The 144,179-nt window shown below is 38.9% G+C and overlaps 1 long non-coding RNA gene across 1 annotated transcript; it reads right to left on the bottom strand.

The window, feature by feature from the left end:
- Positions 1–37,324: 37,324 nt before the first annotated feature.
- On the bottom strand, positions 37,325–137,532 carry LOC121863501. The gene is made up of 3 exons (XR_006088412.1): positions 137,215–137,532; positions 76,992–77,052; positions 37,325–37,423 (listed from the first exon to the last, which is right to left on the bottom strand). It is a non-coding gene; the product is annotated as an uncharacterized LOC121863501 (long non-coding RNA).
- Between the last annotated feature and the right edge of the window lie 6,647 nt (positions 137,533–144,179).

Genomic DNA, 144,179 nt, shown 5'->3' with positions numbered 1-144,179 from the left:
AAACGTTGCCATGCTAAGAATATGTGTACTAAAAATTTGGCATGCTTTAAGTATGTGTACTAAGAAGGTTTCCATGCTATGAGTGTGTGTATAAGAAGAGTCGCCATGTTCCAGGTATGTGTTATGGCGACTGTAGTATCATACGTGTTAACTAAAGTGGTTTACCATGTTGTGGAGGCCTGCATGCTGTGAGTGCTTTTGAGAGGGCTTTGTCATGTACTAAGCAAGTATAGGAGAAAATGGCCTACCCTTAACATATATCAGACAGGTGCCCTACTCAAAGGGCGCAGGTAAGATGAGTTACAACGCCCATTGTCTATCTGTGGGGAAATTACCATGTTCCTCGTATGTGTTGGAATTAACAAAGAAATAAATTAATATCACGTTACACACGACGACAAAATTGTCAGGTCATTTTTGGAAATTAAGAAATACATAATTGAATTACAATGACATTGAGAAACATTAAGAACTGTCAGATCTGTAACGAAAATTAAATCTATTATAAATGGCAGGGTATATATATATATATAGTTTTAATTTAGCCCGTAAATAACCTTTTGAAGGAGTTTGTAAAAAAGCATCGCAAGTTGGATTATATATGCAAATGTAAATTGGATTGTTCAGGAGGATTGTTACTGGAATGGTAAAAGATTTTGCGAGGGTGATTATAAATGTCATTATAAGACTGTAAATTAACCTTTTACGGCGGAATTTTAAGTGGATTATATTTGAATTCATAAAGTGGATGGTAAATGGTACCAAAGGGGAGGAGCAAAAGAGAAACGCGCTTTCATTTCTAAATATAACACAAGATACTTTCTCCTTGCCCAAACACTACACCCAATGTACACTTCTTTCTTTTATTCAGTAGTGTGTGATACTTATATGGACAAAACTCCCTCAACATTTTTGGCACTATCTGGCATCTACTTGAGGGTCACATAAGTGAAAAGTGACTTCGGGTTTTATCAATTATTCATTATGAATTTTCAATTTGTTATACACTTTTTCATATTGTTATTCGGACGTAATATATAATGAAAAGCATCGTTCACAAACTCCACAAACCAATCACAAATACGACTCACAAAAGAATGCCAAGAGTGCCAAGTGTTGAGGCAAGCTTAGAAGCAACATGTTATATTCATTGTGAATCGTTATACTCTTAGATATGATCATAGCGGTAATTTATATAAGTATAATATCTGTTGTCTTTACTGTGTGTGTGTGTGTGTGTGTGTGTGTGTGTGTGTGTGTGTGTGTGTGTGTGTGTGTGTGTTAGGTCTTAGTCTTAATCTATACCTAATGTAAATCAACCATATATTGTTCAGTTAGACCTCTTTAGCCCTTAAAATTCAGACATACAAGCATAAACAACCATTATGTCTTCTGAGAGCCTTGTCAACCCCTACACGTAAACCTCAGCCAGGTCAGTCAGGCGTCAGTGCCACCATAGTCCAAGTCAGGCGTCAGTGCCACCGTCGTCCAAGTCAGGCGTCAGTGTCACCATCGTCCAAGTCAGGCGTCAGTGCCACCGTCGTCCAAGTCAGGTGTCAGTGCCACCGTCGTCCAAGTCAGGTGTCAGTGCCACCGTCGTCCAAGTCAGGTGTCAGTGCCACCGTCGTCCAAGTCAGGCGTCAGTGCCACCGTCGTCCAAGTCAGGCGTCAGTGCCACCGTCGTCCAAGTCAGGTGTCAGTGCCACCACTAGTAATATCACCCATGAAATATTAAGCGGCACAATAGAGGCATAATGGCACCAGAACCTTTTTATATAATACCACTAATTAATAGAGTGAGTATAAATTTATTTAATTAGTAAAGTAATCGGCCTAGAGCGATTGTAAATATGTAATTGAATATATAATGTCTGGCCCACGGGGTGATGGCAGGCAAGGTGATGGCTTCTACAACGACTCCCAATCGGTCATATTGAGCCATGGTTTCGTGTCTTATTATTTATCAGTGTCTATCTTTCATTTTCTATTATCCATTATTTATCTATAATTTGTTTATCATTACCAGCCACTTGATTAACTTCATGTATTACCTGTCTTATACCTATCCGTACCCATCGTTTACCTTTCCCTACCTATTATTTACCTATTATTAATTATAATCAATTTATCTTTACTAATCATTCACCATTCGCCTATGATTATCTATTCTTCACCTATTTCTACCTATTATTTACCCATCCTACCTAACATTTACCTATCTTTAACTATCACAAACCTATCCTATCACACACCTTACTTACCTATCGTTATCAATCCCTACCTATCATTTACTATTGCCATTCCACTTATGGTCAGTCTCCTCCTATCTCTCACTGACTAGTCAGTTATCTTGTACTTGCTTTCTTTATCACGTATTCTCCTTCATTCTTCCTCCTCTGTGATATCACCGCTTGTGCTTTCTCTCTTTCTCTCTCCCTCTCTCTCTCTCGTCTTATAATTCTTAACTTTTCTCCTCCTCCTTTCGGCCAAGTTTTTCTTTCAAGTAAGATTTTGGAAAAGTCTTGACTCTTCTTTTATGATTTTTTTTTCTTTGACAGACGACAATAATTCAAGCCGTGTGGGTTGACTCTTCTCAGATTAGCCACCCCCCCCCCTCTCTCTCTCTCTCTCTCTCTCTCTCTCTCTCTCTGTCTGTCTTACGTACTAATTTGTCAGTTTTCTCTCCCTTTTTCATTTACATTGCCACCACTCTTTGTGTGTGTGTGTGCCTTGCCATATCTGTTTGTCCGTTCGGGTGTCTTTTTAACGCGATAACTCAAACATATACCAGTGAATTTGGGTGAAACTTGGTGTATGGACTCAAACCCCTTAATACCTCGGGTGAGTTCGATCATCAAGGTTTATCTCAATATTCTGAGAAGTTATGGCCATTTTTGTCTCTGTGGTGACGGAGAAATCTTGAACCTTCTTGCAAACAACTTTCCTCTTATTGGCATAGTTAAGCTTTCCTTCATTCATCTCTTCTTATCGCCTGTTTATTTATGTCTTCTTCGTCATTGTAAAATTTGTTTTAATTATTCTTATTATTCTTTTATTGTTCATTCTCTCTCTTTCGTTATTACAAACTTCGACTTAACTTTTCCATTACTTCTTCATTTCCTATTCCTTCTTTTATTCCACCTTCCTTCTTCCTACTCTACTCATTTATTTCCTCCTCATTTACTCATTTTCTTCTCTTCATCTTTCTTCTCCTTAACTTCATCACCTCTTTCTACTCCTTCCTCCGCTTCCATCAATAGACTCTAAGCCTTCCTTTTCTTCCCCTCTTCCACTTCTCACTCCTTCCTCCTCTCCCTCTCCTTTCATTTTTCTCCTTCTTTTTACCTTCTCCCCCTTCTCCTCTCAATCTTCCACGTTTCCTCCCTCTTCCAACACTCATCACTGTCTCTTCTCCCACTATCTCATTCATGTAGAACTCTTCCTCCTCCTCTTCTTCTCTTAGTCTTCTAGGGCTATTTCTCTCCCCTCCAACTCTCCCTTCTTCTCCTCCTCTTCCTTCACCGCTCTCTATTTTCCCCTTCTCATTCTCCAACTCCGCCTCTTTTCTCTCCTCTTTCTCTCTCAATCTTCCAAGTCTTCCTCTCTGTCATCACTCCACACCTCACCACCTCCCCCTCCTCCTCCTCTTCCCCTCTCAATCTTCCAAGTCTTCTTCCTCTCCTCCTCCCCCTCCACCTCCTCTTCCACCACCCCTCACCTCCTCCTCTGTAGCTGAATACGTGAGTTGGCAAAAATCCCGTGAATGCAAATAAGTTATTAACAAAGTTGCTCTCCGCTGGAAATTAAGCGCCACCATAAAAACGTAAAGAGGTCAAAAATGTGTGGAACAAGAGGAGGAATGAATAATCAGTCTGGAATGAAGTTTGAAAATTGAAATTAACTGGGCATTTTAATTGCATTGTTAATTAAGTGGGGAATCGGAAGAGAAATTAAGATTTTGAGCTTAAGGGGGTTTTCTAGGAGTGTGTTAATTACAGAACAAGGGTGAGGGACTTTTGCCTCTAGTGCTAGACTACTCAAGGCTTCAGTGTACTACACCGTAAGTACACGTGCTGAGGGGTGATGTGCCCACTCAAGGACTCTCGGCTGGTAATCCGAGGCTTAAGATGAGATGTAGCGTGGATCTCGAGTGAGATGAGTGTGTAGTAAATATCTAAGTGGATTTATAAGATTTTCTGAAGGAACTTAAAAGCGTAAGTGTTGATGAAATGATATACATGGTTATAAATGAGAAAGAGAGGATATTGTTCAAGGGATATCTTGAAGAGTTAGTCTACTGTGGGTGGTGTACATGGAGTCACTGTGTGTGTCTTGGATAGTGAGTGCGTATTGGATGCTGTGCCTACCTGACGCCATCGATATGTACGTGTTGGATACTAAGTGTACATAAAGTTATTGTATGTGTTGGATATAATATGTAAATGGATCTATTGTAGTGTGCGTCATGTACATTGTATGTACTAAGGAGAACGTCTTGTGGGGCGAGTACTGTATACTATTGTAAGTCATAGAGCCACGGATATGTACGGTTCAATACAGTAAACCTTTCCCATTCAGGAGAGTTATGTACAAGTGTTTATTTAAAAAAGTTTGAAATACAATCTGATTGGGTAGAACCATATGTGTAATTCATAAATATTTGTATATCAAAATTTCCTACAAAAATAGAAATGTGAGAAGTCATTTAACACACTTAAACCATGACACAAATGACAGAAAGTTGTCCGACGAAATGCTTTAGAAATTGCAATGAGTCTCGATCGTAACCAGAAGCGCTCTCTTGACCCCAGCTAAAGGGAAAGATTTAACGTACGAATCTTTGAGAACTCGGGCTGTGGGAAGAGGTAAGGCGAGCTTTGATTAGGTGAGGGGGGAAAGGAGGAGCAGGTAAGTTGGTTCTTTGACGCCACTGTTTCATCCTTCCTTTTAAAAAAGGAGAAGAGTTTTTGGACTGTTTTTCCAAGTTTACCTGATTCTTCTCACCTGTACTATCGCGCTGTTTCTATAATACTAAAAAATACTGTCTATACGGTTGTACAGGCATATATATATATATATATATATATATATATATACGATACGACTACAAGGGCTGACTCAAGCAGGTAGAAGGTCAGGAATAAATCTAAACTTGACCTAAACTAAAGCGGTGTTGAGTATGTTGGTATATTCCTACCCAATAAAGGTCCATTAATCAGTATTCGACGAAGTCATGACTTACCATATGTAGATAATGGTAAAAAGAAATGAAAATCAGTCAGGAAAATCAAAAGGCGAAACAAAATGGACGGCAATGCTCCTGAAGAGCTCTGCGCACTGCCTGGACTCAAATACGGACGTGGGCCATGACAGTCAAAAAAATAAAATAAATAAATAATTCCAAACAGAACCAACAATGGACTAAGGTGTTCCTCGACTGGATCCTACGCGGCAAGAAAAGACCAAGGATAAGACGCGAGTATAAGAATGACATATATAAGAGGTACTCGTGGGAGGGAATGGTTGAAGAGGGGAAGAAGGGAGCCTTCAGTAATACTTGAGATAATACAAGGATTATATAAGTGTGCATATGAGTATTTCTTTAAATGTACGTACATGGTGTTGTGTGTGTGTGTGTGTGTGTGTGTGTGTTCAGACATACATGCGTGAGTGCTTCTCATATACTCGCTGGCACTAGACACCTTCTTGTCCTCTAACTTACATTAACCTGGAGGCTCCACTACTCATCACACACACACACACACACACAGACACACACACACACACACACACACACACACACACACACACGCAGCGAGACAAGCCTTGCATCACATCTTACACTCAAAATCTCCAAAACCTGACAATGTCAATTTTGAAGACGCTGGAAGGAGAAGCAGTTGATTACATCGTATCCAATTTCCATAAACTAATTCAAACAGTTCTCTATCATAATAAGAACAGTAAATAAGGTTGATAGTTTCGGGGTATAAACACACTACTTTCCCCCTTACGTAAACATGACTCTTAACTCCCTCTAGACTGCAATATGATCTTCAATTAACATGACTTTTTTCGGAATTATTCGGACAAATAAGACTGTAAATATTTCATCTTATATTGGTCCTTGAATCAATTGAAAGATAATCCATTCTTAGCGAGCGATATCTTATGAAAAACGATTATTTTATCTCTCAGTTCAGCGCCCTTTCACGGTAATATCAGCGTGACCAGGATCTTGTAGCCTATTACTGGAGTTTTATTGAAGATCATCTTTGAGACTCGACCAGAGTGATACTTCACCAGTGTTAAATCTTCAGCAAATTATAAAACTTTCATTTACTTTTATACGTACTGTAGTTTATTGCTGTTATCTATCATCCCTTCCTTGTTAATCTAGTTATCTTTCTCTGTTGATGCATTATATATACTTACTTCTGATTATATACCTCCAACTTTTGCTAGAGATATAATTACCATTTTCTAATGATATCTCTGTTACTAGGTTTACCTGGGAAACTGTATTTAACTATGTAACTATGGCTATATACAGTTAACCTGACTATCTCTGTATATTTCATCGTGTCTCTCTCTCCCATTTCTTCGTCTTCTCACTAAGAGGATGAAGATGTAGACGCCAATTAACTTATGTTTTTAAGTAAAATGAAGCGATGATGAGTAAGAAATAGATCTTAACCAATGAAATTACTAATTCATGCACTTCAAAGTATAACAACTGCTTTAGCTTGTTCACGACTCGAGAGGTTATTAACAGAGTGGTAATAGTGAACGTTTGAATTATTCTTCAGCTTATATTTTCACTCCAACAATAAAGACGTGATTGGTGTTAAGGCCGTCAGATGTCACTACCCTCTGAATTCTTCACACTATACACCTCTGTTATAACAATCGCTTCTGAGATTTTCTGTAAACACCCTTTGAAACAAGTATGTATTACTGATAACAGTAATGGGAGTGATAATAATATTGAGAATTATAGTGTGAATAATAATCATAAAAGAGTAAAAAAATTAAAATAAAATAAATACTACTACTACTACTAATAATAATAATCAAAGTAATAATAATAATAATAATAATAATAATAATAATAATAATAATAATAATAATAATAATAATAATAATAATAATAATAATAATAATAATAATAATTAATAATAATAACAATAATAATAATAATAATAATAATAATTAACAACAATAATAATAATAATAATAATAATAATAATAATAATAATAATAATAATAATAATAATAATAATAATAATAATAATAATAATAATAACAATAATAATAATGATAATAATGATAATAATAACGACAATAATAATAATAATAATAATAATAATAATAATAATAATAATAATACAATTAATAATAATAATAATAATAATAATAATAATAATAATAATAATAATAATAATAATGATAATAAAATTAATAATAATAATAATAATAATAATAATAATAATAATAATAATAATAACACAATTAATAATAATAATAACTAATAATAATAATAATGATAATAATAATAACTAATAATAATAATAATAATAATAATAATAATAATAATAATAATAATAATAATAATAATAATAATAATAATAATAATACAATTAATAATAATAATAACTAATAACAATAATAATGATAATAATAATAACTAATAATAATAATAATAATAAAAATAATAATAATAATAATATTCCCTCGCCATCTATAAAAAAAAGTTGTGTACCTGTGTGTTCCAGGTCACCTCGAGATGTACTATAGACAGACAAGAGTCAACTTCACCTCACCGAAATGGTTTATACATTAGGGAGACTTTAGCAACAAAACCAAAGAATCAACAATGTATAGAAGCATCGGATTTGGGTACCGACCAGAGGACGGATAATTTACCTATGATAATATGTGAAGCTGAAAAGTTAACGTGTTTATTTTTTTTTTCATATTATTAAAAAACTTCATTTTGAAATCCCCCTATCACCCCCCCAAAAAAAAGCTCTCGAGAGTTTCTATGTGTGTGTGTGTGTGTGTGTGTGTGTGTGTGTGTGTGTGTGTGTGTGTGTGTGTGTGTGTGTGTGTTATGTACCTTCCCTCCCCTCTCTACCTCGTCCCTTCCCTCTCTCTTGTCACTCCATTCCTTTCTACTCTCCCTTTACCTATTCTTCCCTACTATTGTATCACCTCCCCCTCTCTCCCTCCTCACCTTCACTCATCCCTTTCCTTCCACTTCCTCTCTCTCCTCTCTTCCAACTTCTTCCTATCCCTTTATTTACTTCCATAACACGGCCCACTCTATTCCCCCTAATTTTCTTCCTTCCTCCTTACCTCTTACGCTGCATAATAGTCATTCCAGGACATAGAATTTCGATCTAATTTCGATTCCGGAGTAAAACTTGTGTGAGGGCGTGTGAGCGGTGGAGGAGCCCTGGCCTCTGGTAATATCCCATCCCCGGCTCAGCCTCCCGCACCCAAAAACCTGGTAATGTATGTTCTTGGGGGGCTTCTCACCCTAGGGTCCGCCCACAAGGTCTAGCCCGAGTGTCTTCATTAACCGGGACTTTTTACGTCCTAAATGGCCATTGGCGAGCTAAAAACCAGGTAATAGCTGTTTAGAGCGTGTCGGCGCCCTCTCACAAGTGATTATGGATGATTTGGTCCACAAGCAACGACAGTGGGGCTCAAGGGCTTAGAGTGTGGCAAGACCCGGCGGGCGTGACCTGCCTCCGAACTCTTTATTAGGGACAAAATCACCTAACCATCTCCTCCCGCCTTGTTAGTCATTGTTGCTCGCACGAGGTACTACTTTAAGGAATTTTAAGTGTGCGACTAACGACCGATGGTTCTTGGGGTATTTTTTCACCCCCTTCACCTCACGCCGCCGTCAGAAAGGTGGTGGGGAAGTTTGGGTGATGGCGAGGCGGCTAATTTAACGTGAGGTGATAACACTGGCTGCTGTTTGTCATCGCCCCCACCCGCACTTTTGTCAACTAAGATTATTATGAGGTCGACTTAACGTTGTAAATTATTCCCTCCTCCCCCACCCCTCCTCCTATTCATCCCTCGCCCTCCACTTCCACGCCCCTACTCCTCCTCCCATCTGCCCAACATCTCCTCACGCGTCCCCCTTTCCAGATTCCCCATTGCAGTCTTTCCTCCAGCAGATATCCCCTACTCTATCTAACCTTCTTCTACCCCCCCCCCTCACCTCCTCTCCCTCTTTCACTTCCTCCCTCCTCCTCCTCTCTCTTCCTACCCCCCCTTCATCCTCTCCTCTTCTCTCTCCCCCCCTCCCTCCCTTTCAGTCCACGCCCTCACTCCATCCCGCTAAACATAAGCATCTGATAACGGCATTACACGATACTGCTGGTGCAAAATGTAAACATTAACAAAAGTATCGTATCTCTAGGGCAACCAACAGGGCACAATATGTGTCCTTATCAGTCATGTTGAGAGAGAAGAGACTTGAAGTAACTACACGTAATATGAGGGTGACTTAGAGCACCAGAGGGTCTGGCCAGGGTCGCTCCAGCCACCCTCCACGGTGAAACAACTCATTACTGGACTCCGATTGCGTCAAGCGCTGATGCGGAACCAATCCACATTTTTTTACGCCTGCGATGTAGCGTAGTGCAGTGCGTCGTGTAGCATGGGTCAAGTTCACCCACACACACACACACACACACACACACACACACACACACACACACACACACACACACACACACACACACACAATAGTTATGTGCCATATATCTGATAGTGACACATTGTATAATCTAGTTGTCGGTTTTTTTATACTGCGTAAACACAGGTCAAAGTGGATTTACGTACATAAGAATGTCACTAAGTACACATAGTGTAGATCAAGGTCTGCTTACGTACATGGGAGTGGCACTAAGTACACAGTGGTCAAGGTATGTTTGCGTACATAAGAGTGGCGCTAATTATTCATAGGTCAATGTGTATTAAAGTACATGAGTGCGAGGCGCTACTTACACACAGATCAAAGTGTGTGTACATACAAAAGGGTAACACGAAGTACACATAGGTCAAGGTACACTCTAGGACTAAAGTCGTATACGTGTATGTATACATGATATTGGTGCTACTTACACAAAGGTGAAGGTGTGCTTATGTATACGAGAGTGATACTAAGTACAGGTAAAGCCATGTTTACGTACATAAACAAGACACACCCATCAATAAACACCTTTCCACGTAGTTCTTAACAGCCAATTCGAACCTCACTCACTTTACCTAATAGTCTTGATTTATATATTTTTTCTATGTTAATTATCTTTCGGTTTTTTTATTACGACATTCTTAGTCCAATCTTCTTGTGCATGCCTCCTGTTACCTTGGTGTTTGTCTCTACACTCGTCTCACACCTGCGACATGAAAATTACTCGTTGTGTACAGTACTTTACCTCATTCACTTCTTCTGGCCCTCATCTTCCCCACTCACCCTCCCCTCTCACCCTCCCCTTTCACCTTCCCCACTCACCCACCCCTGTCACCCTCCCCTCTCTTTCATGGTCATTACTAGTCATTACCCTTACCATTTCCCCTCACATTTTTTTAGTTATCGACCCCTATCCCCTACACTCTCTCCCCTCTCTTTTCTGGTCATGACCCTCATTTCCACCCCCTCGTATCCTGAATTCTTTTTGTCCTTTTTGGGTCATTACTTCGACACGTTCCCTCTCTTACCTCTGTCTTTTCTCGTCATAATACCCCCACACCTCCCCCTTCTCCCCCCCTTTTTTCTGGTCAATACCCTCATACTTTCCCCTCTCTCTTTTGTGATCATGACTCTCATACTTCTCCCCACTCACTTCTCGTCATTACCCTCATACTTCCCCCCACTCACTTCTCGTCATTACCCTCATACTTCTCCCCACTCACTTCTCGTCATTACCCTCACACTTTCCCCTCTGTTGGCAGCTCCTCTAGACGTTCTCTTTTAATCAGCACTGCACTCGGCTTAATCCAAGACACAGCCTCTGCCCAGGACTAGTCTTGGAGCAACGCGCCCTAAGCTGTCCCGAATTAAAGAGCTGAATTCCATTAGTTGGTTTGGGCATTGAGAGGACTTTAAATAGCTTAGGAGAGCCGAGGGTATTGTGGGGGGGATGGGGGGAGAGGGAAGGAGGATGGGTGGAATGGGAAGAGGTGAGGTGTTGAAGGGGGACGGAGGGAGGGTTAGAGGGGGGTAAGGATAGATTGGGATGGGAAACATGAGGGGGAGGGAAGGGATAGGGGTAAAGGAGGGAGGGGAGAGACAAGGATAGGGAGGAAAGGAGAAAGGGAGAGATGGGATGGGAGAGATAGGGGAAGGGAGGAAGAGAAGGGAAGGAAGGGGAGGAGGGAGGGGATAGGAGAAGCGGAAAGGTTGTGAGGTAAGGAAGTAGAGAGACAGAGAAGAGAAGAGAGGGAGGGAAGTGATGGGTGGGGAGAAGGTGTAAGAGGGGTGAAAATGGGAGGGGGAGAAAAAGAGGACAAGCTAGTGAAAGAAGGGGAGGAAATGGTAAGGGAGAGGGAATTAGTAAAGGAAGAGGATATATAGCGATGGGAGAAAATTCATATTTTTATAACATGCGAGTATGTTAAAGTCCTTACGAGTAATTTTTATTGTACATATATTGATGTAGATAAATTGTATTACCATTTATATGAAATTATTACAACTCGACAGAATCTTGGTCTAAATGCCAGTGTTCCTAAGCTGCTCGAGGCAACATTACAGAAACGCAAGAAACTCACGTCTTTTCCCCGAGACTATCTTAAAGGCAGGAAAAATATGACAATGATACCTAAGTTAGCCGGAGTTTTTCCATAATCCCTGGCTGTTTTGACCATCTCAGATGCCCTGTAGCCTTTTGTAGAATATCTCTACTTTGTTGAATAATTTGAAAAGGTGAATAGGACTAAGTATAAAAAACAGACTGGTGTAAGTAGAAGGCAACACTCCTCCTCCCAAAAGACATAACGCGAATACAAACAAAAGACGAGCGAACAGTCGTCTGGCGTAAATAGAGTAATGCCAGGCACTGTTGATTGCTCATGGTACTGTAGCTCCGATTTAAGCGAAGGGGTTTGAGCAAGTGTTGACGCCTCCAGTATAAGCACTCGAGCGTTAAGTACCTACAGTATATGTACTAGATAGTTCTTCTCGTCCATGAACTGTTACTCAGCAGCTGGAGAGGAAAACATTATGAGTGTTTAAAAACAAATATTCCAACATTTCAAGCTTTTTAGTTTTCAAGTACGCCTTACGCATCCCAGCATTTAGTTATCTACAATTAAACAGTCACACGTTTACGATATATGCAACTTTATACCACTATATTATATACGCTAGGCTATAAATGAACTATAAAGAATTGAGTAGTTCTGTTCTCTTACAGTTATAAGGTGAAGCGCTGAGATGCATAGATTTCAGAAATATATGTAAGATAATTTGAGTTATGGATCATATAAATTAAGGTATTTTCGTTTTTTATATTTTATAGTTTGTTTGTATACACGAAGATACTGACAAAAATATGAATATGCAAATATTAAAATTCTAATAATGTATTAAACATCTGTGTATACCGGTATTGTTAATGAATATATTATACGTATAATATTTACTACCAACAGCCAGACTTCCTCGGAGGAACCACCAATGAAGTTGGGAAAATACCACGAACAAGATCACAAGACCATACATCATATACTGTGGCGAAAAAAAATTTGAAACCAAACATAATCTAACCAAACTTGTTTGTTAAAAGTCCTCTATTCGTTGTGTGGTTAGGTTAGGTTAGATATGGTTAGTTTTTCGTTAATAAATACAGTAGGCAAATCAATGATTTGTGAACCTCGCTGTTATTATAAGAACCAAGGTTTCAACACTACACTCTGAACACGAATCGTTAAAATAGCGAGGTTTTCACACGCTACCCTAGACATACAAACCCTTAAGTATCGTTTAGCAAGCGCCAGTAGAATCAACTCATTACAGATTCCTGCTCTTTGGGAGTCTTGACGGGAGAGCAAAATACTGACACTTTTCAGCGTAATATTAGGCTTCTCCAGTGTGGACAGTCTTCACTCCATTAAGCTCACTTTTTAACACTCCCTGGGAGCAAACATCTCGACTGAGGTGTTTTCGTAATGCTGAAATTATTTAGTCTTAACAGATTGACATAATTAATTTAGAGTGGATCATCATCATCATCATCATCATCATCATCATAATCATCATCATCCTCACCACCATCATTATCATCAGGGGTAGATTGAAGCTTTTGGAAATAGAGTAACCAAATTACAGAATCTGTTTCTTGAACTCCCTTCAGATAATAATAAAATACTTTACCCCACTATAAAAAAAATCGCATAAAATAACTACCAAATCCCTTATCCAAAGCTAAATAAAACCCTGATGCGAGTAGAAAATCCCCTTTCCAACCCAACCACTGTCATAAAAGCATCAACACACATTTAACATTTTTAATTATAATTATTCATAAAAACTTCTTAAATTGGGTTACGTCACCTCATTTGCTTCTTTAAGATATCGTCGTAATTTTCTTAAGATGATAATGAGAAGAAAAAAAAAGTGTCTCATTACATCTTAAGATTTAATATATTCATAATGATCGCGTGTTTCTTAATCGTTAAATTAGGTTAGGACACTTTATTGGCTTTCAGGTGGAAGCCTTAATCCCCAAAATGAGACATTATTAACTTTCAGGTCTATTATCATTATACGACTTAACCCTCTTTTTTATCGTTTAACATAAGTTTGTCTTTTTTTTTCTTTTTGTTGGGAATAGTTTTTTCCACGTATGCTAATTAGTTGATAAACTTTAAAGTGATGCATATGCTCAATGTAAGCATAATCCTGCATACGAAGACACAAGTATAATAAACAATTTAATTCTTATGACTAAGATTATAAATATTAACTTAAGATAAAATATAACATCAGATCGTAAAGTTATATTAAGAGAGATAACTATTATAAAGAAAAGTGGCAACACGAACTTTATGTGAATCTCTTCAATTTTTTTGATATCAAATTATATGACACACTTTATATATTTCACAGCTTGTCCATGGAGTTTTGAATTTTAACGTTAAAATATTAAATGAATGTCCTTATCCAATTCCACCAAGCTGTTTACAAGTACCTGAGAGTGTCTCATTAGTTAATCTTTTCCATAATTCTGATTTTTTCTCAATATATCCTTACTGCAGATTATTTAGATATTCTTCAACACTTTAACAAGCTGATAGAGCTTTCTTGACGTCATTTCTTAAACTCATCTTCTTATTCGTATCAACATCATGTTATCATATTATACCATTTATTATTACGGTTGTTTAATGAGTTAAGTTTACCTTGACCTGAGTGTAGAATAAAGGTAACCCTCCTGTGTACGTTGCTATAAGGTTGTTTACCATATTCCCATATCTATAGTTTATAAGCTTAATGGGTCAACAATTTCATCTTCTGTTAGTATTACTTCCTAATATACATAAATCATATATACAGATTTATCTAAAAAGAATAAATGGATAGTATTGATAAACTAATTAATATTACTAAAATACTTTATAGTGCTGTAACAATTATATTAAATAATTTGTTAACTTTATCATTTCCAGTAAAAACATTGTCTAAACTGACAGAAAAGACAGACACACACACAGGGATGGTGTAGTTAACGAGGTGGGAGATAATAAGACTCTACAGTAGGAGAGAGAGAGAGAGAGAGAGAGAGAGAGAGAGAGAGAGAGAGAGAGAGCCGTATGGAGTCTCTACAAATGAAACAGAAATAGATTAACGATGATGAGAGACAATAACTGAGGAGTAATGTAAATATAAAGTAATTCTAACACATACAATGAAAACTTTCCAATCGATATTAACAAAACAGCGAAAAGTTACTGAGTTCACCAATATACATGGTGGTCTTTCACTAATAATGCTAAGTATTTGGCCATTAAAAGTGACCCTACATTATAAATACACATTATACATGAGTATGTACGACTGGTATTGTTGTCTATTTGTCGCACTATGATGATGTACCAACCCTTGTATGTGATCACCCTCGTAAATATCAGATATGAACTAAACATCTAAAACTGTTTTATCGTGATATTCTGAGTGAAAAATCACCTGCTCTTTGCAGAGTTACACACTCACGCCCTGGCCACTGTAGGTTGTACGTGTGATAAGGATGATCGTGCCTTATAACACAAGGAGTGTTTTGTGCTAAAGATTTTTGTTTTTTATATCTATGACACCATGACAATTACTGCATGTGTCGTCCAAGAGACTATTCATTGTATTACCGCTTCTATTATCGTGTTTTACCCAAGCATCACCTAGATTAGATTAAGTTAGGGTAAGTTATGTCAAGTTAGGTTAGGTAAAGATTAGTTAAGTTAGTACTGATGCTCTTCATATATATATATTATACTAAGGTTATAGTATTTCATACATAAAGACAGAGAGAAAGAGAGAGTTATAGCTATACTTACATCTACCAGTATTTACTTCAGCGTATAAGTTATCACACCGGTATTAATATAGACGACAGAATCACTACAATGGATTAGCTTTAACCCTGGGTAGGTTACACCACACTGAACAATATGTGGGAAGAAGGATGTGCTACCTCGCTTTGTAACTGTTATTAACACCAGTCCTATAATGCTTAAATATCAACACGTACAAACACTCACCAAGACACACTTACAGACAAGCACATGTAAGCACAAACACGCACAAGGGCACAAAGACACTCCGACGTAAGCACACAAACACGGAACATACACATAAAATATTCACAAACACTCACAGAAAATACAGTCACGTTGAAAAACTTACGTGTAAAAAACATTATCATGTACATCCTCATACAAATACACACACATGTACACAAGCACCCATCGGATCATATACACATGATTACCCAGGAGTATACACACTTTGGTATATACTGTACATGTAAGCATATAACCACTTTTGTTTGGTACTGGACATACACACATGCATCGGCACACGCACATATCCATGCGAAAACACACACACACACACACATGCACGCACGCATGCACGCATGTATACACACACACACACACACACACACACATTTACAGAACAAAACAATGGTGTAGAAATCCCCTACCGGGACAAAGGAAGCGGAATTCATGATCATTAATAGCTGACTATTTTATCTTCCATTTTATATTCAACTCTTTCTCTTTTATGTTTCTATTTCACTATTCTCTACGTAAATTCTATCCTAATTTTTCATTGAAGTTACAAAACAATAATTTTTTGTACTTGTCAACAAATAAATTGCTTAAAAAGTGTTTGTTTGCATTTGTTGTACTTGTAAGCAAATAAAATTCACAAAAAAGTATTTGTTTTGTTATTTTTTTCTATTTAGCTTGTATACAAATAAAGTATTGTTAGCAATATTTACTATGGTTTTGCATTTTTTTTCTATTTCATTATTCTCTGTATGAAATCTATCGTAATATTTGAAGTAAGTTACAATTTTTTTCAGCTCCCGTATGACCCGCAAAAAAAAATTAATTAATATAGACTTAAATAAAGTATCGCTGCACAAAAAAAGGCAATTGCTTTATTATTTTCAGAACATTATTTTATTTATGAAATATACAAAGTAACCTATGAAGACTTTTTTTTTACCTGTATATAAATAAACTGTAGTGAATATTTTATTGTTTTATAGTATTTCAACTTTCGCTGTAAATAATCCATATTAAATATTCAAAGTATATCGATATAACCCAAAAAAACAAAGAGAATATCGGGAAGATTAGTAAAGGAAACCCAAGAACAAGTGAACTGGAGGGCCATAGTCGCCAACCCTCAGACTTGACGATAACAGCTTTGTTATAGAAGTTGCCAAAGCATATTTTTAATGTACCCTAAAATAGAAAAGTTGATTTATAATTTAAACTATAATTTACTAAAGCCGTATTATTTTTCGAATCCCAAATTATAATAGTAATATTACAAAGTATATATAAGTCTACTAGTATGCTAATTACGATAGTAGATTTATAACAAAGGTCAATATACGTTTCAAAGTTAAAATCGCACAAGTTTATTTACATTGCAAAGTATAAACGTAAACAAATAAAACTCCAAAGTAAAAATCACACATTTCAAAGTAATATATCACCCCTCCAAAAAAAACCCCCACAATTTACATCTCAAAGTATTAAATCACTGGCGGTATTAATTAACTCTTAAAATACAGCAAAAGAAACAAACTTTGAAGACAGTCTGAGTTCCCACAAATTACTGCATTTTTTAGGAATATTTAAGAAGATCTCAAATCAATTGGGACTTTTCTCTCGCTACCCCTGACAGGACCTGCAGGACGCTGGGGTAAGAGGAGGGGAGAGGGAAGGGGGAAGAATGAAGATAGAGAGAGAGAGAGAGAGAGAGAGTTAAGAGGGGTGGGGAAGAGAGAGGGCTGTGAGGAAAACAGAGAGAGAGAGAGAGAGAGATAAGAGTGGTGGGGAAGAGGGAGAGAGAGGGATAGAGAAGAGGGGGTGAGAAAACAGAAGAGAGGGGAGAGGGAAGGGAAAGAGAGAGAGGGGAAGAGGGCGGTTAAGAGAAAGATGTGGAAAGGCGGGGAAAGAGAGGGTTAAGAGAGGTGGAGAGGGAAAGGTATGTGAGGATAGAAGAAGAGGGAAGAGAGGGAGTTAAGAAAGGAGGGAAATGAGAGGGAAGAGGCGAAGAATGTATGAATAGATGGGAGAGGGAGAGAGGGAAAGTGAGAGGGTAGAAGGGAGAAGGGACTTAAAAATACAGGAGGGAGGGAAGAGGTAAAAAGAGGAGGGAAAAGAGAGGATCGGAGGAGGGGTAAAATGGGGTGAGGAAAGAAGACGTAAGAGGGGAAGGGGAGAAGGAGGGAGGGGAAATAGGGTTAAGGGAGGGAGAGGATAAAAAGAGATGATAGAGAAGAAAATACAGGAAAACAGAGGAGTAAGAAGAGGAAGGAAGAGGGAGGCGAAAGGCAAGGAAAGGAAAGGGGGATACATAATGAAGAGAGTAGAGAGGGAGAGAAAGAGGAGAAGGGGATGTAGAGGGAGAAGAGAGAGCTTGAATAGGAAAGATAAGATGAGAGAGAGAGAGAGAGAGAGAGCGAAGTAGTAGTGAGGGGGTAAGGGTAGGGGAGGGAGGGGGAGGGGGGGGGGGTAGGGCATTAAGGGACCCCCATGGCGTAATTTAGACACAACCAAGAAAACCTGGAGCTTGTGTCCTCGGCTGCAGTCTCTCTCCCTCTAATTCCTGTAACCATTTTTTCCCCCGTACAAAATGTCCCAGAATCATTATTTTCTCTTGGGTGTTTCCTTGGACCACCGCGTTTGTTTGTTCCTTGGTGGTGCTATATTCAGTGTTACTTATTGTCTTTGTTTTGTTTTTGTTCCATGGTGGTAATAACGTGGTATTAAAATGTTCCACTGTGGTGTTACGCTGAGTGTTACTTATTATCGTTCTTTTGTGTTCCTAGATGGTGATTTGTTCCGTTGGTGAAAGTTACAGTTACTTTGTTCAATTGTAGTGCTATGTTGTGTTACTTAAATGGTGTTACGTTGACGAGATGATTACAGATATTGTTTTGTATCTTGAATGGCAATGTTGACGTATATTATCGTCGTTATTTTGTTCCCTGGCGGTGCTACGTTACTGTTCCTTGCACCTCTTGTAATGGTTGAGGTTAATTAAATCCCTCTCTACTTTCTTTAATTGAGGACTGTGCCTTGGTCAGGTATTATTGTGTGTTGTAGCAGTCCCTCTTTCTTCTCTGATTTGTGTGTTTCCCCGTTTATCTCTTTCTCTTTATTACTCTCTCCGTCTATTTAATCTCCTCTTGAAATTAATCTGTCAACGTATTTCTATGTCTACCTATCGCTAGTTTCATTTATTCTCTCTCTTAATCTTCCTTCATTTATGGTTCTATCTCTCGAAGTCTTTTTCACACTCTGTCCGCGTCTCTCCCCATCTCCACCTCTCTATCCCACCTCCTCCTCCTCTCTCCCTCACACACCTACTATATCTACCTATCTACCTCCCTACATCTCTCACACACAGCTGCTCCCTCAATCCCCTACCAGAACACAACACTTATTGAATTCTTTCCCGCATCTAATGAAATATAATTAAATTTGGCTGCATATGCTTACCTAATTTGCATATTATTACAACAGCCAAAGCAGGACCACTAATGTTGAAGTAAAGGTGAATAATTTGCATACAGCTTTTGTCTTGGGAGATATTTGATAAAGAGAATAATTAATGAAAGGGTTTCTTATAGGGGGTTATAGTTACTGACAGAGTGCAAATATTGGATAATGGGTAGATGAGATAGAAAACAAAATAGGATGTTGGATAGATATTGAAGAAAATATTGAGAAATGAGTAAATATACAATAGAAAAAGAGATGGTGTCGTATGTGCATATTTATGAATAATCTGGTAAATAAATGAGAATTAGACAGCGACATATAGATAAACTGATATAGAGGGTGGAACCAGGCAATTATTTTGATAGGGGTTAACTATTTAAGTGGTTGTAAAAAGGTTATTTGCGTTTTGTTATCCCATTATGCATGTACTTATTTATATATATTTTAATTATTTTTACTTGTTGTCGAGGATAATATTTCATTTTTTAAGTTTAATCTTATTCTCATCCTCACGTAGAATAAAGCAATCACATCAAGCCATTTACTTGTCTGTATGTCTTTCCTCACTCCACACTAGGTACCATGAGGGCCAAGATGTTTATGTCTGGCACTAACATCTATCTTAAAGAGTGCCAAGGAAGGTGCCAATGACGGAGTCGAATACGAAGATCACTAACACACAATGTCCACCTGTGTGTGTGTGTGTGTGTGTGTGTGTGTGTGCCTCTCTCTTCCTGGCTCGAGAGATTCTTCAGTGCTGGGCGATTAGTTTCTGTGTGTGAATGGTCTTGGGGGCACACACACACATACAAACACGCACGCACATACGCACGCACTAAAACACACACATACGAACGCACAAAACACACACACACACACACACACACACACACACTCTCTCTCTCTCGTGCAATCATTTATCTGTTTTCGACAAGCCAGTTCTCCCAAGTAGCGCAACGGCAATATTAATAAATCCACCTGAATCAGACGCCAACGAGACCATACCACAAAGTCAATGTTTACACCTGACCATTTCATCTTGAAGATAGGAGACGTCGTGAGAACAGACATTATCCATAAACACTTTCATAAAAATAACACCACCTATAGACTTTTTTTTTCTGCTTTGGGATAAACGCCTTAATGAACCCAAGTATTAAGTGCGGTAGCCCCTTGCGGTTTGTTTGGAAGGGTCTCTTACCTCGTTCCAAACATCACAATATTCATATGCACTCCAACTGAAATTCTTAATATCCGGCCGGTAATACTCTCCGTAAATATTACCCTCCTTGCAAAATTCTCTAATATCCGGAAGGTATTGAGAATTTTATAGACTGTGCAGTAAATGGCAGGGAAATATTTAAAGCCATTACATTACCAGTGAGAAACCAAGGAGCACGTCTCTCTCTCTCTCTCTCTCTCTCTCTCTCTCTCTCTCTCTCTCTCTCTCTCTCTCTCAACCAGGGAGGAAAAGGAGGAGGGTAAGAGGGGGTGGAGGAGGAGAAGCAGGAGGAGGGTAAGGGAGAAACAGCGGAGAAGGATGACGACGAGGAGAAAGGTAAGGAGGAGAAGGAGGAGAAAGAGGAAGATAAGGACAGGATTAGGAAAAAAGGTGGAGAGGAAACATAAGAGAGAAAGAACAAGACGATATGAAGAAAATAGGAAAATAAAGAAGGGAAATATGAAACCAAAGACAAAACAATGAAAAGTGAAGAAAACAAGGGAAAAGAGAATGAAGAAGGAAAAAAATAGATAGAGAACACGTAAAGAAGACAAAATAAAGAAAGAAAACTATTAAAGAGATAAACAAAATAAAACGCTTTAGTCTTTACTGGCAATTTTATTATTTACTTTCTTGATGAGATTTTGCATTAGTTATTTGTTTATTTATTTGTACTTGTGACTGAAGGCGTTAAGCTATTCTTCACATTTCATATTATCAAACATTTTCGTGTGTCTCATTTAACATCGTGTAGTCAGCATTATTATGGATATTTTTTTTATCATTTCGTATCATATTTTATTCGTATTTGCATTGAACTCACTCACTCACATCTAACACACACACACACACACACACACACACACACACACACACACACACACACACACACACACACACACACTGATTGATGTTGGACTTGAGGGAAAAAAGGTTCAAATCCGTGATGTTATTCTACTTCATGAAAAACTTTGATCATAATGAACTTTTAAGGAACAAAACACACCGAAAAAAACTTTGATGTTATTGAACCTTAAGAAACAAAACCCAATACTTATATCAACGGACTAAACAAACCAAAGACACGAGCAAGGAAGACGTTTACAGACCTCACAAACAAACAAACAAACAAACAAACAAGATGTACGTAAAGTAAAGTTGAATATTCCTCAACCTAACCAAAAAATGACAGAGAATTACCCATCATCTTCACCCTCATTGTAATCGAGTGAATAAAATCCTACCGTGATTATTATAACCAGGATCTAATTACACACGTTATGTCGACTATTAATAGGTGTTATATATGAGTTATATTCGTGGATTAAGATGAAGCAGGTGAGGTTTAACTGTATCTAATTTTATGTTGGAAAGTTATATGGTAAGGTTGTCCAAGGGGGAATAATATTGCTTTTTCTTTTAAGTTAAGCCAGAGGTAATAAGCATCTGAAGCTTATACTTGATATGCTGGGTATATTCTGAGAGATTTATTTCTAGTTGTTATAATAATTTGTGTACATTATACTCTAGGTTAGATGTCAGTATACGAGTATATAAACACTCAAATATAAAATTATGTATATGATTGGAGAGACATAATCCTCACAGTTATACTCGTATCTAGTTATTTCGACATATTTTCCACCTAGTTAAATCTCTGTAACCTTTAAACGTCTATAGGTCACAAATTACACTTATGTATTTTGAGATACATATTAACACATGCAATACACATTTATATACACATTACAGTCCTTGATATATAATCCTCTCGTTCAACATCTATATAAAACTTTGCATATATCATTCCATAATTATCATTCCTTATCAATCAAACCAGTTCAGACGCTATTATCGATTTTTAATGTTTTTCTAGCATTTTTCCTCTACTATGTTTATTAATAAAGTCTACGTCAATCTATAGTTTTATTACGTGGTTAGATATTACATATGCTCCCCCCCCCCCAGGTGTGTTGATTAAGGTGGCTTACATCTGACTCGTTCATCTGGTGATCTGGATAAAGGATACGTTTTGATATTATCTTCACTTATTCTTACTTTCCAGAGAAGAAACACAAAAAAGCTGGAGGAAAATGAGAAAGATAATTATAATATAATAGTTAAAAAATTAACAAGAGAATTGGAATAATTAGAAAGAGTAAGAATGAGATGAAAGGCTGAGAATAAGGGATAAGTGTGAGAATAAAGAGTCATTCTCCCATTATTCCTCGATATCCTTCCCTACTTCTTTCACCCCTCATCCACCACCTTATCCTCGTTTCCCTTCTCCCTCCCATCCTCCACTCTATCCCAGTTTCCCTCTCCTCCCGCTCCCCCTTACCCATGTCACTCCCCCCACCCCCAAAAGTGCAGGGAGGCGACCCTCGGCCGGGCCCGCGTGGTCTGAGCTTCAGCACGATTTAGCAATAAAAAAATTGTAATTTCCGATAGACCTCGAGGAGCGGGCGTCTCAAATGACCAATGTAGTGAGAAAAATTGACGTGACTTTTAAGATCGACTTTTTAAATTTAAATGTTGTGCGTGTGTGTGTGTGTGTGTGTGTGTGTGTGTGTGTGTGTGTGTGTGTGTGTGTGTGTGTGTGTGTGTGTGTGAATGACTCTATATGACCCCCGAATGCTTTATTTCCTTCGCCTGCCATGTTCCTGTGTGTCACTCACCTTCAGGTCTTGATGGGTGATTTAAAATATTGTGGGGTGATGGGTGAGGGGAGGGATTAGTGCTAAGGTAGGATAAATCATGGAAGGTGAAGGTAGAGTAAAAAGTATATGGGGAAGGGTATAACAGTGGGGTGGGTAGTGTAGGGTGTGTATATAACTGAAGTATAACTGAAGAGGGTAGAGTAACAGTGGGGGATGGGGTGGAAGGGGAGTGTGTATATAACTGGATCAAGAGCAACAAGCATATATCGAGCTCATTTATTCACCTCACCAAACACTTGGGGTATAACAAGTGTCCATCATCAGTGTGTACAGTTCAGCAGATGACACAACTATAACTCGACAGTACAAATTCAACAATTGTTTTCAACAAAGTTGATAAAAATGTAGTAACAAAAAATATTCGTTAAAAATGATGTTACAAATATATATGGGATAATGCAACACAAAGTAGATCTACATTACAAATAAATAATAAAAAATGTTGTATCGAAACAAGTCATGAAAATTCAATAACTACAACTAAGTCACTAACAATAAGGTTGAAGACAAAATATAAAGATAACTTTAAAGGCGATCATGAACAAACCTTGTATAAAAGTCGTATTTGAAGTCAGTGAGATTAATAAGTGAACGGTATACATCGTACTTTACATCTGTAAAGTGATGTAAAAAGTCACATCACTTTACAGATGTCTCATAATAAACTGTCACAATGTTAAAACTTTCGTACTTTCTCTTTTTTAGACGCATGCTGTCACTCGGCGCTTTGGATAATGTAGAGTATTAATTATTGACCCGGTTATACATCATTATATATATATATATATATATATATATATATATATATATATATATATATATATATGTGTGTGTGTGTGTGTGTGTGAGTTGTGTTACATACATTCACCATTTACTGTATGTCACGTTCGATGGAAAATATCAACGAGAAACTAGGATTTAATAAGAGAGAATCAATATCAAACACATACACATTCATTAATTAACAAACTTGTCATTACCCAAGAGTGACACACACCTGCCTGGCACACCTGTCTAACATGTGTAGCTTCTATTGACTCTCATCTGTCTCATCACCGGGGATTTTGTATCACAAATTGGTCAGTCCTTTGGGCGGCAAAATATTGAAAATGAGGTTCTCCTATCTTGAATATTGTGATCGCAATTGCGTAAATTCTCTCTGAAAAAGTCACTGATAGCCAAATAATTAGCTTACACGTTTCCAAATGGATATATCAACTGCTTTTCGGGCCTCGAGCAGGACATACTAATACTACGATATGATGCAGGCTGATGGGGAAGTATGATACACTTGTGTGAGGAAATATGGTGCAGTTTTTTCAGTGTGGTGTGGGGAAGTATGATATTATGATGTAGTTGGATTAAGAAGTATTGTGTACTTTGGTGAGTGTGGAAGTATGATGCGCTGTGACAGGAAACGTGTGGGATAAAGAAGTAATGATAATATAATACAGCTTGCTGACTGTGGCGTGGGGAGGTGAGATGGTATGTACAGTGGTAGTGGGAGAGAGTATCACACACACACACACACACACACACACACACACACACACACACACACACACACACACACACACACATGTATTTTATAATCTAGCATAACAGTCATGCTAACCAATGAGAAGCTCTTTCTTACATGACGTCACAAAACTGCAGGCAGGTGAAACCTCATTGGTCACACCATAACCAAGTACTATGTTAAAGAAATATAAAAATGGAACATGTAGTCGACTTTCCTTCTTAATGGCACGTAACCTCAGGAATTAATACTTGACACTACAAAAGTGTTGCTGTAAGTTTTGTAAGTGTTTTTGCAAATACTTGCCAGCCAACCTGCTAATTCCAAGTGAAATTCTTTGATACGCATGTCAGGTCAAACACGTATAATGCAGTGTAAATCCTCATCTTATTTACATTTAAAATATGAGGTTTATTGGGGAAAACACGAGTGTTTCCTCTAGCACATATTCGCCTTAATTAACAATGCTTTTTAGACTCATTTTTCCGACTTAGTCCTTTAGAATTGTAGCGGCATTATACTGCTGGGCAAAGAGCGACCTCATTAATTAGTAATATTTAATTTCCATTTTGGTAGCGTTAGTAAACCTTTTACAGCGCCAAGAAAAGATAAAGTTTCATCTTGCAAATTTACGGAGCCTTTGTGGAAAAGTATTTTGAGGTCAGAGGTGAATAATAATGTATGGACACATTAACAAGGATTTTATTGTGGTAAGGGCGTGTGTACATGTACATCACATAAGTACGTGCACACACGCTCATATGCTAGAGCACACACACACACACACACACACACACACACACACACACACTCGTGCACACACAAATTCTTTAAGACACACACTAAAGCCACATTTCAACAGCCCTGATAAGAGACTGTGATATAAGTGACTATATTAACTTCCTCAAACATTGTAAGAAGTAAATGTTTCTTTAGTTTAGCAGAAGAACTACGAAAGGCTTTGGTCGGGTTGGTGTTATCTTCTGCTTAAGATAGATTATAGTATTACTTTTTCCTATAAGTAACTGGGCAAAGGTTAACGACGCATTATTATTATTATTATTATTATTATTATTATTATTATTATTATTATTATTATTATTATTATTCATAATGTCAGAGGTATTCTCACATTACAAAACAACGAAGGAAAAACCCAGAAGAAAGATATAAAATAATAACAATATAGAGAGAAAAGAAAGGAGTGATAAAGGAAAATGATAAGTAGAGAAGAAAAGAAAAGTGGAGAAGAGAGGAGGGGACAGTGTAGTGAGGCAAAGTAGCAACAAGAGAGAGAAATTTTCAGGGAAGAATGAAGCAATAAGTATGATGAAGATAAAAAAATAGAAAATGGATAATAAAGAAGAAAGGAGGATAGGAGAGGAGAGTAAAATTTACAGAGACAAATCACCAACAAGAGACAGGAAAACGTATAGAGGAAAGAAAGCAATAGGTATGAAAAATGAGGCAAAGGAAGGATGAAGGGTAAAGAAGAAAGAAAATGAGGGAATAGGCGATAAAGAAGAAGGAACAGGAAAGAAGAGGAGAGGAGAGGACAGTTTAGTGAGACAAGGCAGCAACAAGACCACTCATTGTCTGCCCATTATCAAATAATTCCTCGTGGGCCGGTGATAAATGACCGGGAATTGTCTAGTTACAGTATCTGCCACGGATCCATATGTGGCCATCATCTCAATTTGGCCACAATTATTGACAATTAGACAAATGGGCCCAAGCGCCACTGCCATCCTAGACACCAATTTTGTCGAGGCCAGTTTAAGATACCCACCACTGTGTCGCTGGGTTGTGTAATAACTGGTGGTCTCTTTTGGGTGTTTATTTGTAACAAGTTTGAGTCGATAGTGATTTATCAGATGATAGAAATCTTGGCAGCTATCGTTGCTTGCAATCAACTAAGTTTACTGCTACTGCGGCTTGACAGGTTGAGTTTAATTAATAGTTAGCATTTTATCGTTATTACTGTTCTGTATTTAATTGTCAGTCATCGACAATAACAATCCATCTAGGAATTAATGATAAGAACAAGAGAGTCATTACCGCCCGCGGCGCTCAGGTATGGCCATTAAAGAATATATCAATGTAATTACTTAATCACTTAGAAATACTCAGAAACTGTTCGTCCTTATAGGCGCTATCAAACACTGGTAATTGTGTCTATTTTCCTGTAAACATCGTGTCTTCTCTTATAAAAAGTTTAGAGAGAGAGAGAGAGAGAGAGAGAGAGAGAGAGAGAGAGAGAGTCAAACATCACCATTGGTACACTCGATTAATTGTTAATTTCCAACATATATAAACAAAAAATATTTCCAGACGTCAAGCAATCATTCCTTTCAGAGAGATAATTAACCAGTTATTACTAATGTTATCTATATACCATTAAGCGTAATTAGGACAAGAGGTAATATGATGTTATGTTTCATTATCTACGGTAATACAGACTGCCCCGTGAAGGTCGGTAAAATGTTCTTCTGTACAGTCACACAACCAATTAATATAATGGTGAGCTAAGTGTCCAATCAAAGACTCATGACATATGATTCTAAGTGTACTGCCCTTACACTGAACCTAAATGATTGTTCGTGTATGTAGACGTTGTGTGTGTGTGTGTGTGTGGCTACTGACAGGGTCTCCTGCCCCTTGTTTAAACTATTACCATGTTATAATCATTTACAGAGAGGAACACAACACCTGTACAACCACTCACTAAATGGTCTGTTGCACGAATCTTATCCAGATATCTACCCTGCCTTTGGTGAAGAGTGACACTGGTGGACAGTGACGCAAGTTGAAAGTGACAGTGATGGGCAGTGACGCTAGCTGAAAGTAGAAGTGATGGACAATGACGCTAGCTGAGCATGACAGTGGTGGACAGTGGCATTAGTTGAGAGTGACAGTGGTGGAGAGTAACGCTAGTTGAGAGTGACAGTGGTGGACAGTAACGCTAGTTGAGAGTGACAGTGGTGGGCAGTGACGCTAGTTGAGAGCGACAGTGGTGGACAGTATCAGTGATAATTGATGACGTTCATAAATATTGACGGTAGCGGATACTGGTAGACAGTGACATTGGTGGGCAGTAAGTCTTGTGGACAGTGATGCTCTGGGGAGAGTATGTAACTAGAGACGTGATGGACCCCTCGCAGGGTTAATTTAGCGCCCCCATCCCCCGATCATAACCCACCACCACCACCACCACCACCACCACCACCACCACCACTATTACCACTACCACTACCACTACCTCTACCACCAACCTCCTTATGATTCTTAATTGTGCTATAATTGTGGGGGAGTGGCGGGGAAATATCAGAATGGAAGAGAAAGAATGACAGACAAAGAAGAATACAAATGAATGAAAAAGAAAGAGATAATTATAAAGACAATGATAAGTAGATAAAGAGATGGAAAGATAGAGATAGATTATAATAAATGACACAGATAGACAGAAAGATAAAGAAAAAAGACAGATTAATAATTGTTTCCATACTCTTACTATCTGTCTCACTTTAAAAAGCTGGTTTTCTGGCATCTTCGTGATGTAGATTAATATTATCTTTTTCTTTTCTATTTTTAATTTCTTTTTACTCTTATTTTTCGCCTCCTAGGCCCTGTTGTGGGTCAATGACCTGTGCCCGGGTGGGCTATTCCCCGTAAAAAAAAAGTAGAAGTAAAAAATAAAAAATAAAATAGAGAGAAAATGGATAATGATAAAAAACTACGATAGATGGATAAACAGAGATGAATGAAGCCAAAAATAAATACGATAAAATTACAGAAAGAAAAACAAAATAAAAATAATAACATACACACAATACACGCTTTGCTACAGCTTATATTATAGTTAAAGGTACATTATACACGTCCTAATTATAGCTCATACAGAGAGAGGTAAGCAACCCCCCAATCCCCTGTTACCACTCCTGCCATAATTTCCAACAATAATTGACATTAGAGAATCAATGAAATGGCAACCTTTAAATTATGCATGAAGTATAATGTTATTTCGGATTAAAAGGCCAGTGATCGGGTTTTACTAAAGATACTGTATGTTAATGTTGTCTCGTGACTGATAGAGGTGCAATGTAATGTTGATGTTATTTTTCTATGTTATATTTGTGATTTAGTTTAAGTTGTCCGGTTATGTGCGTTATTAATTCTTCAGTTATGATGGCTATTTATCTTAGGAACCTTTCAAAATCTGATTCAATATTCGTCTACTAATGGCACGAGTAGTGTTTTAAGTGAGTAATTTTGAGGGCTCTTCTGTTCTTCATCCTCTTCTTCCTCTCTTTTCATCATTGTAATCCTACTCTTTCTTTTTTCATCATTCTTATAACTCTTCCTCTATCCTTATATCTGTCTACTTATCTTTCCATTTCTTTTATTTTTCTTCTATTATTGTTTTTAGTCTACTTTATCTCCCTTATTCTTCTTGTTCATCGTCCTTATATAATTCTATTCCTTTTAACAGTTTCACAACTACTTTTCCCATCCCGCCTCTCAGCTCAGAGACTGTAAACACCATCCAAAGTGACCAGAAATCCCATCGCTGCCACCATTCGTTATAATGAATTCATGTTCTAAACTATAAATGTCGCTTTTGTCCGACATTTGGCATCACAAATAAGCATAGGCTTGTCAGCATCCAATTACAATATCACATTACACGCAGATGATTATAAACTGGGCTTCGCAACTAAATTTGAAGATTATTAAGACTATATTTGTTGAGTGGAGTTACTGACACTTGCAATATTATTGTTGTTCCTGGCTGTATCATATATTACTCTCAGAAAATAGATGAGTGAGTGTCCAAATCGTGTTGAGTATAAATTATTCAATCGCATCGCGCTCCAAATGACAAGACAATGAAAGCCGCATATCATTTGTTACATAATTAATATATTTAGAATGATGTAACTCTTGTTTATGAATTTTATAACTCTTGCTCTTATATCTGATATTGAAGAGTCTTTATAACAGCAAGTGCCTCGTTAAATAATGATATACATGTTCCTCGCCGTTTTATACTAATTTTCTCATATAATATAAAACAACTCTACAATATCGTGCTTGTTTTGTTAATTGAAATCTTCTATTGAGGAAATAAGAGAAGCACAATAACAATATAGAACAAGAGAGATTGAAATGATGAAGTTGTTATTGATGTTATATATATAATGTGTCCCTGTGCTTCAACAACTAAGATCTTTCAGTGTGTATTCCAGGTTAGTAAATGAAGTAACAGTTTACAATTAAACATTAAGAGAGAGGCAACACAAACAAACACATGTAAAGAGTAATTGAACCAGCACAAAGTAGAACATCAGAATACGTCAATAATCGTTATAACAATCACATTCTCCGGACAACAGTTGAAATAATAAAGAAATAAAAACAAGAGCAAATGTTGTTGTTCTTTACTTGCTTCAGTGGTCCAATTTTTTAAGTACCATTCACTAAATCTTAATTCTTGATGATATTGGTAGAAACTTGTTTAACTGCATAAAGTCCTTCTAAGACTAAAGTTTTTAAGCTGATTATTCTGTCGGTTCTCATACTACACGACCTATTGATGAAACTGTTATAAATATACTTTCTATATTACAGGATATTGTGGTTTAATATATAAGACACACACACACACACACACACACACACACACACACACACACACACACTTAAATTAATGAAAGTCGTATTGAATAACTCAGATTAATTATCCCCGCACCTCTTCTTTCTGTTCTTGTTGGAGCTAAGAAAAAAAAATCACACAAGATAGTTTGCCATACATTTAAAGACCTTGCTGGAGGTGATGGTAATTGTTCATCTCCATAATCACGTGTCTCGTTATCGTAAACCATCTCGGGTAGTTATTAGCGGCTCCAATTGGTCATTAGCCTCGCCAGTAAGCTGTTTCGTGGGGCGGCGATCGACGTCTTCATTAAAGGGATTTTGTAATGTGGCTTTTTTCTTGAACCTTTTCCATACATTCTCTCATTTACTCTTTGTCTTGTAAGTTAACAAGCTGATTATTTTGGCATTCGTGTCTATATTAATTCACTTTTAACTCTTTTTTTATTTAAATCCTCAGCAGATTTTATAAAACAGCATAAAACAGACCGTGGGGTTAATTGTTCTCTCAGGATTTTAAGTTTGTTGAAAGATAAGAATAAAAATACCAACATTAGTTTCTTATAAATTCCTGAAAAAAATACCACAAAACTCTGATGTATCTTAACGACATACACCGGCACACTGAGCTAAGTATTTCCCAGCATTAACCTCTCACGCTACGGGCTTTTTCCCCATTGATTTTCTTATTGATTTATCGACTGTTGTGGGATGGTTGTGGCTGTTACGATGACCTTGTTGCCTTAAACCCCTAACATGTCGCCTACACGTGTCTTTGAGGATGGTCTTACTGTTTATTGTTTGTGAGTGTTTGACGTACACACACACACACACACACACACACACACACACACACACACACACACACACACACACACACACACACACTTGTGACTATGTGAGCGGTACAAGGAGTGGTGGAGGAGGAGGTGTCTCAAACGGGACAGTAAAGTGACAGTGAGCTTTGTGTGTCATGATGTGACTTTATAACAAATGACAATATCGACAAAGCTTCTAATGTTGGGATGAGGGAGTCGGGTGGTGTGGGGGTGTCGAGGTGTGGGGTGGTGTTGGGGTGTGGGGTGTAGAGTGGTGTCGGGTGATGTAGGGTGGTGGTGTAGTGAGATGGTGTGGGGTGGTTGGGTGGTGTGGGAGTAGGGTATGTGGAGTGTGGAGGAGGTGTGAGGTGTAAGGGTGTAGTGCAGGGGTGATGTAGGGGTGGGTTGAGGTGTGGATAGGGATGTGGGATGATGTGTAGAGATGGGGAGGAGTTATATGGGAGTGGTTGGAGGTGGGGGAGGGGTAGAGAGGTGAGGGAAACAATGGAGGGGAGGAGGGTGAGGCGAAGGTGGTGGGGTGAGGGAAGCAATAGTGGGGAGAAGGGAAAGGTCAGAGAAGCAATGGGTACGTAAAGACTCTAATTGACAGGTAGATCAGCCAGAGGTAGACAGGTGACACGTAACAAGCGCCTCTCACCATTTATATATTGAGTTCTTAGTTTGAGGATAATTCTTTTTTCACTGTAAACCAAATTAACAGAAAGGAAACAATATATGAATTACTTGGACATTATTGCTTTCATGTTTGTTGTATCCGTAAAGGGTACTGAGAATCCTGTATATGTCCTTGAAAGTCATTTAGTAAATTAGACTAAAATAACAAAAAATATGGAAATTTACAATGATTATTTTTAAGTGATATTTTAAGCGACATTCTACGTTAAGCGCAAAAATTTAAATAATAGAGTATTGTGAAAGTAAGATTTGGATCACAAATACAAATCAAAATCAGCTTATCGAAATAAAAATACAAGGTTTATAAAATATTATTGTTATGATAAAATCAGAAAAAAATTATAAATGAAATTAAGCAAAATAAACATAACTAGACGAAACTATATATATAAAATACGAGACAAAAGAATAAATTTAAAGATATGAAAAATACAAATGTAAACAGATACAATATATATATATATATAATGATAAATGTAAACAAATGCCAAATACTAAATGTAAATAAAACACATTCTCAGCAGACCAGCCAGGAGCCTCACAGCCCCCGCTCGCCTCACAATAATTCTGTAGACAATAAGCCGGAGAGAAAATAGGAAACAAGACGTCCATCATTTTGTGGGTGTACCAGCAAGGTCCGGCGGGCACCAGAGGCCTCCATAATGACGTCGTGTTCCCTGGTGCTCCCTTCCTCCCTCCTCCTCTCTCTACTCCTCTCTCCTACGGCCCCCACCACCCTCCTTCTCCTTCACTCTCCTGCTGTTCTCCACAAACCTCACTCATTCTCCTCCTCCTGCCGCCCGCAACAACCCTCCTCCTCTTCATCCTCCCTCCACCCTCTTCCTCCTGTTTACATCTCGACTCTCTCTCTCTCTCTCTCTCTCTCTCCCCTTCCATCCTGTCCTTTCCACTTCCCCACCTGTCCTTCCCTCCCTCTACTCTGCCACTCTTCCTCTCACCTGCCTTCTCTCCCTCCCACGTGTCCTCCCTTCCTCCATCATCTTCTCCTTCACTCTACTTGACCTCTGACAGTTTTATTCTGCCTTCCTATTAAACGTTTTCTATTCGTTGATTTTTTTTTATCAGAGACTCATGTAGTCTACGGATGAGCACTGAATCGTAATTACGTGTATGGATTATTGATATTGTAGTGAGGATAAAGTAAATAACTTTATATTGTTTCCAAAGACGGATGTATTATATATTAACACGTGTAAAATTGGATTAACACAAACAAATACAAACGTTCTAAGAAAAATCAATTTACATATCAAACGTTTAAGAATATTTTGAACAGAAAATATTTAGGATTAAGTGACGACAAAGCAGAACTAAAAACATTTTGAAGGTCTTCCCTCCATCGATGACTTGTTCACATAAATATTAACCTTAACTTAACTTATAATATTAACGTAAACATCAAGCGTCTTTTCTTCAGTGCTGCTGGAGAGATGCATGGAGGGATGGAGGGAAAGATGGAGGGAAGGATGGAGGGAAGGATGGATGGAGGGAAGAATGGAGGGAGGGTTGAATGGAAGGATGGAGGGAATGAAAGTGTGATGGAAGGAAAGCATGGATCCTCTAGTTCTCTCCCCAGGACGGCAGGAGAGAAATACTGCACAAGTGAGGCAGAACTTTAGACACTGCTCCCTCGGCCAAGCAACAAGACAAGAACTACCCGCCGGGAGCTTAAAGTACTCCTCAACGTGTACAGCCTCAACACAAGCGTAGTATCTTTTCCTCATAAACACCACAGTAAATAATTCATATATCGACCCCCATCTATACTAACTCAAACATAATAAATTTTTCATTGATTGTAATTCGTGTATATGGATAAGTGTTGAGCTATAATAATTACCTTTTCCTTAATTTTATTTAATATATGAATTAGTATTGAGTTAAGTTTTCAACGTCTTCGATCCTTTCATTTCACATTTCATCTTTCCTCCGTCATTATTGTTCCAAGTGTCTTAGTTTGACTCAAGACTTCTCACTGTTTTTGTTTTACTCGAGGTGATTAAGGTTACAATACCACGCCGTTATCATCCAGGTGGTTAAGGTTAAGTTAGGTTAAGATATCCCCATAGTTATTGATGTTTCGATATCGTAAAGTTAAAATACAGGAAAATTATGACGAAAGGTTGAACTTACCAATAAATAACAAGGGAATTTCGTTTCTAGCCACCAGATGTTAATGTTCCGATATCATAACGTTATCTTCGACCATTTGTACCATACCAAAAACTTGATTGGCCGCCTTAGAGTGTCACCATCCTCGCCCACACACCAGCAGCCCCAGGGTTCGATTCCTTGTACGATAGTCCTTGATTTATCTCGGTGATCTTGTGCGATATTTTCCTTTTCTAGATCAATAAAGAGTCATGGTTAGGAAAGGTTCTCAATTCCTTGAGTACGATGACTCAAGGTCTTGTCATCTTAATCAATGGGTTGTCATCGAACTCAAGGAATTAACCCAATGTACTCAAGGGGTTAAAGCAACTGAAGATGTCTTGAATAAAGACGAAAGCTAAGGTGCTCCATTATGATTTTAACGAGATTTATCCTGTGCACGTTTCCGTTGTGGATCTAGATGAAATATATATATATATATATATATATATATATATATATATATATATATATATATATATATATATATATATATATATATATATATATATATATATATATATATAATATACTATGTTTACTCTATATGTGTGCTCCTGTTTTTTTATTTCTATATTTCGATACGGGCCAATTATTTACATTCCATTACACTGCCAATTAATGTGATGCATTTCTATGTTAAAGTAATTTTTTCCCCTATCTAATTATATTCGCAGTTTTTGCTAAACCTTACTCTATTTTCCCTAAGTTTTCCCTATATTGGATAATTCCCCAGGCCTCGCTATATATTTTTACATTTTGCTTATGAAAGATTTCCCTTTTTTTACTATATCTTTTTCGTATTTCAATATTTTTCCTGCCTCTCAGCATACACGTGGTTTTCGTCCTATTTTTTCGTATTTTATCAACCTTTTTATCTATACAGATTATATATATAATATATATATATATATATATATATATATATATATATTAGTATGTTTCCAATCAGTCCTCTGTATTTGCATATTTCAGTAACTGCTCTCGTTAACGCAGCATATTGAAGTTCTTTCCATATTTTAGAGTTTTTTGTACTTTGCTGTATTTTCAGTCACCCCTCTGTAGTTTTTATATTTCAGTAATTATTTTCGCTAATTGAACATATCCAAGTTCTTTTATATTTTACCACTTTTGCTATATTTCATTATATTCCCAGTTTGTCCTTCCTCTTTTTTTTATCTTTTTTTTTCCGGGATCTATTTTCGTTAATTTAATCTGTGTCAGTCTATTGTTTAACGCTTTTATTTTCACGATTTTAGCTACTCCAACAGCCAACTTAAGCGATGACCACCAAGAAAGTAACCTGCAAAAGAATATAGTCACTCTAATTTTACTTCTTATAGTTCCCTGGGTTAGGTTAGGTTAATAGTAGGTTTGGTTTGGTAAAGGTTAGTGTACTTAATATTAAGGTGAAATAAGTTGGTTATGTTAATCTTCAGGTGATCCCATGCAACTCTACCTTGACTAGGTACGTTCTCTGAGCACTAATTAGAGATGGTTGTATCTCAATAAACGTATCAATCAATTAGAGATAAAATTAACAGACAATAAACTCGTAATGGTCTAATTATTAATACCATACTATATGCCCATAGCCCGGCTGTACGTACATGTCCTTCCTTTATATAATGCCTGTGCATGGTCCGTGTCCACCAATAGCCTACATAGCATACTTGCCCTTACCGTGTCCGTTTAGTACACTGTTCCACCATATCCTCAGTACCATGCCTTTAAACCGTACCCAGAGTTCAATATATATTATACAAATATATATGCACACATGTCCACAAGAGCTCTAATGTACATATCTTCTCTCCCACGCAAGTGCTCTCTCAGTTTATATCTCAACCGTGTCCACATGTCCCTCGCCTCTTCGTCATTAGTCTGCGCGTGTCCACGTGTCTAGCGTGGTCCGAGCTGGGTACTTGTCATCGGATCAATTTACCATTGTCGGACCTGGCAAGTAACTTGTTAATGGAGGTGACTGATGACTACCACAGTAATTAACATTCTATGGATTTGGCATCTTCTTGATCATTAATTTACCTGTGATTTATAAAATATAATTAATTCACCAATCTCTTTAGTTATGAATTTTATTATTGTTCTATTTTCTAACTGATCTTGATATCTTATTGATACTTATTTTAATTAATTTATTTACACCATACAACGTAATTGACCTCCTTCACGACATACTCAACTTCCTTCACAACATACTCGACATCCTTCACAAGATACTCGACCTCCTTCACAACATACTCGACCTCCTTCACAACATCTCGACATCCTTCACAACATACTCGACCTCCTTCACAACATACTCGACCTCCTTCACAAGATACTCGACCTCCTTCACAACATACTCGACCTCCTTCACAACATCCCGACATCCTTCACAAGATACTCGACCTACTTCACAACATACTCGACCTCTTCGCAAGTCGTACTCTTATGAACGAGTACTTGAGAATTTTTTTTTTACACTGAGACATAAGAATGTTTAAGGAACCTTGTCACTAAAGATATATAGCATGTAATCCCTTCATGACTTTCTCTCGCCTTATTTTTTGTCTCTCCATTTCTCCCTCTCCTCAGCATCGTTCTCTTTGTCATTCTCACTGTCGTTCTCTCCACTCTCACTCTCTTTAACTTTACCACCTTCCCCTCCTCCTCACCCTATTTCACTGCTCCATCTCTTAGACCCCTACAAGCAGGACACGAGAGGTGATAAATTTTACTGATCAATGGCCACTATACACAGGTGCACACTGATTAAAGCATCCTGATCACCTCCCCCCCCCAAAAAAAATTAATTACTATATCAACCATAAAACCCGGAATTATACGAAACTTACAAAAGAAGCAATGAAATGATCGAGGGTTTGATTATTCACATGTGATTTCTTCAACGTCTAAAAATACGTTTCATCCTTTAGACCAAGTAACTTATACTGAAGATGTGTTGAACATATTACCGTCCGTTTCAGAACACTCAAACGCAATTTACTTATTCAGTCATAATCAAGACGCTCACTAACTCCAGGTCAGGTTTAAAACTCAACCTTGTTTCAGCTTCCCCACATCCCACTACTCGCGTTCATATACGAAATAGTCCGATGGATCTTAACTATTCCCTATGTTACGTGAACTCATACGACCAAAGCAAGTGTACAAGTTATAGCTTGAATGATGCCATCTTCAAGATTTATACATTACACGCTAACGCGGGCATCTGAAGCTATCAATCACACTGGTGTTCAAGAGTGGGTACTCACATGAGTCTTGAGGTTGAGGGGGAGGTCCACTTCACACTTGACAGCAGTTTCCATTGCTGACAGCATCGTCACATCTGTAATGTGAAAAGTTCTTTGAATTATTAGACATTATGACACACTGTTGATACTAAAACAGTACAGCAGATACTCGTATATACAATGTGGTAGATACGGAGATATGCAGTGTAGTAGATATATACAGTACAGTAGATGGGTAAAAACCCGCAGTATTTGGCAGACACATCATCAACATCTCCCTCATATAGGTTACTCACAACAACGACAACGAAAACAGCAAAATAAACAGTGAAATCGGCAACAATTACGACACTAACTATCAAAAGACCACAACAATAACAACAACATTAACGAAACCCTCACTGACAACAAGAACAAAAGCAACAATTGAACAACATCAACAACAACAAAAACAATAACAGCAATAACAAATAGCAATAAACATTAAAGCAAGAATTACAATCAATAGAGAAAACCAGTAAAAATAAAGAGAAAACAAATAAGAACTGGACTACGCTCGAGTGAGGGGCTAATTCACATGGGGTGAAACCCTCTCCAAAACTGTAACCTGAACTATGCCCTTGAACCCTCCCCCCCCCCCCTACAAAAAAATGCAGGTCTAGTTGTCATGGTGACTATATGTATATACTGAAAATATCAAATACAAACCACTAACACGAACACTACCACCACCATCAACACTACCACAAACGTCACCATTACCACCATAACGTCTCCCACCACCACCACCAGTGCCATATAATAATTACCATTACCCCCACCACCCCTGTCACTATCACCATTACTTCCACCACTACCACCACCAACGCCTCTTCACCAAGACCACCACCATCACAACAACCACCACTGCCCCCTTCCTTCATATCTCCTACCAGCTCCACAAACACAACCACCACCACCCTCTTACTTCCTATCACCACCATCACGCCTACCACTACACCCCCTCCCCATCATAATAATAACTACCACTAACATCACTACACCACTACCTCGACCAGCACAACCACCACTACCACCCCACATCATAATTACTACCATCACCACTGCCACCATCAACCCATCCTTCCCTCCTGGACAAGTGGGCGTGTTAGGGGCGTGGGCGGCCACCGTAGAGTACATCAGTACATTTATTACATGTAATGAAACTCCCAACTGGCTGTAAGGTCTAGACCAGCACCGCCAACCACCGATGGTGTAAGTAAGATATTTATCGCTTATCTATGTACATGTCATTACGCATTCATAGCTTGTTTTCCATTACAGTAGGTCCTGATATTACATTCATTTCTCCAGGTAATGGGTTCTGACGTTTGTAGCGCTGGGCACAAGGGGTGAAGTCCAGCAAGGAGGTGGAGGTGGGTTAATGTTGCCAGACCCGGCCAACTTGTAGGCCAGCCCGCAAGAAGCCTCCTCGTAAACTAATTTACATTTGATCACAGTTCCTGGTGTACGGTGGAAGGTGGCAACGCTGTACATGCCTGACAGCCATTCGCAGTGGTGATCAATGTGGCAACGTTGGATAACACACCTATCGCAAGTATGGATCTTCATTTTTTCTTCTAATTACGGCATATGTGAGTCATAATGTTACTCTACAGCTGTGGAAGTGAAGGCAGTCGATGCAGTATCGGCCACGCTGCCTCTTTACGTACGGAACACTTACTATATACCGTGTGTTGCATATCTATCAGACCGTCATGCCTAAGGGACCAACATTCATTTTTCACGTCATTGCTATTGTAAAGATAAAGTTATAATATATTTCTTCTTTTAATAAATTAATGAGATATTTTCTGAATAATTTTACCGGAGCAACTTACATTGATACACTTCTCATTATCTTAAGTAATAATTATAAACCGGCTTTTCGTTATGGTCTATGACGTCAGGGAGTTTTGATGCGTTTCTTTACACATTTATGAGACTTATCATGATAATGGTCAACCTCTGTCTACATGTGTCTGTCTGTCTAACTCTCAAAGTCTTTTTGTATTAAGGTAATATTTTATTTGTAATTTATATAAATTTTCCGGCAAACACATTTATGATATGAAGTTGTGATGCATTGAACAAAATTGTATATTTTCATTGTTTGCTCTACGCTGCTTCATGTCACCTGAAACACATTTATCAAATTCTGCAGAATTTTACAATAATATATTTAATTATCTATAATTTGTTTTACATAAGTGCATTGAATTATGTTGTAATTTTCTGGCTACTGTTTCCCCGTTAACAGTATATTATGTTCTGTTGGTTACTGTTGCTTAATCCTATTTACCTTTGTATAATTTCATATACTTATACGTTAACAAGTACTGTTAATCGAAAACCCCAGCCAGGGAGCGGCAGCAGTTGTGCAGCTGGGTGTTTCATTTAATTTATAAGTAATGTTCAAGTTTACTGGGAAAATGTTATTGTTCAAAATCACACGAAAATACAGGGTACATAAAAAGAAAAAAACCTTCTTATTAACCACACGTTATTGTTTTGAAAAGACGAATCTTTTACTTATTACATAAATTTTAATAAATATCTTTTAATTATTATAAATTAAAATATTATTGTTTCCCCCAAAATGTAATGAGCTAATTTGCCCCGAACAGTTCATGAAGCCGAGAAAGTTTATAAACACCTGAGCATTGAGAGAATGAAATTCGACACTGATCCTGTGTTGTACTGAGGAACACAACAGGTATCCAATGTTACGATATTCTTAATGTGATAAATTCAAGTAAGTACCAGTGAAAGTTCATTACACACAGGTATCAATCAGTGATTATAAATATGTATTATTTTGTAACATTGCAATGAAAATCGATCGGGAAACAATATCAAATTATATCAATTGATTATCAGTACAAATAGATATTAATAAGTAAACAATGTAACAGGTACCAATCGACTGGCTGTGAAAGTTTATTTGATGGAAGTGAAGACGTACCAGGAATAGGTGTAACGAGAGAGGAGGGAGCATCTGTTCACAAGGTAAAGTCCAGCATTAACAGCACTATGATTATACATTACTGTGTCCAATGGCTGGTGGGGACGATCTTCACATCATAAAGAAATATTTGTGTTGGGCTGTGTGGAATATTTATAGCGTGCTCGTGATATTTTGTATTGTGCTGTTAACAGAAACATCTACGAGAATCACATTATTTCATAGCAAGAGAGATTACTTGTTAAATGATCTGGTATTAAGATTAATTTAAAATAAAAAGAAAATCTTGCGAAATCAGTTGCCCCAGTTGGCAATATTTACTTGAGAGACAAAATTTAGACCAGATAATATCAAGACTGTTAGAGACTCTGTGGTAACTAAACCAGATTTCTCAGCGACTTTCACTAAATACATGTCTGATCTGTGTGCTGGTTACTGGTGGACCTCTTTCAACATGCATGGCATAATTGAGACATACTTACTTATTCATCTGATCTGATCGATATATGAGACACCCCGGTAAACCTCATTATATATGGACTGTCGAGTTTATTATCATTCTCATCGAAAACGGAATTTATACGATTGTTATCTCCACACGCATATTCATACATACGAAATAAAATCATATGATTAATAATAGGATAAAACTGTGGGAGTCCACTTCTTTATTCATCACACATAAAAAAGAAGCGAGATAGTTAAAGTGTGGCACCATAGCTGACCCCCGAGAGTAAGTTGGTCCCGGTCGCACTTATCATTTTCCCGTTGAGCGATAAAACCGGATTACCGCCAGTTACTGACGTTAATTTGTACGTGTAAGTATACTAATCGTCCGGTAATATCTAAAAATTAGATCTGGCTGCAACTAGCCTCTCTGTTATCTCTTTTATAGACCAGCGATCAACTCAATCCCATTATGCAGTCATTTTCTTTTTTTCCAGTCGTTTTTTTCAGTGGAGTACAATGACGTGGGTGACGCTATAATGCTCCGTCCATCACCAACTTACTGGTTATTTATAGTTCATTATACCCTCGTTATACTTAGTCTGCATTTTGGACTCGTATTGCCAGCCGACGAGTGACGGCGTATGTAGTGTGATCTTTACGGTACAGCTGGCAAGATCACCTACCAGAATTGACACGCACGATCACTGGCTTGGCATCTATCCATTATTAAACTGCTTATTATAATACGTAATATATATGGCGTAATACTTAAGGGTGATGCGATAATTGCTTGTAGACAGTAGACAAAATACTAAGTCAGTTGAATCTTGACATTATCTGTGTAATTTCGCTGGTTTGAATAAGACCTTATGATTACAGGTTGTGACCGAGGCTTCCTGACGTTGGGTAAGATTGTGTAATAATGCATCGGGGAATATTTCGGTTGTGAATCTGTAATGATAATGTACCGCAATACTGATCAACCCTTAGGCTTTTGTTTGACTACTTTTGTGTATGTATGTATGTATGTATGTGTGTGTGTGTGTGTGTGTGTGTGTGGTTACATGCATATGTGTATTACTTGTATTGGTGTGTATGTAACTTCGTCTATATGTTCGTGTGATTATGCGTTGTTCTTTGATACACACGTTCTTAAAACACTAAACTACTCCTTTGAAGAGTTACAGTTGTAGTATTGAACCAAAACTCCCTGATAATTATATAATGCTGGAATTAAAGCTTCAGTTTTCCTCCTCTCCAGTTAACACTAGTGTGGTGACCCCAGTCTCTCTCTCTCCACGTATGTTTATCTATTTGGAGGACATATTTAACATTTATCTTTGATGTCTTTGAAATATTATTCTCATGTTGCCAAATACTGCCACTGATAAATTCACTGAAACACAAAGTACCTGTTTATACTTGGTGGTCATTATTATTATCCGCCTGCTGACTGGTGCTCAGTTTGTCGTTTAAAATGAATAAATCAGTAATTAGCAAATTATCTACTAATTGGTGCGCCTCAGCGAAGACTATTGACACCGCTAGGGACAGGTATCCTTTAATTAGCTGGCTGCATTTTACCCCCCACACCTCCACCCCGAGTTTTACCTCCGCCACGACACTCAACAGCCCCCTCGATAACCTGACACTTATTTATCCTCACATTTGGTCTCTCATTACGTGTTCTTTTTTACTTACTTAGCCTTTTCTTTTATGGACCAACATCGCCAGTGAGTAAAAAAACCATAAACTTAAAGGAGTCGTTCTCGAAGACGTCCAGGTGTGTGTGTGTTTTTTTCTTCTCTAAGTGGATAAATCTTGATGCTCTCACCTCACAAGAGTGGTGTTGAAAATACTGTTAATGATGGCAGGTGAGTCCAAGTAGCGACAGTGCATAGTGGCACATCATTACCGCTCCTCTCACCTGGATAAAATATGTATTTATGCATCCTTCATGTCTCTAGGACTTCCTGGATTCTTACAAGTGTGTGTGTGTGTGTGTGTGTGTGTGTGTGTGTGTGTGTGTGTGTGTGTGTGTGTCTGTATAACTGTATGGATGTAGGTGGGTTTGAGTTTGTTTTTTTCTTTTCCCATGAGTGGATACAACTCTGGCCTCCTGTACTATGGGTCTTTGGTTCGATCCTGGGTCACTCTAAGTTCACCCAGATATAAATAGGTACCAAACTTTGCGGCTGGAGAAGTGAAGGCAGTTGGTCACGTGTACTGAAGACTTGGGTATACGGTGTTCTGTAGCCACACTGTCACGCCTATGGAACCCACTTTTCACCTTTCATGCTTTGTGAGCCTGTGTTTGTATCTGATTATTTGTTTGTCTATGAAAGTCAACAAAAAAGTATACACTGCGCTTATATACTTGTTTGTGTTTGTTTTCTTGTGTATGTGTTTGCTTGTGATTGTGTTTGTGTATACTCGTGTTTGTGTTTATTTGTTTATGTTTACTTAAATTTGTTTGTTTGCTTATATTTGTGTTTGTTCTTGCATGATGTATGTTTGTGTTATTGTGTTTTTTGCTTGGCCATGTCGTGATTGTTTGTTTGTTCTTGCATGAAGCTTGGGCTCTTTCTTATGTTGTTTGTTTATTTTTTCCTCTATGTGTTTCATGTCTGCGTGAACTTGTTTATGCTTCTATTTACGTGACTGTGTGTTTGTGCAAGCAAATTTGAATGGGTATGTGCGCTGTACGTGGTGTTGCATTAATGTATGTATGTATGTATGTATTTACAATATGTATAACAGTTTCCTTGTATGTATATAAGTTTTCCATTGTGTTTCCATGCATGTGTATTGTGTGTAAATGTTTTGTATTTATGTGTACGTGTATGTATGTCTGTATCTTTGTATATTGATTTGTGTCTGCTTTTGTTTGTTTATATATATATATATATATATATATATATATATATATATATATATATATATATATATATATATATATATAATCGTTCATGATTGTCATTATATTAGCCCATGCATATAGGCAATCATGTATGCATCTATACATGTATGTGTGACTGTATCCGCGTGAGGGGTGTATGTGACGAGAACGCATGTGCTTAAAAATTAAACTAAAGCTGACCATTTGTATATTGTTTCCAAGCAATAAATTCTTTTTCATGTATGCATGTTATTCGCTCAGTGTTGCCACCTTATGCTACCCTGCCATTGTTACCAATTATGGTATACCATGGTAGATATCACTAATACATAGCTATATCATGATATATATAGCATTAATGCATTGATATATCGTAATATATCTCTCTAACATATAAATAAATCATGATAATTATCTCTAAAGTATTGAAATATCAGGATACATGTCTCTAATGCATAGATATACCATGATATATGCCATTAATGGTAGAAATATCATTATAGATATCAATAATGACTAATTATATAATAAAACACTAACTATATCACGATAAATATCACTAAACGTAAACTGTATCATGATATATTCAATAATAACTCGGTATGTCGTGACAGGTGTCAGTAATGACTACATATATCATGCTTTATATCATTAATTCATTGATTGATCATCAGAATATACTCAGACGCTATCATGTATGCAGGTAAAACACAAAGGAACCATACAGAAACAGAAACAGGCTTCAGTGCATTATACACACAAGAGTAGTGTTAAACGTTCACAGTGTTATCGAAATATTCAAAGCCTGGGTGAAGCTGAAGTAATATTCTCGGTGGTTCCTAAGCGGACATCTCCACAACGAGGGCATCGTCCAATTCTTTCATATTTCCATAAATGCATGATGGATTACGAATGGAGTGGTTAGCGAATGACTTAAGTGGATTGTGAATGACCAGGTAGGGATCGCAAATGAATAAGGTGATTCCTAAAGTATTATTCATATACCAACACCTAGCTCTCCTATGATCGCCAAATACAGTGATGTCAATCAGGTGTTACCATCATCAAACTCTTTCCATGCTTCGCTAAGTGCATGGTGGATCGCGAATGACCAGGATGCATCGCGAACAACCACAGTGATTCCTATTCCTACTGACGGCGTTATCACTGAAGCATCCACCCACCTCTTTCGCACCTGGCTAAGTGCATGGCGGAATGCGCATGACACAAGACGCGATAGAATTTTTTTTTTACGGTGTGTTCTCTCTGACACAATAGTCGTTTAGCAGCAACCCTTCCATACAAAAGCGAAAAATTGCATGTACAAAATGCATTCAGTGGTAAAAGTCATGGTATTAACGGTAGAGCACCAAACATTTCCATTTCCAATTTACTAATAAAACCCCCTATTTTGCATTAATATACAGCAAAGAATATGTAAAAAAAAATAGGGGGAGCACAACCCATTAATCTATGCACACTCATACAATATAAAAAAAGGGACCAATATTATGAATTAGGGGATAAAATTTGAGTGTTGGCCGAAAGAGAGAAGTCCGGCGTATATTCCCTACATGGCATCAGGCATCGAGGGGGAGCAGGCAGGCAGGACGCACACACACGCACGCACACATACATACACACACATATATACACACACACACACACACATGCAGGCAGGCAGGCAGGCAGGCAGGAGGGTGCGTGGTAAGGGGGGAGGAAAGGGGGAAAGGAGGGGAACAGGGGAGGGGAGACGAGGGGAGAGTGGAGGGGAGAAGGGGTGAAAGCCAACGCAGAAATGGCCAGTGTTTCAAACGGGTTTTTGAAATATTTTTGTGCATTTTTCCTTTCATTATTTTCAATTTGCTCCAGGATATTTTTTAACAGTACAGAGAGGGAGTGAGAATCAGAGGGTGAGGGGGAGGGTGAAAGCGACGGGAGGGGAGAATCAGAGAGGAAAGAGAGAGCCGGGTAGGGGAAAGGTAGAGAGAGTAGGAGAGAGTCAGTGAGAGTGGCAGCACAGAGGGAGAGCGTGGTGGGGAGGGAGGGAGGGACGGAGGGATGGAGGGATGGAGGGATGGAGGGATGGAGGGACATAGGTAGGACGGGGGATGAAAGTGAGTGAGTGAGTGAGTGAGTGTGTGTGAGTGAGTGTGAGTGAGTGAGTGAGTGAGTGAGAGCGAGTAAGTGAGGAGTGAGGAGTGGGTGAGGAGTGAGTGAGTGAGTGACCCATGGACTGTGAGTATGTGTATGTGTGTAAGTTTAAGAGAGAAAAGGTGAGAAAGAATGAGAGACAGATAGAGATGGAAAGATAGAAGAGGAGGCAGGTGGAGAGAGAGAGAGAGAGAGAGAGAGAGAGAGAGAGAGAGAGAGAGAGAGAGAGAGAGAGAGAGAGAGACCACATCTACAAGTGTCTATGACCATCCCAAGTCTCATCACTTATAAAAGAGACTAAAAGAAGAAGAAAAAACACAATTAGAGAGACGAGAAAGAGAGAAAAATGAAGAATAACAAAATAAACTCATGGGCCTTTCAGAATATGATAAAATGGCCATTATTATCATCACCTCCAACCTTCATCATCACCCTAATAATCATCATCATCATCATCATCATCATCATCATCATCATCACACCATTCAAATTAATTTGGGTGGGTGAATGGCGTAGACTGCTCTAGCCAGCACGCGTCATATAGAGTGTTAATTACCTGATATTGTGCTCCCGTAATGACATGCGTTGAATGCAAAATTACCCCAGGAAAATTAAAGGGCCAAGCTGGCTTCACTCCTAATGATAATGAGATGCAAGGGGAGGGAGATGCAATTGCTGGCCGAATTGCTCGTTATATGAGAGACAGACAAATAGAGAGAGATTGAGAGAGAGATAGTGAAGACGAGAGAGAGAAGTAAGTAAACAGAAGACCAACCATATATATATATATATATATATATATATATATATATATATATATCCTCAAAGTACATTTATCATTAGATCTCTCTAGCCAACTTCATCATCATTGTTCTCATTATTCCATTCACTTTAACACTGCCAATTTACTGCATAAGAGACGTGATTACAGACGAAACACCAACACGTAAATACATATTCTATAACTCTGTTCATTATAAGAGACGTGTGTGTGTGTGTGTGTGTGTGTGTGTGTGTGTGTGTGTGTGTGTGTGTGTGTGTGTGTGTGTGTGTGTGTGTCCAGGGTAAGCACATTAAGACTTTACCAGGGATCAGTGTTGTAAAAGCTAGTGGCTCTTACACACACTATGTCAACAAGCTCGACATACGTGTGTGTGGATCTCAGCCAGTAATATTTTTATAAATTGTTTTACACTCGTAATTTCTTCTTCCGTGGGCCACAGTTAGTGAATTAAGTGGTAGTTTTGTTTGGGTTGACTTATATGCTTAACATACAGTAGATGACGGTACTCGTACTACTACTGCTACTACCACTACTACTACTACTACTACTACTACTACTACTACTACTAATAATAATAATAATGATAATGATAATAATAATAATAACAACAATAATAATAATAACCCCCCTCACACACACACACACACACACACACACACACACACACACACACACACACACTACTTTCCTCTCCACTACATACCCCTAGGACAATCATGCAATAATCTTGTGATACACTTTAAGGTGTAAGTTTTAGAAGGGACATCAGACGAGAAAAAAGTGTACGACAATATACTAAAAACTAACGACGACACACTAGATATAGGTCATGAACCTTCACTATTATGGTATAGCGAAAATGATGTTCAATAAAAACGTTCAATAATATACAAAATATGAAGAAATGATAGACATATTTGAACGAAATCTTAAGAGTATTCCTACAGTACAGTTTATCAAGAGGTTGTAGGTCTTTCCTGTAATATAGAGATATGAACAGTGAGTATCACGTACATATAAATGTAATTCAGTAGTTCTTAACACCTCCAAGAATGTTCGTGTATGACGTCAATAAACAAGAATGTCACAAAAACTTTAAGACAAACTTAAACAAGAAACGATGACGACGGAGCACTAGTCACCACGAACCTTGAGCTACACATAACAAAATATACCTTTATACTTTTATCACCCAGGACAGGTAAGGTGGGCACTGAGATAGGTAAACACAGGTAAGGTGGGCACTGAGATAGGTAAACACAGGTAAGGTGGGCACTGAGATAGGTAAACACAGGTAAGGTGGGCACTGATAGGTAAACACAGGTAAGGTGGGCACTGATAGGTAAACAGGTAAGGTGGGCACTGAGATAGGTAAAGACAGTAAGGTGGGCACTGGGATAGGTAAACACAGGTAAGGTGGGCACTGAGATAGGTAAACACAGGTAAGGTGGGCACTGAGATAGGTAAAGACAGGGTGGGCACTGGGATAGGTAAACACAGGTAAGATGGGCACTGGGATAGGTAAACACAGGTAAGGTGGGCAGTGGGATAGGTAAAGACAGGTAAGGTGGGCACTGGGATAGGTAAACACAGGTAAGGTGGGCACTGGGATAGGTAAAGACAGGTAAGGTGGGCACTGGGATAGGTAAACACAGGTAAGGTGGGCACTGGGATAGGTAAACACAGGTAAGGTGGGCACTGGGATAGGTAAGCACAGGTAAGGTGGGCACTGAGATAGGTAAACACAGGTAAAGTGGGCACTGAGATAGGTAAACACAGGTAAGGTGGGCACTGAGATAGGTAAACACAGGTAAGGTGGGCACTGAGATAGGTAAACACAGGTAAGGTGGGCACTGGGATAGGTAAAGACAGGTAAGGTGGGCACTGGGATAGGTAAAGACAGGTAAGGTGGGCAGTGGGCACTGAGCTAAGCAAACACAGGTAAAAATGTGATCAATAAGGCATGTAACCCTGAAAACAATAAACCGAATTATTGTTTCGTGCATAATGAGACAGAGTTTGTACAACACTTCAAGGTATTAGTTGCATGGACTTAGTTATTGCAATAATCAACACATTACTTTGATGGTATAAAGCGCTAATTTGGCATTTAGTAACAAGTGGGGGATGGATATTTGTTGCATTGTGGTCAAAGAACTGGATATTTAAGATGTCTTGTTCTCTTACTGTCGTGGATATACATTATACAATATTATGATATTTTTTTATTCTGTCAATAGCGAGTGTCCCTTACGAGGTGAACACCCGGTGAGTATATGGTAGCGTGGTGGTGATGATGTTTCTACAGGCAGTGTTCATTGATACTTTTCGGAGGTAAGATGCAGGGGAAATGTAGACCTATGTCGACTAACACATTAGCACACGCCCATACCCCCCTCCCACACACACACGTTAATATACTTTTCAGCTAATGGTGAATTTATGTTATTGAATTTTGGAATTATTATGGTTGCATTGATTTCCACATCCATCTATAATACTCATCTATTTATAAATCCATCTATATATAGAAGGCGTCTCAGAAACTTAGAAACAAACTGTCTTGCCGATTTCTGTGGTGATCACGTGAATACTTTTATTACAAGACCAAAATTGTCCTCACTTGTTGACGTGTGAGGTTACCAACAAGTGGGGACAATATTGCTGTTTCCACGAAAAATTATAAGGCAGTGCGTATAAATTTATTATTGAGACATTCTGTATACATGAGTATACACAGGCACACACATACACAGCTCTACACGAGTGGACAATATACAGGTATGTTTCAAGCGAGGCGGGGAGTCGCAGGTAAGTATGAAGACAAACAAGGGAGCGTCATACTCACGGACTCATCAAGCCCCACCACCAATATTTAATCGTCCAAAACATGCGAGTATTGACATTCATTTAAACTCTACGGTGTGGCCGCTTCGTCTCATAGGGCACGGGTCAAAAATCTCGATGGGATGATGAGTGTGGGTGGGAGTGTGGGTGGTGGGTGTGGGTGGTGGGTGTGGGTGTGGGGTGTGGGTGTTGGGTGTGGGTGGTGGGTGTGGAGGTGTAGGAACGTGGGTGGTGGGTGTCGGGGTGTGGGAGCGTGCCCGGTGAGTGGTGTTTATGAAAAAATACGTTAAGTGGTGTGTGTGTGTGTGTGTGTGTGTGTGTGTGTGTGTGTGTGTGTGTGTGTGTGTGTGTGTGTGTGTGTCATACAGCGTAACACTAAAGAAAAAGAAATAAAAGCTTTGTGATCAGTACTTAAGGAAAAGAAGAAAGGCAAGAGTATTATAAAAAGTGGAGAACAGAAGTAGTGGTTAAAGACAAATGGCAGATGACGACAATTGTAACTTTAAATAATTGAAATGGAACTAAAGAACTATTTTAGTCTCAGGATAATAATCAATTCAAGCACCACCTACATAACTGTCACAGTAATATTGGCATCGGTTCCCCTCAGCTATGGCACCAGATTTATAAATATGATTGATAATTATCATAATAAACACCCTGGTATAAATTAACACACATCATGATAATCATAATCACCTCCGGTTGAGAGCACAGTGACCGCCCAACCCCGCTCTACCGTGGCGTCCGCTCGCTCAACACACAAACAGCCCATGAATGTTAAAATATTTATAGCCAAAACGTCTCTCATGCAACACACAATGTAGCCGCCCAAGTCCTGGTCCGCGTCACGCTTTCAGATGTGACTGTAAAGCACAAGAAAAAACTCTCAAATCAGATAACAAAACCGATAACTCGTACCCAGTTTTATTACAATATTTTTGTTACACCCTGTAAATTATTATCCTGGCTACCTGTCAACTGTTTAATTAGCTTTGCGTTGCTTTGATCGAACAGGTGTGGAAAATTTTAATCTATCCAATATCAAATACATTTTAGAATGCCATATAAATGTAATTGTTTCGTGGACATTTTTAAACAAATTGCCTCTACATTTAGCAATCAAAATTTGTGAACGCCAATAATGAGAGATTAGCGTCTGTTTTTTATGTATAATGACAAATGGGCTTCTTTGTCAACTGAGCCTTCGAGTTTAAATATCCGGTAAAGAGCTCCAACATCACCCCACCAAAGAACTGTGAAGGTGAGGTAAAAAGTGTCCTCGCTCCTGGTCATTCTTTAGACTCCCTCTTAGTGTCAAACGCGGCTCATTTTTCCCTCCCCGGGTGTTTTTGTTGATGTTTGTGCTACACTGATACTGAGGACAAAAATCACCCGGGATAATCCACCGCAGTGTTTCGTACACACACACACACACACACACACACACATACATATATGTGTGTGTGTGTGTGTGTGTGTGTGTGTGTGTGTGTGTGTGTGTGTTTAGGTATATTCGGTTATATTAGATTACATGTGGTTAGGTTACGTTAGGTTACGTGTGGTTAGATTAGGTTACATTAGGTCAAGGTTAGGTTGGATTAGGTTAGGCTTGGTTAGTTAAGTTTAAGTTCGGTTCGATAAAGTTAAATTAGGTTATATTAAGTTATGTTAGGATAGGTTAGGTTAGGTTAGGTTAGGTGGTATAGGAGGAAGAGAGGGAGTACCTAGCCTTCACCCTACCGCCTGAAGCTTTATCTGCAGGACGATTGCAGACATGGAAAGGCAGTCATACGGAACTACAGACAGAAGGAACAGCAGCCATACGGTTTTCACACACAAACACGAAATATATGAAATATGTCGAAAAATACGATTTACATTTTGAGCAGTGAATGTATTTGTGAAAGGTTTAATGTTATTTAGAAAGACCAGAAAAAATCAAGATTTCAATAAGCATTTATATCCTTAATGAGAATAAAGTAGAAAAGTAGAGTTTATTTGACCCAATAACCATATAACTATTTACTTATTTTTACGAATATAGCGTCATTCTTACTAAATATTAATTATCTTTCGATAAAACAATTAAATATATGCCCTATAATGAAACACTGGCTGGACAATGTTTACTCAAATGAATACTTTCCCTGTTTACATTAATTCTAATGAATATCATTTATAAATTTGCAATTAAGTCGAACTGTAAAAGTGTCTCGTTAACTAGGTCCTTCACACATATGTAAAGTTGGGTTGCTTTTAGAGACGTAATTAGGTGTTGGTACATAATATTCATCATAAACACCTGCAAAAATTCAGATGTTTTAGAAAGATATACCTCCCAATGCACCTGTAATTTAGTGCACGTGTTTAAGATACACTTGCAATTTAGTGCACGTGTTTAAGATACACCTATAATTTAGTGCACGTGTTTAAGATACACCTGTATTTTGGGGAACGTGTTTAAGATACACCTGTAATTTAGTATACGTATTTAAGATATACCTGTAATTTGGTACACATGTTTACGATACATGTGTAATTTGGTAGCTACACATGTTTAAGACAAGATAATCAAAACTTGTAGCTATTAAATTGATCTGTAGACTCACACACAATTAACGGGTTCTCGACACACTTATACACACTCACGTATATATACCATTTTAGAATTTTTCTTATAAGACCCATTATGGAATTAACTTACCTTAAAATAACCTACATTGAACTTAGCCAATATAGTCCTGAAGTTACCATAGATTTACCTAACTTTTAGGCCTTTGTTATGCTTGTCAATTTCCACGAAGTTAAATTTTCCTCTTACCAACCTTTCCACTTGCATATAATCTAGTTAACATAGATTAAGCTAAGACAGGTTAGGTTAAGTCAATTTAGGTTAGGTAAGATTTGGTTGGGTTAAATAAGAATTGGTTACATGATTTAATTTCCCTCAGACATTTACCACTTCATGTAAATAAGCAACACCTCTCAAAGGTTATTAACACAACCTATCTTTTTAGTAACCAGTAACCTCTCCATTTCATTCTTTCCTATGTTAGATATTCTTCACACCACCATGTTATCGTCTCTACGCTTCTCCCACCTTTCATATATAAATTTTCCTTATTGCTTATTCATGTTTATCTTGCCTAACATATGCAGTCTTCACCTGAGTGTTTATATCTGTTTTATTGCATTTTCTTTGATCCTTACTTTTATGGGTCAAGGAGTGAGTGAGTGTGTGAGTGTGTGTGTGTGTGTGTGTGTGTGTGTGTGTGTGTGTGTGTGTGTGTTGGGGTGTGAAGGGATAATGGGGTAGAGGAAGTGGTTTGGGGGGAGATGATGAGGTTGTTTGGAAGGAAGGAGGAAGTGGGGGCGGGGTGGGGGATTAGGATTGAGAAGTGCTGGAGGTGGAGAGATGAGGGAGGAGAGTGTGGAGAGGTGACATATGGTGTGGTGTGGTAGATCTGTAAATAGTGGTTGAGTGGACGGGAATTATAAGGTTGTGTATGTGTCAGTGGTGTAATGTGTTGTGGGATGAACTGATATGGGACCAGTGTGCATTGGTACTGACGTGGTATTGGAATGGTGTAGGTGGTGAAAACTGGTAGGCGTTAGGGGTTGGTGTATGGGATAGTGATGTGCACTAGTATGGTGGGAGTGGGACTGGGGGAGAAGGTTGTTGAGGGGAGTGTGTGTGGGGAGGAGGGTATATGGGGAGGCTCTTAGGGGAGGAGGAAAAAAAGAGCACCAATGACAAGTTTATAAAAAAAAAGTTGTCGAGGGGAGAATAATGGTGGAGTGTGGGGAGAATAATGGGGGAGGGAGAAATGGTATTGTGGGGAGAGTGTTAGGGTGTAGGGTGTGGGAAAGTGGGAGGAGATGAGAAATTGGATATGAGGAATGGGGGGGGGGGATAAGGAGAAGGAGGAAAAATAAGTTTGGGGAGAGAAGCTGGAAGGGGAGAAGGGCAGGGTAGGGAGATGGGCTGGATGGAGAGAGGGGCTGGATGGAGAGAGGGGCTGGCGGGGAGGGGGACGAGGAAGCACAAGACCCTCAGAGTGTCGGGTCGTGAGTTAGCATACAGACAGCAGAAGAAGCGGGGTCTCTGATGAGCCCTAATTACTGAAGAACTTCTTGTTAAATGATAATTGACGGGGTAGTGCGTGCTAAACGATAATTACGTGAGGAATAGCGTGTAGAAGATGATTTTTCCCCAGAATACTTGAGTAGCATCCCTGGCAACACCTCATAATTAACGCCAATAATAAAACCCCCAGTAATATATTGCCAGAGGAAAAATGAATCACGCGAGTAAAAAAACACGTATAACAAAATATAATCAGCTATATTTCCAATCCACTATTCAGAAGTAAATACAAAAACGTTATCAAATCACCGATACAGGTTTAAGAACGGAGTAAACAGAGTTTGATAAAGAGATCTGATATGGTTGTGTTAACGAAGCCAGTTGTATAATGACATATAATGACGGTGGGTCGCTCTATATCGTGTAGTATAATAGGTACAACAGAACGGTAATAACAGCGAGAGATAATGAGAGAACGTTATAGAGATAACAATATACCAAACACAAAACCTCTCTGCAGCACAATACAAAACCTAAAATACAATATTCATCGCGCAATGTTCACAAAGCATAAAATTGTTGATCTGCTATACACCATCCGCGACACCGCAAAATACAAAATGCTGTAATGTAAGGGTATTTTTGGTACATGAAACACATGATATTGAAATGCAAAATATTTCAAAATATCGAATTACAAGTGTTACAGTACTCAAGGTAAAACACACGGAAGTTAATCATGCAGGTGGTTCAACGTAACTCAGGTTCGGTTAAGTTAGGTTGGGTTAGGTTAATCACTAACTTTCCAATATCGTAAACATTTACCTCTACCTTAATACTGCAATATGAACAATACTATCAAAGACAATAATAACAAAACACGAACAAAAACAGAGGAAGAAGAAGAAGAATCACAGACAAATAACACAACACAAAAGCATAACATAAATAATCTATAAACACAAATAAAGAAGAAACTGACCAACGAAACACAAGTCAAATGTAAAACAACAAACATTACACCAGACTGCCATTTCAGGACGATACAAACTACAGTCGCCGAATACAACATTTTCAGTACAAAATCTTAAGTACAAGAAACAATGGCCCTGCTTTAAAACCCACAACACCTACAGTGCAACACAGCAACATAACTATCACTTCGACAGTACAATACAAAAAAATTAAAAATTACATTACAGCTACGTTAATTACAATACAAAACATACAATACAGTCGATGGAAAACTGTAAATATATATAAAATACATTCAGCATTAAAACTATGACTAATGCAATACACCGCATTCATAATACAGTAGGTGGAATAAACTATCACTAATAAATTACCTGTACGTCTATAATTAAAACATCACAATTACGATACAAACTACATCAGATAATACCATCAGATAATACACCACAGTACAAAATGCATACTACAGCATATATTATATAACACGTGCATTACTATACAACAACAACAGTGATTAACAACCCACAACACAGCATTATAGAACAACAGGAAGAAAACATCACTTGTCCAGCAACATTAGAACTACAACAGCTAACGTCATCTATACAACAAGAATAAAATACTGATTATAGAACACAAACATACAACATACAACACGCATTACAATACAAGAAAAATAATACAACATCGAAAATATCTACAACACAACAGGTACAGAACCAAATCTAACCATAAAACACAACACAACCAATACACCTGCACCAACACAGTACTTAACATACAAAAGCAATACTACAGCACAAGAAATACACCGACAAGACAATACCTACAATACGTCTTAAGCATACAGTACAGACTGGGACAATAACAATACATAAACTACATCATCAAGACAAGACAACATATCATACTACACACTATACATATTACACTACACCTAATAACAATATCTACAACACGTATAACCTTAACAATACAACACTTATGACGACACATCACTACAAATCACTTATACAACACGTAAATACACCAACATACACTACATACAACTCAACACCCACACCATCTGCAACACCAAAAGCCTTCACTACAAACACCTATGAATAAACACACCTCAAAACAACACCGAGGAGGACGGTGTTGCCATCAGTATTAAATAGAATCCAATACTCTGAAACACGAAGTCCCGATCATTTGGACAGAGTGAAAGAAGGACTCAGAACCTATATACTGTGTCTATGAAGGAGACTTGGAGCGCACTCGAGGAGATACTCAAGACGTTGGTATTGCGCTGCAGGTCGAGGTTAATAATGGTCAAGTCCTGATGTCTCTCCCTCATGGTATGACAGCAGGGAAGAAAAACCTTGGCAATTACAAATGGTATTATGTATGTAGCCAGATATTGGGGAGGCGGTTGGTAACGAAGGTGGATGGTGAGGAAGATGGATGATGGAGGGAGGTGAGGAAGGTGAGGAGTGAGGGAAGTGAGAATTGAGGGAGGTGGGTGGTGAGGGCGGTTAGTGGTGAAGGTGGTGAATGGTGAGAGGAGATGAGTGGTGAAGGAGGTAAGTGGTGGGAGGATGTGAGTGGTGAAGAAGCAGGTTGGTGAGTGTTAGGTAATTGGATATACCGAAACAATAGCGTCCTGGTGATCGATACCAACCATCTAAAATAATCAACAAGCTAATAATGAATGTCTGTGCCTCAGCTTGGTGACTCCGGGCCAATGTTTACATGTCTCCGCGTCACTCCAGTTGTACGAGGCCGACCAATCATCTGTAAATCCGCCAATAAATGGAAAATATTCGTATGGGTGAAGACAGTTCGCTACCATTGTTGTAAATCACTATAGAATAAAAAATAAATGAACACTGTGGGGTTTTCAAACCTTCTTAAAATGTACCGAATTTTGAACTCTGAAATTTGAAGTTGATGGGAGAGGGTAACCTTTATACCTATTTGAAGTTGTGGAAATGATATTGATTGGCTTCTACGGCATCTGTGTCTGAGGTCGCTGGGGTGTGTACTGGACTCCTACACTACGTTGCGTCATCCGAGGGAGACGCTCACTGAACCTACACCCCGCGCTGCCTGGAGGGTGTGGTCAGCCCCTTCTATAAACCTCTGCTACACCCCTATGTTGCTGGGGAGGCGTAAACCCCAGCCTTAGTTACGATCTCCCCCCTTACACCCAGCACTGTGTTACTAAGGATGCCTACACCTGCGCTTGCGACACCCCAGCTTCCCCTTCTATCCCTCCCCACCCCCCCTAGGACACGCTCTCTTCGTTCTGGGGTCTGGGAGGCCAACACCACGGCAGCCAGCTCCAGTGATGGTACAAGTTATGACCGAGGGAGATGGATGGTAGTATGTATGTGTGTGTGTGTGTCTCCCCGCACTCCTACCATACCTCATCCCTCACCCCAGTCTACCTACCCTTTAGCCCATTCTACCCATCACCTTAGCTCCCCCCCTTTACCTACCCTATTCCTCCTTACCATAGCTCACCCCTCTCACCAGCTCATTCCTCACCCCAGTCTACCCCCTTCACTCAGCTTCCCCCTCACCCCACCCCACTTAGCACTTCACCCCGTTCATTTATTATCATCCCCCCTCACCCCAACCACCCTCATCAACCATCAATTCTCCCTCTTCCCATACGTCACCATATTCCCCTCTTCCTTCTCCCTCAATACCCTACATCTTAGTTCATTCTCTCCTTCCTACTTCGTGATAAGATCCAACACGAAGCGAGAGTCACGACATATTGCATTACACAAACAAATTAATTATCTTTGTTCAACTATTTTGTGTTTATATTTTATTGTCAAATTACTCCTCCTAATCTGCCATCTGCCTTAACTAGTCAGCGTCGTCCGGGTCATATAGCTCACCTAGCCATTAATTACAACATTTTACGCCCCACGACTGTTGAAAATATCTGTCTCTTTATCAGCTGTGTTTTTTTCTTTCTTATCCTTATCTCATCACCATCGCGAATCATGACTATTTTATCACCCTCAGCTGTATCAGGCCAGCTCATCATACACTGTCTTCCGCCTACATGTTGGTTTCTTGATTTACGTGACGGCATGTGAGGAAGGATGTATTTTATTATAATCATAGACTTAACTGTATTTATGTTACAATTAGCCTATTTACCAAGTTATTTTACGTAATGACTTGGCCTTTTCCTCAGTAGGTATATCGTATTTAACTTAATCTGACCGAAATTTACTAAACTTATCTCCACCTAACTTAATATAACTTAACCTTGCCTTACTTAACCGGCCCTAATGTTACCTAAATAAAAATAACCTAACGAAACGTAACCTTAACCCTATTTAACTTCCCTTAACCTTACTTAAACTAACATAGTCTAATCGTTACAAGAAATTTTGCTTACGTTTTAGTGGGTAAGTAATCCCTTGAGTTCGATGACCAGGCTCCTTAAGTAAGAAGGCTTATTCCTGAGAGTACAACATAGTATTTAATAAGGCACTATGGCTTAAACTCTTGATAAATATAAGACTCACAGTAATATCTATTCCAACTCAAATTATTGACACTTATGACTAAACCAAATAAGTACAATACCAGAGAAGGGCGTGTGCGATAGCGTTAACTCAAGTACTAAAACATTACCAGCTGAGTATGATGACTTCAAACCCCTTAAATGTAGCAATTTAACCCTAGTAAGACAACGTCATGCAAGCGGATGAATACGATGACTCACCCCATAAATACAATGACTTTGATGGCTTAAACGATGTACGATAACTCAACCTTTACACTGAATGATATAATGAGTACACTTTGTTCTCTACTTCCGATTACGAGAAAAAAAACCTGATTCCCAAGTCTTTTAAGGATTTTCCACACTTAACTGATGAGTGTTAGTGACTGGGTTAATCCTGCAGTTAAAATATGAACAGTGAGTTGATTACAGAGTGAACGTGTTGACAGCGTTAGGTGGCATGGTAGTCCCAGAACAGAGAGCTCACGGTGGAAATCAATGGGTTAATCTCATGCTCACGTGTTAAAAGTGCGTTATTCATTGTTAACATGATTACCACTATGTTAATGCTACAAATAACACGGAAAAAACTGCATTATTAATTCAATCAACATAAATAACAGGGTATAATGTCCAGAAATTATGATGTCGCTATTGTTACTATTTCAACTAGCACGAAGAAAAGTACTAGTTGCTAGTATGCTAGTTACAGCTCTAACATTACCCCACAAAACATCACAATTACAGCTAAACGTTAATAGCATATTAACCCCGTAACTAACATCATGATACCGTGTTAATCCAACAACTATCATAAGAACGCATCAGAACAGCAGTTAAACCTCTGAAACATGACTCAAATATACATTTTTCACATTGAGATTAAATATGGATTACCTCAATGCAATTATTTACATCAGATATTATCGCCAGCGCTAAAATGATTTACGAAAATTGCGATGATGCCAACCAATATAATCACCGGGAAAATATACAATCTGTGAAGACCAACAAGCGACCGTCCCAAGAGATGTCCACCAACCTGCAACATTCACAGCCACTAATAATACATGCATAGACGATTAGTCGCTCTTTAATAATGTAAGGGATTCTGACACTCTCTGCGGTAACTTAATGAGGATTATGATTCCCTGACACCTATAGTGATATATATATATAGTCTCGAGTCGTCTATGGACATCTCAGCAACGTGTCTCGCTACCCGTGTATAAGGATATGGACCTTTGATATCTTAAGACTTAGATGATCTTCACATCTAGGTCTGGGTAAATGTAAATGGAGAAAGATATTACTTTGAATGTGAAAACGAGAGAGAGAGAGAGAGAGAGAGAGAGAGAGAGAGAGAGAGAGAGAGAGAGAGAGAGAGAGAGAGAGAGAGAGAGAGAAGATGAGAGTCAAAGGGTGGGTTGGCTCATTTTCAGGCAGTGCAGTAATGGTAATTACATGCAACCGGCCGAAAGGGGTGCAACGAAGGGAGGAGTTGCCGTCCGCCGCATTATTCCATCTATATAATCAACCAATGAAAACCCTGGCAGCCCAATAGCCACCCTCTATATTGCTGAATTCTATCGCATACAACATTCATGCACCAATTTTAGAATCTTTATAAAATCCGGTGCGCCAGGGCAATTTAACTCATAAAGTAAATTTTGGTGTATGACGGCCCGTAGGGAGGGGTTGAGGGGAGGAGGGTAGGGGGGAAGGGGGACGCAGGGGTAATGAGAGAGAGGGGAATATGTATACAAGTCATGTGGAAATTGCTGCCAACGTTCATATACGAGCAGACAATTCGAGAATTTTTCAATCCGTCATTTTTTGTAATGCATAAATGATTTTCAGTCGTCTAGTGTGGGTTAATTATGTTAAAGAAGAGGCCAGAGACCCCCCCCGAGGCCGGCGGCGAGATTGATTACTCGTGTGTAATTTGGTATTAGGACGCCGTGCCATATATTCATGAGGTGCTTTATAAGAGAAATGAATCTACATCTACTGATTAATCCGACGTAAGATAGAGGCTGGCGATTATATGCCCAACAATAACCATAAATTGGTGGCATGATATATGCAACAAGGATCTATTATAAATGAGACAGATGCTGATGAGTTACGTTTCATCAGTTCACGGTTGACAGGCTGCCAAGCTGTGCATTTAGATTCTCTACAATTAATCGCCCCAACCCAACAGCATTATAGCAAAAAGAGATGCAACAATACATATAGAAACGTGCATGATTTTATAGTGCATATCCGTAGCTTATTTTAGGATCCATCACGCTAATAATTCCATTCTGAGCCAAAGGATGGATGAAAAAATTCAAATTGAAAATTACATGTTGACAACACAGGAAGCTGTTTTACGTAGTTTTGATGTACTCTTCGATAAAAATTGTCCATGCTAAAAGATATAATCGCAAATAAAAGCATAAATCGGCGGAATAAAAAAGAAAATTCAATAGAACCTTGCTGTTATTCAACAACAAAACAATTCAACAAATGGACGAAGCATTGTGACAAAAGCTCCCTACACTTGGGTGCCAACGAGGGTAGGGAGGGGAGGCCACTGCATAGAGAGAGGGGAAATGCAAACTAACACTTTTAATAACAATGCACTTGTGACTTCATGCTTGATGAGAAACCCGAGCCCAAAATAATGTCCCTAAAATGCCCACATGTTTTCGGGTGACTTAGGACATTGCTTAAATGTGGTTCTACTTTTAATTAGGTAACTCCTGTTGGCAAAGGCACAATTTAATCAATCTACTTGTTGATATTTTTCAGTGCATTTATATCACGATATCCGATTTTGACTCTTGGATCAGCTTTCCATTGGGGTTAACAAAGGGTGTAGATAATTCACTGAGCCATTCATCTCGCGTGTAGGTAAATATGGGCCGTGGTGAGGGGGAGAGGAAGAGCGGGTGTTGCGTGCGCCGCCCCCGCCGCCCAGCCCACACTGGTGCATGCCATGTTCGCCTTTATGCTGAATGATTATGCACTGCATGTCTGTACATCACATCGATGGCTCAAATCATTTATATTTCTCTGGGTGTAAAATGGACATCAATTTGGGGCTAATTACTTGTATTTAGAGAGGACGGTGATATAAGTCGGGGAAATATCGATTGGCAGCCGGAGGTTGTGACACCAAAATCAATTATATTGGAGAGTAGAGCAGCGGGGTTATCGCTGGCTGTGGTGACGGTCACGCAGGCCTTTCAAGGGTTCATGTCAAAGTGTAGCTCCCCTTTTCCACGAACCAAAACATTATCTCATGGCAGCTCTGGTCACCATGACAGAGCTGCCTCACCAGCGTCGTCATGCCCGCACGTCGCAGTACACGGCCAGTGTTGTTGATGACCCGTATTACGTCACGTGCATTCGTCTCTCCTTACCCCACTGACGATGGCGATCACCTGACTGTCTGATCTAACAGAATACGGACGATATGCGCACATGCACATAGCGCAACATGGCTGGTGCACGTTAGATTAACTGCAACTGGGCTGTGCATGCCAAGCAATACTGGGCGTGGGCTTGGAAGTCCTCACAATATGTCTTTTATCGTTTAGCGAATACAAAACCAATAATGTTCAATGCGTGCACATTGAAAAGCGTCTAAAATGAGCACACCTGTTCAAAGAATGTACACCAGAGCATTCAGAAGATGCGTATTAGTACTCAAAGTGTGAATTAAAAAATTTGCTCAACAGAATTATTGTACAGCTCTGTGAGCTCATAGTAGAGAGTATTGGATATATTTTATGGTATTGTTCATTAAGAGCTTTATAAAGATTCCTCCGTCTGTATTGAGTCTCAAACATGCATGACAGTGTTAAATACATGCACGCGGGAAAGCGGGGACATGAACATGGTAGAAAGTAGCTGGCATATTCATGACGTATTGTAGTCGATATGTGGAAGGCTAAGAGTGGCAGTTACACATAAGATAAGTAATAGCTACTAAGTGCATGACAGACAGTGTTAGACACATACAAGATCATGACCAGCACGTGCAGTGAGGGACCGCTATGGGCATTAAAGTGTGCATGCATATATATTTGTATGTGCACTTCTGTGTGTGTATATGTGTGTGTTTAACAGACAGAGGCCTGCATGTACATGGTAGACAGGAGCTGTTATGTACATACCAAACAGTGAACAGTGAGTGCATGGTACACAACAGCCGTCATGTGCATAACAAACAGTGGGTGCGTGTGGATGACAGACAGTGGCTGCTGTGTGCACGACACACAGTGGCCCCTGTATGCATGACAAAAAATGCCCGGCGTGTGCATGACAGACTGTGGCCGGCGTGTGCATGACAGGTAGTGACCTCCGTATTCATGACAGACTATGGCCACTATGCATGGCAGTCTGTGGCCACTTCCTACATGCCAGTCTGTGGTCATTTTATGAATGTCAGGCTGTGGCCGACGTGTACATGACAGACAATGACGGCTGCAACAAAACTACAGAGTATCAACAAAATGCATAGCAGATACTGTCTAGTGTATGTATAACAGACAGTCAGCATTGTATGCATGACAGTTGCCATTGTATGTAGGACAGACATTGGTCGATGCTTGTACACAGTGGTCACTTTATGTATGACAGACAGTGAACGCCGTGTGCATGACAGATAGTGGCCGCTCTATGTATGACAGATGATTGCCACTATATGTATGGCAGATGGTGGCTGCTATATGCATGACAGATGGTGGCTGCTTTATGCATGACAGATGGTGGCTGCTATATGCATGACAGATGGTGGCCGCTGTATTTATTATAGATGGTGACTGCTATATGCATGACAGATGGTGGCCGGTATAAGCAAGATAGACAGTGACTACTGTATGAACACAGACAGTGCCCGTTTTATGCATGCCAAACAGTGATTAGCAAGTCCATGACAGAATGTATCCACTGAATACATGACAGAGAGTGCTCGTCATGTGCGTGACAGGTGGTCGCTAACTTATTCATGACAAAGAGTGGGTGACAGTTGCAAAGTAGACAACAGCTGGTGTGTACATCACAGGGTATACACGGAAGAGACCGAACATGTGCACTTGTGTATGCATTTCCAGGCGTAATATTGGTACTAAAGGAACTTAGTATAATGATAACAAAAGATAAGACAGTACAAGTACCCTTCCTGCCTCAGCCACAGCAGTGGACTTGGAAATAAACCTGAACGCTGACGCAAAACCCCAACGACGGACACCATCGACATCGTCAATGTGGCCACTAACGAGAACACCAATGAGGACACCAACAGGGACGCCGATAATACAAACACCATATGCTGTCCTCGGTGTGGAGGACAACGCCAACATGGAACCCGGCGGGGGAGGAAGTCCTGTTCAGAGTCTCGGTCCAGCAGTTCAAGAGAGTTCTTACATAATTTTATAGGGTAGAAGGAACACATTAGCAGACACAAGATCTTAACTATGTATAAAAACAGGACGAAGGAAAATATAGTAGTCCACAAAAAATCTCTTGTAATTCAACTTAAAAGAAAAACATACTGGAAATTACAAGAGCGTTCACGTGGTATGACATAGAAGAAATAACGCGCTTTAGAGTTTCTACGTCGTGTGACAAAGAAAAGATCGCTCGGGATGAATTTTAACGTGATGTGCCATAAATCAAAACGGCGATAAGGCAGGTCGAGTGCTAGACTTCCCACACACACCTGGGCACACACTCAGGAATCCGAGGTCATTCCCAGGAGGCCCTCATAGGTCACATCAGCGGTTCAATATTAACACGATTTACTTTTATGTCTATAAAGAAACTATAAACAACTTCTTTACACACACACACACACACACACACACACACACACACACACACACACACACACACACACACACACACACACACACACACACACACACACACACACACACACACACACACACACACACACACACACACACACACACACACACACACACATGATAATAAGATATTACAGTATGACACCACTATGTTCATACAGTATATGACACGACTTATCGCAAATAAATACAACACCAAACACAAAAGCACACCAATAAAATAAAATATGTCAAAATTAAACCCCAAAAATTAGACCAATAATCCCTCAATATAACACCCATCACGTCCACAAGATGACACCACTGTGCTTAGAAAATGTCACCGGAAAACCCATTACATGACACCATTATACCCACAAAACGACACCCCTGTACCCTCCCCAAAAAATACCGTGGACTCAAAACTGCCCAATGAAACCAACAGGTGGACACAACTGGACCAGACAAAACCGACACCTACCCAGCAACAGTCGAGACCGTCATAAAAAAAAAAAAACGCCACGAAAACTCCATTTGAACTAGTGGTAAAAAAATTCTACTTTAACTTTCTTCCATGAAAAGTAAATTGAGAACTTGAAGATGACCATAGCGTATACTGATCAATATATAGCCAATGGTGCCTTGGCGTCTATAACCTCACATATGCGTAATGTATATACAGGTATGTCTATGACCTCGTTACTGTAATATTTTTGTATGACCTGGTTACCAAAAACAAAGCAGTGTGTAACATCAGATAAAGATGAACAAAATTCGAGTTATCACACTAAGAAAAAGATAAATCTTTTTAAGGAAACAACGTGGCTCCTCAGAGAGAGAGAGAGAGAGAGAGAGAGAGAGAGAGAGAGAGAGAGAGAGAGAGGAAGAAAACAATGACATCTTAAAATGCAGAAGCGAGCCAAACCAGACCATCTGATCAAGAGACGTCACCTTTTCTTGAGACAAAACAATCTGAGATCAAGAAAAAACAACCAAGAAACAAAACAATATCGAGCAAGGAACGAGGGAAGAATATTAATATCTGGAAAAGGAAATGATAGTCACCGAAAAAAAAAATACGTTCGAAAGACCAACATTATAGGATAGATCATAGGGTGGTACCTAAGAAATCACGAGTACGGGAGCGTGGGAGGCAGCCTAGACTCTTAACTCGCCCTTCCTAAGCAGATGAAGCGAGACAGTTGCCTTCACGAGCACACAAGATCCAGCCACACCTTGATAGAATTTCTTCTTTGTAGTTTGAACTATCAGAATATTAACAAGAGACCATAATACTGTAGATACCGTATATAATAACAAATCAGACCTGTTGGTGATCCTTACAATTCCTCATCTATGGTATTTCGGCGTTTTATTTCTTATCCTCAAATTTCTTCTACTCAACCCCATTCATCATCTTGTACCAGAATCTTTACAAATAACATTAAAAAAGTTGTATATTTTTCACTACTATACTGTCGTGGTTTATTTTCCTACATATTTTTTCTTATATTGATTTTCCCAAGTTTTTCATATGAGCTATTCAGATTCTTGCGGCAATATTTATAGCTCTCACCTGACGCGATAACGACAGGTGAGATGATTATCGGCTTGTATTTGAAGCCTTTATTTTCCAAGTATTTTTTCCTCACTTAAGAAACATTACACTACTTACAACAGGATATACTATTTATTTACGTTATCTGCTGTATTTTGATAACAATATTCCATACGCGAGAAGCACATACATCAGTCAAGTTAGTAAAGGCTGTGAAGATGTATTTGTTTCACTATAATTAAGTTCAGTTGTGTTATGTTATGGTTGTATTATGGTTGTGTTGTGTTATGGTTGTGTTATCTTAAGTTGTGTCATGCTTGTGTTATCTTAGGTTGTATTATGATCGTGTTATGGTTAAGTTGTGATATTGTGCAGAAATGTTATGGTTAATTGTGTTATGGTTGTGTTGTGTATGGTTTAAATCCTCACATATCTATCACGAGAATTTAACAGCACCAACACGAGCATTCAACTGAACCCACGGAGACTAACAGTACAGGAGGTCACGTCTCAGTGGTCACAACCAGTCACGTATTATCAGCCACACTGGTCTGGGTCACCTCTCAGGTACCTTCTGGTCCTGCCCCTTATACAATAACGTCAAGAGATGCCGTATGTTTATGAATAATGGGAAAGGATGTTAAAAGTAAGTTTCATAGTGTGTGTGTATATATATATATATATATATATATATATATATATATATATATATATATATATATATATATATATATATATATATATATATATATATATATATATATATATATATATATATGAACTTTTCTTGGTGTCTTCGTTTTGTACGATCAATCGGCCTTGAGAAAGTTAAGACGATATTATCTGCTGCCTGACCTCCTCGTGCGTCATGCAAACTTCAGGATCCTACAAGGCCGATTTGCATGATGGAAACGTCGCCACTCCGGCCCCGTGAACGATGGAACCCTTCCGTCTCCTGTGGCGATTTATAGTCGCTGGCTCCCAGGTCTCACAGCCAGAAGCAGCAATTTTAGCTTCAAAGTGAGCGAGGACTGCACCCAGCTAGGATTTAGCTTGATTATCATGCAGCGACTCCCAGCCACATGCAGTGCCCTGGGGGACTGTGGATGGGAGCTATTTTTGTGCGAGTCTTCTCGTGAGAGGTCAGGCTAGAACCACTGTGACTTAAACTGCAGATGTCTGGGCTGCCCTCTCACGTTCCCGGCCAAGCTACTCACTTCCAGCTGTAGCTGTTGAAGTGGTGATTTTATTCGTCATCTGTGAGTCTCAGGTCTGTGTGGGCCCCAGCGGGTACAGTGATTGCTGGAAATGTAAACAAATCTTGTGATATTTGCCTAATTAATCTGAAAACCCAAAATAAAGCAAAATTATTAATTCTTGATACTAGTAGAAGTCTTCATGACGATAATAGTTTCACCTTCTATTACAATCTATAAGTCTTGATAGAAATAGAAACTGATGAAGAAGGACGCAAGAGTTGAGTTAATCTTCCGAATATTAATGAGCAAAGTTGAGAGAGCTTTCGAAATATTTCATGATGGTGCGGATTATTCTCTACCCTTTCCCTATTTTTCTCAGGTCTTACTCCTTCCATCCCCAGGACACGTACTTCCACCTCCACCTCCACACTACATATCTCTTCCATCCTCACTCACCTCTACCTCCACACCTCCAACACCACGCAAGTGCAGCTCATCTCCACCTCCCTCCCCCTCCCACCTCCACCCAACGCATCTCTACATCAAATAGATATTTTTAACATGACACTCGTAGCCCTCAGTCAACGCGTGATTCGGGAAAAATATATAGCCTGAAGTACTCAACGAGGACCTATCTTCCCTCCGTCCTTCGCCCGTAACGTCTCCCAGTCGGGGCGTTGGGCAGACTTCCCCCGTCCGACAAAGACTCCCCTAGTGCTTGTTTGCTAGTTCACACTACAACCTCCGCATGATCAGTTCTCTCCTACTACTAGTTCACAATATAGCCTCCGCCTGACAAGAAGTTCCCTAGTGCTAGTTCACTCTACAAACTCACCCCAAACGTCGGAGACTCAGCGTGACGTCACCCATGCAATACATCCTGGTTCGTCTCTCGCCACTCTCGTTAAGTGCTGAACCCTCATTAAAGGAGGTAACTAGGGGAAACTGTCAAAACAGCGGGGAAGTCATAATTATAGGGTCATTTTCTCCTGATGGAATGCATGAGAAGGCCAGATTACACTGGACTCTGGCCCCGGTGTCACACACGAGTCCCTTGGTATTAATACGACTTCACTGCATGACGCCTGATTACTATACACACACTGGGGTCCAATGAGGAGTCTTGCGGCCGTGCTCGAGTCATTGGTGTCTGTTCATACATAGGACTTAGAATTTTCGGTACAAGTTTGTTACCCCGACTTGTATGTGGGCCAGCACCTCCTGCCTCACATGTGTCTACATTCAGAAGTCTAATGCAGAAGATCAATTTCTTATCATGATCTCTATAAGTTTACTCACACATAACATTAAGTTCTTATATTACTGGTGACTTCTATAGGGTCAATCTTCCTGGGGATTATAAGTCCAAGTACGAAATCTGGATGAGTAGACTATTCGTTTTTGTAAATATTCGACCACGTTGACCCATAACATCACGGTCCTCCAGAACAGCCTTACGTTGACTCGTCTTTTGTAGAGTGAACGTTTCTGTTTACATTATGAGTCGAGGTTCGATATACTGGAAGAATGACTCATATGAACAGTCATAATCTCTCTCCTAACTCCACACTTTCTCTTATAATTACAGCACAAACATGTATTTACGATTGTATTTTTAACATAATTACTGACCATTACTTGCTCTATATCACCCAACTTCAATTGTACTTATGGCATCCAAACCCAAATGAAAAAAAAAAATGGGACATCAGATGTAAACAACCAAACAATAGGAAGACTCTGGTATGTGTATCGTACTGAGGCAAGAGTTCCAGGTCATGTAATGAATACTTATCTGATGACTGATAACGAACGTATGGCAGCTAACATGACCTCGATCTGAATCGCCACTAACACTGCTACCGAGAAGGAGTGCGTTGAATATTAGACACACGAGAGAGTATAATTACCTCTATAATCAGTATGGAACAAGGGACAGTATAATGACCTCTGTAATCAGTATGAAACATGAGACAGAGTATAATGACCTTTATAATCAGTATGAAACATTGGACAGAGTATAATGACCTCTAGAATCAGTATGAAACATGGGAGAAACTATAATGACCTCTATAATCAGTATGAAATAAGGAACAAAATAAATAAGTTACTACAAACGGAGAAGATCATCACCGACTCTTCTAAACCCTGAATAAGAAAACCAGTCGAAACATCAAGTATATGTAAGGCAGAAACTTGAAACACTTCACCAAACTACTAAGCGCTATCTTGAGATCCGCGCGATCATCGAATCCTTACTAATATAATTACGACGTAAACCAACCTAACTTAAACTAACATAACCAAAACTGACATGACTTGATCTAACCTAAACTAAACAAATCTAACCTAACCGAACTGGATCAAACCTAACATAATCTAACTTAACATAACGACCCTGGATTTTTTTTTGGGTCAGGTTAGGTTAAGCTAGGTTAGGTTAGGTTAGGTTAAGCTAGGTTTTAATTCTGTAGCGGTGAATTATCTTAGGGGAGGATTCTATGATCGCGCAGATTCCAAGGTAGCGCCACAAGATTATACGAACAGAACATGAAGCCAATAGAGTGGCGGAGGTCGAGCGAGAGTGCTTGGGGGAGAGGATAGGTGCTTGGAGAGAAGATTGGGGAGAGTGGGGAGAGTGAAGAGTGTAAAGGGTGGGGAGTGGGGTGAGAAAGGGATGGGGAGAGTGTTGGTTCAGTGGGGAGGATGACTGAAGCCTGGTGGTGACGTGGACCACTAAGCAGTCAGTCAACGATCACCTCGGGCAGGAGTCAACCAGGCGGGGGTTAGAACCTGGGTACGCGTCTGACGAGTGATCAAATGGCAGTGTTGGGATATAAACACCCGCCAGACTTGAAGTGAGACACACACACACACACACACACACACACACACACACACACACATCAGGTAGGGATCAACTGACATACATTCTAACATATGTGGAAGGCTTCTAACAGCTTAAGACGCAGCTAAACCCTATAATAGGATATCTACACTTACAGTTTTAATAGTGTTACGCTCGTTAATGGATCCTAGGGAGGGATGGGGGGGGGGGGTGCTGCCGCGTAAAATATTAATGACTTCATACGACGTCATGCAACCTAACCTAACCTAACGTAACCTACTATCTCAAACGTAACCAACTTAACCTATCCTACCTTAACTTAATCTAACCTACCCTAACCTATGCTAATCTAACTACCTTAATCTAACCTAACCAAAACAAACCTTACCTAATTTAACCTAACCTAACTAACTTAACCTAACCCAACTAATTTAACCTAACCAAACCAGACCTAACCTATCTTAACCAAATCTAACCTAACCTAACCTAACCTAACCTAACCTAACCTAAACTAATAATCTCAGTATACATATTGGCTACGTCACCTCTCCAGGAATGCCAAGAACCGACAAATTCCAAGATTGCAACAACAACAACAACAACGAGAACAACAACAACAAAAACAAGTGAATGACGTGTTATTAACCTTCATAATTTCCTTGACACTTGAGTCACCTGCAGCTAATGAACGCTGCTTTGCGTTATAAATTATGTCAGATTAACACGATAAACATACAATAACATAATGAAAAATCGTAATAAATAGCTGGTAAAATCCCTATCCCCCCTTCCTTACCTACACCAGTGAGTCAGATGTTGACACAAATATCCCAGGAATTTTGTCAGTAACATACACTCAGAAGCGACTTTTCACCCTGGAGCTTTAACTACTGTGAGGGCGGAAAGCTGACCATGCACACAGTGTAAGAAAACTCAAATTTTATCGTCAATTATTTCTTTTATTCTCACACTTTTTGTTGTAAACGCCTCTCTCTCTCTCTCTCTCTCTCTCTCTCTCTCTCTCTCTCTCTCTCTCTCTCTCTCTCTCTCTCTCTCTCTGATATCCGTCCATTCATTTACAACATACAACCTTTTTAAAGGTAAGACATTCATTCATCTCTTATAGCACAACTATATAATGGAGTTTTCATCTTTCGTACTCATAACACGTTAAACCAACCTGTCCTGTGTACCTTCCACAGGTGATCATAAACGTGGCAGAAAGACAAATATCCTGACACTGATGAAGAAAAAAAGAGGCAGTTGAATCATTCTCAAATATAATAATAGAAAACTCAACACTGTATGACTGACAGCCCTTGAGGTCCCTAATGGTAAGTCGTCAAAGAAGCACCTCCTCCACACCTCGCATGATCAGGAGGACATGACCGACAGCCATACTCTCAATCATGGGAACATATCTTGAAACAAACAACTTGATGCCTTCACTGTGATCTACACTGTAATAATATGCACATATAATGGAGTAGCGATGAATCCGGTTTACAGCTCTTTTGTATCATGGAACACAATGAATACATTAGTTAAAACAATCATTACCAAACTGGACAAATAATGACGTAAATTCATATATTTATAGACATTTAAAGTAGGATGTAGGTAAGCTGATCTGATCCAGGGGTCGATTACTGTTGGTGTTTTTTGTTTTGCTTTTTGTTTTTAGTTGACAAGTCGAGGGATGGAGCTGATGTTTGAGGATGATGAATTAACCAACTAAAATGAACTGATAAGCTGGTATGGTAAAAAGAAATCTATTTTATTTAGTTAATATTTTTTTTTATGTTAAATCAAGTCGTTATGAATCGTGAATCAATCCCGTAAGTCTGATTAATAGATTGTGTTTTGTATGAACAATTAAACAATTTTGGTGTGAAGAAAATTTTCCATTTTTGGTATTATACCCTTTTAGTATGATGGATTAAGTCCTTTCAGTATGATGTAATAGCCTCCAATAACGTGCACTAAGATAAAATTACGATGGTTAAGTTTACGAATATGATGAACAGGGAGAGTACGATGATGCAACAATGAGTACAAGAATGCTGGAGCGCTATTTGTGATGCTCGGATCATCTACGTAGAGTGATTAAATCCTCTGGGTACGTGGAGAGAACGCTTTGGGTACTATGACTAAACACTGAGTACAGTGACCGAATGCTGGGAGCATGAAAACGAACGCTGCAAAGTACGATGATCGAGTATAATCAAGTATACTTGTCAACACGGAAAAATATCGTCTCTTGAGTACGATGACTAGACCCTGGGGATGCGTATTTGAAAACAGTGAGGACGAAAATAAACCCTTGAGTAGGATGACCAAACTCAGCAGATACGACACCATAGCGTCACCATATCCCAAGAGCACGATAACACACGTCTCCACAGTCATAAGCCCTGATCGGCGGTGTATCCGAGAGCATAATTACACGTTCTTGGGCAGCCTAATAATACTGTTTATTGTAATACATATTCAAAAGCATAAAAGGATCAGCTATCATACCCAATTTTTCGTACAAAATGTATACATTATGGTGCGTTATGGAAATCTTACAGCTTATAAGTGGAAAGATAAGCAGTGTGTGTGTGTGTGTGTGTGTGTGTGTGTGTGTGTGTGTGTGTGTGTGTGTGAGGGTTATCGCTTACGTCACTACTGTTTGTTTATAAGATAATAATCCTCCTCCTTTTACCTAATGATTCTATTTTTTTTCACGGTGGTGTCTGATGAGGTCTCGGCCACACGCTGTTTCCAGGTGTGAACATAACGCCTGGAGACACCAGACGACAACTGTTAAATATTAAACAAAAGCTATCTACCTTTTACTCGCTGCTACTCTTCAATTTCTCTTGTTTTTAATAAGTATTTAGAATTATCTTCTGTTCAAGTGATCAAAGCTATATGCTCTAGTTATAACTTCATCCAGTTGGTGCCTTACGTCACTTTTCCTTTGGAGTGTGAGGTCGATAATTAATATGCCAATAGGGGTCCTACACTAAACACTTCAGCATAAACCGTGAATAAACTGCCACACCATGCACAATATACTGTACAGTCGGCACACATAAGCCTGCCTCAAGAGCGCCTTATTGTATGTCTTTTACATACAACTTGTCAGCTATTCACACTAATAGTACAGGTTGTTGGTGATGGTAGATGGATACATGAGGTTGTTGTTACACGCAATAGTTATGTGTGTTGTTCTTTATGGGTATGGCGGGACAGTGCTGCCATCTGCCCTCGATTGGCAAATAGGTGTATGAAGTATTCAAAGGTCAATAGGTGAATGTTCCGTGTCGGTATACCTGGACCCGGCCTCCACCTACATATGGTACATTGTTCAACGCCCATCACGGGTACGAGGATGTTCAGCTTCCAGCCACGATGGACCGTGAACCTCCTACCCCGGGGAGCTCACACGCTAGTCTTACACTACCTGCGAAGTGAGGAACACGAGAACGTCCAGCTAAGCTAACAATCGGCAACAGCAACTATTGTACTCATACAAACATTGAACACTGAAATATACCGTAAAAATCAGTGACATTTTACAACATAAAATAAATCATGATGATTATTATTATTATTATAGATACAAAGAAGTTCTTTGTTAAAGCAAGGCAGGTCTTTCTTACCCCAGACCTCTCGTGAGGGTGTACTTCAGTATAAAGTGGTGTTGACACTTGCACAGACACCCACTACAAGATAACGGGGAAAAAGATGATATTCGTCAACAAAAATGAAAGGGAATAACCCGACACAGTTAGGGAGGATAGATAATGGCAAGGCTTCAAAGAGTTCCCTACCCCCACCCATTCTCATCGTCTTCCGTGCCACATAACTAGGTAGGACTTCTTGTATCTAGCCCTTAATTCTGACCAACCACCTTCTCATCATCGAATACTGGCAAAATTTAATGGTCAAGTAAATGATGGTCAATCATGGAGTTATTTAGAGGTGAGACAAAAAATGCAATGCTGAATTCTGGCTACTTGTACAGATGGGACACGTAACGGTGAATCCTATCAATATCAAGAAATGAGACAAGTAGTATTCTTTTTTTGCGATATTTAGAAGTTAGACAGACAGCTTCATATCTTGCCAATAAGTAGAGGTCACATAACTAAGATCGACTCGCGGCGACATCTGCACACACACAAGCAAGCAAGTAATTATTGTCGAGTGATGAGCCTGTATTAAGACCACACAATTAATGGCAAGCTTTGTCTGAGTGGAAACGTGAATTAGGTCGAGTGTTGTGAATATGTAGTGATGTCATCAGGACTGTCAAGTACAGTATAATAATATCTGATTTTTTTAATGCCTCACGACCAATCAAAACCGAGATAACTGACGGATCATCCTTAAGAATCGGTAATACTGAAGATAATAAGAGAAACACTATAAGGGCCGCCAGTCTCCACACTATACATAAACAAAGTCTATATTGTGAATGTTAACGCCAGGTGGTGAAATATTTTGTAGGTTGGCAGTGTGTGAAGAATCCCCCAAGCAACACAGCTCCCGCAATTTGCAAAGAATTTTTTTATTTCCTTTAAGGTTTAATTTTCATTCGAGTAAAAGGGTTGTAAGTGATTTACACATTTAAGAATCACACTGGAATATAAATGCGTCGAGGCGAGGAATGCAACCCTGGTGCAGAACAGGACCACCACCCGGGCTTACGTATATTTGATGGCGTGTAAATTTCTAACAATATTGTTGTATGTCAGGAAAAAAAATGAATCTTGGAGCCAGAAATGTTTGGTGAACGAAGAGAAAAATAATGATTGGAAAGTTTACGAGAAATATACTATGAAGGATAAGATCTTAACATGTTGTCAATACTTGTAACTCAAAAAGTGCTAACAATTACGAAAATACACACTACCAAATAGATTGTCTTTTAATATACAGCACTAAATATACTGTTCGCTGCCATATAGGAAGATATACCGTGAGTGCTGATATACCACCACAAGTATGATATCTTATATTATACATCCAAGAACAATGAATATCAATTAAGACATGATACATAATATTTTGTGAGTATATATTACCGCTCATATATAATAGCAGTTAATACAATACCAAATGAAAAAAAAATACGGGTCTTCAACGTAAATACAATAAACCAGAAAACAACTGCGTTAATACACCATCAAAAATACAACGACCGCTAATACAACACTAAAATACGTCAATATATAAGTATACAGTCTAGAACAATGATTAATATACAATGAAAACTCAACGAACTCCAATACACCAGCAGAATAAAATGGCCGCTATAATACACCTAATGCTAATACACAAGTAATACAAAATGACTGGCATTAATACAAGAAACGACAATAGACCCAGCAGATATATTCCACCATATATCCAAAAATACCAAACTGAATATTCCTAACACTCAGCGTAGGTCTGGTTGATAGGTAGGCATAGTGTCAATTTGAGGTCTTAGTTTTGGAAGGGGGTACACCACGATAGAGCATATCTCTTACAGTGGAGAGAGAGAGACTCTAGTATATTATAATTATGAATAAGACAAGTCTACCGTACTACAATCTTGATCTATATACCATACATAACACGCACAAGCATATTTACACATTAATCCTCGTGTACGTACATCATATAACGCAAAGAGACGACGCAACAATCCATGTAAGTAAGCTGTACGGTATTAGTGCATGAAAGATCCGATTTCATAAAATTCTACTTCATGTTTCCGGAATATGTTTTGGGAGGTAAATTTACTCGGGTCTGGTCTGGTCCACCACAACCGAAATTTTTAAGAATATCAAGTGTATGCATGTAATCAATCAATCACTGGCCCGGTTCTACGAGAATTTCATTTATGATTAGCCTTACATCTCCGACCAATCACTGGTCTGCTTCTACGAGAACTGTGAGGTATGATAAATCTTACATTATCAACAATCATCGTTGCACTTTTAATGGAAATCTCAGTTTCAGGTAGAATATGCTAACAGCCAATCGGCACCTCGCTCCTGTGTAAGTTGTTAATTATGATTAGTCTGATGTCCTGCACCTGTCACCTCTATAAGAATAATTCACTCGTGGGAAGAACTAAATGACCATCCAATCACCGCTGCGTTCCATAAACAATGTTACGTATGGTCAGACACGTGACGTGAAACAATCACCGCCACGGTCCATAAATAATCTTACGTATGGTCAACTGCTTGATGTTAACAAATCACTGCAGCGCTCCATAAAGATTCTTAGGTACAGCTGCACGACATTAACCAATCATCATCGCTGCTCAAGCTTATAAACCCTGAGTAAAAATAACAGTATTAATACTACCTTTAAACCTCTTACATACCCTTAACTAGCCATTACTGCGCCTACTTGAAAAATAACACAAATAAATATGCCTTCCACAGACCTGACTGTTAGGGGTAGCAATGAAAGACCAAATAGAACACCTCTCCATCAGAAGTTAGGTACCCATTCACAGCTGGGTCTACAGGGGGTACTCAGGGCGCGAACAAGCGATCCTTAAGACAGGAGGCCTTAATAATGTTAGTCAATCATCGAGGCATTACCTGTGGAAAACCAGGTGCCCTCAACCAATCATCGCGTCGCTTTTCACTCAACACATGCTATAGAACTAAGCTAACAAAGCCTCAACCGAAGAATGTTTACATCGTCACATCAGACTGGCGAGGTTGGTCTCCAGGTATTCCCAAACAATACGTAGAGCGGAAAACATGAACCATTTCTATATGATAACCTAAACTACGACAGGTATGATTTACGGCAGCAGATACACGTGGCCATGTCAATTGTTTATAGACCTGTTGTGTCTTCAGCCTGGGGTCACCTGTTCTCCCTCAGGTTCTCAGAGCACAGACTACTTACGTCATTCAATTCAGGTTCTCTGGTTGTGAACGCTCCCATGAGTTCACTGGTTACTGACGTAGTTAATATACTGCATAGTTAAGTTGAGTAAGGTGTTTTTTATATCAGACTGAATTTCGTTGCGTTTTATTTTTTTTATTTTTACGAACCCTCTTAGAGCCATAAAATCAACAGTTATCTATCAAATAAATCTATTTCAACCATACACATGATCAGTAAACACTAATCTCGAATCCCTAATCATGATAACTCGGTCAGATTTGGATAAATGTAGGTTAGTTTAACTCGTAATAATTACCGTCACATTCATCAGTTACCAAGCATATGCTTACGGCAATGACGTCATAGAACGATGCCCCCATGCAATCAGCTAATCAGAAATCCTACCTCGATGACGACTTCGTGCAATAACGTCACGTGAACAGATCAATCACTCGGTATCTTTACAATGATAATATACAGTAAATCAAATACTCTTAGGGATTACGACCAACGCTGATATAGCCATAACGTAACATTCCAATGTGTGTGTAACTTAACTTAGATGGACACCTTACACAGTGTAACTTGAACTGTTACTTACATATACTGTAAAAGGAGAATGGGTCCGGCTGAGTCGTGGCGACGGATACAGCGGCCTCGACCTGTAACAATAAATGAGTTCTAATTAGGATACATGTCGTTAAAAAAGTACACAGCACAACTTAATGTGTCATTATCGAGTATAGGTTTAACATGGCCAGTGATCTAAATAACATGATGTTGAGAGCTGAGTCAGTGTCTGTTGGTCGGTGTCTGTTGGTCGGTGTGTGTTGGTCGGCGTGTGTTGGTCGGCGTGTCAGTCAGTGTATGTTGGTCATTATGTGTAGTTTGGTGTTTGTTGGTCGGTATATATCGGTCGGTGTGTGTCGGTCAGTGAGTATCGATCAATAATGAGAATATACTGTATGTTGATTCCACCCCCCACACAAGCAACCATCCTTAATCCACAACATTTACACATGACATCATCCCAGCACCTCAGTATTAACACGTGTCTAACATATCACAGTAAACAATAATCTTTTTACAATTCTGTATCATTTTTCTCAAAATTCTTAATAAATCTCGTCTGCCTGGAAGGATTGCGTGGTCTGGTCTCCGGTTTTAACTCAGGTCATTGTATATATTTAAAAAAACACACATATATATATATATATATATATATATATATATATATATATATATATATATATATATATATATATATATATATATATATATATATATATATATATATATATATATACATATATATTCTTCATAAAATAAGATATAAAATAGTGGAAGATCTACTACAAAAATCATTCATTAGAGAGAGTGGTATCCATCTCACAGCATCTGGATTTACTCCTAATACCTGGATAAACATAGCCAGCAGGATATAATTTTCCTAATGAGAACAGTCAGGTTGACCAAAGAGAATGTAGTGAAGATAATGCACCGCTATAATGACCGCCTTGTATTGTGTGATCCTTAGGCAGCGTCGAGGCGTAACTGACCGAGCAGGTGGTTGGTGTGGGGGAACAATGCAGTTGGAGGTAATGATAATATAGGGCTAGGCAAACACAGGGCATAACAATTAATACCTGTATTAGGTGATGGAGTGTCTCAGGTACAATGAGATGTTGTAGCTTACTGCTAATTGGAATGGTGCTAGTTCTACGGAGGTGTATCTTGTTCTGTTTTGTGTGTGCGTGTGTGTGTGTGTGTGTGTGTGTGTGTGTGTGTGTGTGTGTGTGTGTGTGTGTGTGTGTGTGTGTGTGTGTGTGTGTGTGTGTGTGTGTGTGTGTGTGTGTGTGTGTGTGTGTGTGTGTGTGTGTGTGTGTGTGTGTGTGTGTGTGTGTGTGTGTGTGTGTGTGTGTGTGTGTGTGTGTGTGTGTGTGTGTGTGTGTGTGTGTGTGTGTGTGTGTGTGTGTGTGTGTGTGTGTGTGTGTGTGTGTGTGTGTGTGTGTGTGTGTGTGTGTGTGTGTGTGTGTGTGTGTGTGTGTGTGTGTGTGTGTGTGTGTGTGTGTGTGTGTGTGTGTGTGTGTGTGTGTGTGTGTGTGTGTGTGTGTGTGTGTGTGTGTGTGTGTGTGATTGCTTGTTTGTGTGAGTGACTGTTGCGTGTGGGTGTCTCAATGCTTGTCGTCTTCGTGTCTGTGCATGTGCATGTTTGGATTTGAGTGCTTTCTATGTTTGTATGTATATGCGTACGTGGGTGCGTGTGTACCTGAGTTTTGGTGTTTTTGAGTGTATTTGTTTATGTACAGTACATGCTTGTATTTCGAGATAAGTGCAAGCTGACGTGCATTCATGTGTCGTGTAAATTGACGCAGAGATGAGAGCTGGGATTTCTGTTCACCTGTGTTGCTGTCGATGTAGAAGGAACGCAATATGCCGATCATTCAACACTTGTTTCCGACTCAAAAGGTGAAAGTGTCAAAGCTAATATTGTAGCTATCGTAGATGTTGCTGTAGTAGTGAATCATGGTACATTGTTCTTCATATTTCAATTACTCGTACAATTATAACATTCGTATGACATCTTGTGGGTACTACTGTTATCTTTATTGTAGCGTCAGTAGACGATTGTATGAGTTGGCTGGTGTTGGAGCTATCGTCACTGGTATTGTAGCTGTCGTAGGTGTTGCTGTAGTGTTTCAATGATATGGATCATTCGTATGTTGTGGGTAGTGTTGTTATAGAGTCATATAGACGAAAAAGATGTTGTTAAAACTTGTTAATATAGTTATAGAAAATTATGTATTTTATCTTCATATTTATGCTAATCAAGTGACAATTTTATAATTAATAAGAATAGGATACATCTATTCAATTTCAGCTCATTAATTAATACAAGACGCCAGGCTGACAGTAGCTGGCAACACAGTGGGCAGACTCGTGCACGTTTCAGATATGATGAGTGACTGAGTGACTGAGTGACTGAGTGACTGTACCTCGCGTCCTTTTACGAAAAAAAAAGCACTGCATCAGTAAGAGAAGACAAGTAAGTTAACAGGGTATGCGAGGTCGGAGACGCAAAACAATCGCCAGGTGTTGGAGGTGACGCCAGCCCCTCCCATCCTCCCACGGGCCCACACTGTCACCCAACTCTCTCACCCTCGTAGTCTTAAACTCACTGTAAGTCAATATAACATTAGAGTTAACATTATACATGCGCGAACCTGAATATGAATAGCTCTATATGAGTATTTATAATAATATTGATGTCTGACACCAATGATACAATTTCCTTTAGATAAATAAATGATCAATGGAGATTTGTTGATATTTACGTGACGATAACATACCGTCAAACACCCATCCATTCAGCCAGTTCACCCAATAATCACCCGGCAGTCAATCAGTCACCCAGTCGTACATCTACCCTACCTAACACTCAACAACCAGCCAGACAGTTATCTTTCAATCAGTCGTTTATACAGAGGACCAGTGATTTTATTGTTAGGTGGAGTGAATTATCAGGGTGGGGATTTATCGATCATTAGTGTGAAGACAATGGTGTAAACAAAGGCTATAGGTAATCATAGTACCAATGGGCTCACCAACAAGCTCTCCACATCTCATACTTGATAACAACCATACCCTCACCCTAACCCTCTTCATTTTTCTTTTTAATATTTTCATAAAAAAAAACATTAATCCCCTTTTCATATTTTATAACTTGTCACGTGAGGTTTAAGTCAAAACAAGTACTGTTCAGGTAAACTATCATACCCGGATGGTCAGATTAATCCCTTCACATCCAGAAATATCTAATCCCGAAAACTCCAGTATTTACTTCAGAACTTAAAAAAATTAAATAAAAAATAAAAAATCCGTAAAGTAATCCACCACGGCAGTAAAGCAGTGATCACGTTACATATATACAGTATGTATCCTGTTATGTATTTTGAACTATCTTCATTGATCTTTATTTGAATTTTGTATTCTTGGTGACATTTATATATAGAACGTTTGTCTCCGTATTCAATTTGTTCCGTTCTTTCCACTTGCACCTACACGTCTTCTGTTGACTTGTCTCTTCCAGTCCATCATCCAGGGTGTCAGTGCCTCCCGTCTTGCTGAGGGCGGCATCTGTCTCACCCCAAGGGAAGGTGATCGCCCGAGACACCCCTCTCATTAACACCATACCTCCTCCTCTTCCTCATCCTCCTTCTTGTGGAAGACGGAGGGAGGAGGAGGTAGAGGCGCCCTAGCCAAGCCGTGACACCTAAAACTCACGCCAGCGATTAGCCCATCTATCAATGGCGTCTCCGGTGATTTGTCATGAGTGGCGGAGGCGTCGTTCCCTACAGCTCACTGGACGAGCGGGAAGAGGAGGGGTGGAGGGAAATGGGGAGGAGTGCTGGGTGGAGCGGGGGGTCGGGGGGGAGGGTCGGAGGGTGAAGTGCTAGGTAGAGGAGAGGGAGGAGAAGTACTGGGTGGAGGCAGGGGGAGGGGATCGGCGGGAAGGAGGAGGATGAAGAGAACGAGAAGGAAAGATGGAGTGGAGGGGAGGAAGGCTGCGAGGTGGAGTGCTTGGTAAAGGGGTGACGGGAGGAAGAGTGCTGGGTGGAAGGGTGAGGAGGAAGGAGAGAGGAACTATTATAAGTGCTGTTGGTGACCCGAGAATCTTAAGATGTGAAACTGTCTACTTGTAAGTTTGTGCGTGTGTCTACCATTCAGGTAATATCCCATAGAACTCATAGGAAGGGATCGTCTTAATTATATGATAAAGAGGAATGTGTAATAATAATAATAATAATAATAATAATAATAATAATAATAATACAGCCTCACAACAGCTGTACCCAGACAAACAGGTGACTCCCCCACCCAACCTCACACAAATTATAACCTCTTGATTCCCTTAATTTCCTCAGAACCCAAAAGGTCTATTCAGGACCCGCCCACCCACACTCATCATGACGATACCTGAAATGAGAGTCAGACATCCGATCACCATTGACCTATTCCCCGAGGTACGAGGTCGTGCCATGAGCTGATCTGCGTCCAGGTTTTATGGTATTGTCGTGTTATAGTGAGGCGTGATGCTCTTTGCAAGTTTTATCTGTGCCACATCTCTGTATGCTACTTTATCACCACACACTAACTGGCGAACAAAAATAGTCCGTTATTGATTGACTGACTTTACTGATGGACAAAACAAACAAACATGTCATCTCTGGTGTAGAGTATGAATGTGTCTCTCTTGTTTCCTTAGCGATGATAAACACGAGTTATAAACAGCAAATTGACCACTCTAACCTGGCAACACAGAGTCTATAGTGGAGTCTGACCTTATTCGGTTCTTACGTCCAGGTACTATCTAATTACCTGCGGTGATGTGTTATACTATCCGTGTTGATGCGCTGTTTCTTAATGCCGAGTAAAGTTTCTTTCTAATAAAATTAATTCATACAGGTATTAGCAAATAATTTTGTTCATAATTTGGTATGTATATTTACCAGGAGAAAGAGAGAAAATAAAATTAGTAGAATATGTGGACGTTGTATGTAAGGACGGTGATAACCAGTGGTAAAATAAACGTTTAAGATGGGCCTGTTATGCATGTGAGAATACCTTACAAGAGACAGACAGAGACCTACGTTACCTGTCTCACTAACGAACACTATACGTTATTAGGGAGTCATAGGAGCTGCCACCTAAGTCAATTGTGTGATTAACGAAAAACTTTATCAAGGTACCAAAACACCTTTACTTGTTTGTTCTATAATTAACGAGAAACCATCCGATAACTACCGAGTGCCCTTTAGATGTCGACTGTGTTTTATATATGAATCCAGACCGATGATTCCGACTGGCGAATCCCGAACTACTAATAACCGACGACTTGCCAATGAATTCCTACCGACCGATAGCTACCAGCTGACCGAATGATACAGAACCGAGTGGTAAATCCGACCGACTGACTGACTATGAGCGACCGACTAATCACTACCCAACCAATTGAGGAAATAGCTAATGCCGACAATTACGCGAACACCGACCAACGATTATTACCGATATCTTATAAAAACCGACCAACCACCCGTTACCCGTATATCCGATGTATGTTCAAGAGTTCCGATTCCCGATAATCCCGCTTATATTCCCAAATTGAAGGAAATTAACAGCGTTTATTTACTGTGCACTGTATACGACATTTCGCTGCCATTTTTCTTTGGTAAACTTGTCTTAACTTACGTAGTTCGTTCCTGTCGAGGGAAATAATATTTATCGTAAGATATTATAATCATTTGCTGGAAATTCTTTTCACAGCTTAGGTGAGGTTAGGTTAGGTTAGGTTCGTTAATCTTAAGGTGAAATAAGCTGGGGGCTAATCTTTAGGTGAACCGAAAATAGTTCCATATTCTTCTCGTTTGTTATAAATATTTCGAAGTTGGCAAACATTTTAGGAAATTCGGCGTCGGAGTTTGAGCTGCGGTGAACATTTCTTCTGTTCTGATCCTTTGGACAGTGATGCTGAATACTCGTGACGTCACAAGCAGAGGATAGTGTAAAAGGAAAAGAAATTGCTAACTTCTATGCTGATAAGGGACCAAGGAGAGGGATGAAGCGACATGAGACAACACGGGGTAAGATTAAAAATAAATTGACATACGAAATACTAAAAATGTGACAAATCTGACAAAGAAGTTTCTATAGACGAGAAGATGATGATAAAAACAGATGAAAGACGACGAATGAAAATAAAACTGAAGGAATGAATGCATCTATCCAAAATGAAATCCTAAGCACGAGAGATTTTCTGATTAAAAGAATATTAAACAGAAAGATTCTTGGCCACTTCCACCTACCATAACCAGCGACACTTTTTACACATTCAGAATCATATGAAAAACATTTTGTACCTGTATCTTAATGTGTTATACTATATTTCATTAATATTGTATCAGTTTTTTTGGCACCTTTACTGCCAGGAGATAATTCTTATATTCATCACAGTTCACGTTTTATTCACTGTTGCAAGTTCTCCCCCCTGCTTTATGTTGCAAAGTGACTTATCTTTTAATAGTTACGTATTTCGTTTTTCAACCCCGTATGAAGTTTTGTCGATCGGTTATTGTCGTTTGGTAGTCTTTGTTTTGCATTGTTGTATCTCAGTCATCGTCTCTCAGTCGTTATATCTCAGTTGTTCTCTCAGTCTTTCTTATCTTACTAGTGACGTTATTGAAGTGTTGAAGATCCCAGCATTCATATTAGTAACGTTCTCCTATAGGTATGAGAACACCCTATACCACTTGGTAACATTTTCCGGTATAGTGGAAAAGTCTACGGTGTTGGCGCGCTATTTTTCACTTGTTCACACTACTGAACAATCACAACATAGTGCTACACGGACCCTTCACCCTTACCCCCTACCTTTTCCTCTGTATTTATCTATCCCCGAGACATAAGTCTTAAACCAACGTACCTCGGTAAATCACAGTTCCTTGAGATTTTTAGATGATGGTAAAAAAAAGTTGACTATGAGAAGAAATTTTGAGTTATATCATCATACTCCGATCATGATAATACAAGCGCCATGGCCTCACATAAGCATAAAGTCACAAGTGTATATAATAAGCCCAAGGCGCAGGAAACGACTTCTAAATGCCGTATCACCATCTCGTATCAAGGGAAGATAACTTCACTTCATCTCCAAGCTCACAACACACAGTCAGCTGGGGAGTCTTAAAACAATATTTACGATACTAATCTTACACACGTGTCTAAGAAAAATTACATACTGGTTTTATGACATTTTAGAGGTAGTAATTACGTGACTCTACACAATAAGGAGATATCATCCCTAAAACGGATAATTATAGGGCTGGGATAAATTCCGTAGACAACAACAAAGAAAAATATATGATACAACATACCTTTAAAAATATATTACAACTCTCATATGATTTTTGTTTCTGAATAATCAAATTTGAACTTAATAGCGAATCTACCTTTTTCTTCTAACAGATGGGGCTACTAAAGACAAAACCAGAATAGTAGAGTTTGTTTCTAAGAATAACCTCTTGATCCATCGTCCACGTACACAGGGCAGAGAATAGTTCACTCACTGTCCCTGGCACACACACAGTTTCAACATCTGACCTTAACTCCACTGTCTAATTCACCAGCTCTTCAGCGTACGTGACATTACTATCACCGTCCTTCATGGAGCACAAGAATAAACGACTTCAGGCAAAAGTGGCAAACAGAATTATCATCACGAAAACTGTATCACGTGTGTAAGAATTTTACTGTTTGGCTCTCACTCACTTATTAAAAGTATCATAAGTAACAATGTATCAATGTTTATGAGTGTTATAGTACGACTCTTACGTAGTAATTATGCAACATGGAATAATGATAGTCACTATCAAACAATCAACCTTATGAAAAAAATTAATTCGTTATCACCTCTAACAAAATTTATATCAAAATCACCACGAAAGTCAATATATTTGTCAAAGTCTGCTCTCTGAAGTGCCAACAGTGAGGTGTATTTAAGGGAAAACCCTCACACTAAAAATACTGTTGGTTACTTGGTAAGTCAAGCAGGTTGACACGAGGCTCAGCAATACCGCCAAAGAGATAAGTAAATACTACTTCCCAATTTATGAGGAACTGACAAAAATTCATACAAAAGCCATTGGCATTATCTCCAAATCTCACCCAAAACACACTATCAAAAATCTCAATTAAAATACGGTCAAAATCTAAAAAAAAAAAATGTTTATCCAAAGGAATTTGTCAAAAAAATCTCGGCAAAAATCCTTCATCAAAATCTCAGTCAAACTTATTATCAAAATCAAAATCTGAAGGAGGAGGAGGTGAAGGGCCATCAGAAGAGGCGGGGGAGCAGAACGAGGTGTTGAAGGGCGCCATAATCAGGTGGTGATCACACGCCTCTCCCTGTATATCTGCTGCTGCCACAAGATTTACGACCAACTGCCTAATATGGGGGAAATCCTCCCAAAGTTACGGGGAAATGCGCTGCAGCTATAAAAAATAAGGGAGTTGCGTGAATAAGGGGAAAAATAAGGGGGTGGCTTAGAACTGAGGAAATATAAGGTGTGTTACGTAAATCTGGGTAAAAAATAAATTAGGCTGCGTAATTCGAGGGAAAAATATAGGACTTGCGGAACTGATAACAGAAAATAACGGGGATGCGTATAACCGAGGGAAAAATAAAGAGGGGAAGTAAAAAAACAAGAAAAACGGGGGTGGGGGATAAGGGGAGCTGCATACAAGTGGAAAACATTGCGTAAATACGTGATGAATGAAAACTATCTCAAAGATATGATAAAATCGTACAATTATGAGAGATAATGGAGATGCATTTGCTGGGCAAGCAAGGAAGAGCTGTGTATAAACAGGAGAATCAGGAAGGTGGGGAGAGAGAAAGATAATGGGGAATTCTTGCATAAAAGAACGCGCTTAAAACAAATGACGACCAAATCCACTAAAAAACTGTATCAAACCTTGAGTACAATTACTTAACCCTCCTGAGTACAATATCATTAGACTTATGGGGAAATGGGTATTATGCTCAAAGGTACAACATATCTTACTTAACTGATTCATTGTACTCAAGAGGTTAAATCATCGTACTCAAGGGGTTATGACAGCTTCCTTAGTTGTCAAATTAATATTACTAAATATATGATATCGTAGTAAATAAGCTAAAATACCTTCATTAATGGATTTATTCACAGTACTCTGGGTGTGATATCGTACTCATGGGCTTAGAGTAGCTCCTTTCACATAGAGTAGAAACTAAGTAAACTGAGAATATACGTAGTGAAGAAAAACAATAAAAATATAAAAAATATAATAAAAAATAAGGGAGGGAAAATGCGTTAACGGAAACATAAAACAAAATATGAATAAAATATAAAAATTCAGAAGAGGACAAATAACAGAGAAAGAAAAATATGCAAGAAATATAAATAACAAAAGCAAACAGAGAAGAAAAATAAATATTACCAACAAAGATACGAAAGAAAGAATAAATAAAGACAAACCCAAATAGAGAAGAGAGATAAATAGTAATAAAAAAAAACATGGATACGAGAAAAATAATAAATAACAGAAACATGCAATAAAAAATTAACAAGAAATACGAAAAATAGGAATATTGAGGAAATATGTAAAGAGATATATACACGATGAGGAAAATATGTATAAAAATGAAAAACGAGAATTTAATCATAAAGAAATACACGAAAATACTTTTAAAAAATATATAGAGGAATATTACATAGCTGAATTACATATGACGATAAACGTAAGAATATATAATAGAGAAATACCTTGTACGTGGATATTAGAGACATATTACACGATATTCATGTATTATCTACATAAATGGTCGAGGTATTACAGTGAAACTCATAACACTGATATAAGGAAATTACAGAGGGGAATTTTTATCATGGTATAAAGGATAGAACTAAAATATATGGAAAACAAACAAGATAATGTCCGTAAAAAGGGTGAAAAATATAATAAACTACTGTATACTTCAAGGTGAAAATAAGGATATATTTCAGGATGGAATACGAATATAGATAAAACAGGAAGAAATAGGAAAACTTAGACATACTTTAATACGGTTAAGAGTACAAATATATGTCTAGAGTACACATTAACTCCTAAATACACTGGGCTGAAAATATATAAGCGTAAAATAAAGGAAAATGTTTGATATAGTCTGGAATTTGACCATTTGGGAAATAGCGATTTTAAAAGTGCGGTGTTTACTATTACAGGAGTAATGACCAGTTAACTAGAGGAGACAATTACATTAAAACTTTGTCCTAATAATTCGGAAGGAATAAGCTCCGCGTTATAACAATGATGAACAAAATCAGAAATTGATTCTGCTGATTAGTTTGAACTTCGTGTAATTCTAGGCATTGAAAATTTTAAGACATGAAAAACGTAAAATATTTTCTCCAGGGAGTTTGGACTCTACCCTTCGCACCCCCAACAACAATCGATAAATAACTTGAAAATTGTCTACATGTTCGTTCCACTACCTCCTGTGTTAATGGCTCGGAGGAATACGGCGACGAAACCTGGCACCTGACCCGTACAAATACTGGGGTCGTCCTGTGCTGATCTTAGGGACAATAATTATATGATAAATGCTCTCTGGGTAAAACTATTTTCCAATTTTGACTTCTGTACATCCTTGAACGAGTTTTCAAGACATGACAACAGTGTTCGACGTTGTGTCCAAATTGGTTAAGTTGTAGTAGTGTGAATATGTGTTGAGTCTCAAAGTGAGTTTACCGACTTTCTTGAACCATGGAAAATAAAGTGGTCGTCCAGCCAAGAGCTCGATATATTAATGAATCATCCCGAGCAGTACAACCCCAAGCTTCTGGTGTTGAGGGGATATCTCGCGTATTCGAATTTTAACGACTACATAAACACGGAGTTTTGTTTATATTCGTTATGGTTCAGCTTTACTGATGTGCGCCACAGTGTTCGAGGAGGGTCGGTCCGAAGACTACCTGAACGTGAATCTTTCGCTAACAAAACAGCCACACCCTGAGTCAGCGAGGTGTACGACCTGATGCCAAGGAATAGCCCAGCAAGACCGGACTCTTGCCAACTACACTGGCACATTGACAAACATTAATCTGTCTGCGAATCGAATCGAGGAACACTTTTGCAAGACAGATATGCTCGCCACTACACCACAGGTTGCCACATGTCTTATGCAATATAGCGGTGTCTCAGTTTATGTAAAAGGAGCAACAACAAGCGCACAAGGCCAAATATACAACTCCTTGATTTGTGGTTACGTGGTATATAAACTCGTACATATTATCACAGTCAAAAGAGACATCTATTGTAGGTCATCTAAAATTATGAAGGGAATTAATCATATAAAGGAATGATTCAAATAAAGTAAGAATAAAGTAAAGTAAAGATGACAGAAGTAATAAAAGAAAAACATATATATTATCATTACTTATTCACTCTATTTTAATACAATTTCCCTTAGACTCGGGTTGTCCACTTTATACGCTAGCAGAGTGTAATATATGATTACTTCTCTCATTTATATGTTAATGATCATATAATCATATAACTCTGAATAGCCATTAATGCAAAGAAAAATGCATCTCGCCTTGTCGACCTAATACGTAAGAGGATTGCTTGCAGCCATGACACTATAAACACGAAATATAGTTGGAATGAGCCAAAAACAGGGCGACTTTAGTCAGGAAAAAATCAGAAAATAACCACCAAATTTTGCGCAGATCTCATCGCGAATAATCCAATAAGCCTGAAATGTAACCAAATGAGGGGCGGGAAATAACAAAATAAAGGTTAGATATATGTTCACGGCTAAAATATTTTCAAACGGGTGGTGGCGCAGCACATAGAGTAAATGGCAGCCTCCCCTCCATACCCTAATACCCAATATTAAACATACATAATTAAGCCATATTCAGCACCAAAATAGACATATCATAATCATAATAAAAACACATACTTCAAAGGTAAACATATCAAAGAAAATCCGGCTGTCGAGGCTAATCAATAGTCCACGTACGTAACGAAGTAAATAAATAGTAGAACAAAAATAAAATAAATAATTACACAATGAAAAAACGACTGCTAAAATATTTCAGTGAGTGGAGGTCGGCGGCACCAAAAACGACACCTCTCCACATAAAAGCAAAAGAGGAGCTGTCGTGTCGTTTAGGGCCAGAGTGAGAGGGGGGTTTAATCAGGCCCGCTAATCGCATTACTCGGTCGGATTATGTCCCTCTGCGAATATAAAACATAGAGTCATCGCAATTATGGAAGTAATGAGCATATTAGCAGCAAAATGTAGTCAGGGTTTTATTTCGTGGAGGCGAGTGCCGGCCGCTCCCTGCCTCGGATATTCTTGCCCAGGGTGAAAGCGTTAGTTTGTTGTAATGTGTATAATGTAGGTTTATGGAGGCACAAATAGGGTTAAATCTTTCTGAATTATTAGATTCGGGAGTATTTTTAGCCTGGAAATGTAGCTCTGCTTATCTCCTACTGAATAAATGAAGACGGGGAAACTCATGTGAACTGTGTATGCATGTGTGAAAATACGTGTTTGTGTGCATGTACATGATGTATATATTTACATATATATAACATAAAATGCTTGTTATGACGTCACTTGACGGGCCAAATTGCGAAATAAACCCGAGGGTCACGAGCTGTAAACTTCTAAGTACTGATTATGTTATTTAAAATGTATTCTGAGAAAATATATTGTATGTTTAATGTAATTGGTGAGATTCCCTCGAGAGGTTGGATGTGTAGATTACCACTATCACGGCCGGACGACGCTAACATTTCTCACACGCACGCACTGATTATTACGTTCATATGTGCACATAAACACATACTGTACATAAACGCGTATGTAGACATTCATAATTCTTGGCGTAGACTCAAATGTTACGTGCACACACATGTACACGAAACAATGGCACGTACATATACAAAGTTACAGAAGTACACACACACACACACACACACACACACACACACACACACACACACACACACACACACACGTAACTAAGCTAAAACAAACACTCACAATATCAAACACTTATGACATTGCGGTGTTGTCTTGCGTTGATGATGCTGTTGACAGAATATTTATTGCAGAGAACCATCATGCTATACACGGTGGACCACCATGCTATACACGGTGAACCATCATGTTTTACACGGTGGACCATCATGCTATACAGGGTGGACCATCATGTTTTACACGGTGGACCACCATGCTATACACGGTGGGCCACCATGCTATACACGGTGGACCATCATGCTATAAACGGTGGACCATTACGCTATATACGGTGGACCATCATGCTATACACGATGGACCATCATGCTATACACGGTGGACCATCATGCTATACACGGTGGACCATCATGCTATAAACGGTGGACCATTACGCTATATACGGTGGACCATCATGCTATTCACGGTGGACCATCATGCTATACACGGTTGACCATCATGTTATACACACTAAACCATCATGCTATACACGCTGAACCATCATGCTATACACGGTTGACCATCATGCTCTAAACGGTGGACCATCATGCTATGCACGGTGGACCATCATGCTATACACGCTGAACCATCATGCTATACTCGGTAAACCATGATGCTATACACGCTGAATCACCATGCTATACTCGGTAAACCATGAAGCTATAAACGCTGAACCATCATGCTATGCAAGCTGAACCATCATGCTATACACACTGAGGCATTATGCTATGAACTCTGCGTCATTAAGCTATACACATTGCGCTACAATGCTATACACTGAATGCAGCACAACCTACAATTCAATTTAGGAAACGCCATGCACTCACTGCGGCTCCTGCTATACACTCCACACACATCACACACACTGATGTAACAGAGAAAATATAATCCAAAATAGGCAACACAGTAAAGGCTATACACTAAACATGACTCGTAAAATACAGAGTGCATGTGCTAGACACTAAACAAAGCGGATTATGCGATACACCCACTTCAGCGCACGCTATGCATTCAAAACGATGCACGCTATACACACAACGTTTCACGTGCTATGTGCTATACACCCAACATTACTTACGCTATATAATCGTTATGACAGCACCATCTGAGCTCTGCATCCACCATAGCACATGTTATATAAACATCGTTGCGCACTCCATACATCCAATTTTCACATGCTATACACCTACCATCGCTCAATGCTACACACTCATAAACGCAGACGCTGTACTTCCTCTGTTTATGCTATACACCGAACTTATAAGGCGTTATGCACATGTTAAAACTCCCAGCTACACATGTAGAAGCAACAGTTGCATAAGTTCAATGTTCAAACACCTGTACACATACTGTAGTCTAGTTAGAATTAACAAATATTACTTAATATAAGTACACTAACCCTTGAATACGATGAAGTCAAAATTCAGAATAAATAAATATGAGAAAGTCAACATTGACGGCAAATAACGACGTCCAATACCTAAGAGACTTTAATAAGAGTGACCTAACAGTGCGTTCCCCAGACCATACAGCCCCCCCCCTCTTCATGGTCTTTCATTGCGGTTAGAATAGAAATTGAAAGACCATCATTCTCCCACAGACTTGAAGAATTAACGTTCCTGACCTAATAGACTTTCTAATAGTGACCCTCAACTCCTCAAGTGCTCTCTCCTTTCCAGGGTTTCTTGAGGCAGGTTGGAAGTCTGAACGTGACAGATTGTGAAGGTTCTTGTCACTTGATTTTTTTCCCGTTTCATTACTGAGAAATTGTTGAAAGAGGTTTGTGTGTATGTCGTTCTTGCGTAGTTTCGGATTGACAACAAGGTTTCTAATTCATCGGAATACAATGAAATGAAAACAATTGAAACGAGTTGAGATGGAAACTATAATGAAAATCAAAATACAATGAATAAAAAACAATTGAAATGAGTGAAAATGGAAAGAAAACTAAATGAAAACAATGGAATCAAGGGAATCAATAGAAATAAATAGATAACAAAATAAATAATTAGAAAATAGAGGGGTATTCATAACCAAATAAAAGAAATAAAGAGAATATAAAAGAAACGCAAAAGAATACATTGAAAAAACAAAAACAAAATACAAGAATAATACCAAACAAAATAAAGGAAAAACACAATGAAAAGAAACAATAAAAAAAGAAGAGAATACATTGATATGTCGAAAAATTTATAAAAGAGGGAAACTAAATTGTAAAAAAAATTAAATAAAAAATAATGTTTGAACAGATTACATATCGTATCTCTATATTGTCTACAGAACATAACAATGAGTGTAATGATTCACTGTACCAGCTCTTAAAATCGTATTTAACCCATTGAGTACGATTAACCCCTTGAGTACGATTATTTAACCCCTTGAGTACGATTACTTAACCGCTTGAGCATGATTACTTAACCCCTTGAGCACGATTACTTAACCCTTGAGTACGATTATTTAACCTCTTGAGTACGATTAATTAACCCCTTGAGTACGATTATTTAACCCCTTGAGCATGATTAATTAACTTCTTGAGCACGATTACTTAACCCCTTGAGCACGATTACTTAACCCCTTTAGCATGATTACTTAACCCCTTGAGCACGATTACTTAACCCCTTGAGCATGATTACTTAACCCCTTGAGCATGATTACTTAACCCCTTGATCACGATGAATTAACCCCATAAACACGATTACCAAACCCTTCGAGTGCTATTACTTAACCCCTTGAGTGCAATAACCTTACCCCTTGAATAAAATAACTTAATCCCTTGAGTACGATGGCAACCCTTGAGTATAATGACATAACCCCTTGATAAAGATGAATTAACCCCTTGAATATGATGACTTAAAATATCTTACTCACAGGGTTATCATCATACTCACTGGTCACAAAACATAACTTACAAATAATTGTGTTTGTATTATGCAACACTGTAGGTCCGTGAATAATGGTAAGCGGGTATAAATTAGTGGCATAAATTACAAGCATACAAGAACAAGCGTCGCATTAGATTAGGTTAGGTTTCATTAAGTTAAGTTATGGTAGGTTAGCGTTATGTTAGGTTAGGTTAGGTTAGGTTAGGTTAGGTTAGGTTAGGTTAGGTTAGGTTAGGTTAGGTTAGGTTAGGTTAGGTTAGGTTAGGTTAGATAAGGTTAAGTTAGGTTACGTTAAGAAGCTTACAATCAAAAACAATGAGTTATTGATTGATGTATATTCCTAACGACGATATACAATGACATCCCTAACCACATTAAAGCCAGAGGCACGCGGATATAACACACACGTACAGTAGTAGTATGTCCAGTCGTCCCGATACACCCCACCTCACCTCCATCACTACCAATAGTAACCATTCAGTGGCGGAAAAATATCGTATCGTACTACGAGTTCACACCACATAAGTCCTCAGATGTGTCACACACTGTGGGAACTACGCACAGTTGTCGTTAAAAATGACACAGCATTCTGCAAGTATCTGAAAATATAGCCAATTGTGTTTAAAGGTCCGCTTCCCTCAGCAGTTCACCAAACAGAACCAGTTTCACCATCTTTTACCCTAGTGGTTTATTTTCCTGGGTGTTGGTGATTCGTCCATAACACTGAACTTAATTTAAGTAACTCTCATCTTCTTGTTTATTCATCAATTACATTATTTATCTGGATTATGCATCTCCTTCATTGTAGATTTTGTTTTGTTGTGCATTCAAGATCATTTTTTTCCTTGTTGTTCTTGTATCACTTGTTTAACTATTTTTTTTTATTCTGTAACGTAGCGCAATATAAAACTTTCTTCCATGGAAAAAGGTCATAAAGTTTGTCTCTTTACATGCTTTATTAGTTTGTTCTCAATTACTAAACCTAAAGTCTTATCTCTCACTTCAGAACAAACTCTTCCTGTGACCTTGTTCCCTAAGCTCCCCAGACTATTTTTCCCCTAACCTGCCAAAACCTGGGGATAACCAGAGTGATTTTTCCCCACCTTGTCCCTCCCTCGAGACGATGTACGCGCGGGGTATGGTCCCCCTCACCCCCACCCCAACTCCCTCATCTGCAATATGCATTTTCTGTTCTTTTTCTCCCGTCTCTGAAAAAAAGTACCAGGGACTGAACTTAGCTACACATGTCTCGTCATTATTCCATCTGCTCAGTGAAGGCTGTCTATTGCGTGGTGACTGATCCCACTGAATGATTGAACTCTACTAGATTTGTTCATAGAAAACTTTCATAAGGATAAAATATCATTGGAGAAAATATACAGTAAGTGATCAAAATTAAAATGTAACCAATCTCACTTTTATTATGTGATTGACGTTCTTGCTCAGATGGAATCTTACATTAAATCTTTGTTCTGTTCCTTGAGTCTATTATTTGTGAGAAAAAGTCTTGTTTCTAACATTTTGCGAGGTAATAAGAGTACATGAGGAACTGCAACTCATATCTCCCCCCTCACTCTCTCGTGACCAGCTTACCCGCATCATTATCGACACCTGCATATAATTAGTGCATATTATAGGTGACCCTATAATCGAGTCAGCAGAACAATGCTAATGGTGTGCATTAATTATTCTCTCCGTCTTGGTGATAACGTGTTTTTGCCTAAATTAAATGATTATTTGGGTTCTGTAATAGTAATAATAATGTCAGTGGTAATAATAATAAAATTTAAAATAATAATACAAAAGGTACTAGTACAATTAATAATAATAATAATAATAATAATAATAATAATAATAATAATAATAATAATAATAATAATAATAATAATAATAATAATAATAATATTATCATTATTATTAATATCCTATTTCCGAGAAGTGGTCCATAAATCATTGGATCAAGGAATACAATTAACGAACCATATTACTAAGTCATTATGGTGCAAACAAATGGAGTGACGATAATAAAAGACAAAGGTGTGTGTGTGTGTGTGTGTGTGTGTGTGTGTGTGTGTGTGTGTGTGTGTGTGTGTGTGTGTGTGTCCATGTGTGCAATTGTGTATGCGTCTATGCGTTTTACTTGTGTGTATGAACGTACGATAATATTTACCCATGGATGTGTGTGTACTAGTAATTGCTGGTGCTTGCTTGCATGCATCTGAACTATGTTTACATGCATCCCTGTACATGTAAACTCCCATGTACGTGTGTATGTTACGTCTGCATTATGTACGTTAAATACATGCAAGATCCCTCCTCCCGCAGCCTGGCATTAAGATAACTAATTAATCAAGAGTAATTAGCATCCTTGGTACGGTTGACATCTCATTAAAAGCTTCATTAATTTGTGGCATGATCTGCGACGCTAATCCCCACTCCTTGCCTTGTTGTGGCCAAAACATCTTGTGGAGGGACGAGGGGGATGGTGAGAGGGATGGTGAGGGGGATGGTGAGGGGTGAGGGGATGGTGAGGGGATGGTGAGGGGATGGTGAGGGGGTGAGGATGGTGAGGGGGATGGTGAGGAATGGTGAGGGATGGTGAGGGGATGGTGAGGGGGATGGTGAAGGGGATGGTGAGGGGGATGGTGAGGGGGATGGTGAGGGGGATGGTGAGGGGGATGGTGAGGAGGATGAGAAGGAGGAGGATGAGGAAGAAGGGAAGGTGAAGGAATTGTAGTAATAGTTGTAATAATGGTAATAGTAGTAGTAGTAGTAATTATGATGGTAGCAATAGAAAGGGGAGATTAGTAGTAGTAGTGCTGGTAGTAAAAAAGAGGAGATAACGGAGAAGAGGAGGAGGAGGTGGAGAAAGGAAAGAATTAAAAGAAGAAGATTAAATAACGGATAATGAATCAAGGAAAGAAAAGGGTGTATTATTGCTAAGGTTGGTTATGGTCGCAACACTGACTGAGGTAGTAAGAGAGTTTGGCAATAGTCACAGTCGTCATAAAGGAGATTTGAGTTTTGGATTGGGGGTTCGTGAGTTAGGTGAGCTGTAATGGTTTGGGCCGTAAATGAATTTGGAAATACACATTGAGTCTGTAAGTAACTTTAGGTAAACGGTTTAACTTCAGTTGACACCGTGTCCTCTGACACACCTGCAAAAAGGAAATCACAGCAAGGTAGGGGAGAGTGAATTAAAATACCTTTGTATGTAAACCTGATACACACTAAAGCATCATAAATATATATCTACACACTCTCTCTCTCTCCGAATGATGGAATATAGGAGGAAAAAGTTAGTCTAGGTTATTACCTAAATTGATTTAATATAACGCCACTGCTACTACTACTACTAATAATATGATAACGTATTTTAAGCCATTCAATAATTGGCGAAATATTACTAAGGATGTTCATTACCTGACACTTTCACAGACACAAATGACCATAAAAGTTAACAAACACGACGTAAAGTGAGTATTAGTGGTGTGAAAGAAGGCAATTTATGTGTTGCAGATGTGTGGGACAGAACAGTGACAAGTTGACTTCAGGTGTGTGGGACAGATCAGTGTGCTGCAAGTGTTTGAGACAGAAAAGTGACAAGTGTGCTGCAGAAGTGAGTGGCAGATGGTTACAGGTGTGTGCTGTAGATGTGAATGACGGGACAGCAAGAGGTCCACTGCAGATGAATATAACCAAGAAGATTCAAATTAGCTCCACAAGTGGAATGTTGTGTCTTCGTAACAAAAATCGACACAACACGGTAAAACAACCAACGACAACACGTGAACTGGGCGTGACCTATATACAGAGGAATTTACAAAGACAATTCATTCTGGATAAAGTTACGTAGAGAAAACATTCATAAAAAAAATCGTCGGGGTTACACACGTATAGTAAAACACAACACACGTAATGTCAACAGGATGTGATAGAAAAACAACAGGGAATAATTGACTCTGGAGTTATTTACGTTTTTAGGGGGAGAGACGGATGGATCCACGAACGCACCGAGAGTAATGTCTACGAGTGATAACCGACCCACCTATGTTTACATGTCAGCCGTAAACAAACAAACACACAGAATCAAATTGGAATATGATACTAGGCAATACCATACAGTGATGACGGTGGAATTGGTCGTATCTATCTCGTGCATAAAAGTTAAGACGTCAAGGATTCACAGTTACCTTACGGGATGTGAGTTTAGGGTGACTGTGTTCGTGATTAATAAGTATCATGCAGTGTTGTAACCAACATATAGTGTAAAGAATAAAAAAGCAGAGAAATCGGAGTTGTACACAATTGCTACTGTTAAACAGAATGTAGTGTTTTCCGGTGTAAGTGAGGCGACGGTATACGTAACGAATTAATATGTTAAACAGTTGTGTAATATTGTACACAAAGTATTGTAGTCAGTGAGATAGAAATATTCCCTACTGACATGAGGCAGCGACATGGGCTCAAAATGGCGGCTCCCACGAGTGACAACGGCGCATTCCACAGCAAAACGCTATTTAATTAATGCAAAATTAATAAATATGGTCAGTCGAAAATAATGTAGATATGTATAACATGAGACCTAAAACAAAAAGAATATTGTAATATGAACTACACACTCTACTGTATGTAGGTACGCAGCGGAAAATTCACTTCAGGTAAGTTGGTGACGGGAAACAAGTCTCAGAGAATTACATCACAGAAGAAAAATATGTAGCGTTAAACCTCATGGCACGGTCAGTCAGCATTCCACTAATATTTCACGATGGTGATCTTCAGTACACTTAAACTGTACAGTACTGAGACCGGCAAGTGTGATGGACAAAAGTCATAATCTTGGTATCCTATCAAAAAATCTTGTAACGAGAAGTAAAATTAATGGTGGAACATATACTATGAATGATGAAGTTCCATTTTGAATAAACAAAACTTATCACAGAAGCCGTGAGCAACATATGAGCTGGAATGGCTAATTGATGCAGTCCATATCTCAGTGTAAAACATCACCTTTGTTATTAAAACTTAAATTAATATTGATGACATGGTTAACAACTTTACGATTTATCTTCTCATTAATGTTAAATGTTTGTTTTTTTTATGAGGTAGCATTTGATAGGTTAATTAGCCTTCTCTTCCAAGACTGGCACCTGGAGATATCAAACCAGACAGATTTATCTCTAAAGCTTTCAGAGTTGATATCTTAGGTATTATTAAGCTTAGAATACGAGCTAAAACACCGTACAGTAGGTGGCGACGGGCTGTAGTACACAACAACATCAACAGCTGTGGAAGATACAGCAAAGAATACCATTTGTTCGACAATTATATTCTTTGTGGCGCCTTTCCATAGGAAGATGGCGACGGCAGGTGGACAGGATATAAGAGTTGGCACTTGAGAATCACTTGCTGTTCTGTCCTCCTTCAACCCCAAGAGTCTAAGACTGTGAGAGAAACTGCTTCAAACACTGGACTTGGTCGCTTGATGGAAACATGACTGATAGTGATGAACTTTTGTTGGTATTAGATACAAAATGTTGCACCTCATGTCACTCATTTCCTTATTTTAGAACTTGAAGAATTTTTTCTGCGTTCAACGCCAGTAAGTTCATATATTCCATGTCAAGAGCAGATGGGATATTCCAGCTTCTTACCAATTTTACTTGCATTGTCATTTCTGGTCAAAGCGTTGACAAGTAGGGAGAATGTGGCACAAGACTAATTTAATGTTTCCCTCCAGTGTATGGCTGGGGTATGTCTGGTTGTGTCACCTCTCCTACTCGTATACAGTGTTCCAGCGCCCCGTCCAGTCGCAAGTTATTCTAGAACAGTGAGATGACTTTAATGCTATTGTCGGTGGGCAGCTTGACCGGTTGGTGTACCCCTTCTTAGGCAGTATGAGGAACATGTGGAGTCGTAGTTACCCTCCACATCTACCCAGTTGAAGGAAACATGTTGGGAACTGTAACATTAGTAATAACATTAATTTTTATGTACTTCTTGTGCTGCCATCCTACTCAGAACCACCATCAAAGTGGAACACTTAGACGTCTGTCCTGTCGTGTTTTAAATAAATAACATCTGAAATTACATCTTATAATTAGAGCTCAATGTCCAGTTAGTATCCATATCATTGGGGCGGGGGAAGCTTTCCTCAGTAGACCCAACTCAGTGGTCGGAACCTTTACTATTATCACTCTCGCCGAGGCCTTTTTATTGATTGATATCTAAAAAGTCCAGGGAAAAGTCAGACCAGTGTCGCGTTGTCAAATCTTCTCACTGACACTTTCCCTTGTAGAAGAGTCCAGAGGCTATATATAGCTAACCTAACATCGCTATCGTCAGAGCAGTATGAGCTGATGATGTCATGGTTACAGTTCACATATTTCTTGATTATACTGAGTACCGTGGAAGGTTTATTGATTTATTATTAAAGATGGGAGATAAGTGGTAATATATGATATGAATGACCCCTCATAGCATGTTTACCGAGGTGGAAGGAGTAGAACAAACGATAACTTCTTCAAATTGATTGAAAATGGTGCAAGTTTACTTCATGTTGTATCAGCATAGAAGAGCGAATGAAGACAAGGAAGAAGGTGGAAATGCATGGTTTAAAATGTTGTATAAGAAACAAGAGGAACAACAACCGTAGATAGTGGAGAAAAAATACCTAATAGACCAATCTCACAACAAACGTGATATTAATAAGACAAAATTAATATAGACCAGAGATGAAGTTTACTCAAAGACTATGTAGAGAAACTGTAAAGATTCAGAACTGTGTATAGAAACATCACGACTATATAAACGCAAAATGTTTTTCAGAAGTGTTTTTTTTTTATGGTGTTGCTGCTTGACAGATCTGTACAGGGAAGGTGATTCATGATCTGGGTGCTGGGGTGGCAGGATGAATGGTTAGACTCAAGCAATTTATCTATCACAAAAGGTAAGCAAAATGTTGAATGTTATATACAATACCTACCATGACATCATCCACAGATGCTTATAAAGCTGGCAAAAACATTCTTTAGGTCAAGTGATGTAAATCTTAATAGGTGTTTCTTGGTAAAGGTACATTAATTTTTCTACTTTATATTGGATGTGAATGTATTTGACTGTCGCTTTTTGATGACTAGAATTACATGTAAATTACCTATAAATATACTGAGAGAAAAATAATAATCAATAATCGGTTTAGTTACGTTTATAAGTACTGTTTATTATTTATGGGGCTGGGAAGATAATGGCCAGCATCAGGTCATTAGTGGTAAAACTACCTTCACTTGAAGATGGAAATGCATTAGCTCTCTTAAAGACTGCCTTAATATACAAGCCATTAAACCTGCTGAAGATATGCTAATGAGGACACAAACTTTCTGAAAGAAGATCTGGCATAAAGCCGACTCAGTTTAATTAACCAGATATAAAAATGAAGACTCCTCAGCCAACTTGTATAATGACTTTCTTATAACAGAGCCGAACACACATGGTGATTAATCAACTATTTCAAGTTCATACTAGACACGGTTGAAACAGTAAGAGTTTGAAAGAATGAGTGAATGATCTCCCAAGAACGACATAATTGCGTGCTTCGTCAGTATGGGAAGGAGGAAGAGGCGTCTGTGTCCACCAGGAGCTCCTGGGACGTCATCATCTGGCCGCCCGCTGAATGTTTCAATGTGTGAGAAAATCCACAGCCGCTGTTCGTCCTAATTCCTCCTAATATATGAATGATCGACTAAGACTATTATATGACGAGAACTGGACGAGTCATTCACGATCTACATTACTTCCGGCACGGAGGGAAATCGCGTACACTTCTCCCGTTATAAACACATTATAATGTGTACACTTCTCCCGTTATAAACACAATATAACGTGTACACTTCTCCCGTTATAAACACTATATATTGTGTACATTTCTCACTGTGTACACTTCTCCCGTTATAAACACAATATAACGTGTACACTTCTCCCGTTATAAACACTATATATTGTGTACATTTCTCCTGTTATAAACACTACATATTTGTCTTCTTTTTCAGGTTTAATTTCTTTTGTCAATGACGTATGTTAATTTTCTGCAGATTTACGTAGTAGTAATAGTGAAAACAAAGAAAGTGGGTTATCAACAAGGTTTGTGACGTGGACATAAAATCAAGATTGTAATGCTTATTGAGAGAAGGTGTTAGCCGAATTGTTGAACTCCACAGTACGGAAGCTGGCGGCTTGGGTGTTTCCGCTTTACTGCAGGGCGCTGATGGGCTCAAACCTGCCAAGCTGTGATGAGTTAGCTGCGATGATCTCCCATTTTTCATTTATCGCCACATTAATATGCCGTACAGTAGTACAACCAAAAAAGAATTGGATTTGCACGTGTGACAGGTGCGCCTGCAATTGTAATATTTGTTGCGCTTGTTTCCAACGTTGATAGTGATGAGGGTGTCTGGACGTGGCTTCTCAAACTTTCAAACGTAAAATCTTTCGCTTAAAACTTAAAATATGAACAATTAATCTATAGTTAATTCAAGCTATGTTACAGGGATAATAATTATATAAACTTGGCGAGTGTTTCTGTCTGTTGGTTACCGTAATATCGTAGAAGTTAGATATTTCACTCATCTGTCCGACTAATTGGTCCGTTCATCCGACAGTCCGTTCATCTGCCAGTCCGTTCATCCAACAGTTCGTTCATTTGCCATTCAGTTCATCGGTGTGGATACCAGGGGTGGGGTATGACTGCCAGTGATGGAGTGTGAATGCCAGGGGTGAAGTGTGAACGCCAGAGGTGTAATGTGAACGCCAGAGGTGTAATGTGAACGCCAGGGGTGGAATATGAAGGCCAGATGTGGAGTGTGAACACCAAGGGTGGAGTATGAACGCCGGAGGTGGAGTGTGAACGCCAGTGGTGGAGTGTGAACGCCAGTGGTGGAGTGTGAAGGTCATAACGCGACGAATCAATCAGCCGCGGTGGAGGTTCTTGGTCAGTAATCGCCGGATCAGAATGCCATGAATAATTCTGATCTCCGCTGACGACGACGCCCGCCCGTTCATCCCGGTCGGAGCCATATAGTGCTAACCAATGGCACTCCTTACTCAGGGCCATATAGTGCTAACCAGTGGCACTCCTCACTCAAGGACATAAAGTGCTAACCTGCGGCACTCCTCACTCAGGGCTACACAGTGCCAACATGCGACTTTTATTCCTGTTAAGTGGAGGCACTTACACCCTGTGACAGAGTGTGTCAGTCGGCAACACTTCAGCTGGTGACAGAGCGACATGGAACAGGTTAGCTCCAAGATAAGACCGAGATTAACCATCAACATATTCTTTGTTGTTGGAACTATTTAAGCATTTCTCCTATCAAAACCCGGCACCTCTGTATTAACGTTACCAAGTGAAACTTCCGACATATGTAATTATCATTGAACGTCGACAGTGATATAAATACAGAGAATATGTTTACTTTATTTCTGATGGTGACGGGGAGGCTCCACCTGCCCCATGAACACGAATACCTTGGTGGTCAGGCTCAAGTGTTCCCATCACTCCTACATCCTTGGGCCCTCGACTCTAATAATTTACAAACCACACGAGCTGTGCTATAGTGTTATGGCCTCAAGCATCCTACAAGTGATGAGGTATATGAACTTATCAAATTCTGTAACGTTCAATTCTTCTTAGTCTACTCTGTGTGACTGAGTTATAAAACGATGCTCTGACAACTGTACTCGTATCTGTTGTAGATCACATGTAAGCCTCTTCAGTAAGGCAGGTAACAGAGGTCGGTGGCCGCTAAGATAGGAGAAATACACTTACAGTACTACAGAACACAAGCAGGATATTGAATTTACGTAGGAGACGAAGTTTAAGACAAGCCCAGCCTGGCCTGTGTTGGAGCTTCTGTTGGGAGCATGATGTTTCTGTGTTTACTTTGAGGTAGATGTTGAGGATCACAGACACATCAGGACACTTCACTAACTTACTAAAGTGACACTGCAACTTGCTATCTTCTTTGTGCTGTACCTAACATGTCCAGCGACCCGCCACTACAAAACAGGAGGTGGTTACTACACCTCCCACGTAAACTACTGTATGTTATCTGTTATGTCATTTTTGCCTGTACAAAATGTCAGCAACGTAAGGCATCATGATAATTTTCTTCGAAGATAATTTTAGCGTTAACACAATGCCACCAAAGTCTTAAGAAATAATCATCGGCCTGTGTGTTACACGTGATGAATATTCTTCATTAACATCGGTGTGTACAGGATAATATCTTCATGATCATTCTTTACTACATATGACTATTTTGTCACCGCTTTGCTACACATTCACTTAGCGTATCACATCACACAGAGACTTAACACTGAGTTGTACTGCCGCGGGTTAAGGATCACGTACAGTACACTAACTCGCCCGGTAGCCTTCTCCTCACGGACACCCATGTTGACACGAAAAGTAAAAAAGAGTAAGACCTTGTGTGTGGCGGGGGAGGATTGGCTCATGTCTGTGTGTGTGTGTGTGTGTGTGTGTGTGTGTGTGTGTGTGTGTGTGTGTGTGGTGGGAGGGGGGTTGGCTCATGTCTGGTGTGTGTGTGTGTGTGTGGCGGGAGGGGGGGCGGCTCATGTCTGGTGTGTGTGTGTGTGTGTGCGGGAGGGGGGGGCGACTCATGTCTGGTGTGTGCGTGTGTGTGTGTGTGTGTGTGGCGGGGGGGCTTGGCGTCTGGTGTGTGTGCGTGTGGGGGAGGGGGGGCGGCTAATCGTGCGATCGGCGGTGCGTCAGGGTCTCGGGAGGATGATGAAAGGTGATCTCCGCTGCCTGAATGATGCAAGAGGTTCGTCGTCTCTACAGTGTCGCAACAACTCCATCGTCCACCACTGCTCTCTCGTTCTCCTATCACTACACCGTTACCTCAACCTCTCCCTCTCCGTAACTGTGTCCTTATCGTTACCTTTGTGGTTACCTGTACACGTTAATTTATCTATCCAACAGAAACTCCCCGAAATATTATACATCCATAACACGTAACGTCACTGACAGCGATTTGACTTCATAAGTGGGTGGGTGTTTTATCCCTGACTTATAGGGAAAGGTAATATGTGAACCGGACAGAGGCAGCAAGAGATGGTTTTAGATCTCTATCGTTCACACCATAAAACTCACATACCATTTAACACAAGACTTAAAGGAGTTCCTATGTCCAAAAGACACTGTTAAGAATCATTGGAGATATCATAATTACCTTAACAATATGTTAACTACTCTTCCAGGCCAGTTAGTGAATACAACGTGTGGCTGTCATGAGTGGAGCTGACGGAAGCTCTCAGTCCTAGTTCAAAGATTCTTGAGATATTACGTTAACTTATAGATATCATGAAGAACTAGTGGTTAGGAATTCGTTGTTTTATAGCATGGGAGAATATATCTGCTCTACTTATATACTAAATATCTATATGAGATGCGTAAAAAAATGGACATGATAATACTGATTGCAATAATGAATATGATGATAATTATATCAATAATAATAATAATAATAATAATAATAATAATAATAATAATAATAATAATAATAATAATAATAATAATAATAATAATAATAATAATAATAACAATAATAATAATAATAATAATAATAATAATAATAATAATGATAATAGTAATAATAATAATACCTTGCCAAGACAAACCCTTGGAAGAAGTTTAACCAACCAAACTCCAATACTTACGAGACTGAATATTGCCGAGTGCAAGATGGTGAGAATGCTTCAAGAATACCATTTAGAGTTATTGACAACCTTTGAATTTCCATTTATTGTTTATATTATTCTTTATATGTTAGATATAATGGAACGATTGAAAATTTGGTTTAAGCTGCCCTAAGGCCGAGAGCGTTGTGTTTGTTGCCTAAGGGTATTGTAGGCGCTGGTTGGTAAGGCACTCAAGGGTGTGATTGGTGTAAACTGACTCAGTTCGTGGTTGTTTTATTTTGTTCAATCTTATTAAGTGTTATTGTTGCTGTTACAATGTTATTACTGTACCTCAACAACTAAGGTCTTTAAGCACTTAACAAGGTTAGTAATGACATTAGTCCATTAGCAATTAGAAATTATATGAGATAGATCTCTTGTTTGTTAGTATTAATGTTGGTATTAATCCTAATGACGATGTTAATGTTAAAATGTTAAGGCTGATTGTGTTTATGTTTAAATCACTGGTGTTAATGGTAATATTTAAAATTGTAATATTGTATTGTTTGTATTATTATTAATGTTGTTATGGTTCATGATACTATTTTCTGTGGTATTTTTAATATTTTTTAGTGATAATGGTAGTGTTGAAGTGTACAATTTTCACCAGTAACTGAGACGAACTTCAGAGTTATTAAAATTCGTCACTATGAATTACCTAAGAATGGCGTGTAAATGTTTCCATCTATTCTGTATTGTTTACATGCTGTTTCATATTGGACGTCACAATAGCAACTGATAGAAGGCGCCTCATGAGCTCTTGTACTTGAGAAAAAATCACCGAAATTGACATATCTATTGTCATGTGAATAGTTTACGAAATATAAAACAGTTCATAACAGGATTTTTCAAAGAAAGACTGGCCTGGCAGTAATTAAATGTTAAGTGATACATATTGTATTTATCAATCTCTTGGTATTGAAGAAACTCTAGATAGTTGGGTGTTGTTTTATTTACACTGATTTACCCTGTCTTCCGTAATAAAGCTAACCAAAGTGACATCTGCATTTACACGAGCTCAGCATCACCAGCTCGAACACAAGCCAGAGCGTCTGGTGTTATTCTCCACCTCCACCGAGATACACCTATGTTTGTTGTCCTATCCGAGAGTTGGTCCATCAGCTGCCACTCATGGTATGTAGTTACTATAGAATCATTAGGCCCTACACACCTGAGAAAACATGGACAGGTAAAGAATGAGCTCAACGATTTGGAAAGTCGTCCGGTCTCTTTATTTCTGACTGCCTACAGGGTATCATACTGCAGAACCACGTATACTAAAGCATACCATAGTGCCAAGTACAGTATACTACAGTGCCATGTATACTAGACTGCCAAGCATACTACAGTGCCTTGTATAGTACGAATGTCATGTATTACAGAGTGGTGAGGCTGCATGGAATCTCAAGAATATATGGTAATAATCTTTCCTTACTGTCAGTTAAACACATTACCACTAGACTTGCCTTTCGTCGATATTACAAAATATCACTCGACTGTTGCTGGAACGTGGGAATGTGTCGGAGAGGATGGAAAGGGAGGGTAGGGGGTGAGAGAAAAGGGGGATATATAACCGGAAAAGAAATAGAAAAAGAGAGGGTGTGGGAGAAAAAGGGAGTGAGGCGGAGAATGGGGGAGGGGGGTTGGAATTGCATGTGAGGTCAAAGTCATTCGATTTTTTAAAACCGAGTTCAATTAATTCTCAACAAAAATAAAAAATAAAAACGGAAGGTGTCACTGACTGATCTCCACGTACAGTAAACCATAAACATTATTATGACCACCATACAGTATATGCACGCACACACACACACACATTCAACCAAACACCTACATGCCTGCATCTAACAGTTGTATGACTTATTCCCGAATCTATATAAGCGCAGACTCTTGAAATCAGAGGTATATTAAAGTACTTGCTGATCACACTAAACTTTATCTCAGAAAAATTCACTCAAATGTCGTAAATATTTGAGACATCTTTCTGTCTGACATTAATTGATATTTTAATCAAACGCGACTCTCGGATATTCACCAGCTAAAACAAGTAAATTATAAAACTCCTTACCAGGACAACCCGTGTTATTGCTATGCTCGGTAAACGCCTTATAAAACATAAACAGAAGAGTTGGACTAAATCATAAGATAACATATACCTAAGTCCTCGTTTAGTATGTCAATTATCACCGTACATACATTGAGTGAAGCCAACGTGTGTATAGGCATTGTTACAACGACTGACTGTGAAAAGTGATGTGTGCAGTATCTTGGCTTCAGGCTGTTTTAGTGTTATAATGAGAGGCCAGCACAGCCACGATGAGGAATGAATGACACCCAATGAAGGTACAAAACGTCTTTGCTCTTGCTATCTAGTCACCCTGCAATATTCCTGAAGATTGAGGAGGCAAAACAATAATAAACTCGTTTCATTTTTATTCTGTTCATCTAAAATTTCAATTCCTGTTACTTTCTTGGGTGTTGTAAGACTCTCAGATGTATATACCAGACTTACATCTCCAACTGATTTATATTATCCGGTGTTTGTACAGCTGTCCGATACCTGCTGTTAATGCTTACACCTGTTTGCTACTTATTGTCATTTTATACACCTGTTCGCTATTTGATGCCAATTAATTCACCTGTCTGTTACGTCATACCAGTCCAAACACCTGTCCGTTGTCTGATGTCAGTTCATACACTTGTCCGCTTTCTGATGTGAGTTCATACATCTGCCCTTTATCTGATGTCAGTTCTTACACCTGTCCGTTACTGATGTCAATTTATACACCTGTCCGTTATTTTAGGATCATTTATACACTTGCTCGTTACTTGAAACCAATTTACAAACCTGTCATCTTATATACATGTCCGTTTTCTGGAAATTTACACACCTGTCTGCTTTGTGATTCTCATTTGTACACCCGTCCGCTATAAAATCAACATTTACACGTGTTCGTTACTACATTCATACGTGTACAACTGTGCGTTACCAGATTATAGTTTGTATACCGGAATAAACCTGATCCCAGGGTATACACCCTGTAAGTGCTCAAACCTAGTTCGAATTCATACATTTGTCAAATAGCTTTCCGTAATTTATACACCTGTTCTGCTACTTGATGCTAAATTTATATACCTGTCAACTGATTAATTACTATTTGTATACATCTTAGTTATTACCTCGTAATGTATATATCTGGCCACTCTCTGATCCCAGTTTATATTCCAGTACACTAATTATCTCCAATTTACATGTTACTCTATATACTGGTGCAATACTTACTTCCAATTTATGTAGGTATTAGTTCTTTGATATTACTCCCTCTCTCCACCTGTGTACTAATTAATTACAATTTGTATACCTATTAACTATTTAATATAAATATAGATGTCTTTACAATAATTCTCAGTTTATAGTACAGATAACTAGTGTTTATGTTAATTGTATTATCTGTAAACATTTACGGTCATCATCCTACTACAACAACATTAATTCCTTGGCTTAAATCTCGTGAAAACTAATTGCCTTATACCTTAAACTGTAGCGTTAATGGCGGCAAAATTATTGATATATAATTGTATTTCTTTATTGGACATACAAGTCGTTAAGGTAAAAATATTCTTGTAATGATACACCTTCATTATCTGTGACTTGTTAACCTCGTGTAGGTGTGTGCGGGTGGAGCCTCAGTCTCTCCTCACCATAATTGTCGGCCCTCTCCTTTCATTCTCGTGTTATTCCTATGTCAATCCCCATTTCTCCTTTCTTATTATTTTTCTCCCACTGTTTCTATCTTAATATTCCTATGTGTTCCATCTCCTTTTTACTCCCAATCTCTCACTCTGCTTCACCAGTCCTCAACACACATCCATTCCATCTCAACCTTGTCGGTTTTGCCTTTTCTGTAATCTGTAACATGATAATTACAGAAATGAGAAACTGTTGATTAAATTGCCATCATTTCAGAGTCGTTCATCGCTGTTAATGACGTCCATGTGTCACCTTTTTCTAAATAATGTATTGTTAAAATGGTTGTTTGTTCTTTTAAAATAATTATTGTTAATGGCCAAAGAATCCACAAATTTATTAGAAAAAATTTTCATCTTACTGTTTATTTATTCATGTTTTGTAAATTTTGTAAAGAGTTAATTGTTTTTATTTACGAAATTCAACCATTAATTGTGTACAGTATATAATTTTTCACCTTTTTGCGGTAGGAACTGCCTTTTAATCATCATCTATAAATGTCAATGATAAAACAAAATGAAACAAAAAGACAACATAGAAAATAATAAAAAGACAACAAACGTTTCTTGCTAATATGGAATAACACCGAGTCTCTAATTTACAAACCTCTAAGAGAAGCCTGGTTAACACTGGAGAAATAAAGATGTCATGTTCGACCACAGAAGCCCTGACACAGTGTTGTTAAGTCACTAGCCAGTCTGATAGTGTCGAGTGATGTATTATAAGGTGTAAAGCATTGGCCCACGACCACACTACTTATGGCAAGAGACAATCAAGAAAACGTCAAATCTTCGAAAAAATAGTAAATATAAATCCCTAACACAAGGAAGACTTCAGTAAAATATTATCAAGACTGTGAAATATAATCTAAAAATTCACACCTCAGACTCTAAAACAAGTGCTGTATGTCTACCACGATGCTACAAAGATGTTGCCATAAATACAAAAACTACTCCTACAGTATTACAAATACAAAATACCCCACAAACTTACTACAGCAAGAAGCACTGCCATAGATAGAATGATAGCAAATACAATAACAAATGCTGCCAAAATTCAAAACACTACAAGAACACTACAAGAAACTACATGAAAAGACTTCGACAAATAATATAGCAACACTACAAGAACAAAACCCCAAGAATGTTCCAATAACTCCTACAAAAAGAACAATAGCATTAAGATGGCCAATTAACCATATAAAAACAGTCTAAGGTCACCACACATGCTTGACAGTGAGAAAATCCTATAGGGATGACAAGAATAATCACATCAACGTCCGCTACAGCATAAACTACAGAAATGATCTAAATTATTATCTTGTATATGAATACTATAAAACTACCAACAACAAATGATAAATAAAAAAGTCTATAAGAAAAGCTATATTAATATTACAAATTATAATTACAGCGAATGATACATCGATGACATAAATTACAATATGCAATACGCGATACAGAAATGATGTTGAGTAATATCTTGAAGAACTAATGTATGATCAATAAATGCAAGAGTTATGAGTACCACATCACGTCACAAAATACTGATCAAAAGATGAACACTACAAATATAAACATCCTTAATGAGACAAAATTCTACAAGAAATATGAAATAAATCCTGTGAAAGTTCTGCCGCCATTTTTGCAACAACATAAGAATATAAGACAATGATAAAACCCAACAATAACAGCATTAGATTTACTAACCTAGCCTAACCTAACACCACCTGATTTAACTTAATCTAACCTAATATAACCTAACCTAACCTAACTAAAAATACACCATGGAATGCATTGTTTTATACAGTACAAAAACAGCTATTAAAAATTAAAAAAATTCTTCGACAAGGATTACAGCGCAACGACAACAACTACTATCGGAGGTAGTATTCCGTTTAATGAGGAGAGAGAGAGAGAGAGAGAGATCACCAGGTAACACACAGGAACGCCCATACCCTTACACATAAAACAGGTGTGACAGCTTTAAAAAGTAACTGTTTGTTCATATCGTAACATCTGGAGTGCGGCGCGTCACTGTACACACCCACTTGTATTTACTATGGTTAAGTAACAACAGAAGTAGTTTTAACTCTGATTGTGTGTGTGTGTGTGTGTGTGTGTGTGTGTGTGTGTGTGATAGTGGACACGGTGAGCATATAATAATTACAGCAACAATATTTGATATATAAAGAGCCATTCAAGAAGAAGAATACAAAACTAGAGCAGACTCCCTATAATCAAGGTATTATTATTTAAGTACACGATAAAAAAAAATGAACGATGACATGCCACTGGCACAGACAGCTGCTTTAGAATGTATTTGTGTCAAGCAGAGGCACGATATAACCCCCGGAGAGAATTAGATACATTTGCTTAACACGAAGACGATTTAAGGTAAACCTGTAGCACAAAACAAAATTTTGACTTTTTATACTACACGCATGTTACTTTCCTTGTGTTGGTAACTGATGATTTATTTTATTACGTTAAGAATGGTAAAAATAAAATGCATCAGTGATGATGGAGCCGTGAGGTTGTGATGACTCATAGTGGGTGATTTTACAACAAGTCTGCCCTAGAGATCACAAGGTCACACACCACATCCTCCCCCAACAATTCTCTGGCTGTGTTTTCCTCCTTGTTCAGTGTGTCACGCATCCTACGTCCAGGCGACCTCATGTGAACTCAAATGTCAACCCGTTAGTGAAATTCCAGTGCATACTGGAACAACTGCATATTTAAACCGCTAAAGAAGACCATTTGCAATGTCAACAATGATCTTTATCCCACAGTTGGTGAAAAATAATATTGATACACGATTATTAAATGGATGAGCAGATAAAACTGATGAAGAATGATCGATAAGGTACTAACTATATCAAGTGAAAAATTTACGTAATTGATATATAAATTTAAAACAATAAAAGACAGGATTTGAGTTTTTTCATCCATTACACCAGCTCCTTGTGATACATGTGCAGTATATGAATATAAAACACCAGGTGTGATGTATGGTATAATACGGTAATTAATGCCTGGCAAAGAAGAATAAAACAGACAATGGTCTCGAGCACTTGTCTCAACATAATAATTGACCCAACGCTGCCAAAACGGTTTTCTCTCTGAATAAAGATCTTTTTAATTTGTACTTAGCTTGAGACACTATCCTTCACAGACGTGTGACTTGACGTATTTCTTAAGCTGTCTATGACTTAAGACTCGTACAGCAAGAGTGTATCACCTCGAGTAGAGACACGAGTAAAGCTTCATATGGCGTTGGTTCAATATTCCTGTCGTTGTGAGGCGGAGGGGAACACCAGGCGATGTTTATTGACCATGTTGGCGTGTTTTTTTTTTTTTTTTTTTAGGGTCGAAGCACAAAGATTCGCTGGTAATATGAGGACAGCTGGGTGAGACATGGCGACATACGGATACATATATTGACGCATACTTGGTTTAATACATAAGCATACATACAGATGAACAGATGGGTAATACAAGTTGGGATAACTATATCGATAGATGGGTAAGTAATTAGACAGAATTAGATAGATACGTATGATGTCAAAATGCCTGAATTGTATAAGTATTCAATGTAATGTAAGAAATGACTGTTTGGTGTCTGGAGTAATTATGTTGCGTGAGGAATGCGTTTCTGGCGTTAGGAATATCCGTGTTGCGTCAGGAATGCATTTGTGGCATGAGGGATATCCGTGTTACGGAATGGAAGGCGTTCGTGGCGTCAGGGATATCCGTGTTGCGTCAAGAATCCGTTTGTGCCGTCATGAGTAACCATGTTGCGTCAGGAATGCGTTTGTGGCGTCATGAGTAACTCTGTTACGGCAGATTGCGTTTATGGCGTTATGAGTAACCGTGTTATGTCAGGAATGCGTTTGTGACGTCAGGAGTAATTATGTTGCGTCAGGAAAGCGTTTGTGGCGTCGTGGATAACCACGTTACGACAGAAATGCGTTTATGGTGTCAGGAGTAATCATGTTGCGTCAAGAATGCTTTTGTGGTGCCAGGAATGTTGGTAAAGGCGTCGAGGCTAGAAAATGATTCCCAAATTAAAAGGCAAAACCTTATATTATGCATTTTTAAGGCGGGTTCGACCAATCGACAAAAATGTTAACATCATGTGGTTGAGAATCTTTTCACGTGCCAGGAGAATCCGTCTCTGTAGCTGTGTCGGCCAGACCATCAGTTCACCACTGGGAAATCTAAAATCGTTAAAGCGAAGAAAGAAAAAAGAATAAGGTAAAAAAAGACAAGAATATACGGAATCCAACTCCCTTTTTTTATTTTGTATCATACCCAACTATGCAAATAGACTCGGTAGGGGTTCGGACCCCATCCTTCTCAGGCACAAATTAGACATATAGACATTAATTCCAGGGGGAGAGGATGGCTGAAACAGATTCACAAGGGGAGGAGCGGGTGTGTTCAGAGGTATAATTCCATGATACCGACCCGGGGGTGTTTAAGACCCAAATACTCTCCTATTCTCAGGGTAAAACTCCCGGGAAATGATCATTTTTTCTTTTGGTTTATCGCCGTACTGTGCTAGAGGCAGATTTTCCAGGGGGGGATTTTGGAAATGAAACTCGAGAAGTAGATATCATATATTCCAGGTAATAATCCTTAAGGTTGATAAAAAATAGGTGTTTGTAATGAGGACGGGAATTGGATTAGCTTACTAAAGTCCGACGGTGCACAGAGATGCGCAGTGGCTACGTAAGATGACTGTGTTGCTGCGCACATCTACTTATTCTTTTACAGTATAATATGTGGTGTGTGTGTGTGTGTGTGTGTGTGTGTGTGTGTGTGTGTATCGAGAGCTCAAGTAATACTGTTATTTGAGTCAGTAATTATTGCTAGTATTATGACACCCAAGCAGTTCTAGTTTTATGTGTTGTATCATAAGTCACAAGTCGTGGATCAAGTGACATGTGCCATGCATCTAAGTCACATTACGTGTCATATGTCTTTATATTGCGTGTCGCTTGTCATATGTCTTTATATTGCGTGTCGCTTGTCATGTGTCATTTATAGTGTGTGTGTGTGTGTGTGGTGTGTCATGTGACGTGTCATTTGTCGAGCGCCTGGTGATACGTGCAGTGTCATGCGTTATGTGTTGTGTGCCATGTATATGTGCTGTGTCACGCACCATATACAGTAGTGTGATCACGACTCTTGGTCTCTCATTTATGAAATTAGTCACACTATCAAGCAATTTTCGAGATTAATCCCTCCAGTACGATACTATCCCCCGAGTGCAGTGATTACGCCTTTTTAACCCCATAAGTACAATGCCTTAACCCTCTGAGTACATACGAGTTAATCTTTTGAGAGCGATGAGTTGACCCCTTGACTACATAATCCTTTGAGCGCGATGACTAAACTTCCTATATACGAATGTCACCTTACTCAAGTGAATAGGCCATAATAATCAAAGAGTTAATACACTGTACTCAAAGAGGGTTAAGTCATCGTACTCGAGCGGCTATCTTATCCAAAGGACTAAACCATTTTGCTCACGGGAGTAGTTTGGGTAATAATGGTTAACGCAGAGCAAATATTTTCGTTGTGTGGATCTTCGCCAGAGAAAAAATAATGCTTCACTTAATTAAGGTAACACCGACTCGCTTCTTCCAATGCATTGGTGTTTTACTTCTAATTGCTGACACACAGATAGGAAGTGACGTAAAAATTTGGAAGAATTGGGGGAAAAATCTTGCCGTTTAAATGCTGGTGGCGACTTTGCTCTGTGTTTAGGTCACCGCACCAGCATCTCTCACTGTGTTGCATGGTCACACTACTGAGATCCTATGCTGCTTGATAATACTGAGATACTGGAATGCTTCGCTATGCCATAAGCTAAAACTACCTGAATTCTGTGTTGTGTCTTGTTTGATGGTAAGAACTATTCCTGAAGTCTTAGTAGTAAGGACTAATTTTAACGCCATAGTTATTGGTTAGGACTATTCCAAGTGCCGGGGTTGGTAACGAACACTATCCCAGATGCTGTGGTTGGTGATGAACACTATCCCAGGTGCTGTGGATGGTGATGAACACCATCCCCAGGTGCCGTGGATGATGACGAACACTATCCCAGGTGCCGTGGTTGGTGACGAGCCAGCGGTAGCGGTGAGAGGGTGGAGACGAGGCCCGAGGTAATGGCTCACCAGGCTCCCCACACACCCCTCGGCTTCTCTCTCTACCAGTCCAACTTTTCATTTTTCCATGTAAAAATCCTCAGTCGGTCAGCGAATAAATCACACAAAATGGTGTTTACTCTCATCTCGATATAAAAATCATAAGAAATTGCAGCGGAGCGAACAGGAAATAGATCGATATACCACAAAACAAAATCAACAACTTCACTACACATGACGGCTGCTTATTCCTGAATAAATTTTCCATGGTGGCAAATTATCAGGAATTATCTGTGAGAAAAGGTAAAATTGGGTGATATAACTATGCCCTCCGTCGTCAGCTAGCCCTCGACGACAAAGGGTCCGCAAAATAGTCAAACAACGCAAAAGACTTGATTATGCGCCTGTCTCATGAATTCTCAGGTCTCTACCCGTGATGCACCTGTTGATCTGCCTTGTCTCCCGCCCATGTTCTAATTGACCGTGCGCAGTTGTGACACACCTAACCTTCTGTATTATCCTCTCCCCCTACCTCCACCCACCCCCTACCTCCACCCACCCCCACCACCCTCTCACCCACCCCCACCAGCACAAACACCTATCGAACAAGTAACCCCTAAAAAAAAAAAAAAGTTTCACCATATTGACCACATCTTTTGGTCTAGCTCAGGTTCACCTCTCCTTCATTCACTCTTTAAGTTGGAGGGGACACACTTTCGTAGACAAATGGAAGGAAGAGTGTGGCTTCCTTCCCATGAACTTCAGAACACAAGTGTTTCATAAAAATCTATTAATGTTTTTCGTCCTATGTGTTCAGAGTTAGCAATGACTCTCTTTATGTTGTGTTGGACGAGTAAACATTATTCCTTTGCTAGTCTTAACGTGACCAACATCAACCTCTATACCTGTAAACTGTCACCTTAAGAAGGGCTTATATAACTTACTCGCTACACATTGTAAATTTAAATTTTACATAAATATAGATTTACTTACACTACGAGTGATCTTATACACTCCAGGTAAAAAATTACTTCAAATGAAAACTGAAAAACAATCAAAGCATAAATGAAACTATTAAGTGATCTGTAATCTCTTCAGGTTCGGGATTTTTGTTTTTCTTTGCCCGAATAAAAACGAAAATTTGGACAAGATATAAATTTAAAAATTTAAAATATAAAACATTCAGAAAAGTCTTATATTTCTATTATGTTCTTGAGTTAGAGGTTTCAACGAATCAGCTTCGAATTCAAGGTGTTGTCGGGAGCTAGTAGTAGGGTAAGTAGTGGACGTCATTGTTGGTAGTGGACAATTAGAGTGTTACACCTGACCACCGTAGGTGACGTGTGACACAGACAAGAACCTGGGACTGCGTTACAGCTGACCACCGGAAGTAACGTGTGACAGAGACATGAACCTGGGCCTGAGGTACAGCTGACCACCGGAAGTAACGTGTGACACAGACAAGAACCTGGGCCTGAGGTACAGCTGACCACCGGAAGTAACGTGTGACAGAGACATGAACCTGGGCCTGAGGTACAGCTGACCACCGGAAGTAACGTGTGACAGAGACATGAACCTGGGCCTGAGGTACAGCTGACCACCGGAAGTAACGTGTGACAGAGACATGAACCTGGGCCTGAGGTACACCTGACCACCGGAAGTGACATGTGAGAAGGACGATATGATCTGAAATATTTAGTCTTATCGCCTTGTGTACATTTTTTCTGCATTTTTCACACATGGAAAGATTACAGGACATAAGCTCAAAAGACAAGTGAATGGCGTAACAGAAGAAATGGCAGAAAAAAGAGGAATGAAGATTATTTACAATACAAGAGTGGAGGAATGTATAAGATGGTGGCGGTGTAAAGTGCAGAACTACTGTTTCTTCTAGAACGTTTCACCCTGGTTAGGCTAGGTTATGTTACGTTACGTTTCGCTTGGTTAAGTTACTTTACGTTTAGTTAGATTAGGTTAGGTTAGGTTACTCTACGTGTAGTTAGATTAGGTTAGGTTAGGTTACTCTACGTGTAGTTAGATTAGGTTAGGTTAGGTTACTCTACGTGTAGTTAGATTAGGTTAGGTTAGGTTACTCTACGTGTAGTTAGATTAGGTTAGGTTACGTTAAGTTCGGAAAGGGAAACTTTACAGGCAATAAACAAATAAGTATAAACGTCATTGACCGAATCACCCAGGATGTACAACGTTTACGGCTGAAACAGCGCATATTCGGGGTATGGAACGGTGATGTGTTGAGGATCGAAACGTTTTGGGGTGGTTTCTACATGGTTCACCCTTCTGTATGGTGGGAAACGGCGTTTGAAGAGCGATAGATAGGGCGAGATATATACTGTATATATATTTAAAACTACACATGGGCATTGCCTTTTCAAAGACACGTCCATAAAAAAATACTGTTGTTTTTCATAGTAAATTCGCCATTCATAAGCCCTATTGTCTCTCTTATGCTACAATATGATTTCCAAACAATCCATTAATACTTAGTATAATATTACACAGCGTTATTGTTGGCGCTCTATCTATCTTTCTATCTATCTCGTTTTAGTAATTCCTGGATTTTAAGATTACAATACCACACGGATATCAATAATGACAATTATGATCATCATTATCTAACCTTCTGTTATAAGGTCGATTGATTCTTATTAAGGTACAAATTAACACTTTACAATGTTTTTGTTCTTAAGACATTCCTCTTTTACATGGAAAGGAAAATTTTTTGATGCAAACTAGATACAATAAAACTCTGTCGTGTATTTGGCGTCTATTATTCGCTCATGTAACTGAACAGTACAGAGTTATAATAGTCATGCTATTATAAACCATAAAATTGTACATGCCTTATAAAATCTGAAGGGAATGATTCAATATGAAAAAAGTTAGAACTAGTGAATACGATGCTGCGAACTATATAAAATTCAGGAAAAAATTAAGATATTCCTCCCCGTGGTCAACACGACACAAGGCAGCGTTCACCTGAGGAAGTGTAGCTCAGGTCTCATTCACTAAATACCGTAAACAACAAACGCACCTGAGCTGGGCTCTTAACTGGGTGTTTTCCAAATGTCAGCCTCTGTCAGGTCTTGTTTAGTAACCATTTAGTGATGTTTTATGACTAACCAGTGTGGTCATAAACAGACTTGCGTGTTACAAGGCAAAATTTCAACATATGGTCGGCATTGGCTAAAGTTAGCTTCATGGTTACGACGAAATTTTTTTGGGAGCCACTCACAGTCTTACATAGAGAAAGTAAATTTCCAAACTTCATAGAGCTGACATTGTTAAAACTGTCTACCAGGGGACGCATTCAACACACAATATCACTGATCTGAGGATCCAATCGACGCATTTTACTATGAACCATCTAGTGTTGTGGTCGAAGATCACTCAAGGTGTCACACAACTCCTGTCACATAGTAAAATCCTTCGGAGGGGTTGGCAGACAACGAATCATTGAACTCAAAGAACTGGATGGTAAAAGATCTGGTAGTCCCGGTTACTTAGAGATAGATGATGACCCAGGGAAAACTTACAGACAGCGCCAGCACGAGCATTTAACAGCGCCTGGTGTTCCTCTCCAACCCGCAATAACACGCTTATGAAAGATACGTAAGACGGATGTTCGCTCTCGTTCTACACGTTCTGATGATCTTTTTCTCTGGTTCGAACGTTTACCTTTCCTCCCCACCATGATATCTGGCAAATTCTCCACCACTTTATTTTCTCTATCCCATCAAATCGTCGTCCGCGTTATTGCGTCTTTTACTTTATTTTTGATTCCCTACTTCTTCTCTCCTCGTTATTATATGCCCAAAGTTATTTCCATACACTACACATTTTGTTTACTTGCATTAAGCTTTTATCCTGTCTCTTATACAGTATGTTGGCTATCTTGACTGTTACCACACCTGTTTCAAAGTTCAGGTAACAATTGGCGATGCCCAACTATGAGTATTTATGCTCTGAATATGGTTTTCATCCTCTTTATACATTGATATTGTCCTAAAAGCACTTAAACTAGAAGGAGGTAGATGACATGTTCCGAGGAAAGAGTCATACCCATATATCTAGGCAAGTAGAGATCTGTCTCCTAAATATCGCAAGCACTGAGATTCCTAGATCATCACTGACCATAGGAGAGGCTCGTGTAGAGTTAACGGTGGTGGAAACACACACAGATAAGATTTACAACATGCAGTTCTATATACAGTAATTATGAAGAATAAACTTTTTTGGCCCGTTGAGTGCGATTATCCATACGTCAGTATTCAATGGGTTAACTAAATGATCACAAGCAGGGAAGTTAGCGTCCTCAAATAAGGGATTAACTTATGTGCTAAAGAATTTTAGTTAATGAACTTAAACAGTTGAAATTATCAGATTATCTTACCCGACACCAAAGGGTTAACGCGCTGACGCGGGTAAGTCGATATTCTTCAAGAGGTTGAGTAAAATAAATGGCTTCTTCAAAAGGTCAAGTTAATACTCCTTTGCAGCATTCTTAAAATCATCAAGAAGCGATTAACAATTTTACTCGGGGGATTACACAGAGGACTAACTAAGGTTAAAGAAACATACTCAAAGAATTATTTTTCATACTTACTGGATTAATCACCAAGTTGAGAGTAACAAGTTGTTGTATTTATGAGGAAACTTATTGTTGTCAAGCAGTTTATTCAAGATATTTTAAAGGGCGACTTAAGGAGTCAACTGAACAAACTGAAGTAATAAATCACAGCACGCTAAAGGTTCAACCAAGAACTGAAGGTTGAGGATACGACCCGTGCCAGGAGGAGCTGCTCTCCCCAGTAGTGATAGTGAAGACCTCGCTCTTTCTCTCCAATGCCTTCCCCAATGCTTACCACTGAATAACACTTCCGCCAAATGCTTGATTCATGATCAAAAAAGTAGCCTCGCCAAATTAACGACCTTCCAAACTTTGAAAGTAGATCCTAATTTCATGAGGGAGAGTTAGAAAGTTGAGACGACATAACTTCTAAACTGTTTGTCTTAATTTAACAACAACGTCATGGGCGAACTGTACAGTATGTCGTGATAAATATGTAAGTATATATATATATATATATATATATATATATATATATATATATATATATATATATATATATATATATATATATATATATATATATATATATATATATATATATATATATATATATATACACTCAAGTATCATTGAGACGAATTATTCTACACAATGGCAGCTGATACGTGTAACTAGAAGGGAAGCAGCAACACAGTAATAAACGTAAAGTAGCCAGTGCTTCGTCTACTGTTGTGTACGTTGGCTCAGCACTAAGATCTGTGATTGAGTAAATATGTTGGGGATGATATTCATACAGCTGGCTCGTAGTAAAAAGCGAAAATATCAGGAAAAAGACTTGGGCCTTAAAATATCTTCAGCCTAACAGAGTATACCCAGCGGACAGTGTACCCACAGGATTGAGGTCGATACACAACTACTTGTATTGGGTACACTGTTCAAAGGGTCGTATCTTGTATTGGGTACACTGTTCAAAGGGTCGTATCTTGTATTGGGTACACTGTTCACAAGGACGGGCATGATGCGAGCAAATTGATAACAAACTTAGATTTCCTCAATTCGGTTATCTCGTTCAAGATGTTTATCCTCAGTTTAAAAAAATTTCGATAATATATTTTCTCGATAAATGCTCTGCGATCCTCTCTTCGAAATTTCATCAATATAAAGTTGATTTTAATATACCTTCATGTCAATGGTTTTTAAATACACGAAAAATATGATGTCCAGTGATACACTTGATTACTGTGCAAGGGAAATTATAAAATAAAAGCTCGAGTTGTTTTAATATGTAAGCTGTGTCCCATAAAGACTAAAGATCTGTCCCACCGGCAAGTCGGGGGTCATCTGAGGTCATCCAAGCTCTAAGCAACCAATGGACGACTTTAAGTCACGGAGAAACTCAACTTCGAAAAAAAAAAAAATCGTTTGAATCAGAGTTCAATCTTAAACCTAAAACTGATCATGGTTTATCAGCAATTAGTAGGATTAAATCAATTGATTCATAGTTTACCTATAGGGATTTTAGTGATACTTTGGTTTTTAGGTTGAGGTTTCTCTAATGGATTCATATTTTACCAAAAAGGGTTTATATATTACCAGGAGAATCATATTTTATCTAAAAAAATAAAGATTGGGTTTTATTAGTTAAAGGTTTTGTCTTAAAATTTTAGCACTAACCAAAAGAGACATAGCTTTGCAATAATAGTTTAATTTAACAGGTGGAGTCATGGTTTAATTTTAAGGATATAGGTTTAACGAGAAGTCATGGTTTAACCACAGGGAATCACGGTTTATCTACAAGAGCTTAGTTTTAAGGAAGAGAGTCATGGTTCTGCAGTAGAAGGGTTGCAGTAAAACTCGGAAAATAGTTTAAACCACGACGTGAAAATATGGTCAACGTTCTTATCTGGCCCATGCGATGAGATCGACCGAGGGAGGGTTGGAAGAGTGGGAAGAGGGAGGATGGGAAAGTGAGAGAAAATGGGAAGAGGTAGAGAAAGATAGGAGAGACCAAGGGAGGGGAAAACCACTCAAAAATAGGGTACGAAAACAAAAATAGGGGATACTATTTCGATGGCAGAATATGTGAAAAATAAAATTGGTATATACAATGTTGAAAAACGTAAACACTACATTTAAAATAGATTAAATAATAATATACAGAGGAAATCTTATTTAAACTTGAGCTTGCAATATTCAAAATAGGGGAAATCGGCCAATTATAGTAAAAACGGGGGGAATTATACTGAAATGGTGAAAAGGGGGGTAACCATACTTAAAATGCGGCCAAAAAATATCGAAAAAAATTTAATATTTTATTAACATACGGCATGAGAATGAAAATAGTGAAAATCTAAAAATAAAATCAAAATAAAGGAAATTCTACTTACATTATCTCTTTTATCACCGACAAATAAAGAAAAATGTTAATTAAAATGGGAATTAATGCAGCGGAAAGTAGAGTACCGGAGAAACTTTAACCACGGTTGTGAGTACCGACTTGTAGAGTAGAATATCACCCTCTCTATAACCTAAGCTCAACTGGATGCGAATTCACATATATTCGTAAGGTGCCAATTCCCCATAACTTGGTAAATGAAAATAAATTAATTCATCAAAGATTAACTCAAACAAAAACAGACTAATGAAATGGATCATATAAATTAATCTTATCTTCCAACTGATGTTAAGTGAAAGTTAAAGTAGAGTATTATGTGTAATGCCTGGTGTAAATTTTTGTCTATTACCTAAAGTTAACTAGTTAAGTGCATCCTTATATCTTCACTTACGAGGACTGGTTACAATAAGAAGCCTTGAGAATCTGTTTACGGATACGCTCGACACCATATCCAAGATGTTACTAGAATCGCTGGTATATAGTGCTCACGTGCTTTGGGTATTGTCACGTCAAAATCAATCTTCTAATTGTATATAGGATATATTTTTTTACCCTGTTTACACACTGCGGGAAAATAATATGACAAATTGTGGACGAGTTGTAATATGATGTGGTTTTTTTCCCTTTTCATCCCTCGCCTTTCCGTCCCTCCCGTGCCTTCCCCTTCCCAATGCGCCTTACCCTTCCTCCCGTGTCTACCATTTCCTCCTGCGCCTTTCCCTTCCTCCCGCACCTTTCCCTTCCTCCCGCTCCTTTCCCTTCCTCCAGCACCTTTCCTACGCCTCTTCCAAACACGCCTTAAGCCTTCTACGCCTCTCCCATTCATTTTGCATCAAGAGGACACCCCCCTAATGGAAGAACTTTCAGCTTAGGCAGATGTGACTCCTGTACGTCAAATAGTTAGGCGCAGAATATCCTCAGTGCAATAAGCATTTTGGGGGTTTACCTGGGACAGAAACCCACATAGGTCAACGTACAGGTAACTTGACTCCGTGGATTCGGAAAATAACAACTACGACAAGTGGTCAGTCATGTAACCGTCTGTCCCTAGAGTACATCACAGTTACTTAAGGAGAGTTCAAGGTTGGATTCAAACGTTTATCCAAGATTATGTTACGTTATGTTACGTGGAATTACTTTAGACTCGGGGAAACATGACCTCAATAAGGAACACAGTCGACTTTTGTCCAAGAAAAATACAAAGCGATAATAATGTAATAAAACACATAGAAAAGGTCTCGATTTGTTGTAGGAGATCACTGTAAAAAGTGTTGTCTGACATGAAACATATACAATTATTTTCTTCTGATTATTCTTTATTGTGAATATAAAAGATGGTAGACTGCCCGATTAAATTTACTCTCAGAGAAACTTTACTATGGATAAGCAAATTCCCAAATTCAGTTGTGTAATATTGATTGAAGATACTAAAAGAAGAAAATCAACATGACTTTCTTTGTCAGGGAAGTCGAATTTGTCCTCTTGGATATTATAAATTCTTGAGTTATGGAGGTAAATGTTACTGCCTTGCATAAGTAATTTGGAGATTCTAGTTACGATCCATCAACGAAAAAAATCTATTCGTCCGTGACCATAAATAAGGAACAAGTGGTATTTTATATATTTTCTTCAAGTAGTTTTAGTTTGCCAACTTCTTTACATTATTAATAATGCTGCTCAAGTCAGCAGAGAGTTAATTTTAAGTGTAATATTTCTAGAAGATTTGAAATCAACAAAATCAAAGAAAAATCAGATTTCTATTTAATCGGGCCCTGGAAAGTATACTCCTTTATCTTTGATGAGAAATATTGATTAATATTTTCATCCACATTGCTACTTATTATTCTTTACCCTGAGAAAGATTATTATGTATATTTTCTTGATCCGCATAATGCTTGTCCAGTTTCTCTTCAAGTTCTGGGCCAGACTGAACAGGGTGTAAAGTGGTGTCCGTACTTGTTTATGCCAAGCCCAGATATTAACTTTATTCTCCGAGCATAATCAATAAAATTTCACATGAGACCCAAAGCAAATTCCGCATTTGTAATTTTATCTTTGTTAAATCCATACATGTAGCATTAATTTATTATGATTTATAAAACATACAATTCTTAGGTTGAGAGAACCCAGAATATTTTTTCGAGGATCTTAATAACAAAATTTCTCCTGGCAGCGGTACCCATTCCATGTTGTGTACCCTTTGGCTTTACACACACACACACACACACACACACACACACACACACACACACACACACACACACATAAAAATAACATCTCTGTATCCCCGAAAGTTGAAAATTTCACCAAGACGCAAGACAATGAGAAAATATTTTACCAAGAACCTGACAAAGGTGCAGTCATCAGGACCCACGAGAAATGAAATTCTTCGTAATTATAAAGTTTTTTTTTCTTAGCAGATAAAACACATCTCCATCAATTCTGAAAGATGCCATTTTCAACACCTATGAAGCTGAGATTGGGTAAGTCGATTCCGTCCATTCGTAATCTTTTTGGTTTTACTTACAACAAATACAAACTGTACTGTACTGTACTTAGATGGCGACGATTGTTTATATGAAAATTAAATAGATAAATGAAGTTGTTTACTGAAAGAGCAAGGAAAGAAGCAGGAGTGTGTATGAGCAGGTATTGGAGTGTTAAATTGAGCAGCAGGTGTAGGGAAGGACAAGTCAGGGTGGTGATCGGACAGGTGGGAGATTTCGGGATGCACAGGTTTGGGTGGCCTTCGAATGGGTGGCAGGTGTAGAGATGCACAAGTCGGGGTGGCGATCGGGCGAGTGGCAGATATCAGGATGCACAGGTCGGTGGTAGTGATCGGGCTGGTGGCAGAGGTCGTGATGCACAGGTCGGGGTGGACGACACAGTGGGTGGTGGTGGACGGCAGGTGATTGGATAAGCAGTTTGTGGTGTTGGTAGGTGGTCGGCAAATATAGGAGTTGACTTATCGGGGCGATATACTACAGGTATATAAAGGCGAACAGGTTAGGTTGGGATGATTGTCGGTATGTGTCGGAGTGATGCTTGAAGGGTCAATAGCGGTTTTGGAAGACGAGTCTGAGTGTCGGTCGTCAGCAGGTGTTGGGTTAGGACAAGTAGCTCCGGTCGTCGGCAGGTATCGAAATATATAAGTCGGGGATGTCATCAGCAGGTGTTGGGTTACTGGTTAGAACAAGTCGGGCGGTCGTCGGCAGGTGTCGGGTTGGAACACGTCGGGGCGGCGGTGGGCCTCCGTCAGCCCAACCTCCTGTAGATCGATCTTACCACCTACTACCGAAAGTCTCACGCCCGTCACTGAAGAAATATGTGAGCTTTTATTTTTACGTGTTAAATTTGAGAATCGGCTCTATAAAGGCGTTGGGTATCATAGAGGTGCTTAGTATAATGGAGACGCTGAGTACTATAGAGGTGCTGGGTATTATAAAAGTTTTGGGTATCATAAAGGTGCTGGGTACTATAGAGGTACTGGTGTTGGGTATCAGAGGTGCTGGGCATTATAAAGATGTTGGGTATCATAGAAGTGCTGGGTACTATAGAGGTGCTGGGTATAAAGAAGCGGTGAGTACCAAAGAGGTGCTGGGTACTAAAGAGATGCTCGGTGCCATAGGTGTCCAGAGAGCCGTAAAGGCGCAGGGCATCATACAGCATCCTACTGCTATCTTAAAGGGCGTTAGGATATCATGAACGCCTTTACGCATCAGGACGAAATTGGGTTGTCAGGATATTCAAAGAAAAAGAACTAGGATAACGTGTGAGTCGGGATTTATTGTGAGGAAATTGTGCTATCGAGTGTGAGTGCATTTGACATTGTGAGGTGGGTGATATAGCATAATGAAGACGCGATATCGTGAAGCACTAGGATAACTATTGTAATCGTAGTAGTAGTAGTAGTAGTAGTAGCATTTTTATTATCAGTATTGTTATCACTAGTACTAATATCATTATCATTATCGATACGGTTATGCTTAAGTATAAGTACAATTCAAATTATGATTTTCTTTATCAATAATACTGGTACCAAATATAATTTCCACCACCATCATGTATTCTGTTGTTGTAGCAGTAACAGAAACTGGTAGTAGTAGTAGAAGTAACAGTAATAGTAGAAGTAATAGTAGTAGTAATAGTTATGTAGCAGTAGTAGTGGTAATAACAGTAATAAGTATATAAGTAGCAGCAATAGCGTAATCAACAATTAATGACACTCATTAGCGACATGATCAGTGTCAGCGATATACTACTAATTATTGAGGTGATAAAACAAAGCTGATTAATTTGATTATAGGAATACCTACCAAAAATTTAACTTATTATAAATAATGATAATAGAAAAAATAGCAATAATAATCTTTTATGGAAATAATATCCTTTTAATTACTGCTTATATTGCACTAATTACTAATAGTGCTTATATGAGTCATGTTAGTTACCTTCAAAACCACAACTAACACTATTATTTTCTTCCTGTATTACAACTTTCACTATTACAGTATATATTAAAGCAAGTCATTCAATAGTCAATCAGACAAATACATTTTTCGTTTTCACCATAAATTTGGAGATAAACTATATTTGTTCTTATCGTCATTAGTATGAGCTGAAAAATAAATTACGAGTTGGTAATTCCCTTATAAACTGACTTTATCATTACCCAGGTTGGCATTGGATCACTTACGTCATGGTTAACGTCGTGTAATTAGTATCAATAAAACTAACAACTATTACTAATGAAGATTTAATTTCATTAAGATATTAGATCAATTAATGTTTTCTATGTAAAACTTCATAAGATATGATTCACATATCACATTTTAACAGAGGTGTGAGGAGGCAACAGGTGTTGTTCCTCTAGTTCAGGATCAACCTCAACAGTTCTTTGCGTCGTGAACTTAACACAACGAGTTATGCAAGATGACGTTCATCATATAGAGATTTATCCCTATATCCACAGTGTCTATGACGACACAAGTGTTGCAGAGCACTTGTTTAAATAGATACATATGGACAAATAATTAGTTTTGCTGTGTAGATTGCACCCACCAGCGGAAGAAAGGAGGGAGGAGAAGGCAGGGGTCAGGTGGAGTGAAGTGGTGGATAGGACTAAGGTGACTCATCCAGCTACAGTACCGCCAGCACCCACTTACTCAGGGCACCCTAACCATATAGATTGTAATCCTTAGGGCCATGTCTAGTTCTATGGCAAATCAGACCAATTGAACTTTCCACTAGCCTTCAGTATTTGCTACATTTGGCATTTTCTTACACATGTTATACATTATTTCCCATGATAGGTTGGTTTAGGTAGAATTTAGACTGGGTTAGGTAGATTTTACAGCAAGTTGAGTGATGTCATAATTAAGAAGCATTGTGACGTTCATAACACACATGTCTTCCTATCATTAAGACTTTCGCGGTATAGAAAATACACACACACAATACTATAAAAAAAAATTCATACGACAACGAAATTCTCCTTTTTTCATTAATATTATTGAACGTAGTAAGTAAAAGAAAGTTACAATTATCTACGACAACGATTTTGACAGTACTAATAAAGTGCTCAGGAATGCTTATCATAGAGCTAGTACGGGTATTTCGGTAAATTAACCACATGCCCTGTAGTGATATTAATTCAGCTACCAGATGTGTAATTAAGGCAATGTACAACAAAGAAGAGATGAGAAAGAAGCGGAAAAAATTTGAAAAAGTATTATATTTTTTACAATTGAACAACGAAGAGAAACAAACCCAGATAAAAATAAGAAAAGTATATATATATATATATATATATATATATATATATATATATATATATATATATATATATATATATATATATATATATATATATATATATATATATATATATATATATATACACACACACATATAAAATCAGTGAATGCGTGATTGTTGGTACAGTATAGTGCAAGGAGAAAACAGTGATAAAACCCGGGAAGAAACTCGAGGTAAAGAACATAAACTCAAACTAACATTAAAACACAAAAAAATGAAACAGCAGAGACAAAAAACAAAACTATGGCTTAAAACAAGATAGATAGATCGTAAAAGATGAGAAATATCCAATTGCCTTAAAAATAAACATGATAAACCTAGAACACACATGGAACATTATAAAACACGATACTTTGGAAAAGAGGAATTTTTCACACACAAAAGTACTTCCTAGTAAAAAATATATACATTTACGGGTATTATTCCTTATCCTACAGCATGAACTCGTCATTGGCAGCAAAGGAATTCACACAATTTACAGAAGCTCAGAAGTGAAAAGCCAGAAAATATTCGTAATGAACAGAAGCAACTCGCAGTTACACTAATATTATAGTGTAAAACAGAGCACAGAAACACATTCTTAAAACAGAAGAAATTAGTTTTTAGCCGCACATGATGATTTGACAGTAATTTAATTTTTTTTCTGGTTGAAAGGACTAAAAATCACCAAGAAAACAACAGATTTCAACCCAACAGCAAGTCCATAGCGAATCAGTAGCAGACGGCTCTATGGTACAGCACCATCTTAAAAGCTTACCAGTGAGCACCCCGACACACACACACACACACACACACACACACACACACACACACACACACACACACGCTATACTATCCCATATCAGAACGGTAACATTTTAAGACATGCCCGAAAGCATAGATAAAGATGTACTAGAACCTCATGATATGAATTTTTTCACGTATAAAATTATATAGAATCAAGCAAGAGTTGCGCCAGTGCTTACTACAGGTGTGAAATATTTTGAGGATGGTGCAGGTGTGTTTCTCCATGACCTGGTGTTGGCCGCGCCCCTCTCTAGCCCACTCCCCTGAGGATTATAAAACTCTACATTTCTGATATATTTCTGGTTTCTTTATGATTATTCCTTTCACTGTATATATTTGTTCAAATGCTTTTCGTCTATCTTCGCACCCATAGTTGTTCTTCCATTTCTTAAACTTTTCTCATGTTTCTACCTCTATTGACATCCTTGGCTCATCCGAATTGTCATCTGAAGAACATTCCCATCTGCATCTGCTCTACCAATACTTGATGTCTTCAGTGAGTGCATTCTGATCAAAGCCAACACTCCTTCTCTTCTCCAAATATTATTTAATTCAAGATTGCTCTCCAGTTGAACGTACCAACCTTCCCTCCTTCCAACTACACCTCCCCTACAGTGGAATATTTCAGCTTTCTCCTCTCCAAATCCTCCAGCAGTCTGAATCTACCATCCAGTTGAGCCTTCCGTAATTCTCTCTGTCTTCCCTCCTTCCGAATATTCCATCTTTCTGCCTACCGCTGCCCCCTACCTAATCTGTCCATGCAAGTAACCTATTCCGAACAGGACGAAAGTTCTTAAGTTTTGATGTGGGTATGACGCCATGCAGATTTCAAGCACTCGACGCTACTGATTGCGCAGAAAGATGCGCAAAGTCTCCGAGCGAGTCGATGAAACCCCTTAGCCTTTTTTTATGGAGGCACGTGAACTCCAAAAAGGAATATATAACATGGAAGAATATTTTCCATTTCTCTCTTTATAAAGAGTTGTTCGTGTTGGGAGCAGGATGGTGATGACAATAGCGTTTGTCAAAATCTGACGTTGTTGGATCATTCACTTCACTTTCTGATGTATCATCTCACTTTTCATGATTATTTTTTAAGGGCGTACAATTAAGTTGTTGTAGATTTGCTAATAACTCCAATTATAGGGAAAAATTTATTCCCGACATCCGATTGATTTCCAGAGTTTCTTTGTTCCTGTACAATGATCACCACAGCCTGGTTGTTCGTTTTCTCCGTCTGTGGTTCTAACTGGATAATTCTAGACAGTACTCCGTGTTGATCCACGATATTTGATAGGAAATAATGAAGGACAGAAACTTTCTATCTTCATTTGTCTCTTATATACAGTATACTTAGCTTCGAGAACACATTTTGTTGTTCATTTAAAAGAAAATATCCGTTCACTGGCTACCCAATTTTATACCATCAAAATGAATTAATAGAGTGGAGCCTATAAAAAAATTAACACCAAATCTGATGATGACTCTTATAAGATACGATATGTTTTGCTGTATGAGTGACTGCCTTACCCAACTGACTCCGACAACACAAGGCAGACAAAACTCTCACTTATGTAAATTCATGTCCTTAATAAGTGGTTGTTATAGTGGCTGCTGTTGTTATTGGTGAGAATTAAAAATACATAAACAATTAAGATATAATGAATATATCAAGATATACAAAATAGCAAATGATTTAAACATTGATCTTATTACCATAATTAGCAAAAGAAAATGAGTAAGAAGAAAATCCACCCTACAAAGAAATACGAAGAATCACTGGTTTTTGTTATTTTTTCTTGGAGGTAATAAGTATTGTGGTAAGATTAAATATATAATAACTGATATCTTTAATAATATTAGATGTTACATTTTTGGACGTCATAATGCTATTATTGTTTGAGAATCAAAAACAACCCTCATTATTGTATAACTTTGATGACTCTTCCATTTTTCACTGACTTTCTTGGACAATTTTTGGTAAATCGGATTATGAATGACTATCTGTTCCAAGTGTCGCATACGGAAGTGAATAAACACACACATATATATATATATATATATATATATATATATATATATATATATATATATATATATATATATATATATATATATATATATAAATATATATATATATATATATATATAAGCAGGGGGTAAATCATCAGTTGTGTAGAGTGTAGAGGGATGTTGACAGCAAGTGAGGCAGTGAATTATGTTTTAGAGAGAAGACATCCAGGGAAAAACTCCTACATGAAACGCTTCTGGTGATTTTATGATAAGAAGCATCCTGGCTTTTTCCTGATTATTTTAAGGTACACGAAGGCTTATCTCTCGAGCGTGTAAATATTTTCCGTGTGTGGCTGTGTGTGTTTGGACGCTTCCCGGTGTTTTTCAGCAGCGTCAGGAGCGTGTTGCAGATGTTGAAGTGATTGCCGCTGTGAACAAGTTTAAAGCAACAGTAAAAATCTGGTTAATTTTGGTTGTAATATATGTTTTTGTTTTTGTTTTTTTGTACATGTAGATCCGTCGTGTTTGCTTCTTTCAATTGAACGATACTCTACTGGCCGTTACATATTAACACTTGACATAAATATCGTCTAGTGAATAGTTTATATCCTGATAACTGTGGTCTTATTTTTAGCGCTCCGTGTTGCATATGGATCAGTTATTTGATGTTATTTTTCGTCATTCGTCACACTTTCACCATCAACACCGCGTTCGTAGTTCGTGCATAATACACAACCATTACAAAATTGCTGCATAAAGCCCATGTGATGTTGCTTTAAATATATTGTGGAGAAACTCACAAATAAATCAACATTTGGAGTGGGAGGTAAATGTGGTGAACGGGAAAATCATGCAAAAAATATCATTTGCTAAAAGGTAATACGATAAGTAATGGAGACTGTTTATACTGTTGCGCAATATTCATATTTTTCAACACAGTCAGCGATGATAACCAACATTTCCATAACACTCAATATGAAGTGAAATAAAAGCCCCAGTTTATCTAAGACAGGACTGGCTGAAGGCGGAGGAAGGATAGCACATTGGCAGGTATCGAAAGGAACATTCTACTCACGTAAATATACAAAGGAAAAAATAGAAAAGATAATCAAATTTACACCTGATAATCAATAAATTACTAATAGCAACTTCTCATGCCGATACAAGAAAAAATACACGAAAAAAAATTGGGGGTGGGAAGCACAGATGTGGCAGGTATTACCAGAATTAAGAGGAGCAGCCAGGCAGTGTGTTGGCCCCTCCTCCCGCGCCAGGCCAGGTTGGTGCTGCTGCCATCTACCGGCGTGGGAAAGAACCCCACACAAACTTTTTACCGCCAAAACTTAATTGATCTTAGCTACCACGTGGCTGGGGCCAAGTACGGCCGAGCGGAGCGTGTTTGTGCGTGTTCTTGTTGGCCTCCCACGCGTGCTCACCGTGTTTGTTGCTGTTGTTTCGTGCCGGGGAGGAGGGGTGGTTGGCTGCAGGAAGTGGGCGGGAGGGGGGAGGGGAGACGTGTTTGTTCGGTTTGGTTTGTGGGATAATTAGGATTAGCTGAATCATTACAATCATTAATTATTGTGTTATTAACGTTAGCTCTATTATTACCATATTTATACATGTTTTTGGGCGAATGTCTGTTTTAGTTTTTTCATCTGAGAAAGATTCTCGCTTTTAGTTACCATTGATTTTCTGTCAGTAATTTGAAGTAGTGTTCGACCATAATTATATGGAGTATCACATTCTACCTATAAGCAGTTACACTAGCGTGAATATTAACTTTATAAGTAAAATTGACGGTGAAAGACGGAAACTCCTGTCAAATAGTCTCCACTTTCTGTGGCACCTTCCAGCACTGACACAGATGACAGTGCCATCTTCCAGCACTGACACAGATGACAGTGCCATCTTCCAGCACTGACACAGATGACAGTGCCATCTTCCAGCACTGACACAGATGACAGTGCCATCTTCCAGCACTGACACAGATGACAGTGCCATCTTCCAGCACTGACACAGATGACAGTGCCATCTTCCAGCACTGACACAGATGACAGTGCCATCTTCCAGCTGACTGCACTGACACAGATGACAGTGCCATCTTCCAGCACTGACACAGATGACAGTGCCATCCTCCAGCACTGACACAGATGACAGTGCCATCCTCCAGCACTGACACAGATGACAGTGCCATCCTCCAGCACTGACACAGATGACAGTGCCATCTTCCAGCACTGACACAGATGACAGTGCCATCTTACAGTAGTGACAGCAGATGACAGTGCCATCTTGTACTGACAACAGAAGATAACAATATCATATTTTAGCAGTGACAACAGAAGAGGACAGTGCCATCTTCCTGTACTGACAACAGATAACAGTGCCATCTTCCTGTACTGACAACAGATAATAATGCCATCTTCCTGTAGTGACAACAGAAGATTACAGTGCCATCTTCTTGTACTGACAACATATAACAATGCCATCTTCCTGTACTGACAACAGATAACAGTGCCATCTTCCTGTACTGACAACAGATAATAATGCCATCTTCCTGTAGTGACAACAGAAGATTACAGTGCCATCTTCCTGTACTGACAACAGATATCAGTGCCATCTTCCTGTAGTGACAACAGATAATAATGCCATCTTCCTGTAGTGACAACAGAAGATTACAGTGCTATCTTCTTGTACTGACAACAGATAATAATGCCATCTTCCTGTAGTGACAACAGAAGATGACAGTGCCATCTTCCTGTACTGACAACAGATAACATTGCCATCTTCCTGTAGTGACAACAGAAGATGACAGTGCCATCTTCTTGTACTGACAACAGATAATAATGCCATCTTCCTGTAGTGACAACAGAAGATGACAGTGCCATCTTCCTGTACTGACAACAGATAACAGTGCCATCTTCCTGTAGTGACAACAGAAGATGACAGTGTCATCTTCCTGTACTGACAACAGATAATAATGCCATCTTCCTGTACTGACAACAGAAGATGACAGTGCCATCTTCCTTTACTGACAACAGATAATAATGCCATCTTCCTGTACTGACAACAGAAGATGACAGTGCCATCTTCCTGTACCGACAACAGATAACAGTGCCACCTTCCTGTACTGACAACAGAAGATGACAGTGCCATCTTCCTGTACAAACAACAGATGACAGTGCCATCTTCCTGTACTGACAACAGATAACAGTGCCACCTTCCTTTACTGACAACAGAAGATGACAGTGCCATCTTCCTGTACTGACAACAGAAGATGACAGTGCCATCTTCCTGTACCGACAACAGATAACAGTGCCACCTTCCTGTACTGACAACAGATAACAGTGCCACCTTCCTTACACAACAGATGACAGTGCCATCTTCCTGTACTGACAACAGATAACAGTGCCACCTTCCTGTACTGACAACAGAAGATGACAGTGCCATCTTCCTGTACCGACAACAGATAACAGTGCCATCTTCCTATACCGACAACAGAAGATGACAGTGCCATCTTCCTGTACCGACAACAGATGACAGTGCCATCTTCCTGTACCGACAACAGATGACAGTGCCATCTTCCTGTACCGACAACAGAAGATGACAGTGCCATCTTCCTGTACTGACAACAGAAGATGACAGTGCCATCTTCCTGTACCGACAACAGAAGATGACAGTGCCATCTTCCTGTAATACTGAAGATGACAGTGCCATCTTCCTGTACCGACAACAGATGACAGTGCCATCTTCCTGTACTGACAACAGATAACAGTGCCACCTTCCTGTACTGACAACAGAAGATGACAGTGCCATCTTCCTGTACCGACAACAGAAGATGACAGTGCCACCTTCCTGTACTGACAACAGAAGATGACAGTGCCATCTTCCTGTACCGACAACAGATAACAATGCCATCTTCCTGTACTGACAGACAGATGACGGCGAACACTAATATTTTGTTATTAAGATACGAATCTGCCTTTAACTATTAGTGATTATCTATAAACTTCATTTGTTTTTTGGTGCGTGAAAAAGAATTATATATATAAATATATATATATATATATATATATATATATATATATATATATATATATATATATATATATATATATATATATATATATATATATATATATTTGTGTGTGTGTATCTGAAAATATGTGTATGTGTGTGTGTGTGTGCATCTTCTGTGTGGGTGCATGCGCATGTCTGTGTGCGCGTGCATGCATGCTTATGGGCATAAGCGTGCGTGCGCAGACGTGTGTGCATGTGTACTGTGTGTGTGCACTATGTATACATGTGTGTATTAACACACCTTTATATGTTTATTAAGACGCCACAAAGTAAATATACACGACCTAGCCTAACGTCTTATCTGAGAGAAAAAATAAGAAGATAAAAACGACAGAAGGAATTCGAAACTTATTTTCTGGCGACTTCTTGACCACCACAAGTGTTTCTCCTAAGCTACTGTTATCACATCCTGCCGGCACACCTAAGGCATCTTCATACAACGACAGCTACGGACATATGAGAGTCACGAGTGCTGCAAAGTAGATAGAATTCTCATGAACCGCCCAAATAAGTATCCACGGCTCACAGACGTCTAATTTACACGTAATGGTTTGAAATAATACACTGTCTATTGAGAGTGACCGTCAAGAAGGCGCACTATCAATACTGAATAAAAGTGAGTCGTTTAACCATCGATTAAATAGATTAAGATTTGTCTAATTGTCAATTTGTTCTTTAAGTGCTCCTTTGGTGTGCTTTAAGTTTCATAAATTATTAATCACCCCAAAATTCTGACATAAGAAATTACTAGTAGTTCTTAGCTCTTGTAATTGATCTATCACAGAAATAAACAATCCCATTTTTTCTGCCACAATATAAATATAATGAAACCAAATAAGAAATAAAACAAATATAATGAACAGATAAATCCCTTAACCATTTCTTTAAGTGTTCTTCTGGTTCATATCTCCATCAATGTATTGCTGCATCAGATAAGTATTCCAACTGGTCCGGGAGGTTGAAATGGTGGTAAAAACTCCGCTGTTCGAGACTCCAGCAACAACTCCCCATAAGATTTCCTCTAATAAGATAAATCAGGGCTTAACTATCACCCGCCGGCAAAGTTTCACAGCCACGCGGACAAGTTTCAAATCTTTTGGCTAAATTTGGCTCTCAATGACCCTTCAAACTTTACCCGATTCCTTGATAATATAAAAGTTCTCTAATTATGAATTTCTTGCCAAACGACCGAAGAGAGTGAGGCTGTGAGGCTATAAGTTGTTGTGATTATTTTAAATGGTTTGATTGTTAAATTTCATTGTTAAAATCACCTTAGGTCCGTACACTTGTATTTTCATAACTATTCAATTCCTCTCTGTTTGTGTTCTTTTCAGGTTTCTTAGTTCTTTGTAAACAGTCTATTTAAACACTGATGAGACGATATCATGTTGTGTTAATAACCTAATAATAACACTACTCGAAGGGAAGATTGATGTGATAGACATATTGTCACTGTCATAGGTAAACAGAAAAAAAAGTGCCTTAATGGATATGGACCCCTGGGGAATCATGTTTCATAAGTGTAAACTATAATTCTCCCCAACACCACAGGAAAAAATCCCAGAGCAATGGGGACAGTGGCATTAAAATTCTCGAGTAATGGCGAGCTAAAAATTTCTTCAAACTAACCACCAGAGGACATGTGTCGTCCGCCCTCAGTTTTTTCTTCCGCCACAGCCGCTCATTGTTCATTAAAAGTTGTACAATATAATCTATTGGTTCATGAGTTTGTGGTGTGTCACAGTTGATGACCCAGGAAGGTGTGGCAAGAGTAGAAGTAAGGAACTGAAGGGATCTTAAGCACTATGCCAGCGCCCGCTCTGGTGCAATGTCTTCTGGGGACGTTATGGTGAAGGAGACCTCGCGCGTCTTAGTGTCGTGAGTCATTTTTTTTGCCTGGTAACTATTAAGGTCATCAGTGGTTATGGTCACCTGGTCCGATAATCACTCAGCAGCTGCAGGGTTCACTATTGGTGTGTCGTCGGAACATAATGACAGTAAGCTTCAGTAGCTGAATGGTTGTGGTCTTTGAGAATCTGATGGCCATTGTGGTCAACTGGTCGAGATGTTGAGAGGTGGAAAGATGAGTGATTGATACGACAGCAGGGTATTGAAGTGGTAGGGTGGTCGGTCGGTAGGGCTGATCTAGCAGAAGGTAGTCATTTGGTCGACTGGTCGTGTGTTACGATGGTGGAGCGGTAAGAAGGTGAAGAGGTAAGTGAAGTAGTAGTGAAGCGGTTGATAGCCTGCGGGGAGACGGTCGGCCGGTAGAGGTGAAGCCGTAAGGTAGTCCAGCCAGCCAAGATGACCACTGTGAGGCGGTGGACCAGTAGGCCTATGGTACAGTAGATGGCCTTGCAGCAGTCGAGTGATGGGAAGGTCGAACGGTGGGATAGTGAACTGTAAATTGTCAAGTAACAGAGCTCTCAGGCGGCTGTGGGCACGGGTGATGAGGTAGTTTGAATGGTTGTTGTACAAAAAGTGGGGCAGTCGAGTAAATGAGTAGAGAGGAATCCGGGTGGTCGAACAGCAGGTTGCACAAGTGGTAGGGTGGTGGAGCGGTGGGGTGGACGAGCGGTGGGGTGGCCCAGCGGTGGGGTGGTCGAGCGGTGGGGTGGTAGAGCGGAAGGGTAGTTGAGCAGTTTGCACTTGTACATAATTGGGGTCGATCGGTAGGAGGGTGAGTGTGACATTAGGGGGCGGGGGTGAGGAATGTCAACAGGTTCGTCTTGACGGAAAAGTTGCGGGTGGGGAGGAGGAGGAGGGGGGGTCACGAGCGGTAGTGGTCATGTTCTCGCAAAATCTACAGATTGTACCACGATTCTTTATTCGGCAACTGAGATGCCAAAAAATGTCTCGAGTGAGGATCAGTGAGAAGACGAATTGTTTATTTAAGAGTGTGAGTTTGAGCGGTTGTGGACGTGTGTGGGCGGTGGTTCGCGGGCGTGAGGAATGCGTGAGACAGGTCACTCACCCGCTAGAACAGCGAAGGTGGTGGTGGTGGGCCACTGGTCCCAGCCCCGCGGAGAGGACGCTGTCGGAGGAAGCTGCTGGAGTACTGACGAAGAATTCTACTGGCGGGGAGCCGCGTTGGAGGAGTGTTGGAGGAGGTGTTGGAGGAGTGTTGGGGCACCACGTGGGAGCGGGTGCAGGCTGCGTTGAGGACTGGCCGCCGCGATCTGAGTGATGGGGGCGCGCGACCAGTTTAAACACACGCGGCACAAATCGAATATGAAAATGAGCGGCAGGGTGCTGTGACCGTGGAGGTGGTGGTGTGGTGGAGGTGGTGGCGAGTGTCCGGCACGCGCACGCTGCCTCCCCCTGCGCGGGCAGCGTGACGTCACTATGGCCAGCCTCCCTGAGAGCCAGCCAGCCAGCCAGCCAGCCAGGCAGCCAGCCAAGCGAGGGGCGGCGCTCTGGTTACCCTGCCAGATACTGCCTGGACACCCGCGCCACCACCACCACAACACTACAATACCTCCGCCACCACGAGACCCCTTACGTCAACAATACAATATCCCCCGCTACCACGAGGCTCGCTCTACGATAGCCGGTCCACACACACACACACACACACACTGACACACACATACGCACACTTGCACACACACACATACGCACACATACACACACACACACTACCACGCCGCTGAATTATACTACAATACGTGCACTACATCCACGGGTTGTTAAGAGACTAAGACGTAGTTGTAGGGAGATTCTACGAGGAGACAACTACAGCTCCTCTTCAAGGTGGTTGACTACAATTACAGTACCGGGAACGCTACGACACCCACACCCCAGGCACCGAGGAGGAGGCCCAGTCTTGCTTGTAGTACACGACCCGCAGCAACAGGAGACGACGCTCTTGCAACAGGCAATCACACTTCTTACAATACAACAAGCAATCACACCCACTACAACGGACGGTCACTCTTCCTACCACAGGCAATCACATCTACAGTACAACAGGCCATCACACCACCTACACCAGTTGATCACAAACTTACAGCACACCGTTACTCTACACCTGATAGCACAAGAACTATATAAGATAATTCACCCACAAAAGAGCACAATAACACGACGTAAACCGTACTTATACAACACAACGGGAGAACTCCAGCAAGAGATCACAACTCCAACAAGAGATCACAACTCCAACAAGAGATCACAACTCCAACAAGGGATCACAATTCCAGCAAGAGATCACAACTCCAACAAGAGATCACAACTCCAACAAGAGATCACAACTCCAACAAGGGATCACAACTCCAACAAGAGATCACAACTCCAACAAGCGATCACAATTCCAACAAGAGATCACAACTCCACCAAGAGATCACAACTCCAACAAGGGATCACAACTCCAACAAGAGATCACAACTCCAACAAGAGATCACAACTCCAACAAGGGATCACAACTCCAACAAGAGATCACAACTCCACCAAGAGATCACAACTCCACCAAGAGATCACAACTCCAACAAGAGATCACAACTCCACCAAGAGATCACAACTCCGACAAGAGATCACAACTTCACCCAGAGATCACAACTTCACCAAGAGATCTCAACTCTAATAAGACACCTCAACTCTAATAAGAGATCACAACTCCAACAACAGATTACAACTCACAACAAGAGAACCACTAATAGTTCCTGGTCATCAGAAGGAAACCTCCATCACCTCCAGCCGCAAGAATTGTCATCAGTCCACATGTCATAGATCCTCCAACGAGACAGGAAAACGTCTCCAAAGCTCTTTCATGATAGACTGAGTCTTACATAAAAAACACTTTCCCAGCACAAATATCAACAAGACACCTCCGTACGTCTCACTACGAACTGGTTTACAAAGCTACTCCAATTGTTGCAACACTACTTCACGTGTTACAACGTTACTTCTGCTGCTCCAACACTTCTTTAGCTGATGCAACACTTCTTCAATTGTAGCATTACTACTTCAACAGCTGCAAATCCACTTCATTTACTGGAACACTATGGCAACACTACGATAACTAGAGCAACACTATTTCAACAATGCATGATCTTATACCCGTAATAAGTATTCAACAACACCTGCAACACAAGGAGGCGACGTCGCTTAAGAACACCGCTGATAGGCCTTCAACCTCTTCATTAAAAAATTATAAACCAACAGCACAGATGTCCTTATACCACTACAAGTTTCCTACATCAAGAAGTCTACAACATCCTCGTTAATATTTTCTTCTATATCGCCGATCCGAATACTGCCAGTACCCATAGACCACTGCAAAAAAAAAAACTCCACGAGGATAACACTAAAAACACTAATTTTGCATTATAACACTGAAATTACACCATATAATCCTAGCATTACTCTAAAACACTAGAACGAAACTGGAATACACAAGAATCAGGCCACAAATTATGCACTGACACCACTAACACTGTCGTCACCTTACCATGCATCAACAAGAATGAACACCAACAGAATAATATTACAAATATACATCTACACGTACTATGACCTCGTACCTCGCTTACACCAGCTCAACACTCTTCGTCAATCACCACAGGAAAATTACACCAGAAGCACTACTCCATTCCTCGCCCAGTACGCCAAGAATTCTTATTCAAATCGGTAGTGTATTCGTTCTGCATCGCCGTTGTGCACACTAAGGTGACGCTTCGGCAACACAAGGGGATAAACTCTCCCTCACGAAGCCTCATCGTCAACCCAGCGATAGCCAGACCATCTAGCAGACAGAGAGACACGCATCCGTCCCTCTAAGGTTCAACGCTACGAGAAAACTCCGAGATTCCGTGAGTCTGTTCCACGATACCCACTACATAAGTTCCTCCTCTACCCCATACACAACAACAACAACATTAAGACAAGCATAGACCTCCTCTGAAAAAAACTACAACCATTATTTCAGAACATTACGTTGCCCCAAGTACTACAACACCTCTGTAAAAACAACCCACTTCTTCCTGCATTTCTAACACAACTCAAGGAACGTCATCGTAGTACTCAACACAATACAACCATTATTCCACAAAATACAACACTCCCTCCAGAAAACACAACACTCTTCCAGAAAACACGATACCTCCCTCCAGATAATACAACTCTTAGTCTAAAAATACAATACCAGCTCTAGAAAATACACCAATCCTTAAAGAAAATACATCAATGTCACTAAAAAATACAACGATACTCCAGAAAATACACCATCTTCAAAAAATACAATAGTCCCTCAAGAAAATATACCATTACCTACAAGAAATGCAACAGTCTCAAAAGATATAAAATGTACTTCCAGGAAATACAATACAGCTTTCAGAAAATACAACATTATCTACACGAACAAAATATTCCTCCAAGGAAATTCACTTCCACTATTACAGCAAATACAATATTCCCGCCAAAAAATACAACACCTCTTGCAGAACAAAATTAATTGTATCCAAAAAATACAATACCCCCTCCAGAAAATACAACACTACCATCCAGAAACTAAACCATTCCCTCCAGAAACTAAACCATTCCCTCCAGAAAATACAACACTCCTTCAGAAAATACAACACTACCATCCAGAAAATACAACAACTCCCTTCAGAAAATACAACACTTCCTCCAGAAAATACTACAACACCTTCAAAAAATTTGAAACTAATTCTAGATAATGCAACACCCTGTCATAAAATGCAAAATACAAATAAAAACTACAACATCCTTCCGGGTGGGCTAATCCTAGTAAAAAATAAATACAAAATACAACACATTCAGAAATTCCATTTATAACCAACAACACTCACTGTATTCATTTGACCTTGCCTTCTCAAATCACAAAACTTCCCTAAGACTTACAAAATTCTTTCCAAACCTACAACATTATCTATAAACTACAACACTCGCTCCATAACCTACAACATTCTTTCCATCACTATAAACAACAAACATTCTACTCATAAAGAACACTCCCTCAATAGCCTACAACACTTCCTCCATAACTTACAACACTTCCTTCATAACCAACAAGACTCCATAACCTACAACTGTCTACAAACTACAACACTCCCTCCATACACTACAACACTCCCTCCATACACTACAACACTCCCTCCATACACTACAACACTCCCTCCATACACTACAACACTCCCTCCATACACTACAACACTCCCTCCATACACTACAACACTTCCTCTAAAAATTACAACCCCTCGTCAAGAGAATACAACATTTTACATCACATAACACATCTAGAAAATACCATAATTTTGGTTTCAGAAACAATATTTTTTTTTTAGAATTTCAATAATTTACAAAGAAATTACAAGTTTTTGAAAATGCAATATATTTTTTTGGAGACAATGCAAGGAAAATACTATACTGTTCATAAAAAAGAAATACAAGACTTTTTAGAACACGCAACACTTTTTATTTTATTTTTTTTTAGAATGCAACACTTTTAGAAAATACGCTGATTTTCTTTTTTTTTAAATACAGTACATTTTAGGAATATCGGTACAACAAAACTTTTAGAGAATTTAACACTTTTTTGAAAAGTTGCAACACATCATTTTCGAAACCAAACAAGTCCTTAAAAACGACGAAACAAGCCATTCCAGAAACTATCCTCCCTCTTATAGCTTTTGTAAACAAATTAAGATTAATATTACATAACTAACAAGGGTCCTTAGACACTTCTGTAACATTTCCTAAAAGTGGCATATTCTCTTAAAACTGCAGGACCTCCACAAAACTACAGAATCACCATACCTACAGTATCTTTAAGATGTTATATCATTCAGAGACGTTACACATCTCACACAAACTACAGTTACACCCAGAAATTACAGTATCTCTAAAATCTACAGTACTCCCCAGAAACTACAGCATGGTTAAAATAATACAAAATTCTTTGGACATTATATTAAGAACTACAATATTCCCCGGATATACAGAATACTTATAGAACTACAGTACAGGTACTCGCTAGCGACTACAACGTGCCTCCAAGACTAAATTATACCATAAAAACAATAGTACCACCTGACACTAGAAAATCAATTCAGTTCAAAGGTTAGAACACCGTCATCACACTCTTAGGCAATCACACACACCTCCTCCTTCTCTCACAGCATACAAGACAACCCCTTCAAGCACCCAGCACCACAAAACAACAACAGCAACAAATACAGCACCAGAAAAAAAACAAAAGCAAAAACAAGAACAACACTAAGAACCACAACAACAACAAAATGACAAGGTTAAAAAATATGATAGTAAAAAAAAAAAACTTACACCTACACATGTAAAAATACCCCACAAAAATACGCATCTCTCACATGACAGTTCAGCTTCCCTCCAAAAATAACAAAATGCCATAAGAACATAGCTACCGTAAGTTCACTTTGTTCAGCAACATTCACTTAACCTTGAATGAATCACAAGTCACTTGGGATAGAGTGATACACGATTAACCCCATTGGAAGTGGTCGATTAGGAATTATACAATACTGACTCAACACTAGAATTAAAAATCTTAATTATCACTAATACAGTATATCTCACACACTCTCTGGTGTATTCGTTACCATGCAGACTTAACACCAAGAATAACAACTCCAGCATAACACCGCGGTACATTTTATACATATAGTACCAGGGAGTTACCACAAGAAATAATCCTACACTAACTGTATTATCCCGGGATCACATAAATACCTGCAACATGTACACAAGAACACGGCGGATGACATATTGCAATAGGTTCTGTGGTAACACTTAAATACGGTCAATTAATCCATACCAAACTTTTACCTAAAATACAACAATAAAACCACAATCCTCGTGTCTTTACCAGTCTTCTTTCTTTCTTTACTGAGTTTATTCACCCTCTTTTTATTCTTTACACACTTTATTAATATATCTTTAAGTGTCTCTTCGTCATCACTAGATCACTTTTCAAACAAACATATTGATCATTTACGATACTGTCCCCGCACAAAAAACAATATCTTCAAATTAAGTTAACGTAGCATAGCCAAGTCTTACGCCTGAACTCCGATGGTGACTACTTAAACACACATGACACCGACAAAAACACTGTGTTGAGGCAACACATATCTCACCCACTTAAACACTGTGGTGTTGCAACATTTATGACATCTACACTCGCAACACTCCCTCAACACAGCACCCCACACTCGCAACACTCCTTCAACACAACACCGCACAATCGCAACACTATCCACACAACACCCCACAGTCGCAACACTCCCTCAACACAAAACCACACAATCGCAACACTCCTTCAATACAACACCACACACTCGCAACACTCCTCAACACAACACCCCACACTCGCACCACTCTTTCAACACAACACCACACCCACACCGCAACACACTATCCACACAACACTCCCCACACTCGCAACACCTTCAATACAACACCACACACTCGCAACACTCTCAACACAACACCCCACACTTCCACCACTTCTTTCAACACAACACCACACACAATCATAATAATATCCACACAACACCCAACACTCGCAACACTTCCTAAACACACCATACATCACAGTGGTAACACTCTTCAACCTAACTCACACTCGTAACACTCTTTGCTAACAATTCTACACTCGCAACACTTATTCACACAACACCCCACACTAGCAACACTTTTTCAAAACAACACCTCACACTCGCAATACCTCTTCAAGTCAACACCCCACTGCAACAACACTCCTTCAACACAGCAGCACCCAATCTGCAACACTCCCTTTAAATCAACACTTCCCCACACTCGCAACACTCCTTCAACACAACACCCCATACCAGCAACACCTCCATCACCACGAAACTGCTACACCAACAATACAACAGTTTGAAGCTACGATGACACTACATCATCTCTACAACACTTGACTCT

Source organism: Homarus americanus, unplaced genomic scaffold (assembly GCF_018991925.1).
Source record: "Homarus americanus isolate GMGI-L3 unplaced genomic scaffold, GMGI_Hamer_2.0 scaffold41366, whole genome shotgun sequence".
Taxonomy (NCBI): Eukaryota; Metazoa; Arthropoda; class Malacostraca; order Decapoda; family Nephropidae; genus Homarus; species Homarus americanus.
Note: the sequence above shows the minus strand (reverse complement) of the source record. Positions and strands in the feature narration are given on the sequence as shown.